General features: G+C 29.7%; 2 protein-coding genes across 4 annotated transcripts; one reads left to right on the forward strand and one right to left on the reverse strand.

The window, feature by feature from the left end:
- The first annotated feature begins 485 nt into the window (after positions 1 to 485).
- LOC135963235 (uncharacterized) lies at positions 486 to 66,134 on the forward strand. 3 transcript variants are annotated; one of them, XM_065515003.1, is made up of 5 exons: positions 486 to 614; positions 38,396 to 39,018; positions 39,089 to 39,200; positions 47,920 to 48,059; positions 63,001 to 66,134. In XM_065515003.1, the coding sequence occupies exons 2-5, from the start codon at positions 38,664 to 38,666 to the stop codon at positions 65,775 to 65,777; spliced, it is 3,384 nt and encodes a 1,127-aa protein (XP_065371075.1). In that variant the 5' UTR covers positions 486 to 614; positions 38,396 to 38,663; the 3' UTR covers positions 65,778 to 66,134. The 3 variants fall into 3 exon arrangements, with proteins under 3 accessions (XP_065371075.1, XP_065371076.1, XP_065371077.1); XM_065515004.1 differs by lacking the exon at positions 486 to 614 and adding an exon at positions 3,253 to 3,389; XM_065515005.1 differs by lacking the exon at positions 486 to 614 and adding an exon at positions 3,325 to 3,470.
- Positions 66,135 to 94,037: 27,903 nt separating this feature from the next.
- Saysd1 (SAYSVFN motif domain containing 1) lies at positions 94,038 to 94,816 on the reverse strand. Its single transcript, XM_065499107.1, has 2 exons — positions 94,605 to 94,816; positions 94,038 to 94,542 (listed from the first exon to the last, which is right to left on the reverse strand). The coding sequence occupies exons 1-2, from the start codon at positions 94,761 to 94,763 to the stop codon at positions 94,144 to 94,146; spliced, it is 558 nt and encodes a 185-aa protein (XP_065355179.1). The 5' UTR covers positions 94,764 to 94,816; the 3' UTR covers positions 94,038 to 94,143.
- Between the last annotated feature and the right edge of the window lie 24,730 nt (positions 94,817 to 119,546).

Here is a 119,546-nt window from a genome sequence, read left to right on the forward strand (position 1 = left end):
AAAATTCTTTTCAAGAACTCTGAAATTTTTTAGTTTTAAGTATTGTATTTTTTAGTTTTTCCTTTCATTTTTTTTTTTGTATCTCTAGCATTTCTTAACTTTCCATCAGCAAAAGATACCAACCAGTATTATACATATAAACACAAACATTTGGCAAAACTTTGGTGTTTATATGAGTGTACGTTTGTGTTTAGTTGAGGGTGTTTTATAAAACAAGAACAAACTAAAAAAAAACAAAAAAAAATCATCATAATAAATGAAAATGGCTCTAAAGTACCTTTTCTTAAATATAAAAGCACACAGCTGTAATTGAGTTTAAGTAGGCGATTATAAGTGTTGAAAGTAAAATGGCGTCACCTCATCGCAGACTAAATTTGCTTCCAACTTGAATTAAACTAATTTAATATTAATAAATGTAGAAAAAGTACATGGAATTTCTAGACAAATCGATAATGTATTCTTCTGTGTTTTCTTTTTCAGAGATCTCAACAATTGATTCATTATTATGACGCTTTATAACAAACAGCTCTATGGAAACTGTCAACAAATCTCACTGCCCAATAGAAGCTAGATAAATATTTGAAATTTTTATTAACATAGAGTTCTAATTACTGGTAAGTGACTAAATTCATCATATTGTTACGAAAATGTACTTGAATTCAAATCTAACGATTTTAACGGCTGATTTAAAAGTAGCATAATGCTTTCAAATAGCAGTGCTGTAATAGCAAACTGTAACATATATGTGGGCATTATTAACATTGAATAAAAGCTTTCAGTTAACCATTGATCGTAAGTATGGCAACGCTGTTTGCTGAGACCGTATATTCGAATATTCAGTTACAGAACATTGTAGAAATACACCACAGATGGCGTATGTATTAGAAAGCTCTAGCATATACGAGCTTTGACAGTTAAAGAGCAATCTAGAGTGCAGGTGGCAGTGTTATAAATAGTGGCAGATGTTGCAGTAGTTAGTTAGTTTATCAGAGACGCTTTTCGAATAAACATCAACTGAGTGCCTTAAAATGTGCTGTGTTTTTCAAGTGAATTCGTCTACATTATAAAGTGTGTCTGTATTTCTGCGAATTTATAAACGTGTATAAAAAACATTGAGTGACTATTTAATTCTGTTGTTGTACATTTTATATAAATAAAGAGTTGTTACAATTTTCAAACTACTAAACCGCTTTTATTTGCAATCAAAAGTATCCGGTTTATTTAAAGGAAATATACCAACGTTTTGAAAAGGTTAAAACGTAACAATAGATTTGCTTTGGATGGATCTTATTTTGTTCGTTTGTAGCTAAAACCAACTACTGCAACATTTAAGTGAAATCGGATAACTAGAACACGTGCCGGAAATCGATTGAAAGTTATAAAATTGGGTAAATAATGGTACCTTTTTCGATATCTTAAAAAAATTCCCTATTTAAACCTAAGCTTCTAGAGAAAATTATCTTTATAATACAGGATATACAAAAATGTTTTTTTAACGTAATTTTCATTTATATGAATAAATCTACATATTTCAGTAAAATAATGCAGAATGTTAATGAGTTTCACCTATTTATTCCATATAAATAGTAAAATTTAGCATATATCTGAACTTTGACCTCGATGCGCGTCCCGAAATCGTTGTCCGATTTGCCTCAAATTTCCAGCACTTAACTTTTAGGCCTAGTGTCACAATATTCCATCCGGTAGCCAAACAATCAACTATCCGAAGCCCCCAAATAACTTACAAACATGACTGATGCATCAATATATCGGATGTCGTTCGGTGCGGTTGGGAAAACCGAACAACAAATGGCTGAGATATAAACAAAACCACCACCAAGTCATCTACATTAGGGTGACCTATATTTTGCTATTATTAGATGGTCCCATCGATGATCTCCGTCATCTGACAATTTGAGGCAATTTTAAAAATAGAATATAATAATTATATTATCCTTACATTTTTCCCTACACTACTCTTTTTAATTTTGAACAGCTAAATTGTTTTCAACAAAAAAAAGGCTTAAGCGGATTTTGAAATTGGCCACATCATTGTTTTTTCCAGGACTTGTTTGTCAAAAAAAGAATCCATTGTTTTTGTTTTTGAAAGACTTGCTTCTGCATTTAAAGACGTCATCTTTGACCGGCTCCAGCAATCCCATTAGCTTCTTGTCTCTCAACCAACTTGAGCTGTATTTCTTTGCTTTGTTTTCATCATTATCAGAACACGAATCGGACACTCTAGTAGTTGTCAAAAATTATCAGCGCAGCTAGTTCTTTAAGGAAATGTCAAATACCGTAAAAAGGAGAATCGCTATATAGTTTGAAAGCGGTGATGATATTAAAGATGCCACATTATTACTTACTTCATATTATACCAGATTTACGAATTTCTAATGATACGCTTAAACAAATTTTATGTTTTTAATTTTATAATTGGAAATATATAAGCGGAGTTCAGTATTAAGTGCGAATGGTATTGCATCATTGCAAATGCAAAATTGTAAATGTTTTTGTGTGTATTTTGTTATTGGATTACGGTAAAATTTTGCATTTGCAATGATGCTAGACCATTCGCACTTAACATTGAATACCGCTATAATTTTAAATAGCCATTGCAAAAAATCCCTACAATTCGACAAATGTAAGAAATCTTTCCCTTTTTCCCTGCGTAATTTTGGAAAAAAAAAATCCCTACAAAAAGGGAAAATTCACTACACTTGACATCATTGGGTCCAATAGAGTTCAAAAAGTGATCTAAACAAATACATTTTTTCTATTTAGAGTTTTTGTGAATTCTGATTCCAGATATGAAAGTGTTAATAATAAATTAATCATAAATTAGCAATCCAAAGAAGCAATCTGAAATAAAATACTGCAAAATAGACAAAGAAATGTTTTTTTAAGAAATAAATTTATCAAATTTGTGACAAAAAACATAATTTCTAATCGGTCCCCACACTAACCCATAAAAGGTATTCTCAACAGAACAACACAAGTACTTTAAGAGAAGACCAAACAAGTTATTCTGCCAGAATGCGGTTTCAAACCTCTGTGGGCCAGTTCCACTTATTGATAACATTTTATTTTTTTTTGTGTATTATATTATTCATGACGTAATAATGATAACGTCGCGTAAATTGCTGATAAGAACAATTTTAGTTCAGCAACGAATAAACTAAACCAAATTGGTTTTAACAAACAGTGATGCTTCTACGCTTGAATAAATGAGGTGTTTGAAAATATTTTAACAAGTGTTAACATATAAATAAAATAAATATAAACAAATTTTAATCAAAACATACAAACAAAAAAATAAATAATTGATAACAATTTTCAAATAAATAAATATAAATACATGCATTGGCATGAAGCCAAATAATTACGAAGTATGTACATAATGCATTTTAAATGCAAAATTATTTTTCTTAAATATATCTAAGCAAACGTTTTTATTTTCACACTAAAAGGTAAGTACAAAAAATATGCCATGGAATTGAGACAGCTAAAGTTGTCCGAAGAATGAAAAATGTTAATTATGCGAATTTTTTAAATTTTAAATTATAAGTAAACGAACAAGATTTTTATTAAAAATATAACAATAACAAACGATTGCATTCATAACACAGTACAACATTTTCCAGCTCATAGATTTAGGACTCAATTCTGACAATTGCTAAAAAATTGCACCAAAAACAAGAACTTCTGCATCATTAGTTTTGTCAAGTTGGCTGCGTTAATAATTACACTGTGAACGAAATTGACAGTTTTTTCTGTAATTAATGTAATTTTATTCCGGAAAATTGCGGAATTTCGGTTTTTTCAGTTTATTCAATATACTAAACCGTTTTTGAGTTACGCGAATATATGTTGTGCAACCTCCTACATTTTCGAAATAACGATATATCTCGAAAACAAGAGCTAACCTAATAAAACGGTTAGCACCACTGAACTCAACGTACTCGAATTAGTTTAACCCACCGGATGCCCCACTTGACAGTTTTTTTCAACTAACACAATGTTATTAATGCAAAAAAAAAAGAAATTTTAAAGTTAATTTTTGTTAAAGTCGACTTTATTTTAAAATAGAACTTTTGTTTTTTTGAAATATGTATTAATTTAAGAAATATTATAAAAAAAGCTTTTGAAACATTTTCCAACAGATAAATTCAAATAAATGAAAATATTTTTCAATGAATGTAAATAAAAAAAAAATTCAAAACAAAAACCTTATTTTTTAAATAATAAAACAACATTTTAAATTATATTTGAAAATTGTTTTATGGTACAAAATATAAAATAATAGTCAACTTTATGGACATAAAATCAAATGTAAGGCTTTTATAGTTAGGGTGTTTGTTTCTAAATCTATACAATATGTAAAAATTTTCCATAAGTATAATAAATGGAAATATATAGTTTTACTCGTTTTTGCCAATTTTCGATGACTAAACTGTTCAAATTTCCAAATATCATACTTTGTATTATTATCAGGGTTTCATTGTCTATTGCTACGTTTATACGTAGCCTATTCGCAAATAAAAATTATTTGCAATTAACTAACTTACTGTTTATATGACACTTTGGTTACTAAAAATGCTTATTTTTTATATAAAATTTAATCATTTGTTAGCACTGTTATTGAAAAACATCTACATCATGACATCTACAAAAACGCTATGAAATATTTAAAAAATGTCTTAATAAACTAATAAAAACGTTAAAAAACATATGGCAATGTTTAAAATCTTATTTGCAAATAGTGTCGTTGATATGGAATTGTTTTCGTGATTTAGCTATTGAGAAATGAAAAAATAATTCCCTGTTTATGCAGCAAATTTTTCTACTTGCAACATATTTAATTGCGAATAATTGGTGTGTATAAACGTAGTATATAATACAAAATCAAATTGATTGCCATAATGTATTTTTGTTGATAAGTTTTCAAATACTTGATACTTCTTTGATTTATGTACATTTCAATACTTTTTGAAATTTTGATTTGTATTAATACAAAGTATTGTAGTGAAAAACCTCTTTAAGCGGATCTATACGATTTTTGGGTTGGGGGTGATTCAACGTGTTTAATTGTTATTTTTACTTAATGGACAACAAAAAAATCTTTAAGGCTGACCTTAACCTTAGTTGCGCTATTTTCAGAAATTTGTGTATATTTCATATTATAATTAAAACATGTTTGCTTCATTTTATGTAGGTACATATAAATAGTATATAAGTTTTTTTTCTTAAACACACCTTCCTCGTTCCTTTCCACGCATATTTTCAATTAACGGATGTAAATAGAGTTCATTGATTTTTTTAAATTTTTCTGGATTATTCATAAATTCAAGGCCAGCATAAATTAAATCAACAGAAAACTTAATAAACTTATGTAATTTCTAATAAAGGGAAAGTACTCATACAATACGAACAAATAACCAAAAAAAAACCTAAACTATGCCTGAAATATTCACTCAAACATTTTTTAATAAATGTTTTTATTTTATTGTACCTGTTTGTGCTCTCAATTTGAATCCATGCAATTAATCGTTTTCCTTTTTATTCGATTTAGTTAAAGTGCAAAAGTTAGTTTTTCACTCTTCCACCACTTGAACTTTTTATTTGAAACTGAAAATATTATTCGAATACAATTTCAGCAACGTAATTTATTTATGTCTTTGTATTTAGCAATGCACAGTGGGACCGATGCAAACATACATATTAAAATAATAAGTTATACATATAACTAGTCAAGTAACCAGTTATGTAGCTAGTAAGGTAACGGCATACTTCCGCATACGAAACGCACATGTTAAAATAACTTGAAATATAGGTAAAATCAATAATTCGGGACAGTCACTCAGAACTGCTGGGATCTATAAAAAACATATATACAATTCAGCCACACAGACATATGCAAATAAGAGGTTAACACAAAAGGGTAACCACCAAAAAATCGATATTTCTCTTCCCATTGAACAAATAATTTTTTCAAGTTTCAGTTTTGAAAATATCACAATATAAAATTATTATTATATAGTTTGATGTTATTTGCTTTTATAAAAGCAAATAATCACGTGTTGAATATATTGGTTACGATTTTTCGTCAACTATTTGATCAATTTGAACATATCAAATAAATAAAAATCAAATTGTTAGTAATTTTTTCATTGTCGGAGTACTAAAATTCTTCGAACAATTTCTTGTGTACATGAATTTGTTTCGTGTGTACATTGTTATGTTCTTGTCAAAATTCAAGCTAAGGAGCGGAGTCGACAAAGGGGAATATAAAAATGTTCTGGATTATTTGGATTTCTGGATATTTAAAATGTATACATATGTACGTAAATTATCGTTCGATATTTATGAATATAACTTCGTTCAGAACTCTTTCCTGGGCAAACTTACTAATGCTTCGATAATATTTTCTTTTGCACTACTTCGTGGCATTTTAAAACAATTTCACAAAATTATTGCAATAGCAAACAGTTGCAACCTAAAACGCACCAAACACTGAATACGTGATAATATGAATACTACAAATGAAAGCTTTCATTTAGCTTGATACCAATATCCTAAAAGACAAAAATATATAATTTTACATTTCGAATTTGAAAGTATTGAATAATTAATGCCTCCTGCATAAAAATAACATTTAAACATAATTAATTTACATTTTAAAATAGCCTAACATGCATATGGATGATAATTATCATGAATTCTAATGTTTTGAACGAATTTTTTCTGCAAATTTTAATATTACCTGAAATTTTTAAACATTTCTGGCTTTTAAACAATTCTTGCAAAAAAAATAAATTTGAAAATTTTGTTTGAATATCTCAAGTAGTTTTCATTTTATACCGTTTTTTGCTTCTCCTATAAACTTATGGAAAGTGATGTTACAATATTTTGCATTTTAGGTGACGATATACACTTTCATAAAAGTCTTTAAGGAATTAATCCATTAACTTGAATAATAAATAATTAAATAAGTCTATGGGTAAATGAAATACGAAAACTATTTTTAATTAATTTTTTTCGGAATTTAATTTTTTTGCTACTTTGAGCCGATTTATCTAAAATTTTTTACATATGGAAAATTACAAATGTGTAAAATAAGGGCCACCCTAATGTGTATTCATATAACAATACATATGTACGTATTTTCGTTGTCCATGTGTTCACCAATTAAGTTTATTTTATGTTTCCATTCTACACGATGTCCATGAGGAATAAACTGCCTTCCACTATATAGTATACAAACTATGTAAGAATTAAGTATGTGTATGAACTAGTTAAGTATTTAAGCCAATACCCCTGCAACTCAACAACGGGTTCAAATATTTTGTTTCCTGTTTGTGTTATTATTATTTGCCACGTTGCCATGTTTTGGTTTGCAACCTGCACGTCAGCCATCGATAGATATTCAACACAAATTCTAAAATTCAACGCTAAACAGCCAACAATGAAACATTTCAAAAGCACTTTTATACTCCATCCACTACGAGTATGTGGATCCATTACAATACGTACATAGCTATTTATGGCGCTTAAATAGTAAATTGCACTTTGCTATAGAATTTAGTTTCAGTTTTTTTTTCATTGTTTACTTGTAGGTCAGTGTGAAGAAAAATAATGGCGTACTTTAGAGAAAAATTAAAAACTTAAGTCAGTCAATGTAAAAAGTTAGTGTAAGAAATGTGGAATAAATTTAAATGAAATTAAAGTGCTTCAAGTCGAGCAAATCTGTCTGTACATAAAGACAGATGCACTTCTGGATCGATATGTTTGAAACTTGAAATATGAATAGAGATAGATTTAAACTTTTAAAAGTAATTAATCAACCCTATTATTATGTATGTCGTTGTCGACGTCGACACCATATCGACGCTAAATCTGTATTTACAAACAAGAAGAAATCAAGCAATGATTTGAATATTTCGAACACCTGCATCGCTAGTAAAGATTTCATGTACAGCCGGCATTTGGCCGGACGCTACACCATGGTATTTCGAACACAAGCTTCGCTTAGTAAAGACTTCCAGCATAACATGCCAAATACTTATTCTTTAAAACTCATGCAATATCTGTATCTTCTAGTAACTACATCATTTTCAAATATTTTACATTTATTCGTCATCAAAATTTAGTATCATGATTTCTGAGCATATAAAATTTATTTGAGTCAAAATAAAGTAATTTTCAGAAATGGGCCTTATATGGGAGATATGACTAATTATAATGACCGATCGTCATAATATTAGGTGGCATGGTTTATTCATATTATGAAACTTATTTGTGTTAAATTTTATATGAATACCAACCAATATTTTTAAGAGATAATACTTCTTAAAGTAGATCCGGCAAACATTTTCAAATATGATTTATATTTATTAGAGTTAATTTAAAATAATTGATTTGCGGGCATCATAATTTTTTCAACGCGGATTTTGAGCACATTTTTCTGTTGAGGACAAATGGTTGAATATATTGCATATCTGATTTCACCAGTCGATTCTGCAGCAAAAATTAATACAATTGACGTTATTTGTATCCTTAAAAAAAGTTACATGAACGGACGGACATTGTTAAATCGTTTCAGAAATTGATCCTGAGTCGATATAGTGGTGTAGGGTGTAAACACATAAATCTCTGTTATATAAATAACGCTATGCTTCAATCATGGTGGAGAATATACAAATTAGATTGGATTGACAGTGTAAATCAGGATAGTTATAAATATTTAATATTATATTCCAACTTGAACATTTCTACCAAACAAAAGAAAAGCAGTTTCAATATAACGTTATATAGAAATGAATATTTTAGCTTTTTAAAAAAAAAAAAAAAAAAACTTTATACATTTTGCATACGAGTGTTTACGTTACATAAACGGTATGAAAATTTGCAAAATATCGATTTAACCCATTTAAAATGACATTGTCAAAAATACTCATATGAATGTGTGTGGAAACTTTCATAAAATACATACTACAACTGCCGTCGAAATGAATAATAATGAAATAACACAGTATTGTGGCAAAAACTTAGAACTATTTACATACATATGTAGTATATCGCTTCGAATGTGATCCGAAAATTCAATCTAATAGGAAAGTCCATACAAGAGTGTAGTGACATTCCACATTTCTCCGCTTAAATTCGTCAACCCCACAACTAAAGGGTTGTTTTATTATCCCAATAGACCTTGGAGTTGTAAAATATAACAAAAAAAAGAACTAAATTTTAATCCAAAAAATTATTTAATTCGAAAGATTAACATTTAAAAATAATTTTATGTCGGGAATAATACGAACAATGTTGACCTCCATCAATTCAAATGTCAATAGTTGCTGGTTTATCAATAAATCGATGGTTGCGATCGCCGTATGGCACGTAGCGCCATCCTGTTGAAACCACATCTCTCCTGGATCAATTTCATCCACATTTTCAAACAAAAAATCATAGTGAATTAACGATCTTCATTTGACGTGTTAATGTTATTGCGCCATTTAAAAATTATGTGGTATGAAATCTATCCATAGCTAGACGAATGGCTTGCTCAGATGGACGATTAAATGCGCCATAAAAACAACTAAATCGTCTATAAGTGGCGCGAATCGATGACTGATTTTCAAAATAATTTTGGATAGTGTTGTTGAGTTTTCAAGCGTAAATCTATTCATGATGATTTGTAAGAGCATACTGATCACAAATGTCATAAAGTGTGCGAAGTTCGTTTGACAATTAACCATTTTGTTAATTCTATCGGGCTTGAAACAACGCCATTTATGATTCGGTTGTGCCGAATCTTAAATACCCTCACCTAAATATAATAAAAATTACAGAATCTAGACATTTAAAGAACTATCATATCCATATTTATTGTTTGTTATTCCGGCTATTCACGACATGAAGTTGTATAAGAGTCGCATAAATTATTCTAATTTATGTTGAATTTTATACAAAAGTATATATACTCAATTTTGGACCAATGTTCATAAAATACAGTAGAATGACTTTTGCAAACACATAACTGATCTGTTACATACTATATACTGATTAATGACCAATTATCGGCCGGTCTTCATAACATTCGGTACGTAGATTTTTATGCATATTTAAGTGGTGACCTTTTATGGCCTATGGCCTTATTTCACGGCGCCTTCAATGATACCCATAATATTCACTTCGGTTAGAAGTAAAATTTTTTAATTTTTTCGAAAACCATTTATATTTATATTTTACATTTTAACTTCTTTAACACTTTCACTTTTTTAAACTTTAAATTTGTAACTTCTAAACTCCACAAAATTCATATAATAACTAAAAATCGTAGATATCGTTTTATTTCTACATTAAATTCGATAGAAATTAAATTAAAATATAACTTGTTTTTACATTTAAAACACTTTACATATTAAAAAAGAATTTTTTTTAAGTTCTAGTATATTTAACAAAATATTTAATTGTTCTCTTACAAAATATAAACAAAAAACTAAATTAGTTCAACAGCAACAAAAACAGAAATACTCCAGTTTAACGCGTCAAAATAAGTGTATATTCTAGGGAAATTAGAAGATAAAAACGTGTTTAGTATTTTATTTGACATCCTTGCAATCCTCCTTGGCATTGTTTTTGCCAATTTTGATGTCACCTCTTCCTGCAGGATGTCCTTTAGAGAGTCTTTGCTGGTAAGATTTCTTTCTCTATGTGGCTGCCGCTATTCTAAAGGCATTTATGTACCATATTTCGGTAAGAAATTTGTATGGGGGCTAGAAGATATTAAAGCCGGATTCTTTTTTACCAGAATAAAATCATAATAAATATTATTTAAAATTATTTTTTAATTAACAATTAAACTTTTTCTACTCTAGATCTGGAAAATTGTGTTAGAAGTACATATTTCCAAATATCAAATATTATTAAAATGTTTTTTTTCCGTATTCAGTAGACATAGAACTAGGAAACGAAACGGTTCGGTTATTTTTTAATTTTTGCAACATATTTTAATCAGCGTATAAGTAAAAAATAAACAAAAATCTATCAGTCTAACCGAAAAGCCAAAAAGTTGATTTTAAATCCATAAAGTCGACTTTTATTTTATATTTGCACTTGCAATTTGTTTTATTATTCTCAAATAATGTTTTTTAATTGCATTTCTTTGAAACTTCTGTTTATTATTTATATTCATTGAAGAAAGCTCTTTCAATATCGGTCTTATAGTACGGAAAACACAAAAGTTCACTTTTAAAATGAAATCGACTTTAACAAAACTTAACTTTGAAATTTGTTTTGTGGTTAGACTGTACATTCTTTAATTAAAAATTCAAACAAGTTCTTAATTATAAAAACCGGTTAACCGATACAAAAACTGGCCTGTCGAATAATTCGAAAATAAAGAGTCTCTCTTAAGCGATTCCTATCTTTAAATTTAAATAAAACCAAAAAATCATATCGATGCCATTATGTATGGAATGTCCGTTCATCCAAAATGTACTCTGGCGCATAAATCACACTGAATTTGACCGATGACATGGTTCACATCACATAAAAGTGTGATGGCCATGACCTAAAATCGCTCGTGCAGAATGTCCAATGTGGCATGAGCTGTGTGGCATGTAGCGCCGTCCTGTTGAAACCACATATCGTTGGTGTCCATATCATCCAATTCAGGCCAAAAGATGTTGGTATTCATCGACCTATAGCGCTCGTCGTTGACGGTTATGGCCTGGCCAATGTTTCAAAGAAATATGGACCGATGGGCCTAAAATCCAAATTAGCTGTTTATGTTTTCCCGTCGTTTAAATTTTCACTTTTGAGAGAATCCATGTGAAAGCGGACCGCAATCGGATTTACCATTTCCGATTTTTATTAAATTTACCACATACATAATATATCCGTTCATGGTGATTTTGCAAAACAAACTGAATAAATGATAGTGACTTCGACAGATGAAACTTCAGGAATATGGCCACTACCAAATGTCAAAATTTGGAAATCCATAGTGGAAGAATCTTTATGAAATATTTGAAACCGGTGGGTTTCACAAACAGAAAATACTGGTTAACAGGTTTCAGTTTTCATTTTATATTTCATTTTATCTTTTCCGAAATAAAGTACCATAGTTACAACATAATATTCCGTTTAACTGATAACGGCTTCCGTATGTCCTTGCGATCGATGAGTTATAATAGTCATTTTATTTAAGATTTAGAAAGGAGAATGAAACAAATCTGATAGAAATTTAATTTTAGTGTCAAAACTATCAATCTAACATTTTCTAATAACACTGTATCATACTGTTAATGGAAGAGTATACAATGTACAGTGTACACATATGTAAATATTTAAACTCAACCTGCATATGGATATTTGTATGTTTGCATGTACGTGCATAAGAATAACAAACAAAAAAATATCCTTCTATCCTTCCACTCATAGGAATATTGCTCAGATATCAACAAATTACTCATACCCGACGATGTTTACGTTAACACGTACTGACAAACACAAACCATTTTCGTAATACTAAATGAATGCACTAACTACACTCGAAGAAGACTTTAACGAATGATTTCAAATAATGGAATTCAAATTAAATTTCTCTTAATAACCTGCATCAGCACGTAAATCTATTATTTGCTCTCAATATTTAAATCTTTCAAGACCTTTTATTTGCGTTTTGAGGCATTATGTAGATAAACAAGTAAGAGAGCTATATTTGGCTTATATACCCTTCACCAAATTATACTTTAAAATAAATTTTTTTAAATATTTTTAGGTAAACAGAATTTAATTTTTTTTAATTGTTTTTAAAAATTTTTTATTTTTAAATTGTTTTTTAATTTTTTTTTTAAAAAAAAGTTTTTTCCAATTTTTTTTTTTAAATTTTTTTTTTTTTGGAAAAAAAAATGTATGACAAAAAAAATTTGTTGATGAAAATTCGGGTTAAAAAATATTTTTCCCGATTTTGACCCATTGTAGGTCCAACTTACTATAGCCTTATCTACATCGTTGAATTTACTATATCTGGGGTCTTCTGAAAATTGATTTCAACAGACAGACAGACGGACAGATAGACAGACGGACATGGCTTAATCGACTCCGCTATCTATAAGGATCCAGAATATATATACTTTATAGGGTCGGAAATGAAAAATGTAGAAATTACAAACGGAATGACAAACTTGTATATACCCTTCTCACGAAGGTGAAGGACAGACAGACGGACATGGCTTAATCGACTCCGCTATCTATAAGGATCCAGAATATATGTATATACTTTATAGGGTCGGAAATGAAAAATGTAGAAATTACAAACGGAATGACAAACTTATATATACCCTTCTCACGAAGGTGAAGGGTATAAAAATAGAATTGTGGCCTCATTTTGTATCATCAAACGAGCTTTCATTTGCGTTTCCGTTTGGAACGAAAAAATAAAAATTTGGTATTTTATAAAACGATGTAATATGAAGTTTGTCAACTTTCTGCCAAATAAATTAAATCAATTTTATTTATTTCCCAACAAATAAAATTATTGAAACCATGATACAATAATTCTAGAAGGTAAAATCATTAGAGAGAGTTTTCAATATTTACCCATGCAACATCAATCTATTGGTGTTTTTTTTTCTTTTAAAAATTATGCCTTCATTCTGCCTTTTACCCTTCATTGTGTCCTTTTCTGAAAAAAATGTAGTTTGGTAAGCGTATAACGTGTTCTTTTCAAATAATAAATAACCCCGAATATATGCTATTTGTTTCACCCTCAATAAAATTGTTCGCAAATATGAACAGGGTACTAGGCTATACTTGATAACACCTACCAGAAAAATAGTATCACTTCTCAAGTATTACTACTTCATTATTATACCCTTCACCATGGGTGAGTGGCAAGGGTAGAGTAAGTTCGGGTAATGTGGTATAGGCGGGTAATGTGGTATAGCTGATTTTCTCTAAAACTAAGAGCATAGGAATAGCGGTACCAAGCTTAAGAGTTTTATGATCTCAGAAAATTAACATTGGGTGAGTGTACTTTATTTGCAGGTCATGGAAATAGTCAGTTGTAAAAAATCAGCATTATCTTGTGGTAGATTTTTTTTGTAATCTGTTAAAAATTAATTTTTTTCTAAAATCACGTGTTTTAAACTTCATTAATTTAATTTTAAAGTCAAATGGGATTATTTTGCTATTGAAGAGCATATGTAACAATATAGCATATTTAGTGTATATGTTTAATTTTATAATAATCTCAATATATGTGGTATAGCTAAAGAATTTCAAGCAAATAATATGCCAAAGAAATGTGAAGTATGAAAATGGGCAGAGGAAGATTTGAAGAACGCTATCTGAGCTACTAGAAACAACAAATGGACATTTTTTCGCATCAGTCATTCAATATCTCCTACGAAGCGAAGAATGTATTGAGGAGCTTATGGTAAGCTTGGTCAGCCGCCAACGTTAACCGAATCCATTGAAGATGAGTTTAAATAAAACGCAACTCATTTACAAATTAAAATACTATGCATCGGTTAAGTGGTTTAAAATACAATATTAAAAGAATATGGTACACCACATTACCCGCCAATTTTTTTAATTGCCTGTTTATGGACTTTTTCTCTTTTTCCCAAATTTCTCTAAAACTTGAACTTAAAAGACTTTTTTACTTTCATGGATGTAAACCAAACACTTGTAGTAGAACACCAGCTGAGAACTGTTCCAATCGAATTAAGATTGTAAAAATTATAGTCAAATAAAAAATAGTTACACCACATTACCCGAACTTACTCTATATATAAATTTGTCATCCCGTTTGTAATTTCTACATTTTTCATTTGCGATGCCACAAAGTATATATGTTTTGAATCATTATTTATACCGGAGTCGATAAAGCCATGTCCGTCTGTATGTTGAAATCAACTTTCCGTAGCCCCCAAATAACTTACATACATGATTCATACATCAATATATCGGAAATTTTCCCGGCTCGGTTGCTATATAAAATCGAGACAATCCGCCCACAAAACCTATTTTTGATCTATATCCAATACTAGATATTTCAAAGACCTTTGTAACGGCGTATTTAAGGCCAAATTAAGTCGGACCTACAATGGGTCAAAATCGGGAAAATATTTTTTACTCTGAATACAATTTTTTTCATTAATAAAATAAAAAAAAATATTGAAAGTATAATTTAGTTTAAAGTATAATTTGGGGAATTGTATATATAGCCACAGCCGAATATAGCTCTTCCGTTCCGGACCTAACAACTGGTCGCCTAGATCGTGTGGTATCATACCTCTTTGGCGTTATATGGAGTCAAAATCGTAATTTGCGAGCAATGCCAAAAAGAGAGTTCAAAAATTAATCCAACTACATCGTAGTTGCCTATATTTGAATGAAATTATTATTAAAACGTAAATGTCAGAGATTGTCATTTCGGGACATAATAAAGATTTCGACATTGAATTCAAGTTTTTAAACATACATAGTTAGGGCTTAATCAATATTTTTTGTATGAAAAACTGTATTTAAACATTGATTACGCCTTAACTATGTTTAAAATTTTGATAAGTTGCCCGGCCTAATGCCCAGTTTTTGACTTGTTATTTAAATACGTATTTAGTTAAATTTTACTTAAAATTAAGTTGTATTTAAATACAGTTTGAGTTTTACAGTGCTACACAATTTGTCTTATTTAAATAAGATAAAAGTATGGTAGCACTACTAAATATCAAAAATTTATCAATAGTTTTGCTTAAAACAGCTGTTCAACCAAAACAAAAATTGATACATTTTGCCCAATAAGAAATAAAAGTTTATTAAACAATAAAATTATTGGTAGGAAAATGCACAAAAGAAGCTCCAATTGCCCTGCATCGGAATTGTAGTTTTTGCAAGACGCTGTTGTTTGGTTTTTTCACTACAATAGAGTGAAAAAAAAACCAACAACAAAAGTCAGCTGTCAAAAACATATGGTAGTTTATGAAACTTAAGTAGAATTTATATTGATAACGTTGGCCATTTAAGTATCATTTAAAAAAGCACTGAGAAACTCATTTTCGTATTTAAATAGAACTTAAATATAAATCATATTTAAATACGAAGTCAAAAACTGGCTCTAAGTGATATATTAAAAATTAAAAAATCCGTAAAAAAATCACCCTATATAAATAAATAGTACGGCTCCCCATTCTAAAACAATACTTGCTGTAGGAAGATCATTGATTATTAATTTATATCCGATTCGTTGAAAACATTGTCGACTGTACCTGAATGTGTATATAGCTCTGTACGAGTATATTTGAGTTCAGTATGTGTTCATTCATGTACTATACATTAGGGGTATATTTTTATATGACAATTTAATTTTTTTTAAAATTTTAGGAAAGTGACACGGACATATTTAAGTTTTACAAGCTGAACATGTTAGATTTGCGCGATTTGGATTTGTTTTATTCAATTTAATTCAAACCACTATTGAAGTTTCTAAATATTAAAAAAAGATACATTTGAAGAGCACATCCGTAATATTATCAAGATATTGTTGTCACTATAATCTCTCGTGCACAGTGCAACAAATTTGTCCACTTCAGCCCAAATTACAAAAAATTTTAAAAATTTAACTTATTATGTAAATTGCGATCATTATAAAATTTTTATTAATTACAATTCAGTTTATCAAAATACTTATATAATTGGCCAATTCACAATCGGTTTCGCAGCGTTGTATGTCATAAATATTTTTCAAATAAATTTTTCGAAACAAAAAATAAAAATTTAAAAAAAAAATAACGACATACAACGCTACGACACCAATTGCAAATGTTTGTTAATTAGATAATTTATTTTTAAACATAACAGCCCTACCTAAACAAGAGCGGCAGGCGGAACACTTTTCCGCTTAGCTTTAACGTTGAACTCCATTTTAAAGGACTTTTTTTGAAGGTCAAATCTCAGCGGGAGCTAGGTTTTGCTTTTAGACCTATAGTTTCTTGGGTAAATTTTCTTAGAATTTATCGTAGATTACGTTTTTGCTATACGCCTGTTGACCAAACAAATTGATCCACCCTAATACATACATAAATATGAATGTATGAATGTATTTATGTACATATGTATACATATATATGCATCTAGTATCAACATGTGTGTATGTATTGAGGTTGAGGACATCGTTCTATACTTTATTTAATGCAAAACAATTTCCATGATTGAAAAAATTAAATGACAAAGAGTTTCATTTTTATCCTTGTAAACAATGGCATTGTTGTTGTTACTTTTGTTTTTGTCGGTGCTGCCATTTATTGTTTTTGTTGTTATTATTGTCATTGTTTGGGTAGTGGCAGTAACAGGTCTGTTTTGGAAATACTTTTTTCTTGTTATTGCTATTCAGTGATGCCAGGGGTACCAGATAGGAATACCAAATGGGACTGAATTTTTTCAATATCGAAATTCGGAATTTTTGTTGCACATTAAAAAACATAGCAAAATATACATATATCTTATTATATAAAATATGTTTAATATCAAAAAAATATATACATGTATGTAATACATACATATATATTTTGACCCGCTGTTATCAAAAAACTGAAGAAGGGTGGGTAAAAATGTTGAAAATTTTATTTTCAAATGCGAATATCTCCTAAGTTGTAGGAGATAATTGATAGCTACGAGGTTTTTTGTAGTGCTCGACAAGGAGATTCTATATTTGTAATGGTTTTGAAATCAGAACACAGCCGAAGAAATAGGATCGTTTTGTATCCTACTGTCCTACTTTGGGGAACGGGCTTATAACCTATTTTTATCTATAATAATATATGAATTTGCTTGATATTTCTCCGGCAGTTAATTGCATGAGGTTAACAAGTTTTCGTGTAATGCCATGTAGTAATTAAATGTGTAAAAATCTTGGGAGATTGTTCACACAATTTAATATACTCAATCCTGAATTTAAATTGATTGTTTCATCATAGCCCACTAATCCACTCCCGCCCATTTTCATCCAGACTATGTAAAATGATAAGAGAGCTATTCGAACAAAGTTGGAAGAATATCGTAATTTTAGATCTCAATATATTTAGTTCCGATCCCTCCCATTTTTTATTAACTTGTTGCACTGTTGCCAAATTAACTCATATGAAGTTTGAAGCCTTTCACATCTACAGTTCTCCAGATTTCTTCAGGTATCACAAAGGGAATGATTATTGGACCCAAGTGAGCTGTGCGAGACGAAGATTTTGGACGGCTGCCATACAAAGTAAATAGTTATTTCTAAATATTTCGTGAATTATAATTACAAGATTCTTCAAACTTAGTCTAAATGGCTCTTTTATAATTTTGCATAGTTTCACTTAAATTGTTCGGGATTGGAATAGTGAGCGTGGCACACCCTATACAAAGTACATTATTAATTTCGAATATCTATAGAACTATAATTGTAAAAGTGTTTAAACTTTTAGCGAATTAATTTCTTATTACTGTGCGGAGTTTAGCTGAATATAGACGGAATTAGATTAGAGCGCATAGCACCCAAAATGGGAGGGGTCGGAAAAGGAGGTGAGTCACCTCCCATACAAAGTAATAATTGCAAGGTTCTTCAAACTTTGTTCGCATAGCTCTCTTACCATTTTACACAGATTGGCTGAAAATGGTCGGGATTGCATTAGTGGTTGTGGCACAAAGTAAATAATTAATTTTGAATATCTGGAGAACCATAATTCTAAAAGAATTTAAACTCTATATCAATCAATTTATTACCATTCTACGGAGGTTAGCTAAAAACCAATTTATTCCTGTTCCCTGTTCGAAGTTTAGCTAAGCATGTTCGGCTTAGTAGGAATGACCCCTCCCTTATAAAGGAAAGTTAAAGTAATGCTTGATATTTACATAAATTTACATAAAATTTTTAAAAATAGGTGGGATCAGAGCAGTGGAGTGGTATCTCCCATACAAAATTAGTTAGTTATTTTGGAATATCAAGTGAACTGTAATTGAGAGATTCTCAAATTTTATATGTTTTTTATTTTTAAATTTTACTAGGGGTAGCGAAGTGCACCGGGTTATGCAAGTTAATGTAAAATGTCGTTTTGAATTAAATTTCCAATGTAACCAACTTGGAATATCATTATAAATGTTTGGTATAATTTCTTTTAATTATTTTTCTAAAACTATTTTTATATAAAATATTTTTGTTTAATTTTATCTGTCTCGATTATTCGACATTTATTGATCGAATAAAAAATTAATTTTTTTCCTCAATTATTCGAATAATTTGTATTAGTATGACAACCCTAATTCCAATTTAATAACAATTTAGTCAATATTTACAGCAAGACTGTTTAATTTGCATGTTTCATAAATAATTTTAATAATATATTAATATACATATGTATAAAAATTATTTTAAATCAAATATTTATCAAATATTGAACTGGTTTCAATTATTTTATAATTAAATCAAGTATTCATGTGCTCAAAAAATAAATAAAATGTATTTTCATTTACGAAAATTTTATATTCAATAACTTTTTTATTAAAGTTCTACCAATAACGACAATTGTATATTCAATTATCAAATTCAAAACTCAAAATTCAGTACAAAATATTGGAAAATATGGTTTTTGAGCACATGAATACTTGATTCAATTATGAAATAATTGAACCCAGTTCAATATTTGAATTGAAACTGTTTAGGAAATAGGCTTTTCTGTGTATAAGTACTAGGGTATTCAATCGATTAACCGTTAATCGGTTAACCGATTAATTTTGGACGGTTAACTGTTCGAATAATTTAAAATTGCCGATTTTCAAATAACAAATAAACCGATTAATTTGTGTCGATTAACCGATTAACCGAAATTCCTTTTTTTTGCACTTTAAATTTCAATAATACAATTCAAATACAAATTTCAAATTAAAATTAGATATTTTTGAACATCTAATAAACATTATTAGTGAGTATGTATAACAACTGACATATTTAATTTACATGTCTTTGAAAATTTGTTTGTATTTACATGTATAGACGAACTTTTTTTTTTTAAATTAGTCTTTTATCATAACTAAACAAAACTATTAAATTAATCAAAATCTAAAACAATCCAAAAAGGAATATTCTTTATCATGCTTTTGATTTCTCCAACATATACAATCAGCGAGAGAGTTTTTTTCCAAGAAAAGTTTTATTAAGTCTAAAGAAAAAAAATGGTTTAAATTATATTCTTTTTATAAAATATTATTTCAGAAGAAATAACCCCTAAAAAATTCACACATCGCTCATTTGCTGCAACAACGTCATAATTCAAAAAAAAGTCGTTTCGAGAAAAACGTCTTTGAATATTTTATGACAATTTACTATTTCTTAAATAAATTTTCAACAAATCATGCGATTTCAGAAATATAAATAGTAGATGTTAATATCTTTCTAATCTGCATTTAACCCAAATTCTTACTTATCAAATATACGAGAAAACATGAATTTTAATTTTGATGTTTACAACAAAAAAACACTCTCACACAAAAAATAATTGATTTTTTTGAAAACAGATGATACTATATTAAAGATTAATGAACTTTGTATTACTCAGTTCATAAAACACGGATTTTAAGTTAGGACGTTGTTGCAGCAAATAGGCGATATGTTTACACAAATGATCTCAAATACCTTATTTGCTGTTTTTTTTATGTTTTTGTACACAAAATTCGTTGTTGTATTTCAAATTTAAAATGAAAATAGAAATTAACCGATTATTAACCGAATAAATCTAAACCTCGATTAATTATTTGCTCGATTAACCGATTAAACCAGAAACCCGATTAATTGAATACCCTAATAAGTACATTTTTTAAATATATATTTTTAAAGTTAACTTTACAGAAGAATGTGAAAGCCACTTAATTTGTTAAATATGTAAATTTATTTAAAAATGAAAAACACTTGAGTAACAACAAAATTTTGCCATTTTCCACAAGAATTCTTAAATTCTCAAACTATTTTTATAAATTTTACATAATTCTATTAATTTAATTCCCTGAAATTAAGAAGAGAATAATATAATAAAATATTGAATTGAAGAAAATTTCGTTAATAGTTATTATTTAAAAGAAGGAGGCATATTTTATGTTAATTGAATAATGTTATTCAATTTGAATATACTCCACGTTAATTTATTTTTGTCAATTCTACGCCGAATTTTATCATATTTAACTACTTATAACGTGGTTTTGTCGTCGGCTGAGGTAGTTCAGTCGAGTCCAGGGTAAACTTACAGATCCACAAGCCTAAGTGATAACACAATTGATTTACCCTTTCTAGGGTCGATAATATCTTTCTTTATTGTTTAATATTTAAATTAGTTAATATATAATAAGTGTTTATATATAACGAATTACGAACAGCTACGATAATAACTTCGGATGTTGTCGGATTTCTGGTAATGATTCTACGTTCTGATGTAGACGGTTCTGGTGAGGTGTATTTCGGATTCTTAGGGATTTCAATAATCGTCGGCGGTACGATATATTGATACGACTCACTAACTGGACAGTTTGTCAAAAGCTGTTACTACGGGTTTCTGGTGATGCGGTTCGTTGGTACAGGATCGGGTGATAACTAAAACTATAATATTTTAGACATTTAATCTATAATACAAGTAAATGCACTTAACTAGGGGGACAGTTAGCCAAAGCTCCTGTATTGAACAGTCGACCAAAGTCTCTGGATTGAACAGTTGGCCGAAGCCCCTGTATGGAACAGTCGGCCGAAGTCTATGTATTGAACAGTTTGCCGAAGCCCCTGTATGAAACAGTCGAACGAAGTCTCTGTATTGAACAGTTGGCCGAAGCCTCTGTATGGAACAGTCGACCGAAGTCTCTGTATTGAACAGTTGGCCGAAGCACCTGTATGGAGCAGTCGACCGAAGTCTCTGTATTGAACAGTTGTAATATTGTAAAGTCACCTTTAGTAACATCACTTATATTAATTTTAAGATCATGGTCTTCTTCTATTTCATCAACATTTTCTATATCACATTCACCATCACTTTCAATTTTACTTTCTTCTGAGTTAATATTTTTATCGGTATTATTTATTTTACCAAAAACGGTATCACTAACGTCCATATGAATGTCGTGGTCAATATATAATTGTGATTCTGTCAATATATCGCATTACGTCTGTCGTATATGAACCCTACAATTCTGATTCTAAATCAATTCCGGAATGACACAAAATGTGGCAAGTCTGGTTGTAGGTTCATTTGTTAGCTGATTTCTACTGCTTGAGCTGTAGTTGCTGTTTTCTATATTCAATGGAACATTGGAGAGAGAACAAGAAATTTTATCGTACAAGTTTCATTAAAAATAAATACATACGAGTACATTCTTTGTAAGTACAAAGTGAGTTTATGTCACTTTTGACTTGATAATGATTATGCAGTTGCCGATGATGATGATGTCGATATACAAGTAGTAATATTCTCATCCATGTGTATATAATAGTTACATAATTGGTGAATTCACAAGGTCTCTTATCATGTCATATTGTCCTAATATTTCACAATGGTTTTTATTGCTTTTCAAGTAAAAAATTACCTAAAATAATACTACACTGTATGCTATGTTTATAGTATTATCGTAACCAACCAGCAGAGACCTGCGCCGAATGACTAAGAGTCGGTTAAGCCGAGCCGTGATATATTAGGAAACCTTGTGAATTGACCAAATGTGACATAACAAGAATTTGGTGTCAGATTTTATACTTTTCATTACGATTAGTACTTTAATATTTGTTTACATATAGCTTAATAATACACTCGATACAAGGGATTTTGTGAGTTAAGCAATTGTGTATATCTATTATATTCAGTTTAAATTAAATCCTGCTAATTAATTAATTAGGTTGATCTTTAAATTCCGAGTTTATATTAGGGTTCAATTTGTTTGTCATTAGTGAATTTCTTTATGATTTGTTGGTTGCAAGATTAAACGAATATTTAAAAACAAAAAGCTGTTTCTATTTTTGAAACATTTTTTTCTATTTAGAAAAAACATGTGTTTGCAATCATTATCCGGTCAGAAATGGGAAAAAAGTAGGGTAATTTTGGTTCATTTCATTATTTTCTGAAGTTTACAAAAATACAAATACATGTGTATTAGACATGCCTGGATGGGTCTTATTTTGTTCATTAGTAATAGATTGAAAGTTGTAAAATTGGGTAAATAATGGTACTTTACCGATATATTAAAAAAATTCCCAATTTGAATACTGTTTTTTAAAAATTTGCAATAAACCTATGCTTCTAGAGAAAATTATCATTCTCTAGAAGCATGAAAAAAGAAGGTAGAGATAAAATTGTGCACAAATATCTAGAAAATCCGACTTTGTCGGGTTATAAGATAGCCAAAATCTGATATTCGGCAGATATCAGATCAAAAATTTTACGTCTCGGCAGCTCGAGGTTGTGTGGCCTTTAAACATGAATACGTAAAATTGAACAAAAATATTAATTTGGCAGGCAATCCGCAGCTGCGGTTTGAAGAGTCAAGCTTTTCAGACATGTTTTTAAAGAATTTTCAGAATTATATATAAAAAGAGAGTTTGGAAAAGCGATTGCTGACATTTATAAGACATCACACATCTGATACAAAGTTTTAGCCAAGTTGTCATTGCTCAATGACAAGTTGTCATTACTCAAATACAACTATGAAGTGGTATAATGAGAATAAATCAATTAAACAAATTGCCCAAATCTTCGTCCAATCGAGATACAGTAAATAACCAGATTTTGATGAGAACAAAGTGGAATAACGGTGGGAACAAAAGTTGTGCAGCTATTAATGGGAGGCATAAAAAGAAATGCCAGAAAATTTATTCGCATAAAAGACTCATAAACCTACAGTTATATTTTTTAAAAGCTTAATAAATTACCTTTAATTTCATGTATAAAATGTTAATATACGTTGTTTCATTTAAAAGTTATGCTCGCTTTAATCCGTACCGATTTTAAGTGGCCACTTCTTTATATGTGTTTATATGACTTTTTTAAAGTTTTATTCAAATAAAACGTAACATTTCCTCAATATTCCAAAACAAACTGCTACTCTATTCTACAAACATATCGTCGTCTTGCTCGCTAAAAAGCCTTTGTACTTATATAAAAATTTTCTGGAGAGTCAAAAACAATTTATTTTTTATATGAAAGCTGCACATTATTCTTTGTTGATAACTTGTTAATTAAATAGGCAATGCAAAATGCTCTCAAATTGGTAAAAAGAAGGTCTTTTCGCTGCCAACTGGACGATATGCAGTTAGTAGCTCATATATTGGTTTTCATGTGTGTGCGAATGTCAAATATTTTTGGAATTTCCTTTGTCATTTATCAAGCACAAAGGTAAAAAAATAGACATTTCTTTTCCAACAGATGTTGAATGTTTTATAAAATATAAAAAAATGATTTAGAATGAAAATTTCTACATACACACGTACAAACAAACAATTTAACGCAGATTCAATGACGCTCGTTAAAATTCGATTATAATTTGCTTCTATATGCAGACATACATACATATGTACATATTTCCATATTCAAAAACGTAATATGAAATGTACCAGAGCACGACATCACCCTTGAGTTATATCAGATATATGTACATTAGTGTGTCCCAAAAAAAGTTTTTTTTCTTATTTTCATGGGTGCTCAAGCATAATTTGAAAGCTTATAGGGTAGAGTATTTTGAGATTTTTTTTCAGATTTTTCGGAAGTGGTTTAAAGGTCGCTCAAATCGAGCTTTTGCCAAAAATCGGATTTGTAGGCCTTTTTTGAGTTTTATTCATAACTTTGTCAAGATCCATGATTTTAATTACTTTTTAGCACCTCTTCCGAAAAATCTAAAAAAAATCTCAAAAATACTTTACCCTATAAGCTTTCAAATAATGCTTGAGCCCCAACAAAAAATTTTTTTTTGGGACACGCTAATATACATATGTATATTGTTTGTTTGACAAGAACAAAGCAATCAAACAAGTCTAAACTTATTAAAAATTAATTTTTCGCCTTTTTATGAAATTACGGGCTTTGTTTCTACGCCGCACAGTGGCTCATTATTTTTGCATCAACTTAACTTATAAAAAAGTTGTAAGCAGATAAAAACAAGTAAGGAAGTATGTTCGGCCATGCTCGACCATATAATACCCTACACTATAATTTATTTTCGTGAATGATTTTCGGAAGATGGCATTATATGAGAGCTATGACCAATTATGGACCTATCGCCATGAAATTAGGTCGTGTGATTTATGTCTATATTATTTCTGTTGAATTTTGTGTTTATACCAACATTTTTAAGAGATTTATGCTCGTTAAAGTGATTTTCGCATAGTCTTAAAGACTATTATCCTACCAACATAACTACCAACATAAAAATCATTCAATTATCGATAATAGTTTGCGGGTAATGATAATTTACTTCTGGTAAAATTACAAAAATCACATTTTTTATAAAATGACATAAAATATTTAACTTTAACAGAATGCCACGCACACAATTGACAATATTTTTATCTAATTTTTTGCCTACCTTAGTTTTAATGTGTTTACTATTGAATGGCATTGAAATCGGAGTTAACAAAAAGTTGGACTTTTGGCCGATGAAATTGAGATATTAGCCACCGTGCGCCGCACAGTGGTAAAAAGTGGTAATAAATCACAATGAAGTAAAAGCGAATCATAGAGGAGGTTAGGAAAACTTTGAACTGCGTTTAACTTGGACAAATATGGACAGATTTCATTGAATGAAGCTTTGTAATAAAGCCGGTTCATAAAATATTTAGGTTAAGTTATATTTTTACCTTGACTTTATTTTGTTTTTCCCAAATATCTTCGGTAATGGATGCCCAAATATTTTTCTAAAAAACTCCTCTTATTTCTAATAAATTCCTAAATAACTCGTGAAACGTTCATTGGCAATATCCCAATCCGCCAACTCGAAGTAGGATACATTTCAATATCTATTCAAAAATGTCTTATTAGCAATTTTTGAAGCCAGATCTTATAAAATATATAAAAAGATTTAAAAATTAAATAAAAACAAAAAACAAGTAAGAAAGTATGGTCGGGCTACACTAATTAAATGAGCAAAAACCTTTTTCTTTGAAAATATCAATAATTTATATTCGTGAGTGATGAAATTATGCCGTGTGATTTATGTCTATATGAAAGTAATTTATGTTGAATTTTGTTTGTACCAACATTTTTAAGAGATTTATGCACGTTAAAGTGATTTTCTATATGGGAGCTATAACTAATTATGGGCCGATCGTAACCAAATTTGGTGACATGAATTTTGTATATATAAAATTTATTTGGAGCGAAATTTGTGTAGATACATTTATAAATTAAACATTTATGACCGATAAAGTCCAATTTCGGAAGGACATTGGTATGGGTGCAAGGTTAAATAATGGACCGATTTTAGTTTAATAGGCTTCGTCCTTGGGCGAAATTTTTCCGAAATATCTTCAAAATTGCGACCTGTACTTTGAGCACAAAGTTTACATGGACAGCCATCCAGATGGACGGACATCATTTAATTGACTCAGAAATTGATTCTGTACAAAGTTTTCCTAACCAGAGGTTGCCTACAATGACACCCTGTATCTCAGCTTGTACTGCAATCGGAACAGTAGCTTAGAATATTCTGAATTATAATCAATTTTTTTTTTGGGTTTGACCCCACTGTGCGCCATTTCATAAAAAAAGTTTATTTTGATTTACGTGTGTTGATTTCAGAAAGATAAATATTGTGGTTAGTTCAAATTGTGTGTAAATTTTTATGTGAAAGTGACTGTGGGTATCTTTTCTGTTATTTCTATTTCTTTGTTTCATTAGCACCCCAACCATTAAATCTTTTACATTCACAGAAGATAAATTACACACAGGCATAATAAATGTCAAAGGTTATTTCAGTATGTGTGTATCCGTATCCGATAGTTCATACTAAGTAATACGAGAACTTATGGCACATTGAGCACATATTCGCAGAAAGTGTACATAACAATTCAAATTCGAAATAATTAACTGACTATTAAAAAATAATTAAATTAAAACAATAGCTGATATAAACATTGACTTTTTTAGACGGCATTCACTATATTGAAAGAAACACATTTTAAAGTTTGACTTCAATTGAATGTTGTAAAAAGAGCTACGATTAAAATTGTATGTGAAACACATACATAAGTACATATTAGAAAACTTCCCAGCAATTCTAGGAGACAGTCCCGAACTAGTGATTTTATCCATCATTTAGGGAGGGAACTAGTTAATTCAATAGCTACGTGACTAGTTATTTTGATCCTTTTTGATTACAATGAGACTGTCCGATAGCTGGTCCAAAGTAGTTAACGCATTGGATTCATATACTGGTTACATAGCGTCAGTTACTTTACTAGCTACCTAACTGGTTACTTGATCAGCTACTTTCTAAAAAGCAGTGCAAAATAAACGATTAAAGTGATTTCACTATAGGTTACTAAGAGACACCAAAGTGACTATTGACATGGTACATGGGATATCAGTATACTTAAGCAAAAATAAGAATAAACTGTATGAGAATTATATCAACACAATTTTTATAAAACCAGTTTGTACGAATTACTCACAAAACGTATAAAGTGACTACACTCTAGATTACTTAGAGGCACTTAAGTGGCAATTATATACACGCTAGATTACCTGGGATGTATAAAGTAACTAATTGTCTTCTCTCTGCACTACAAAGAGCATATACGTGTCAAATTACCCAAAATATATATTGGAGTCAGCCAAGAGATAAGACATAAGTGACAATTACTGTCTATAAGGGGTACATTGACTACTTGCTTAACTAATGGGTTACATTAGTTAAGCAAGTAGTTTACCGAAATAATTATTTCGATATACCGGTACTCAATTTTAAACGATATTTAATCGGTATCGGTATTAATAACGGTATCGGTTGCCAACCTTGATATTAAATGGTTTGTTAAATGCTTGACAAAAAATCGAGTCGTCATTGACGACACATCCTAACAAACTCATTCATAGCCGGAATTAAAACAATTATACATTTCTATAATATAAACATTCTAACAGATACCTATCCTTAGATAAAATACCAATTATTTTTATAACATGGTAAAATTTTTCAGTTAGTCAACTTTTCGATAAAATAGTTGATTTGCTACCAAAAAGTAGATTGCCCGAAACTCTATTTATAGAACTCTATTTATAGAACAATTTCAATTTCAACAAGATCGGTCGAGAACTCTCTGAGTTAGAGAGGGTCAAAATTTTACATTTGGCCAAGTAGGTGTTTTTTCTTATCCATGTATCTTATTACCTATTGTTCTTAGTCAAATGTTTCCCAAATAGCTCTTTCTTCAGTCTTTCGAAAAAAATATTTAAAAAAAAAATAAAAATAAAATTAAATAAAAAATGTTTAATATTTTTTTTCCGAAATCAAAAATGTTTTCGACTCATTTTTAAAATGGGGCCTTTTTTCTTAAAATAAAGCTCAGATATTTCCCTTGAACACCTATTTGGTCGCTTAGTGGGCTGCGAGTGGAATATCTTATCAAAACAAATATTTTGTTACTCAAAACATAAAATTTTTGTCTTTTTTGGCAAAATCAAAGACTTTGTTGACTTTTTTTTCAAAATGGACCCTTTTTTAAATTTTTATCTATCTTTCTTTATCTTTATTTTATCTATCAAAATAAATATTTTGTTACGCAAAACATAAATTTTTTATTTTTTTTTCCTTTAAGACCTATTTTGTCGCTTAGTGGGATGTGAGTGGGATATCTATCATAATAAATAATAGGTACTAAGATACATGGATAAAATGTTAAATCTTGACCCCCTCTAACTCAGAGAGTTCTAGACCGGACTTCGATTTCAAAAGTAAATTCGGTAATTTTATATCTTCAAAACTTATAAAGATACAAAAAAACTAAAAATTGCATGTTACTCCATTTAAAAATAAGCGACAGGTGTTTTTCGAAATTCGAACATTTTAGGAGAGAAAACGGGTAAAAATTGTATTTTGGTTATTTTTTAGCACCCTATGTATCTTTTAAACCAATAAACATGGAAACAAAATTTAAATCGTATTCTTTACTTATCAAAAAACAAAAAAATGTAAGTTTTGTACTTTTTTGGAAATTCGAACCCTTAAGGGATGAAAATTGTGTTTATTTTTGGTACTTTTTCATAAAATATGTTTTTCTATAATTTGACATAGACATACGAATATTTTATTTTGAGCTCCCACAACGATACAGAAATTTATTTGAATAAAATTTTACCACTGCAATGGGGATAAAAAAGGTACCGAAAAGGGTATAAAATATGGAAATACATTTTATTTGAAAATATTAAGCCAATTTTGATAATTTACAAAAATTAACTAAAAGGTTGTTATTTGGAGCTCGAGTGCCAAGGTTTATATAGGGCCAAATCCGGGTAATCAGTTTGATATTTTTTTAAAACATATTTTTTCTTGGGCAAAATCTGAGAACTGAACTATAAGTACTTTTTTATTCTTCTAATAGTACTTTTTGAATTTTCTAAAACAATGGACTTAGAAACATAAAATTAAGCATATATGGTCCTTAGTGAGTAGATTCTAGGGGTAGACTTTTCGGTACTTTTTCTTTATTCGAATGGTACTTTTTGTAATTTCTTCACCAATGAACCTAGAAACATGAAATAAAGCTTACATGGCCCGAGTGGGTGGTAATCCACAGGTGGCTGCTTTTTGGTACTTTTTCTATATTCTAATGGTACTTTTTGAATTTTCAATAATATTGGACCTTGAGTGAAAATTCAAGCGGATTCTTCATGGTACTAGAGATGAGCGATCCCGTGATTTTTGAAGAACGTCGTTCTCAGTGAACGTGATTTATAAATCACCGTTCTTTTAAACAGTGACTGTGATCACGTTTTGTCTATGTTAAGCAAAATAACAATTATGTTAAGAAGAATACATTATGTATCATTTTCATTCTTAAATCTGTTGTTATGTTAACCAAAAACTAATATTTGCTGATTTAAAAACTTCTGGTAAAAATCATAGGAAAATAACAGAATTAAGCAAATGCAACAAAATTTTAAGAGCTATGTTACTATCTTTTATTTTATACACTGTGTTGGAGATATATAAAATTATGCGCCTTAAAATATGCAGTAACTGTTGTTACCAGTAAATGTTGAAAAATATAAAAGAACGATATTTAACAGTATGTTGAAAAATGTGAAAGAACGACATAAATATACCTGTTACTTGCTATATTCAGTAACTGTTGTTACCAGTGATTTTTTAATCACAGGTATGGAAATATCGCTCATCTCTACATGGTACTTTTTCTTTATTATCATGGGTACTTTTTAAATTTTCTGTAATAATGGACCTATAAACATAAAATTAGGCATATAGGGTTCTATGTGAGTAAGAATTCTAGGGGTATACTTTTTGGTACTTTTTCTTTATTCGAATGGTACTTTTTGCAATTTCTTCACCAATGAACCTAGAAACATGAAATAAAGGTTATATGGGCCCGAGTGTGTGAGAATCCACAGGTGGCTGCTTTTTGGTACTTTTTCTATATTCTAATGATACTTTTTGAATTTTCTTTAATATTGGACCTACAAATATGAAATTAAACATATATGGTCTTAAGTGACTGAAAATTCAAGCGGATACTTCATGGTACTTATTCTTTATTATAATGGTACTTTTTTTAATTTTCTATAACAATGGACTTAGAATCATGAAATTAAGCGTATATGTTCCTAAGTGAGTGAGAATTCTAGGGGGAGACTTTTTGGTACTTTTTCTTTATTCGAATGGTAACTTTTTTGAATTTTCTGGACCTAGAGTTTCCAAAAAACCGAAGAATTTCAAAACCGCGGTTTCGATTTTAAAAATTTTAAAACCTATCGGTTTCGGTTTTCTGATAATTTATTAAATATTAAGTGTTTTAGAAACAATATCAGTTGATAATATAGGAAATACAATACAAATTTAAAATTCAAACTTTACGGGTTATGGTTTAGTGAATGCGAATTCATAAGTGATAATCAGTGGTACTATTTCTTTATTGCAATGGTACTTTTTGAATATGTTATAATAATAAACCTAAAAATTTAAAATTAGGCATACATGATTCTGAATTGTAACTTTCTTTAGCAATTTCTATAATAATGGACCCAGAAATATGAAATTAGACATTTACAATTAGATTCACAAAGGGAGACTTAATAGAACTCGTGGCGAAGCGCACCAGGTCAGCTGGTATTTAATAATTCAATAAATAAAGAGATAAACTTAAAATTGGGGAAGTGTTTGTCTGGAATTTTCGGGAATTTCTTTATAAGTTTTATTTTAAAAGTCACAATTTTCAGATTCGTTTCGGTGGCCAAATTTGTTGCTAATTGAATCATTCTATTATATCCATAGATTTTTACGGTTCTAGCAACAGACAGTCAGTTGGTAAAGAAGTATTACGGTTGAAATAACCGAATTTTTTTTCACTCAACTCAAGCCACAGCAGAAAAATTTGGTTATTAAGAATGAATCTAATTTAAAGTTTATGCACGGAATTATTTAGATGCCTAAAATTACAACTTTTATGGATATTCAATGAATATTATTCATATTTAGAGAAAATAATAACAATAATAGTGGTTCAAATTTGTTTATCTACAACCAGATATGAACAATTTCTCTAACTACGCATGTTTTATATATTTAACATAGTCGCAATTCTTAAGTTTTTTAATTAAACAAAGAATTTATTGATTTTATACTGATTAAAACTACGGCTGTGGCAATACCGATAAAATGCCACTAGTAAATTATAAGCCCTTATAAAGGCTGGACAAACATTGTACAACAAAGTATAGTTATTTTACACTTCTTTTAAAACCCTGGTACAATTATAAGTCAATTTATTCGAAAAAAGATGTCTGGTTTTTGGTTTAATTTAGTATTAAAAAATTACCGGGAATTCCCGGGAATGCAACGATTTTTTAATTTCCTCCCGGGAAAGAAAAAGTCCGGGAAATTAGGAACCCTACGTACAACAGTAATTTTAAAAAAATTTAAAAATTAAAAGTTGAACAAAAATTGCAATTAATAACACTGTGACACAAAATCAAACTTTTCGAATCGGAATGGAATGGAATGAAACCAAAAGCAAATGAAAGCTTATGTTTTCCATAAGAAAGCCAGGTTTTTTTTAGTTCAGCGCTAGATTTTATTTCACACGAAAAAATCATTAAAAATTTGATAAAACAATGCCTGTTTATTTTTATTATCCCGGAAAGTTGTGATATCTTACTATTTTTGGGGTCTTGGAATTTATCTTTACCTAAAACTCACGCTAGAGGGCGCTGCACAGTGGTGTAGAAAAATAAAGAGGGAAATAAATCTGTAACTTATAAACGGTTGATTCGCTGTTAATGAAATTTGACATGCGAAAAGAGGAAGTGTTGAATTAGGACGTCATGAGCCCACCAAGGGCGTGGGCAGGGGTTCCCAAAGTGGGACATCTCGGAATGTTAAATATTTAATACAATATTATTTCTTCGTTTGCTTTCGTTTAAAAGAAAAATACATGTATAGAATTAGGTATAGTTTTAGGTAAGAAAATTGTTAAAATTATTTCTAAAGACATTTCGTATCCTATTTTCTAATACCTAATTGTATACATATTTGTCTAATTCAAAAAACCCCTTGTAACTTGTATCGACTGTATTCGAAATTTGCTTTTATTTGATACGTTTTTAAAAAAAGTTTATTAATTTCTATGCCATCAGTGTAATGTGAATGTCAGTTAATCAATCAATCATTGCAAAATTATAGTTTTCGCTAAAAAAATTAATTAATTTACTTTTTTAGTAAATGAATTAATTTTCTTCTAAGTATGCAATTGCAACAGTAAGTACATTTGAGAAGAAGGATTTCCTTACTGTTATTAATTTTAAGTAAAATCTGTTCCGAATATTATAGTCCAGATAATTTTAAATATAGCCTGAAAGTTTTCCTAAAATCGGAAAACGTTAAATCGTAAAGGTCAAAGGTAAAATTTTTCAATATTTGGAATTTCTAATGGCAAGATAGCGAAATGTTATTTATTTTCGGGCCGATTTTGATTAAACTTAAGAAAAATATAACATAAAGTCTAGTATTTATAATAACAGCACAATTATGAAAATAATATTATAATAATATAATATTTTTATTCCCTATTACATTCTCAAAAATCCCAATGAGATGATCAAAAAATTCTGAAATTTGTTTAACAAAATTTTTAAAAATTTGAAAATGCAGTTTTGAATACCTGCGAATAGGTTAACGGTAACCTACGAAAAGAAAAACTCATAAAGAAGTAAATATGGATATATTTTAAGTAAAAATGAGCTTTTATTTTAATATTTATCAAAATATGTTAATTTTGTTCCTACATTTCTTGTTCTAGTTGCCCGAGACACGTTAATGGCCTGGGGAATTTTTAATAACTTTAAAATTTTTTGACCAATTTCTGTTTTTATGTCTCATTAGAACGACAATTACGTACACATTTCTATTCTTTTAAATTAAATTGCAAAAGTAATTTCTTAATAGCAACATTTTTACAAAAACTGAAAAAAATGCATTTTTTTCCCCTTGTAAATGTATCTCCAAACTTTAGAGGGCTTGCACGTCTTAACCGCAACCGATTTACTTAAATTTTTTCTGGATGATTTTTTTACCAATATTCACCAAACTGTGGGATGAGAATGGCCAAAATCCAACTTTCGTTTATTAAGGACCACCCTAGTATCCACGTAATACTTAGTACTATAACTATGAATAATTCATTTGTAATAAAAATATTATATTTTGATGTGCATGTACTTATGCATTTAGTTGTGTATTCCAATACCAGAATTTAGCACGATTACCGTGCTTTTTGCAATTTCATCACGATGAGCAAAGTCTTCAATCTCCAAATATGTATTTAGTTTCTGTAATAAATAACCAAAACCTGTATCTCTAAAGATTCTCATAATTATTATATGAAATATAATAATGAGTTTGAATCAAATTCAGAGGTTTTCGGGCAAATACTATTTTGAGAATGCTGCTTTAAGCGAATGGACATTGCAACGTTTGAGATAGTTTGATTAGCTGCAAAATGAACAATACAAAATTTTTTTACATATTTTAGTTTAAATTAAATACATGTAATTCTAACATAAAACAAATATTTCACTTTGACTAAATTCAGCCTTCAAATCCTTTTGTTCATAATTACAAAGTAAATACTTAGTTATATTTGAACATCTAAAGAACTGTTATAGCTAGAGTCTTCTAAATTTTTATAAATTAGAAGTGGTTTAACTGAAAATCGGCAGAACTTCTTAAAAAATTATCAAGATTTATTAAAATCGAAGGATAACAGATAGTGACAAATGCATACAATTAAAAACTAACTAGAAATTCCGGTATTACATATTATATTCATTGAATTAAAAACTTCTTCCAAATTTATTTATTTCACTACGATAGGGGTTTTTGTTTTTTTGTTTCATAAGAAATATGTTTTCTCTTGTAAATTATAAAGGAATTGGAGTATTCTAGATGGTAAGTTGAATCTGTAACTATAATATTGCAATAGACAAAAAATGGACACCGATATTATATACAAAACTTTTTTTAACAGGATTTCAGTGGACTCTTTTCATCATCAAATGCGTCAAGTGTAGAAGAAACTCATATAATAACAATACTGGAAGAATCTGTATAACCACTCGTGAAAGGGGATATTGGTCATATAACTGGTTAAGCTGGTGAGAAAATGGTAATATATGCGTGATTTAACTTTATGTATGTATATTTTCAATTTACATATGTTATTATTACAATAAATTGTAAATTTGCTTATAATAATAAAAAAACAAATTAAAACCATATATTTGCATTTTTAATTAATAAAAGAAAAAGCTATTGCAGATATATTTAATTAACTAGTAACAATATAATTATTCAATGTTACAAACCTATTGTTAAAATTTTACTGTTGACTATTAACAAATTTATTGTTTAATTTCACAAACTCGTTGTTAAAATTTATTGTTGAGAGTTAACAATTTTAAGTAACAAAAATATTTTTTGTATCTACAAAATCGGTTGTTGGTGCCTTTTCAATTAAAAAAATAATTGTATTGGTAATTAATATGGCAACTGATTTGTCGTAATTTTTTTCCGTGATACACTTATATAAAGTTCAAATTTTTGTATGTGAGTGAAATTTCGTAAGTGTGCTAAAACTTCTGCAAGTTCATTCATTTACACAAAGGATGAATTCCAAAACGTCTGTATGCAATGCAACCTTAAAAAGTCGAGCGATTCTTAACGCAACCGTGTAAACTTTGATAATGTTTCATATCGCAAAATGTATGAAAAAGTAAAAACAGGCAGTATGCTAAGTTTTTTTTAAATTATAACTACGCGTTTGCTTACTTTGTCTTGATAAAGATATGACACTATTGCATACAGAAGTTTTGGAATTCACCCAAACTTACATTAAATAATGAAACGAATATTTTTGAAATTCGTGGCTGAGTAGACTTTTGTATGTGAAACCATTTCAGTGTTTATAAATATGTACATACGTATATTGTTTCTATTGCAGAAATACGATAGAATTCGAAAAAACTTTTAAAAATTACCTTTTTATAGGACAGCAATTTTATAAATGGATTCTTAATAATATGTAGTAATTTTTTTGGGGGACCACCCTAGTGTATATGTATGTGTAATACGTTTGTGAATTATTTTATGAATTATTTTTTTAATATGTTTTTTTTTTTTGCATTATACATTTGTACTATGTATTATGCTTTTTGTTAATTTCCGCATGTTTAATGTGAATAGAAATTATGCAAACGATACTTTTTACATCCTGGCATCAATTCATACAAATCTTAAATATAGCCTGTTAAAACGTTCAAAAAGAATGAGTATGGAAATGAGTTCTTAGATTCATCATCGTCGTCAACATCTTTCTTCATCATCAAAATTCAAATCTAACCATGCCTTTCAAAAAGTTGTGCAAAATACAATATTTAAACAAAAAATAAAAAATTCACAACTCAACAAAACTAAACTGAACTTAACAGAAAAGTTAGTTAGAAAACAACTCAAACAAAATCACGCAGTCAGACAGGAGACCGACAGACAGACAGATAAACAGCGTTAAGAAAATAGAAAACTAGAATCATTGGCAATGCATTAAAATAATTGAAATATGGCTGAAACTTTGCAATTCCTTTTATTGAAATGAAATGCATAATTTCCAAAGTGTAACATGGCCTTCCATAAAAACAATCTTTAAGATAATGCAAATGTGAAAAAATCAACAAAAAACGTGAATGAAGCTAAAATAACACTTTAATTTTCATTTGTTTGATATATTTTTTTGTAATTATGAAATCTTTTATACTTTTATAGTATTTCTGGGCTACGAATATAATAAAAAAAAACCCGAATATCGGTTTCCAAGGCTGTCCATATTTAAAAATGTAGACGAATTTTACAATATTTATAAGAAACTTTTTGTGTAAATTCATCGACTGATAGACAATTAAGACAATTGTTAATGTTTGCTCTTCACCAATGGATGTAACCCTATCGCAGAATTCGTTACCCACGACTAATTTCGATCGACACACTAATCGTATGCAAATGTGTTTTATTTCTGATGACGAATATTCTTTGAGAAGAATTCGTCCTAGCTGTGTTTATATAATAATATCCAATGAAATAATTCCCTACAAATTTAAATATTTAACACCCAAACATTTTAAATTCAGTAAAATAGATTATGCATTTATTAAACTTTACACTAGATTTTGTATAGACATTTTGATAGTTTCGCTAACAAACTGAAGTCAAACTATACAATTGAACTGATCATTATTTCAAATTTACATATTGTTACGAAATTGTACTTGAATTCAAATATAACAGTTTTAACGGCAAGTTTAAAGTTGCACAATGTTCTCAACCTTTCTATTTTATGTTAACAGCAGTTAACATACCCGTGGAACATACAACATTGAATAAAAGCTTTGAGTTAATAACTGTTTGTAAATATGGCAACACTATATGTTTGGGCTGCTAACATTGGCATTGAATGTTCTAGAATTCGAATATTCGAGTTTTGCCCGTTAAGCTAAGTACTCTGTTCAAAATTTCGTGCGAAATGCTGTCAAACTACTTATAACGCAGATGGCAGTGTGTATTTACTACTACACAATACTTTACCCTATGTCTACACTTTTGGGTACTTATTTGGCTTGATAAACTTCAAAATAGTTGTCAAGATAAAAAATTATATGTTTTTAGTATTATTGCTTCTTTATGACGATAAATATTTGTCAAGTATAGACTGCGGCTTATTCGTACTAAATATGTTTGTTACTTTTTTAGTTTGTTGATATTATATTGAAATAAATACATTGAATACTTCTGTTAATTTAAAAACATTTATACTTAGCTTGTTTATAGTATATTACTTCGTAACAAAAAAGCAATTAAAGCTACATAAATATCACGATGGAAAAAATATCCCGTGCGACTGTGATTAAAATTAATTTAAAAAAAGTATAACCAATTCTTGCGTAAAATCATAACCATTTTTAAGAGCCATCAATGCACATCATTCTAAAATTAGTCACATTGAAATATTGCCTCAGGTTTCGCTGAAATTGGCGTTTGAATTGTAATTTTTTTGAAATCGTAACACAGACGAAGAAATAGGATCATTTTTAAAATTGACCATAGCCGAGGTGTCCTACTTTGGGGACCCCTGGCTCAGCTCCTGATGGGCTCATGAGGTCCAGATTCAACAACACTTCCCCTTTGCGCTTGTGAAATTTCATTAAAATCGGACTAAAGGTTTAGAAGTTACAGATTTATTTCCCTCTTTTTTTTCTCATACCACTGTGCAACAGTAGACTATTCAATAGGGCCCAATATGATTTCATCAGTGGACTTTCGGACGATATTTCATTGCGGGATGACCTTCTACCTTCATCTTTTGCCGATATTATTTTCGTCAGTATGGGGTAATTTTTCTGCGCTACGAAATATTTGACGAAAAAGATGTAACCACTATATTTGAATTAATCTATTTACTTTAAAAACTTATTTCATTTATTACCTTTAGAACATTCAATGTCAATTTACTCGAAACTATATATATTTTTAATCTTGTCGCAAATAAATGATATTTATGAAGACTTTATTCAAAATAAAATTTTTGACATTTTCTGTTTTTTTTTTAATTTTATAGAATTAATACAGGGATGAAAGCCTTTCATTAGCTGGTAATTATATTTCATGCCTGGCACAATTAACGTTAAATCAAAAAACTGAATTATATTATAAACTGGCGAATAAATCTGTGATTGTCTCGCATTCACGTTGCTGACAGACATTGTTAACACACACTGACTCAAACCACATACTCATACACACAGATACGGTGAAAACGTTTCGTCATACAGTTTCACCCAACAGGACGAAAGATAACAACAAAAACAACATAACAAACGCTGTCGATGCCAATGATAGTTAATATAATGACCATGCTGGAAAAGGATTCGATTGCTATTACTACGCTGATGATTTTAGTGATGATGCATCAACGTGACATCAGCTGTGAGGCCAGCTTGCAGATACACCATCAGTCGACGACAACACAAAATGATTATCTCATCAATGAAATGCCACAAGAGAGGATGGACCAACTGAAAATACCAAAGGACCAAACACTGGTAGTACGACTACCGTCCAACACTCTTCTCAAATACAATTCATACAAAGATGTTTCAATATTACATTTTCGTATGCCGCCGGACACTCGACGAGCCATGTTCACATTTAAAGCCATTGAAGAATCCAAAAGTGCCTTTCGTAAGTAACTAATTTCATTCCATCTGCAATGTATGTTTATCTAGTAATTCTTCAAATGTTTGTATTTCAGAACGCAAATGCAAACCTCGTGATGTAACATTGCACCTAAAGGCCAGTAGTTATCCTGTGATAAGTCCCGAAAATATAACTTTTCCTAGAAATTTCCTAAGTGCTGATCAAAGGTAAGTTAATTCATATATGTGCTATATCGAGGGACCATACTAGAGTTGTAAATTCTGATCAGATCACATTAAAACTTGTTATATATTCTTATAATTATATTATTAAAATGTGTGCCAAATTTTATTTCAATATCTCCAAAGAGTCATTATGCTACCCTATATCCTTTTACTTAAAATAGCTGTAAAATCGTCAAAAATTGCCCGATTTTAATATTTTTAAAATTTTATAAAATAAATAAAAAAAAACTGAAACAAAATCTTTCATAATCATATGCACAGAAAATAGTTTCAATATGACTATTATGATTTGATTTCATTGATTTCAATTCATAACATTTGTAAATATACAACTGATATAACCACCGATTCCTAACATTCCTAATTCATAATTTAAAAGATAATAACATAATTTAAAAGATTTCTATCGGTCTTAATCGTGGAATTTATATGGAGGCATGGTCAAATATGGTCAGATATTCACAAAATAGAGTAAGATGATTTTTGTATAAAAAGCAACTGATCTACATACAATTTTGGTTTGATATCGATATTTTTTAGATACATATTTATGTAGGTTGCGGTTTTCTGAAGTGGAGAGCTTTGACCAATTATAAGCCGACCTTCATAAGATTCGGTAAAGCTATAGTTGTGTTGAATATAAACCTGATATAGATATTTATGAGTATTTAAGTGATTTAGGGGCGATAGTCGAACACGGACCGATGTTCACAAAATCCAGTAGTTTATATATCAATCTTCATAAAATTCGGTACTGTGATTTTAATATATACGGGGATTCGTTTGTTCCGAATTTCAGACTTGATAAGAGATTTATGAGTATTAAGGTAGACATTATATGGATGTTATGGACTGATATTCACAAAATCCAGTAGTATGATTTTTGTAAACAAAAAACTAGATATGGTAGCAAAGGTTCATATTATTTTCCCAAACTTTTTTCATTCAGAATAAGAACATGTTCATAAATATTATGAAATTGTACATTTCCGTCATTGTTTGCTTTTTTTACGTAAATTTTATAACAAATTGCATTATAAAGCTTGAGGTCCACACCACGCGTTTTGCGCTTTCTCGCATTCTACGCGGCTGTCAAAAAAGTAGAATCAATGTATTTGTACGCAGCAAGTTACAAGTACAAAGGCGTAGAATGCTTAAAGTAGATCTACTTTCTACTTTTATAAGCGTCACGAACATGTCAGCTGATTTTGACAATTTATATTCTTTTTTTAATGTGTATTTTTCAATTTTAATAAATTAAAACAAGTTTAATGGAACTCAATGAATATGGAATAAAATCTTTATTTATTAACGACACTCAATGAAATTTTTAACGTTTTTCATGGTTGTCATTTTAAATAAAAAGGTGTAAAATAACTTGTCAAAAGGTCAAAGGCAATCCGCAATTCCTAAAAATTGGAGCGAAAATCCGAAAAATGGTATTTTTACAATTTTGCCTATAGGGTCCACATTTCCTTCGGGGCTGGGAAAATACTTAGGCGATAAATAGGAAACACATCAAGGTTTCCAAAGCTGCTTTTTGTTTTCTGACCCCAGCTTTAAGATTTTAGAACATGTGGCCCAAATTTGAATTTTTGATAAAAAATAGGTCAAATTCCGAAAGGAGTAGGGTCGACATATTTGAAAAATTTTTCATGTTTTTTATACCAAAATATTTTCCGTAAAGATATCTTATAGAGAAACATAAAATTGTTATACGTTCTTAAAGAAAGTTTTTTTTTAATAAAAAAAGAGTTAAGTCACCTTTTCGCCCAAAAAACAGCAAAAATCTATTATTTTTTTAATATTTAAATTGAAAATCGATTATTTTTGGATTCATAATAGATATTGAGCTCAAATCTTTTGTATATTACTACTTCGTTGTCTAACTAACAAAAAAAATTGAGTACATTCGGTCCAAAATTACGCCCTATATTTTTAAAAGAGCGGGCCAAGGTATGGCCAAATTTTAAAATTTAAATTTTAAAATTTCACGCAAGCATGAAGAAAAGCGCTTTTCAAAAATATTAAAATCTTTGAAATCAGATCGGAAACAAAAAAATGGCACGTGTTTCAAAAATTTACATGTCGAAGGTAAAATTTACATGTTGAGCCCCCATATCGACGACCTTGGAGCATTTGTATGCCCCATTTTAATAACTTAAACTCGAATGCATTTTATCCCGATCGGGCCAGCCGTTTAGAAATGCCAGATTTATTTCCAAAAAATTTCGATTCTGCCCCACTGTGCAATGCAGAATAAAATTGGATAGGCGGAACAAGTCGGTTTTAGTGATATAAATAAAAAATCAACTTAATCAAATAGCGCTCCTATTTTCGTGTGGATGGGATTCAAAGTTTAAAATACTTGTGCATATATCTTTCTTTACATCAAATTAAAGATATTAAGAATGTTTTTCTAACGATATATAATATGACATAATATGGATCGACTATATTTGGCCCGTTTTTTTTTAATCTGAAAAATCTAAAAAATAAGCCTATATATTCTAGTTTATTTTACTAGATTTAGTAAGATTTCTCAAGCAAAACAAATTCTTCAAAAAGTTATACCAGAATACAAAATTAATTTTTATGTTAAGAATTAGTGTGCTGAATTCCCAATAATTGTTATATTCACTGAAATTTATTGTTGGGGGATAAGCTAGTTCCTATGCGCATTTCACTGGTTCTAGTTTGAAACGAGATTTTGTTTGTTTCTTTGCGGTATTTCAAATGCCTTAGGCCGGTAGGAAGAATTTTGTCCTCTATGGTATTTCTAACACTGGTTTTGCCCAGTACAGAGTTTCTTTATAGCCGATCTTCGGCCGAACGGAAAGATTTCATCTTCTATTTCCATCATTTACGGACTTTATCCTCTATGACATATGTATACTTATAGAATAATTTATAATTTCTATGTTATAAATTTTTCGAGTAAAAGTCGTATATGGGCAATTCCACGAAAATGACAACCACGACTGAAAAAACAAAAACCTTTGAAACTTTTTTCAAGATGATTTGAATAGGAGAAAACACTATGTGAAAGTATTTTAAGGCAAAAATAATAGAGTAAACTGACTATGTTTATTTTTTTAATATAATTAGTATGTTTTAGGCTAAGATGGCGGCGAAAAGCTCCCAATTCATATGAAATGAATTTGACTCTGATTGTTTTTTACGTTATTAAATTTTATTTATTATAAAATCATCCACAGATTGTTTTTATTTAAATATGACGGATTGTAAAGGAAACATATTTGGTTTAGTGTAAGAAATTAAAAGAAATTATAACGCCTCTCACGATAATATAAAGTTCTTTCGAAACATTGTTGTCCAAAATATCGAGCGAAAAAAAATGAGGTACATGTAGAAATATGCGAAAGTTTTCGAATTGTGAGAGGCGTTATGTTTTCTTTTAATTTCTTACACTAAACAAAATATTTTTCCTCTACATTGCGTCATATTTAAATAAAAACAATCATTGGATGATTTTACAATAAATAAAATTTAATATCGTACGTGACAGATTATTCTCTTATAATAAAACAATATATATTCTGTAAATATATGTATACAAAAAATAAAAAAATTAATAGAAAATATAATTTCGGTTTCAATAAACAATTTTATAATAGCAAATAAACAATCAGAGTCAAATTCATTTCACGCTATATGCTAATTGGGAGCTTAGTTTCAATTTTAGCCTAAAACACGGCAATTAAATTAAAAAATTAAATATAGTCAGCAATTCCTGTGGAATTGCCCATATGTCATATAATATTTTATTTTATAAATTATTCCAATAATGTATACAAATGTATGTCATTTGAAAGAGTTTTCAACAATATTTCTAATGACACACATATCGGATAACTAACATTCAATAGATAATAAATTATATATTAAATGTTTAGATGTCCATAAGTCGGAAAGACTGGACCGCCGACACAAAAATATTTTTTCCTTGAACTCAAAAAGTTTTATTAGTTCTAAAATTCTGGAATTTATACCATAAGCTTGGATAAACTAGATTTAAGCCATAATAAATTTTATTAAACAAAAATAAATATGTATGTATGTTTAAAAATGAAAAAGAAAATGTTATCGTGATTATTTAGTTTTTTATGCAGTTGTCAATCTATAAAACTGTCTAAAATATTTATGTATTTAAAAGGTTAGATATTTTTCTTCTCGAATTCCCACTAGATTTCGAGTTTAGGTGTAAATGTGATATAACTAGTATTTTGTTGTTGCAAGAGTTAGGTTTTTGAAAATGATGTCTCGTTTATATATTACCTATCTTCTTAGTTTTCATCTATGTTTTCATATGTTGCTCACGAAATTTAAATTATTGTTTCTAAACATTTATTCACTACTTCAAACAGAGTAACTAGCTTATCACAAATCAAATTAAAACAAAGCCCAACAAAATTCAGTAAAATTATCTCAAGTTTAAAAAATAAATTTCAAGTTGTATGTTTCTTTATTAATTTATCTAAACATATTTTAGCAAATCAATTTTTTATAGATAATCATCAAATTTAAGTTAAAAATTACATGAGAATGCAACTGACCACACAGTACTTACTTACATATGAAAATATAGACTTGAAGATTCGAAAAAAGAACGAACGAATTATTCAATAAATTGAATTGTCAACCTCCATACCTAAAAATGGTAAAACATCAAGTTTAACTATCTATTACAGAAAAGAATAGTAACAGAGAACAAGACAAAACACAACAAAAAAAAAAGAACTCAGCACAAACACAATGTTACACAATTGACTGCAGTTTACAAACTTCCTTAAGACATCCGTTTCCGCTATCAATGATATTTCTTTATTTTTTCTTTCGCTCTTCCCTGCTTCTTTGTTGTACTTCACTTCAGTAACTTGTAAACACAGATATCAGTGCGTCTCTGTTGCTGGAAATGCCTCCAGCTTATTTCCAAATGCTCAAATACGTATGTATGGAGGAAAAATAAAGTGTCGATGTTCCCAACGAAAATGTTTGAGGAGACCATTTCTCAAAAGAGAACTGGATCAAAGGATAAAAAGGTCCTTTTATAAGGTTTTATGATTTTTTTTTTCATATTTCTTGCATTTTTTTTAGTTTTTCAAAACTTAATATACTTCGAATTTTATTTGAAATCTCAATACAACCACAAAATGGATATCAAAATAAATTTTGAGAAATGGTATAGAATGAATTTAACTTTTTTTAGTTGGATACATCCACATTTTTTTTTTTTTGCAGCCTCCCTAATATAAATAGTGATTTACAAACATGCATACGTACACAACTACATATGCATTGTTTGTGTGCGAGTGTGTGTGTCTTTAAGGGTGTATGTAAAACATATGAATTCTAACAAAACAGAACCGAACAAAACAAAAGTGAAAAGAATAAAACTTGTTCAACTTATTTAAAGTGCAATAAAAACTGACAAAATCAATTTCATGAAATAATTTTTGTTTAAAACATTGCATTGGATTCTGTTCGTTTAAAGAAAATATTTCATATCCTTTTTCAAGTATTTCAAAGAGCAACTATAACAACTTTTTGTATTGCAATGCGAAAATAAAATTTATTGAATATTTAAGTTATTCTGACATTTTCACAGCAAAACGTTGCTAATGAATTTCAATTACTAAATAACATACTTTTCAGTAACTACTTCATATCATCTGTATTACTCAGAAGTAGACGAATAATAAAATAACGGTTGCGCTGAATTAAAAAGCATATGTAAGTAGTGAAGTGTCAGAATTAGGGCGATCGGCCCGGTTTTTAATAACCGGTTATAATCGGTTTTTTTGGTAAGGTCGGTTTCGGTTTTTTTGAAAAGCTCACATTTCGAATATCGAAGAAAGCGGGTTTTTATCCTCGAATAGCCGGATTTTTCTAAAAGTGTGTTTTAATGAGTTTTAATGTATTCAAAATTTTAAAAATATTCAAAATCCAAAAAAAAATAATTAAAACAAATACTCCAACTATTTTAGAAGACTTTTTATATTTAGAAAGTCTCACAAGTGAAAACTTAGTCAATGCTTTGTTTTCTATATGTCCTACAAATACACCAAGTAAAATATAATTTTCAATGTCTAGTTTTATAAAAACAAAAAAAAATCGAGATACGCCAAAGCATTTAAACTGTATTTTACTTATTCCTAAGAGATTATTTTACCTTCATAATGTCTTCAACTTTACTAACGTTAATCATCGGGTCTTATTTGTCCCAAATAGAAAATATATATTTTTTTTAAAAAAAAACTAACGTAGTTGTTGACATTTGAAATTAAATTAAAGTCATAAAATATCAAAAATATCAACCACTAATTTTTAAGAAAAATTCAATTTTAATTTCAAAATGGGTAACATTTTCCCGAAAACCTTATGAAGAATAAGAAAAAAAGTAGTTCAGCAAGTATGATAAAAAGAGACAGGTATATATAAGAGCTACCAAAGATAATATGTAGTGCTACTATTGTACGTAACAAAAGACTTTAAGTCCATACAAGTTTATAGATATTTTATGCGCCAATTTGTTTGCCAAACCTAACATAGTTGTTGACATTTGAAATGAAATAAAATTCATAAAATATCAAACATTCACTTTTAGAAAAAATTAAATATTAATTTCAAAATGGGTCAAATTTGAACCTTGTGAAGGATAAATGAAATAATCAAAATGGTTTTAATCACTATTATTTTAATAAATAACACTTTTTTTCTTCTTATTTCTAGGCGTTTTAATATTTTTCTATAAAACCGTTTAACCGGTTATTCTAAAAAAACCGAAACCGGTTTATTTTAAATTGCAATTTTTCGAAAAAACCGAAAACCGGCAGTCAGAATATTAGCATTTTAACTCATTAATTGGTAATGAAAGATTTTGAAGTCCGTTTTTGCTGTTTCAATAAAAATGTACATATATTCTTGATCAATTTGATCACTTTTTAATCTTTTTTAATCATTTCAATATATGTATGTAATTTGCTTTATTTTCATAATAGATTTTAATAACATTTACGATTTAATGTTTCTTCTATGGTTGCAGAACTATTGAATTTATTACCAGTTTTTGTCGAGTTCTTCCAGGTATTTATTTAGAGATGCATTCTTCGAGATTCTAATAGCATTCTAAGCCGTTTTATGGATTCTTTCGAACTCTAATAATACATGTAATTATATCTGATTTGTTAGTTTGAGATTCTTGAGAATAAATTAGCGATATGTTATCTGAGCATTGATAACAAATTTATCCTTGTGTTTGTGTTCACTATATCAAAAGGGTAACGATTGGGGGTGAGTGATCTGAAGATAATTCTAGCGACCGTTCTTCTAGACGGTTGAAGCATTTATCTGCAAGATAGATATTACTTGCTTAACGATAATCTTTACAAATATTACACATTAACTATATATTATAAATTTTACCCTATGTTTTTTTTAATTCCCTAAATTTTATTATATTTTTACTACAATTTAATTTTTATTACTCTTTTAAATACTTTGAATTTAATATTGTTTTTATGTTTAGGAAATAAAAAGTGAAGAAATTATTTTCTAATGTGGCTTTTTGTCTATTGTCCTTTATTAATATCAGTTTGATACATTGCGACCAGTCTCAATTAAAAATAATTGCGACTTACGGAGAAACCAATCTGTTTCATACTATAATCCCACGTTTACATAATATTTACTTCGCTTTTTGTTAAAACCCATCAGGTCACGTTTGTTATGCATTATTATGTTTTTCAAAACCGGCGCACAGTGGCTCAGTATGAAGTATATTTTCGTTAAATTTTATGTTTATACATGAGTTTTAAGAGCTATATGCTCGTTGAAGTGATTTTTGGAAGCGGGCCTTATAAGGGAGCTATAATTAATTATGGGCCATGAAATTAGGTGACATGAATTCAGTATATATAAAACTTATTTGAAGCAAAATTTGTGGAAATACCTATATAAATTAACCATTTACGACCGATAAAGTCCAATTTCGGGAGATCATTAGTATGGGTGCTAGGTGAAATAATGGACCAATTTCAGCCAGTTTCAATAGGCCGAAAAAATGTATGTACCAAATTTTATCGCAATATCTTCAAAACTGCGACTTGTACTTTGCGCCAATCATCTGAACAGGTATAATAAAAGTAGAAAAAAAATTGGGAGTAATTTCATTCAAATGAAAAAAGTGTTCAACAGACAGGTCAATAAATATATATGGGCTTAAAGAGGACACTTTGTGGCCTTTCTCCTGGTAGTAACATTTGTTTAACCACTTTTGACCCTAAGCACTTTTATTCCACTGAAATTAAAATTTTAAATCGGCGTTAACAAAAAGTTGGACTTTTGGCCGATGAAATTAAGTTCTGAGCCACCGTGCGGCGAATCAAAAACTTACAAAAAGTTTTTTGTCTTATTATTTTTCGCATGAACCATATCAACGTATGATTAATATTAATCAATTATAACAAGTAGACGCAAGCATAGTTTTTCTTAAATCCCATTTACACCAAACTCGAAATCTGGTTCGAATGAGATTTAGTTTTTTCATGAACTTCATGGGAATTAAACACAAATAAATATAAAATTATAAATAAAAAGTTTGTTCAGAGTTAAATGAAATGTATCGAAAGTAATTTTGAATAAATATTTACGGTTTTTTTTTGTTTGTCTTCTTTTACAGATTTAAAATTTACAATTTACAATTTCAATCGGATGAAGTGCAACAACGCATTACAGTTGATGGTCCACAGGTGGGGAATTGGTTTGCAGTGGCTTTTGTTAGCTGGACAGATCCAAACAATGATCGTATTGAACAACAAGGTAAAACCAAAAAACATAAACACACATACATACAGAGCTAAACATAAATGCAAATAAAATATATTCATTACATCCACTATCCCTGCTACCAACAACAGAGAGTCTTTACTAGTGTTTATAAAACGGTTAACCGAAAATCCGAGTTTTCAACGAAATTTCGGTTTGATTTTTGGTAAACCGGTTTATATCACTCGGTTAACCGATTTTTAAAATTTGGGACTAAAATCAATAAATCTCATGTTTTGATGAGTTTTTTATACACATTATATCAAACATTTGGTCTGATTTAAAACCTAAACTGCTGATATACAATATACAATATTTCGTTTACTTAAAAACTTTTTCAGAATTAATTGCACATAATGAAACTATGAAACATTAAAATTAAATTCCGCATAATTTTAGCAGTTTAGCATTTTTCATATTCTGTGGTCGTAAGGAAAAACTAGATAACTCCATTTTTTTGAAAACGCGAGAAAAATACACTTATGCCCAGTTTTTGACTTGTTATTTAAATACGTATTTAGTTAATTTCAACTTAAAATTAAGTTGTATTTAAATACAGTTTGAGTTTTTCAGTGCTTTTGTCTTATTTAAATAAGATAAAAGTATGGTAGCACTACTAAATATCAAAAATTTATCGATAGTTTTGCTTAAAACAGCTGTTCAACCAAAACAAAAATTGATACATTTTGCCCAATAAGAAATAAAAGTTTATTAAACAATAAAATTATTGGTAGGAAAATGTACAAAAGAATCTCCAATTGCCCCGCATCGGAATTGTAGTTTTTGCAAGACGCTTTTTTTAGCAAGACGCTGTTGTTTGTTTTTTTTTTTACTACAATAGAGTGAAAAAAACCAAACAACAAAAGTCAGCTGTCAAAAACATATGGTAGTTTATGAAACTTAAATAGAATTTAAATGACCAACGTCGGCCATTTAAGTATCATTTAAAAAAGCACTGAGAAACTCATTTTCGCATTTAAATAGAACTTAAATATAATTCATATTTAAATACGAAGTCAAAAACTGGCTCTTAACGTTTTAAACATAATTCACAAATTATTTAATATGAATTTATGTTATTATGCATGCGCATTAAACAAAACATAATTTTAAATGTTAATCATTTCTGGTTCCATTGAACTCATTTTTGGACATTAAAACCGAAAATCGACGTCAGTTACCTTGTTTTGGAATTAAGGCAACTTTAGAAATAATTTGTGAAAGAAACAAAAGCACGTTAATTTACCCGTTGTTTTACAACAAAATGGAGTTACCTAGTTTTTTAAAAAAATATTTTTTCTTTTTATTTTTATATCCATATCAAAAATAAGCAGAGTTTTATTTTTATTTTCTAAATTAAGAAAAAAAATTAAATTTTATCAAAATCGACCACGCCCACTGCCCATACAATCCAAATAGATTTTTTCGCATAAAATTGTTCCTATCCAAGTAAAAGAAATTTGGTACATATATTTTTTGAAACAAAAGAAGAACGCATGCCGAGTTTCAATAAAATCGGTCACGCCCAACGCCCACGAAACCCATACATAGATAAGAATTTTTTTGATATTTCGTTAATTATTCGACAAAAAAAATTTTAAGTTTTCATCCTGTTCCGAAAACTATTTTTTTTTAATCGAAACAAGACACTACAAACTTTCATTTTATTAAAAAAACAGCTTGGGGGAATGTCGAAATTTTTTTTTTAATGGAAAATCAAAAATAAAATAGTTTTTAGAAATTTATAGATTTGATAACGGTTTATGATATCCCCATAATTTTTTTTTATTTATGGAGAAATGTTTTTCAAATATGTTAAAGGTAGGTGGTATTATTAGGAAAATTATACATATGTATATAAACCACTGAATTACGTCAAAATATAAGTAAATTTTTGCTTAACACCCTTGCATGGACTTTACTTAAATTTTTTAAAAATAAAATTAAATTTTTCTTAAAACTATAAGTGTACATTTCATCTTTAAACATTTCTCTACAAAACTGCATCATTTGGTTTTTGAAATTGAGTGTTTGAAAAATTGACTTCTTGACACCAAAATCCCTCTGTGCGACATGGTAATAGACGAAACTGAAGACATTACTGAAACGAGTTTTTTTATCAGAGCTTAACGTAACTTAACTATTAAAGTATTCAAAATCTAAAAAAATCCGAAAAGGACTCCAAACTAAAAAAGAACTGAGAAATTGGATATTCGTAAGTAAGGCATGATAACTTTCGATTTCTCCAACATCTACGATCAGTGAGAGAGTGTTTTCAAGACAAGTTTTATGTGCTGTTTTTCTATAGCGAACGAGTGCTTTGAGTGGACGTTTTACATGTATTTTGTTTTTGTTACAATAACAAAACACATGTTAAATTTCCACTCAAAGCACTCGTTCGCTATAGAAAATCAGCACATTATTAAAACTAAAAAAAAATCGTTTAAACGGAAAGCATTTAAATTATATTCTTTTTTTAAAAGATTATTTCAAAAGATCTCCCTAAAATCCTAAAAAAAACTCACTTGTGTATATATTTATTGTTTTGTTGAATTGTTATGTTTTGTTTGATTTTTATGTTATTAAAAAAAGGTTTTAAAAGTAAACAAAATTCGTGTTTTTTTCAATATAAAACTTAAATAGAAATTATTTGGTTAATCGAATAATTTAAAACCCTATTGATTACTAATACGGGGGTCAGACGTCATGTATTGCTTGTGTATTGGGACATGTATTCGATACATATGGAATTCCATGTGTATGGCAAAATTCACGTTATACATACGATTCGTAATTTCCACGTTCAAACGTACATATGTAATTGCATGTGACATAACCTCTATTAGTTTATATGTTTGTTGTTTTTAACAATATATTTATTTAAAACATTTTAAAATCACAATACATATGAAATTTAGTTTGTTATTGTTAATGCAATGAAATTTAGTTTGTTATGATTTTTCTTTACTATTTTTTGTTTTGTTTTTTTATTTTGCACTCACACAGTGTTGTATTTCAAAATACAACACTGTTATACACACGAAAATAGAACATGCTCTAATTGCAAAAAATGTCACGAGTAATACACATGTATTTTACATACACAAAGTTTCATATGGATCACACGGTATGTACATGTTTACATATGGAAAAATGTCCCAATACATGGCATAAAACACAGTCATTAACATAATAAATATCAATATTTTTTTTACCAAAACTATTTTTTTCACATAAAAATTACTTTTCACTATTTGTTTTTTAATATTTATTTTAAAACTACATAGCTGACCACCCCGGTTTCGCCCGGTAGCTATTTACTAATGTTAGTTATTCAAGTTTTTCCAAAAAATGTCTATTATTAAGAAAAATGAGAAGTGAAAAGGAGCCAATATATTGAAAATTAAAATCTCCGAATTTTTGATTTTTTTTCTTTACAAACCATCTCCTGATAATTTCGAATTGAATACAAATCAGCCAAATCGCTCCAGCCGTTCTCACGTGATGCCATTACATACATGGACCATTTCATTTTTATGCTATTCGTCGCAGCCGAATATAGCTCTCTCCATCTTGTCTTTATGTATATATTTTTGTGATAAATTTACATGCATACATTTATTTCATGAACAGAAAACATCAGCTACAGTCTTATGAAAAGTGACAATAAAAATATTATTTAAGACGTCCCAAAACAAGCGATTCCTGCATCAACAATAGCAGTCACTGCTGCTGTAGTATCATGAAGAAAACCATAGGAGACTTTGTTGTTTGTATTTGGTTTATTCTGAAGAATAACAGTATTAACGGCAGAAAATCCTCGAAACATTTATTCACATTTAGATACGCATTAACACACTCATACACACAGATTCACACATACGAATAAGAAATATAATCCGTTTAAAGTTTCAACTTCATTAGTTAAAAATACTTCCACAAGGATTCCCACAAGGACAAAATTTAACCAATGCAACAAATATTTATATAGAGACATAGTGAGATTTAGTTTTAATGTGCTTAATAAATTCACAATTATTATTGTTATATTCACTGAAATTTATTATTGAGGGAATAAGCTGGTTCCTATGCGCATTTCACTAGTCGCTTAGGTCAGATTATCAGGAAACCTTTTCCCAAAGACAACAGGTAAGCTAAAGATATTATACAAATAAAACTATGGAGCGAATGAGAATTACTGACACTCAAGTTTTAATTGATATTCAATTATCAATAATTTCAACTTAAACGAAAATTATGCAAAATCATCATAAATAAACTTTTATAAGGAGAAATTTCAGATAATGACATTTAATATCATTCTTCATACATACATATGTGATCGATTCATTGTTTTAATTGAAAAAATACAGAAATCTATTTTCATATACATACATAAATATATTTATGTATCATATATGATGACAATTATATTAATAACTTCAACACTTCAGAGCATCATGTTTTCTTACTAATTTTCGCATGCTGAATATGGGGAACCTGGTTAGATGCGGCTGAATACTATGGAAAATATTTCATTGAAATATAATGGAGGAATTTGATAATAGCGACGCTCACTCAATTAAAAAAATTAAAGATACATATTTTAAAAAAGAATAATATTAAAAGCCAATTAGCATTTCTGTGCTCAAATTACATCTTTATTTCTGAAACAGGTTTTTGCGTAAATAAAAATAAAGGCGACCTTTTTTTTGGAAAATTTTCACTCCTTGTGGTGGTTCAACGCACTTGAAAGAAAACGCACACGAAATATTGGAAATATTGGTACCGTTTTGATAAGCTTAAGCCTTTGCATCGTGCAGGTTTTAAAAATCTAAAATTTTTAGTGCATATTTTCTCTCTTTATAGTGCATATTATAAGAGCATATTTTTAATTTTTTAGTGCATGAAAATCCTTGCCTTGGTTATTATTTATTTGCACTTTGGGATGCTAATAGTTCTTAAATGCTTTTAAAATAAATTATTGGAAATTCAGTTTTTCAATTAAGTACTTTATACAATCCAGTAACTTTAAGCATTTATTTTCTACTGCACTTTACCCAGTCGGAGGAAGGTTTGTTTACAAACAATCGGTTATTCGACTGTCTATCAGATGTGTTTTTAATGCACTATTTAAGGATTTGACAATTAGCTTCCGCTTAGGAGACATGAAACTACGTACATGTTAAAACAACTAGTTATGTAGCTAATCAAGTAACCAGTTTGGTAGCTAATAACTCTATGATATGCGAATCCAATGCGCTGACTACTTGGGACCAGTCTAATGTCCATTTGTAATCTATGTAGGTCCAATTGATAACCTGCTTAGGAGATGATCATGTTAAAATAACTAGTCACGTAGCAACTTTTGTAACTAGTGGTCCACCTAAATGAAAGTCCCGTACAGCATCTTCTCAAGCGAATTACAAATATGTACATATACGTAAACTAACCTTTTGACACAAAACTAGAAATGGTAATTGGCAAAATAAATACTACTCAAACAGCAAATATGAAAATAAATTTAACAAGTTGGAGTACTATAGGTGCTATGTTCACTTTTTATGAAATTTTAGATTTTAATACAAAACGTATGCAAAAGTGCTAAGTTCATTTTGCGGTAGGCAAACGTGGAAAGTCCATAATGCTGTTATTATATCAGTCAATTGGAATTCAGTATAACTACATTATTAAGTACATATATGTACTAATGTCGATTTAGCAATCGATATTGTGCCATCGATTTTTCGATAGCAAATGGAAAACAAATTTCCACAACGACATATCAAACAAATAATTTTCGTAGTGGACATTTTTGTTCCACATGCCAAAAGCTATCGAAAAATTGATGACACAATATCGACAAATTTTTTTTAAAACTTAAAACTGTGATTGTTTGTCATCATTACTCATATAAATACCAAATAAGTGATAAAGCTGCATTAACGCATTTAAAAAATATTTAATATAAATGATTTTATATCTGCAAATTTTGTGAAAAGGGACTTATCACGATATTCGGCATTACCTTTGTCTGTATAAAGGTTTCGCTTATATTTCGACCGATATTTCATATAACGAGTAGAGGAACATAGAAGGAGTAGTCCTATTTTTTATAAAATTTGGTATTTGAATAAATATCGGGACAAGAACTCACATAACTCCCACATATTCTGAAATTTAAAAGAGCAAGGGTTTTTTTTTAAATTATTGTAGCATATCAGTAACTTTGTCATAATTATAATTATACGGATTGTATATATTCCGCCGTATTTATTTTAATCCAACCATTAATGCATCACAATTATGCTTTAAATAAAATTTATGTTATTGCAATTGCTTTCCAACTAAATCAAGGTAAAGGGGTAAATTTAGTATACATATTGTTACGTTTTTACCTTTTAAAAACGTGGTTTATTTCCATTAAATAAACCACATACTTTTAGGGATGCCAAACGGGACTGGGTTTTACAAATCCCGGGATTCGGGATTTTAGAAATGTAAATCCCGGGATCCCGGGATTTTTCGGGATCCCGGGATTTTTCGGGATTTCGGGATTTTTCGGGACTTCGGGATTTTAATTAAATGTCAAAAAACATCAAGTTCAAAAATAAAAACTATTTATTTCGTTAATACACTAAGTAGAAATATAACAAAGCAAAAACTAATGGATTGAATTAATATATATATAAAGTATTGAGGAAACCGGGCTACATTTGTACCTAGTCCCCATACATGGTCCCCTTCAGAAAATGACTTTAACATTCATAGTTGTCTTATAATAATTAATATAGTAATTAAATTGAATAAACAAGTTGCATATGAAAATTAATCTTTCTACCAACTCTTGTGAGGGCCAGTCCATAATAATATAACCTCTATATCAGAAAATATTTTATTGTCAATAAATAATTTATATATAATGATATTAACATAAATTTCATTCATTCATAAATACTGATTCAAGTCCCCATAGAAGACCAAAACTACATATTGATGGTGGGTATAAAAGATGAATATACCACTCTTAGTTGTTTTATATTAGTATTATAAGTATGCTGAAATTTAGCTTTCTAGGTTTCATCCTAAAATATTAAAAAATCTCGTAATTTTCAGGATTTTTTAATCCCGAAAAATCCCGGGATTGTTTTTCACAAATCCCGGGATTCGGGAAATCCCGATCCCGAAAAATCCCGGGATTTTCGGGATCGGGATTTCGGGATTGGCATCCCTACATACTTTTGATTGCAAATAAAAAACAAATAATGTGCTGTTTTTCTATAGCGAATGAGTACTTTGAGTGGAAATTTAACATGTGTTTTTTTATTGTAACAAAAACAAAATACATGTAAAACGTCCACTCAAAGCGCTCACTCGCTATAGAAAAACAGAACATTAGTAGTTTACAATTTGTAGCAACTCTTTATTTATTTAAAATGTACAACAACAACAACAGTTCAAATAGTCACTCAGTGTTTTTATACACGTTTATAAATTCGCAGAAATACATACACTTTATAATATACAAGTATACACTGGTAGTGCAGTTGATGTCTTTACTTAACGATGCTTCAAACTAGACTCAATCTTTTAGTGTTCTCACGGCCAATTTACATGCAATACATTACCATCTAGAAAGCACTATTTCTACAATGATCATCAAACTAGAATACTCGAATTCTAGAGCTTTCGATGTTAATCATTAATCATTTAGTGTTGTCATTACAAATAATACTGAACTCCAAGCTTTTATTCAATGTTATGTGTTCCACAGCAATGTTAACAATACCCACAGATATGTTAAAGTTTCAAAGGCACTGCTGTTTGAGAGGCATTATACAACTTTAAACCAGCCGTTAAAACAGTTATATTTAAATTCAAGTACAATTTCGTAACTATATATTAGTACTTAAGCTGGGTTTCCGCATACACTGTAATCGGCGCCGATAACGAAAACTGAAACTGGAAAATGTTGGTGTTCGTCACCGCACAGTGTTGCTAATTTTGAGATAGCGGCCAAAAGTATATTTTTTTGCCGGCAATTTTTAATTTTAAATACTCATATTAAAGCTAACACCTGAGAACCTCAGAAGCCAAAAATTCAGGTCTCTATGTAAACATTTTCCCTATAAACAGGGTGATTCAATATGCACCTTTTTATTATCTGACTGAAACGTAGGATTTTGTAATAAATTTTGAAAATTCAATCACTTATAACTTTTTATTTACAAAAGGAATTTTTATGAAATAAACGGTTTTCGTTAAAATCGTTTCATAGCTTTAATTTTAATGCAGATATATGTTTTCCACAATTTTGAAATCGCTTTTATATTATTTTTAAAAATGTGTTAAATTTTACATAAATTTAAGGTTTGATGGAATAGAACCTTAAGGAATTCCTAATATTTCGTAAAAAACTTAGTGCCATTTTAAAGTACGTACTTTCTCCTTTATTTACACATGCATATCGTTTTGCGCTTTTTTGCTCTTTTTGAGCTTGATCAATATTTCTGACTTAAGTCTGATGTTTATACTCTATACCACCATACATATTGTATAGTATAAATGCATCCTTGTAAACAAAGTTCAGGTCGCAATTTTGCAGATATTTCGACAGAATTTGATACATACAATTTTTTCGGACCAATGACGAAGCCTATTGAAACTGGCCATTATTTCACCTAGCCCCCATACAAATGCCTCCCGAAATTGGACTTTATCCGTCATAAATGTTTAATTAATAGAGGTATCTACACAAAATTCCTTTCCAAATAAGTTTTATGTATACGAAAGTCATGTCTCCTAATTTTATGACGATCGGTTCATAATTAGTCATAAGCTCCCATATAAGACCCGCTTCCGAAAATTACTTTATCGATCATAAATCTCTCAACAATTTTGGTACAAACATAAAATTCAACACAAATAACTTTCATGTAGACATAAATCACACGACCAAATTTCATGGCGATTGGTCCATAATTAGTCATAGCTCCCATATAAGGCCCGCTTCCGAAAATCACTTCAACGAGCATAAATCTCTTAAAAATGCTGGTAGCTACACAAAATTCAACACAAATAACTTTCATATAGACATAAATCACATGCCTAATTTCATGGCGATCGGTCCATAATTAGTCATAGCTTCCATACGAGGCCCTTTTCCGAAAATCATTCACGAAAAAAATTATTGAAATTTTAAAGAAAAATGATTTTGCTCATTTTCTTAGTTTAGGGTATTATATCGTCGATCATGACCGACCATACTTTCATACTTGTTATTATTATAACTCTTTACTACTATTATTAAATTTATTAAATTTTATTGGAAAATAAAATATTTCTAATAATATTTTTTTTTAATTATTCGACAAAATCTGAGTCCATCTTTTTGTCGAAGGCTTTTATGTTATACAATACAATAAATAAATAAATAATAAATTTTTTGTTATAAATTTCATATGTAAATTGCAAAAAAATGTCTTACTTAAATTATGGCTAATAATTCTTAAGAAAATAACTATCAATTTTCTAGGCATCGTTACTAAGTTCCGCCACAACAAAAAATATACAAACTAATATACCAAAATAAGGGCAAAAAAGTCACCTATCAAAAAAAAAAATTAATTTTTCATGTGAATATATGGATTTGTTTGTCTATTTACCATAATCACAATTTGTTCACACACACATGCTCTCTCATATAAACGGATACAAATTTGTAAACATTTTAAATTTCATTACTGTTGTACATTTCTTACATGTACACATCTGTGTATGTAAATGTGTATACATACCCAGCAGAACTTGGTAACTGTCCCAAACTAGTGATTTTACTAGTTCCATAAGTAATTATTATGAACTAGTTATTTTAACACTTGCATGTCCTAAGGACATTTTGATTATAATAAGACTGTATGATAGCTGGTCCAAACATGTACGGACATTCCAATAACCGATTGCTTGTAAACAAATCTACCTCCGACAATTCTCCAAGAGATTACTTCTGATCTTTAAAATAACTACTTCCTATAGTGCAATTAAAAATAAATGTTTAAAGTGACTACACTCTAGGTTACTTAGAGACATTGAAGTAACAATTGTCTTCATGCTAGATACATGGGATGTCAGTATACTTAAGCAAAAAAAATAAACTGTATGAGAATTAGATCAACACAATTTGCATAAAACCAGTTTGTACGAATTACTCACAAAGAAGTGCAATACAAAATTAACGCTTAAAGTGACTACACTCTAGATTACTTAGAGACACTTAAGTGTCTTAACGCTAGATTACCTGGAATGTATAAAGTAAACAATTGAGTTTCCTATGCACTACAAAGAGCACATAAGTGTCAAATGTCCCAAAATATATAAATTGTTGTCTGCCAAGTGATCAGACATTATTGACAATTACTGTCTGTATGGGATACATTGACAACATGCTTAACTGCTGGGTACATACACAATACGCAATAAATGGAGACGGATTCTTTTCTTTGAGTGCGTAAAGTAGAGAACGTCATCTTTTATAAAATTGGATGAGAGATGACAGCTGTAAATGAAAATATGTATTTTACACAAAATAAGAAGCTTAACCCAAAAAAATGCAAAAAGTAGAGTTGAACTGTGATGAAACTTTGGCAAAAACACTTTGAAGCATTTTTCGGTGTTCAACAAAATCTGGTATACGAAAATATACACAAATTTATTCAAGTATAAATGAAAAAAAAGAACAAATCCCATAATTTCAATGTAAATCCAAAAGAAAATACATAGATACATACATACATATGTTTTTATGTATGTATGTGGATTCGTGTCATCATCTAAAAATACATACGTATGGATGTATGTAAGTTTTAACCCACAAAACTCTGACAAGTAATTTAAGTAACATGTAATGGAAACAAATTAATTAACAAATTAACTCAAAAAAATCGTAAAAGTTAGTTCAAACAATTTATTTTAACTCTTTTATTCGATTTAAAGTCTCTAAAGTTGCTCTCAAAAGGCATCATGCTTGATATCAGTAGTCGAGATGATAATAAATTTCAAAATTATCCAATATTTCCTTAAAAACTTATTACGTTTATTACATATCGAAATATTTATCGTAGAACCAAAAAATATTCTGGGTTCTTGTACAATTTTAAGACGATCCAGCTATGTCTGTCCGTTGTAGAGCCTACAGGGAAGGACTTAGGGGAATGAAATTTCTCCAAATATTCTTTGGTGATCAGAAATGTTTGGTATTGAAAATGGGCAAAACCGGTCCAGTAGAATCAGAGTTATAAATGTTTTTTATATTCGTGGTGGGTATATAAGATTTGGCACAGCCTAATATAAGACTCTTACTTGTTAGTATTTATTATTGTGTATCCTAATCTTAACAGTGCACAGTGGAGCAGAATCGAAATCTGGTATTTCCATACGGCTGGTCCGATCGGGATAAAATTTTACGTGCATTCGAATTAAGATATTAAAGCATTCGAATTTAAGTTATTAAAATGGGCCATACAAATGCTCCAGGGGCGTCGATATGGGGGCTCAAAGTAGGGTGCCATTTTTTTGTTTCCAATCGGCTAGGTCTTCAAAAAACATGCATGCGTGTGCTATTTATCTCTTCTAATTTTCGAATTATAGGCATTTAAAAATTTAAATTTTAAAATTTGGCCATACCTTGGCCCGCTCTTTTAAAATTATAGGGCGTAATTTTGGACCGAACCACCTAGATTTTTTTTGTTAGTTAGAAAACTAAATTAGTAATAATATACAAAAGATTTGATGTCAATATCTATTATGGATCCAAAAATATACGATTTTCAATTTAAATATTAAAAAAATAGTAGATTTTTGTTGTTTTTTGTGCGAAAAGGTGACTTAATTCTTTTTTTATTAAAAAAAAACTTTCTTTAAGAACATATGAGCAGAACAAAAGGTACTTTTTCGCATTTTTTCAAAAATTGGTTTTTTGGAATTTTTGTAAAATTTTGGGTTGAAATCTTTTTTTACTAAGTAAATGGGTTCTAAATGTTTGCTTAACAAAACGTACAACACTAGTATAAAACGAAAAAAAAAATTATTTAATTTCAATGTATAATTTGTTTATATATTAGATCAGGATTAAAAACATTCATTTAAAAATTTATCGTTAAAAAAACACATAAAAAACATACTTTTCAATTTTGTTTTTTACAAAAGGTAGTTTTTTTCTTTATTTTTTAACAAACGGTTCTTTTTTTGATATTAAAATTGTTTTATATCAAACATAATTAACATTTAATGTGGTGACTTATGCCAGTTAGATGTATCTATTGTTAAGTAAGAAACTTGTTACCATTTTCAGGTTCATGCAGTGTTTTAAGGGGGCGAAATAAATAAAACTCATTTTCCCAAAAATTTTAAATGTGCGAAAAAGTACCTTTGTTCTGCGGCTCCTCATATAACAATTTTATGTTTTTCTGTAAGGTATCTTTACGGAGAACATTTTGGTATAAAAAACATGTAAAATTTTTCAAATATGTCGCCCCTACGCCCTTCGGAATTTGACCTATTTTTTATCAAAAATTCAACTTTGGGCCACATGTTCTAAAAAAACGTACCTTTGTTCTGCGGCTCCTCATATAACAATTTTATGTTTTTCTGTAAGGTATCTTTACGGAGAACATTTTGGTATAAAAAACATGTAAAATTTTTCAAATATGTCGCCCCTACGCCCTTCGGAATTTGACCTATTTTTTATCAAAAATTCAACTTTGGGCCACATGTTCTAAAAACCAAAGCTGTGATCAGAAAAAAAGGCAGCTATAGGCAAAATTGTAAAAATACAATTTTTGGTATTTTCGCTCCAATTTTTAGGCCTTTATGTTTTTCTGTAAGGTATCTTTACGGAGAACATTTTGGTATAAAAAACATGTAAAATTTTTCAAATATGTCGCCCCTACGCCCTTCGGAATTTGACCTATTTTTTATCAAAAATTCAACTTTGGGCCACATGTTCTAAAAACCAAAGCTGTGATCAGAAAAAAAGGCAGCTATAGGCAAAATTGTAAAAATACAATTTTTGGTATTTTCGCTCCAATTTTTAGGCCTTTGACCTTTTGACAAGTTTTTTTGCACCTTGTTATTTAGAATGACAAATTACATATTCATTGAGTTTCTAATACTTAGATTCAAAAATATGCCATCTAAAATTAAGTGTACAAAAATATTGGACTTTTTCTAACTAAAAATTTTTTTATAAATTTTCTTAATATTTTATTCAACACAAGTCATTGGTTCTGAGTCAGAACTTCTGACTCAGTCACATTAAGAAAGAAGTGCAAAATTTTTGAAGGACGGAGTTTTAAAGTGGCATATTTTAGGAAATAGGAAACAAAAAAATTGCGCGTATTTAAAAATTTTACATGTCGAAGGTACCCTATTTTGAGCCGCCCCTGGATCATTTTAATATCTTAAACTCGAATACTCCTTGGCTACGCCCACTTCAAATTTTATCACGATCAAACCAGCCGTTTAGAAATGCCAGATTCTTTCCAAAAAATTTTGATTCTATCCCACTGTGCAGTGGTATGTTAAGAGACGTATGATTTTAACCTGATAGTATAATTTTCAAGATATTTATATGTGATTTAAAGCGAGAGTGGAATTTATATAATTTCAATGATGAAATGATTTTAAAGAGCCTAAAAATTATTTATTTGGTATGGATGTTTGGGAACTTATAAAAACAACTCAAACTCGTTATACCACAATATACTACATATTTGTTGGTAAAAACATTTTGATTAATTTTACAGATTCTTGGACAATTCTACCATTTTAATTTCAAAGAACGCAGTATCCAGTAATATCTCATTTTGATATGAACATTAACATATGACAAGGTTAAACTCTTGACATAATTGGTATAAGTATAAGTAATTCCGAAATATAGTTTACAAAGAAGTTTTGGATATAAATTTATTTAATTAGCTATTTTTTACTTTAAGTCTTTCTCACATCAATAAATATTGGTATTTACTAGGGTATTCAATCGATTAACCGTTAATCGGTTAACCGATTAATTTTGGACGGTTAACTGTTCAAATAATTTAAAATCGCCGATTTTCAAATAACAAATAAACCGATTAACCGATTAACCGAAATTCCTTTTTTTGCACTTTAACATATTTTTTTGTTTTTATTTTTCCGTTTTAATTCCAATACAAATGTGAAATTAAAATTACATATTTTTCGAACATCAAAGAAACATGTTTATTTAGTATAACAACTGTATTTACATGTATTTGAAACTTTGTTTGTATTTACATGTATAGACGAAACTTTTTTTTGAAAGGAGTCTTTTATCAGAACTTAACGAAAATATTAAAAGTATTCAAAATCTAAAACAATCCAAAAAGGACTCCAATGGTATAACGAAGGATTTTATATTCTTAGATAAAACTAAAAAAAAAGAACTGAGATAAAAAGAAAGAAAAAAGAAAAAAATCGTTTAAAAGGAAAACATTTAAATTATATTTTGTTTAAAAGATCATTTCAGAAGATCTCACTAAAATCCTAAAAAACTCACATGTGTATACAAATAGGATTTTAAATACCATATTTGCTATTATTTTTGGTTGAATTGTTATGTTTTGGTTGTTTTTTATGTTTTTGTACACAAAATTCGTGGTTGTATTTTTAATTTAAAATTAAAATAGAAATTATTCGGTTAATCGATCTATAGCTCGCGTTTATGGTCACAGTATCATGTCCATTTTATATATGAATGTTGGTATATTTTAAAAAATACATATTGGAGTAAGGTATTCATATACACACCTAGTTTTAGTACATAAACACATTTCAGAAACATTTCAGAGTTTATCGCAATTAAGAGCAATTACACACACATTTAATTATGGTCTCTAAACATTTCTCTTCATTACAGGTCTTGCTGCCTCATGTGATACATTGTTGTTAGCTGAAATGTCGGTGTCACGTTTCCAACCGATTATCATAAATAATGGTCAAGTGCATAATAGCACTCTAACGAGCAACAGTGATGAGAAAAATACGACCACCAATGGCAATATCAGGACACAAACGGCTGAGAATGCACAACAACATCACAGCCATCAACAAGAGGAGCAACCACAACAGCAACAACAACCACTGAATGTTATTAACAATGTCAAAAATTCCAACAATTCAACTTTGTTGTCTGACGTTGATAGAAATGAAACAACGACAACAACAAGAGCAACAACGGAAACTAATACAGCAGTACCTAAAATAGCTTCTATAACTGAAATGTACACGCAAACACCATCATCAACTTTGACCACCCAATCCCCAAATACTGCATCATCTTCACCGTATACATCTGCATCTGCAACGACCTCAAAATCATATAGTAAAATGAACATGAACAATAGAAGCAGTTCCACTGAAACCACAAACAATGAAATCATTTACAAATTCTATGTGCCTCGTAACATTGGAGTAGCCACCGCACGCATCACATTTGGCCAAGTGTGTTCACATTGTCCCGATGTCGGCTTTCATATACAGGCGAACGCCTTCCCCAGCATTGGGACAGAGACTGAGAAGAGTCATGAAAGTAATTACATACACAGCACTATTATTAAACCAAATCAAACAGGAGAAATATCTATTGAGTTTTATGTGCAACCCATGACTTGGCATTATGCCCTGCTAAAGTTTGTCAGCCAAAGGAGTTTAATGGTTAATTCACTTTTAGGTCAGACACGACCAGAAGCCAAACAAAACGAACAAGTGCGTCTGAGAAACATGGAGCACTTGTATAGAGTAAAGCGGCACGAAGGTAATGAGAACTCCACTTGGTACAATTTGCCATTTGTGATGCAAATTGATTACCATGAACCATTGGACGTAGACCAAAAAAGTGAGAGTAAAGAAAATGCACACAAACACGACGAAATGGAAAATGAGTATGCCAGCGAAAACTATGAGAATGAGACAAATTCTAATATTACGCAAACTGCAGGATCCAGCAAAACATGGGACCCCAAACTATTTCGCGACATGGAGTTTTATCCACTCCTAAGGCAAACCTATCGGGAGTTCTTTATGTACGACTATGATTTGGTACCCGATGAAAATGGCACAGTACCAACGGTGTTAAATCTAACTGCCGGTATGCCGGCCGGATTTGCCTTCGATGTGGGTGAAGTGTATGATATAGGCGGTACTTTATCCTTCGCAGTGTCCATGAAACATGGCAATAAAGCTTCGAGTCCAGAGGCTGTGAAAGCAATGCCTTCTATTCCCAGCACGAGTGAACGCAGTGGAATCCTAGCGGAGAAACTCATAGGCAGTCCCAATGTCGGTACAAACAATGACAATGATGGAGAGAACGGCAAGGGCAAATCGAACAGTAAAAACTTGCCTCGCAGTAATCAAACAATCATTGTTTGCATGAATCTTGGTGAACCCGGTGAGCCTACATGGCCCGATAAGTGTCGTTATGGACGTCGATTGCTACCTGCGTCGAGCATAGTCAATAACACTGACTCGAATACCAGTACAGGCTTAATTCATGTGCCTTTTCCTGAAAGTGGTCAATGGTATGTCACCATGGGCCTATATTGCCATGGTGCCGAGACAGCTTCTCGTGCTACTATCATTGATAGCGTCAAAGAATTTGTCAAGAAATTTGCCCACATGTTGGACTACATGCCACAGCCATGTGCTTGTGCGTCGAAGCTTCCACGATATCGACACTGCGTCAATGACCCCAACTGCCTGGGTGCAATGAATGAAACTGAAACCCTAAAAATCAAAGAGTGCCTTATGGATTCAAAATGTACCTCAAATCATCTTGAGATGACACAAAAATTTGAAGTCCACCACAAATTCGCAACTGAGCAGCACTTTGCCCTCGATAACTGTAGCACATCGGTGGTATTTACCATTTCATCGAGTCCCTGTGTAGCTGGACGATGTGGTCGTTATGGTCGTTGCTATCATTATATGTCTGGTGGCTTCGTTTTCTCCACCTGTGTTTGCATGAAAGGCTACCGGGGTTGGGACTGTACAGAAGACTCTCAAGTACCTTCCAGTATATCCATTCTAATGGCTTCTCTCCTACTAACACTTAGCAATCTTCTGTTTTTCCCTAGTATTTACGTAGCCGGTCGCCGGCAATTCTACACCGAGGCCGTAATTTATTTCTTTGCCATGTTTTTCTCAATATTCTATCACGCCTGCGACTCTGGCGAGGACGAATACAGTTTTTGCCTAGTCAAAATTGGTGTGTTGCAATTTTGTGATTTCTACTGTGGACTACTGGCTATTTGGGTCACACTGGTGGCCATGTCTCATGTCCGGCAACAGTTTGTCTCACTACTCCATATGCTGGGAGCCATACTTCTGGCATTTGGAACAGAGCTGAATAAACAGAGTCTCTGGGTATTTCTCGCCCCTGCTCTTACGGGTATTTGTCTTATATCGGCCAGCTGGGGAATGCGTTGTTACAAGTCTCGCAAGTGGTTTCCGGCTCGCAGATATTTAACGGTCTACATGCCATTGGGTACAGTTCTTGTGATGGTGGGCCTAGTTTGTTATGCATTCTTGCAAACGAAACAAAACTATCACATAGTCCATTCCGTTTGGCATATGGTAATGGCATTGAGCATCTTATGTCTCTTGCCCTCACGTAAATCGTTCATACCGAAGTGCTAGCATTCGCCTTATACCCGCGAATTCTTGCTCACCGAGCAGGAATTCTACATGTGAACTTTAGCTCTACACTCTGGGTGGCTATAGCACAGTTATACGAAACTATGACCAACATTACGACCATTTTTTGCAACTTTTCGCTACCCACTACAACGACCACAACACCAATATGCCACTTTGCCCTATCACCCGATAGTTTTCGGTAGCTGTCAGTGTATTCATCAACATCACCATCGACGCCGTCGTCATAGTTATAGATCTAGTTGTAGTTATTAATCTAAGAAACCTTATCATCTACTATTAGTTACACTTACTGATTAAAGATAAATACATATATATTTTTGTTTGTAGTGTCTGCAACTATTTATGTTAATGTATGAAGTAATGAAAAACAAAGGTAACAATCAGCCTTATCATGTAAGGCGTAGTCGTTTTACCACAACGACAGTTTTGTACTAGATTAATGAAACAGGTTGAATAATTTCTTTAATCTAGTACGAAACTGTCGTTGTCGTAAAACGACTACGCCTTACATGATAAGGCTGAATATATATTTGGCTGTGCCGAATCATACCCTTTACCTTAGTATACATATGTAGGTGTACTAAAATAAACATTTAAAATAAGATTTGTTGGTGACAAATGTTTTCTTTATTTCAGTAAAAATTTTATTTTGATGAAAAAATATTTTTTTATTACTTAATTGTAATAGCAAAATTCTCAGTTCCGAACCCAATACATATAATTCCAACAAAACATTTAATAAAAATTTTAATTCTAAACAGATAGTCCGAAGAAGTTTATTATACATATATGTATATCACATTTGAAAGATTACATGGAATCTACTACTTGATGTCTCCAAAAATACCTTTTTTTTTTGCTAATAGTGGATCCAAATCTTCTCTAATATTTTTTATTAACAAATCAATATTTTGTTCATAAAATCAGTAATGTCAGAGTCAAACTTATTTGTAACATTTATTGGTGAAAATATTATTTACCATAGAATAAAATATACACACGTAGATACGTTACCGAGAGGGATAAATCTAAATCTTGCAAAAACATAATTCATGCAAATCATTTGTTGTTGTGTGAGCCATAAAAATTGGGAAAGATATTTAATATATTTTACTCTCAGCTGCGCCTCTAGTTCACCCTATGTAATATACCATTAATTTAAGTTAACAACAAATTATAAAAAAAATATATATCACGAATTCCACCAAAGAACACAGATAACACACAAGTTTATAACTTTGGGTCTTCTGAATTTGACCATATTCGAAAAACTCGATTTTATTCACGATTTAATTTTTTTAATTCCAAAACCGAAAACCGTTCATCCAATTTTTTCATCATACATCATCATCAGTTTTGTTTCACTTTTCTTTTTATACCCTTCGCCATGAGTGTCAAGGGTATATACATATAAGTTTGTCATTCCGTTTGTAATTTCTACATTTTTCATTTGCGACCCCACAAAGAATATATATTCTGGATCGTTATAGATAGCGAATTCGATATAGCCATGTCCGTCTGTCCGTCTGTATGTTGAAATCAACTTTCCGTAGCCCCCAAAAAACTTGTCTACATGATTCATATATAAATATATCGGGAATTCTTCCGGTTCGGTTGCTATTTAAAATCGAGAAAATCGGCCCACAAATGGCTGAGATATAAGGAAAATACCGGGACAACCTCGATTTTTGCCCTATTTTTGATCTATATAAGTCATTAATATAGACAATATGAATATCCTATGATAGATATTTCAAAGTCCATTACAACGATGTATATAAGGCTATAATAAGTTGGACCTACAATGGGTCTAAATCGGGAAAAATATTTTTTAACCCGAATTATTTTTTTCATCATAATTTTTTTTTATCATAAATTTTTTTCAAACATTATTTTTTTTTTATTTAAAAAAAAAAATTTAAACTTGCGTTTTTTCTAAGTTCTTTGGTATAATTCATGATAAAGTATGCGGAATGAAATTGCAACAAAACAGAAAACGCTGTATTTGTTTCCAACGTTAAAACGTTTATAAAATAGCCCATTCTATTGATTTAATGTAAGCAAACAAATTATTATTTTCATGTGGCAGTTATGAAGAAATTTATATACAGGTGTTGGAAATACCGATGTTTGCACTTATCTGAGCTCTTATTTGAGTTTCATGGTGTTATTTTTCTTGATTTTTATTTTAAATAATCTACAAAAACTCTTCTATTTAAAAAGGTCCAAAAACTCTCAAATTATTTTTAATTTAAAAAATTGGAACATTTTTTCACTTTAGAAAGTCTGCAATTTAGATGGTTTTGGAAAACACCATAATCATCTGGGCGTGACAGTTGGATGATAGAACAGTTAAGAAGAACTTTCTTTTTAAAAAATAATCTCTGATATTTCTTTTTATGAAATGATTAATTTTATGTACATACACATTTCATAATATATTAATTAGAATTGATGGTCAAATCAAATTCCAAAAAAGTCAAAACTTGCAATTTACATTTGATTTATTAAGATCGATATATATTTTTTTAGAAAACAGATTAAGTTCTACTTTGCACATCTTATCAATAATAGGTTTATTTACTTCCAAAAAAGTCCACTTCTTTGCCTTTTACTGCCACTTGATCTAAAATATAACAAATTGTTCCCGATGAAAATAGATAAAATATGGACAAAATTACAAATGTTTTTTCAAGGTAGTTCTATTTTTGTTAAAATTGTGAAATAACTAAAAGCCAGATTTTCAATTGGGGTTCTAAAGTATTAAGGCAAAACATAACGTAATTCAAAATAAATCCTAAAATACTAATAGCTCATGTACTTTATTCTTAGACCAGTGTCAAATTTTTGTTGCAATTTCATTCCACATACGTTATACATACCTACACGTATTTCATAGTGACGCAAATTAATAGCAATTACAAAGGGATTGACAAACATACAAATGTATATAAAGGTCACACACGGCAAATATTTACTCAAATAAACGTAACCACTTATTTTAGCTCTTACATCTGATTTGTAAGATTAAACAGCATCAAATAAAATAAAACTAAATATTTGATTTGAATTGTCCTAAGTATAAGGAGTTTTTAAAATTTTTCGTCAAATATTTGCCATGTGTGACCCTACCTTAAGAGTGGCCCCAAAATATGTGTGGATGTTCCCAACTAAAAAAGTTGAATTCATTCTAAGATGTAGTTTTTCCCGGATTCAGTATTTGCTGTGGTGGATCTATGGATAAAGAGGTCCTTTTAAGATTTGTTTCATATTTCTATTAAATAGTGGTATCATGCGAAATGTGCTTTCAATTTTTTGCAAAAATGTTTGATTTTTTAAATTTTTACATGGAATTATTTAAAAAGAATTATTTTTAAATAATACGTTATATGTAGAGTTTTTCTTTTCCAGCACTTTTTCATTTCCCGGGATCCCGGGATTCTGTGCAAGCCCTGAACATTCACGAGTTTTCGGAATAATTTGAATAATGAACTTGTTATTGGTCTATTTGGGTTAAATCTTGTTTGTTGTATGAATCTTCAGCATTTGTTTTGGAGCTTTATGCAACATTGACTTTCTCAAAAACATCAACAAAAACATTAACAAAGGACCTTTTCATCCTTCGATACAGCTCAACAAATACTGACGCCAGGACAAAGGTTCTAAGAAATTCTATCCTCAAAAAAACAAAAAACAAAATTTCATCGCCACCGGAATATTAGTTAATTATTGAAATTTAACTATATTCCAATTACCGTTGGATTGAATATTTGGCTATCTACTTATTGTACGAGAATGTATCTAGATTCTAAATAGATATGTATAGCTATAATACATAGCTTTGTATATTTAATAGATAATTTCAATAGATATGTATGTGTAAGAATATATACCTATATAATTTATATAGTAAATATATGTACATATAATTAATGTATGTGTAAGTAGTTATAAGTACATACAAAATGATATATATTAATAATATATACATACAATATATTTTATAAATAATTAGATGACGAATTTGAAAAAGAAAATAGGGTTAAAACCACAAAAATATATTGCATATAGGTAGATACATTAATATAAACATAGTACAATAGATCAAATGGAAACACAAACTCGGAATTTATTTTTTTATTTACACATTTCATAAGCGCATATTGAAGGTTCCGTTCCTGTATCAGATGTTCGCTAAAAAGAATATAACTTATGTACATTAATTTAATGAAAGAAATGCATGTTTTGGCTTATAAGTATGTATTCGTATGCAGATATATAAAGGTAAAAATTCATTTATTTTTTTTTTATTAATTTGATTCAAATGAAAATTACACGAACATTCAAAGTACATGTCATTTTAAATATTAGTATTACTTACATATATCGTTAAATATTGCCATTCTTGACCAAAAAAAAATTCGTTCCAAAAGTGAAATAAACTATTTTAGTTTATTAAATTTATAGCAATTATAATTTAATTTATTCCAGTAATAATTTATAAAAATGTTTAGTTATAGAACATACCTAAATTTCATTGCACATTTTTTAATACAAATTTTGGGAATTCAAAATGTGAATCTATTAGTTTAAATTCACAAATTTGTTTTCAAGAACCTAACAAATATTCTCAGTTTTAATTAATTCAATTTGTTTGTGGTCGCGTACTTTCCAGTAGTTTAGAGAGTAAAAATAAATTTCTATCTTGATATTTTTTACTGGACAACAATTCTCCAGTAACAAATGTCAAATTCTCTATCAACGAACTCTCCCTTTTAACATTATCTTGCTCTCTCGTTACAAGTTTTTAAAATTAAACGAATGCAATCCCGTAACTTACAGTAATAATTTGTACAAATTATTACTAATTATCAGGTACGCGAACACAACTACTGACTTTTCATAAAATCGTCACTTTGAGGCAAAATATTACACAAGTTTTCCAAAAGTCAACAAAATGCCAATAAATTCTAAATTTGAAAGTTCTGTCATAGAAAATACTCAAGGTTGGCTAATGTTACCCATAAAATAATCTTTCAGCTCAACTACCTTTATCGCTGAAATACCGTTACCGTTATTTGATAAATAATTCTAAATTATGAAAATACCCATTTTTTGTTTTTATTAATTATTGTAAATTGTTTAATTGATTTTGATCATGTTCTAATGTCACGTTCTGGTACATAAATCAGCGTTGTTATCAGTACTCCTCGATCGTTGTAATAAATGTGCTGTTCATTATAATTCAAATCAAAATTTGAGGACTTTAAAAAAAAGTCACTGCATATATTTAATAATCACGCCAAAAGTTTTCCAAAAAACAAATGTTTTTAATCGCAACCGATATTAGCAAAAACAAATAGCTGAAAGAAAATTTAAATTGAAATTTATCTCGAAGTTTTCATGACTATAAATGATGTTTTTTTAATTTCATAAACTTGTAACAAAATGTTAATGTTTGCAAAATGTAAGAAACTTGAGTATCTGTAATTCTTATTTGATCAATAGTTTATTTTATCTTACCTAAAGCCTTTAGGAAAACGGCTTCCTTATGATCTTTCCTAGGCAATCAGTGAAATGCGGATAGGAATAGCTATCCCTCAACAATTCAGTGAATTTATTTTTCTTTTTAACACTGGAATATTTTATAGTAATTTCCTGGAATTTTCGTGAATTTCATTATTAGTTTTCTTCTTAAAGTCACAATATTATTTCAGCACAGATCGAATGATTTGATTATAACCATCGATTTTTTCGATACTAGCAACTGAAAATCGGTATAGAAAAAACATACGTACATATATTATGATTAAATGCCGAAATTTGTTCACCCCAACTAAAGTTTTTAAACCAGAACAGAAAAATTCTGTTATCCCTAGAGTTGTCATTTCCCAGAAAATCGGGATTAATTTTGAAATTTCCCGAGATCCAGGGAATTCCCGCATAGAACAAATTATTAAGTTTTAAGAATGTAGATTTCGTTAAAAAGCTAAAAAATGTCTTTGGTTTTAAAATATATAATTGGATACAAATAAAAAAATAAATATTTTAATTTTTTTCAATTTTGAATTGGCAATGTTTTGCTTATTAAATCCAAAATTAGGTAAAGATGTTAATTAAAACCTGAAGAATACCAAATAATATTAAACAAAATTCAATTCCACGGAAGGTGGTTTTATTCCAAAAATTTTTGTTTTACTTTTTCCGAAAAAGCTAAATACAAAAATAATTCCATTTTCGATAGGAATAGAATTCTGTGACAGCCCTAAACATTCACGAGTTCTAAGAATACTTTGAATAATGAACTTGTTATTGGTCTATTTGAATTATTGAGATGCGTCATATAGAAACTTCTAAGGATGATTTTTATTTAGGGAAAATAATAGATCTGGTTTAAATTTGTTTGTATTTCTGATCCAAAATTGCCTTAAATTAGTATTAAAAAATTCCTGAGAATAAACAAAATATATATTAAGTTCAATAATGTGACAATCTGAGTACCATTTCAAAAGTTATTAGCAATTTCACTTTAGCTATTTTAATAAACTAAACAAATATTAAGTACATTTTTAAATTCTGGAATCAGGAACATTAATCGGAATTATGAACTACTATAAACTACTATATTAGCTACAAATTTGAAACATACATATGGGGGATTTCACGTCAAGTGAACCAACTTTTAAAATCGATCGAAGGGGCCCTTTTTAATTTTTTTTTTGCTCAAAAGAAAGCTTAGGTCAATTCCTTTAAGAGCTTTTTGGTCTCGTAATGGGATGCGAGTGGAATATCTATCAAAATAAATATTTTGTAAGTCAAGACATACAATTTTTGTGTTAGAACATTTATTTTGATACTATCCCACTCGCATCCCACTACGAGACTTCTTTTGAGCAAAAAAAAAATTAAAAAAAGGGGCCCTTTTGAAAAAAAAGTTAAAAAAGTTTTTGATTTCGGAAATAAAATATTAAATTTTTTTTTTTTTTTAAATATTTTTTTTCGAAAGATTGAAGAAATAGCCAATGTTTGGCCAAAATGTCAAATTTTGACCCCCTCTAACTCAGAGAGTTCTGGACCGATCTTGTTGAAAAATTGTGTCCGAATTACTATCCAATAGGTCTAACCTCGGTGTAAATTCATCCCGATCGGAAGACATCGATTTTAAAAGTTGGTTCACTTGACGTGAAATCCCCCATATATGTATGTACAGTAGAGTTAATTTCAAAAAAAAATCGTTTTACTGAAGGTTTTTGCGTAAATAATAGGGTATTCAATCGATTAACCGTTAATCGGTTAACCGATTAATTTTGGACGGTTAACTGTTCGAATAATTTAAAATTGCCGATTTTCAAATAACAAATAAACCGATTAATTTGTGTCGATTAACCGATTAATCGAAATTCCTTTTTTTGCACTTTAACATATCTTTTTGTATTTATTTTTCCATTTCAATTCAAATACAAATTTCAAATTAAAATTATATATTTTTTCAAACATCCAAGAAAAATGTTTAGTGAGAATAACAACTGACATATTTAATTTATATGTATTTGAAACTTTGTTTGCTTTTACATGTACAGAACTTAACGAAACTATCAAAAGTATTCAATATTTAAAACAATCCGATGATATAACGAAATATTTGATAAGCTTAGAAAAAACTAAAAAAGCTGAGATATTGGATATTCTTTATCATGCTTTCGATTTCTCCAACATCTACAATCATCGAGAGAGTTTTTTCCAAGTCAAGTTTTATTAAATCTAAAGAAAAAAATCGTTTAAGAGGAAAAAAATTAAATTATATTCTTTTTTTTAAAACATTATTTCCTAAAAAAAAAATTTAGTTTTTTGTATACAAAAAGGATCTCAAATACCTTATTTGCTATTATTTTTTGGTTGAATTGTTATGTTTTGTTTGTTTTTTATGTTTTTGTACACAAAATTCGTGGTTGTATTTTCAATGTAAAATTAAAATAGACATTATTCGGTTAATCGAATAATTTTAAATTAACCGATTATTAACCGAATAAATCTAAACCCCGATTAATTATTTGCTCGGTTAACCGATTAAACTAGAAACCCGATTAATTGAATACCCTAGTAAATAAAAATAATGGCGCACAGTGGTATGAGAAAAAAAAAGAGGGAAATAAATCTGTAACTTCTAAATGGTTAGTCCGATTTGAATGAAATTCGACATGCGCAAACAGGAAGTGTTGTCGAGTTTTAGTTTTGAATTTGGTTCTCATGGGCCTGACAAGGCCGGGACTAGGTGTCCCCAAAGTAGGAGACCTCGGGTATGTTCAATTTTAAAAACGATCCTATTTCTTCGTATATAATCTTCTTGTAGAGTACTACATAAAACATCGTTGTAGCTATCAATTATCTCTTATAGCTTAGGATATATTCGCAATTGAATATTCAATTTTTAACATTTTTACCAACCCTACTCCAGTTTTTTGATGGCTGCGGTTACAAATATTTCCGGATATTCTCCATTTTTCTTTTATATGACTTACAACAAATTTATATATCAAATAAAGACAGAATTGTTTAATCATGACAGGGTCCAAAGTTACATGCATTTGAATTTAAAAAATTAAAAAAACGCGATTTTTCGCCATTTTTTTGGGAAAAAGTACTTTTATTCTTTTTAAGTTATAAATTAAATTCTATGCGAGTTATTAAGTTTTCCCTAATGTATTTGCCACGTAAAAAACATAAGGTAGACATGTTATATATCAATGGATAGAGGATTTTGTCTATATTTCAAAAATATATATAACTTTTGACAACTAAAAAAATCATGGAATACTGTTTTGAAAAATATGACAAAAAATGATTTTTATTGAGTTTTTACGAATATACAAATATTTCAATTTGAAATAAAAATTTTTTAATGAAATTTTACGCTTATATAGATTTTTTATTTAAAATGGAAAAATACATTTTTTTTCGAAATTTGTAATCAGGAATCCCGCAATTCCCAAAAAAGTGTTGAAAAATCCCAAAAATGGGATTTTTAGTTTTTTGGCTATAATATCCATACCAGGTGCGGGGTTATCGAAACCCTTTACAAAATAATTAAGAATATATTGGGCCATCTAAAATGGGTTACTATATTTTGATAGCGAGTATGATATTTGAGAATTTTTGCCCTAAAGTTGAATTTTACATAAAAAATAGGCGTTTTTTGAATGGACCTGGTCCCCTCGGTATCAAAAATTATCAATATTTTTTTCATTTAAAGTATTTGATGTAAAGTTAGTTTTTCAAAAAGTACAAATTCATTATACATTCTCTTAGAAATTTTTTAGATAACTTAAAAAGAATATAAGTACTTTTTTCCTGGCGAAAAATCGCCTTTTTAAAAATTTTTTTTAATTCAAATGCATGTAACTTTGGACCCAGTCATGATTTTTAAACAATTCTTTCTTTATTTGATATATAAATTTGATAAGAAAATCGGGAACCGCGGCCATCAAAAAACTGGAGTAGGGTTGGTAAAAATGTTAAAAATTTAATATTCAATTGCGAATATCTCCTAAGCTATAATTGATAGCTACGACGATGTTTTATGTAGTACTTGACAAGAAGATTCTATATATGTAATTTTTTTAAATCGGAACACAAACGAAGAAATAGGATCGTTTTTAAAATTGAACATACCCGAGGTCTCCTACTTTGGGTACATCTGGTCTCGCCTTTGCCGGGCCCATGAGGTGCAAATTCAAAACTTAAACTCGACAACACTACCTGTTTGCGCATGTCATTCAAATCGGACTAACCGTTTAGAAGTTACAGATTTATTTCCCTCTTTTTTTTCTCATACCACTGTGTGGAGTCCTTTTTTTGAAAAATTATCACTCCTTGTGGTGGTTCAACGCGCATTTTGAGCACATTTTTCTGTAGATCAAAAACGGTTGAATATATTGCAAATAGGGGGGCGCAAATCTCCAAAAAAAAAAAATAAAAACAAAATTTTAGTTTTTTTAAACATGCACGATGAAAGGTCATTTTAAGCTTATCAAAACGGTGCCAATATCCGCGTCTTTAGGTGCGTTGAACCAAAGAGTGAAAATTTTCCAAAAATAAAAGGATGCCATTATTTTTATTTACGCAAAAACCTTCAGAAAAATGATGATACCCGAAAAACAAATGAAGTGACCTGGTCACAAACGAACTCTAATGTACATATAAGAAAAATTAAAAAAAAAAACCTAAAGATAGGACCTCCTTTTCATTTCATCAAATTTAGTTCCATGGTAGCGGTACTCCACTAATATACAGTGGTGGCCACCAATTTAAGACAAATACTTGAATTTTTTTCATCAACTGAATTTTAAGTGCGATAGAGCCAAAATAAAAGGACCTCTCAGGGTATGAAATTTATTATTAATGTTTCTAGTTTCTGAAAAATGTTTGGAAAAATCGGTAAAACATATATGGACAAAGATATGTGGAAATACGTTGACCCACCTCAGCGAACATCCGCTGTTAATAATATGATATGACCGAAACTAATGGAACTAAAAATTCGAAATTTGGTCCGAATATTTTATAATAATAAAATTATAATGATATAAATGTGAGAAAATATGTTTATTTAAAAAAAAATTTTTTTGGTCAAGTTGTAGAAAAATCTTATGAGTTCGTTGTGAATATGTATGAATTGATATAGTCGAATAAAACACACTTGTGTGTTAAAACAGTCCTCATGCATACATATTTGTGGAAATATTTGAAAAAATAATTGACAATTACATGGAATTTAGCAAACAATTTTTGTCTTAAATTCCTGGCCACAACTGTATATGTGGTGAATTTCACTGCAAGTGAACCAACTTTTGAAATCGATGTCTTCGTCCGTTTCTTGTTGAATAATAGTGTCTAAATTACTTTCCAATAGAACTAACCTTGGTGAATATTTCATCCCGATCGGAAGACATAGGTTTCAAAAGTTAGTTTACTTGACGTGAAATCCCCATATACATACATATATGTGTGAATTTATCTTAATTACAATGGAAAACGAATGGAATTAAAACTTTGATTTAAATAATTGAATTTAATCTTTCAAATGTCTGCATATGAGTGTATATGGATCAGCACTGCATGTAACAGTCATTGAAATAAGAAATGACTTGCAAAGGTTTTAAAATGCTTGAATAACCATGTAACTAACTACATATATTTACTAATATTGTAGTACTTATGTTGGTGCTCGTAGCATCATGCATGTCTCCTGTATTCTGAAGCTTTAGCAACAACTAACTAACTACTCATGTACTAAATAAAAACTACATACATATTTCAACTATCACTCACTACTACTTATAATTATAATAATAATAATACTACTGTATATATTCGAAATTGAAATGCATTAATGTACATATTTGAATTTAAATAATATGTACGTAATTATTTTGGAATAATAAAACTGTAAAGAATCTGAAATATATTTTGCTCCAAAAATTGTTTTGTTACTTATTTATTTTGTAAAACGGTAAGTACTAGTACACTTTTTTGTAATTATTAAATCTATATTTAAGAATTATTCTTATTATTTATTAATAGATAGATGTATTGTTACGTTTTTACATTTTAATTGGAAATGAAAGCGATCAGTTGTTTAAAAATTGTAACAACTCTTTATTTAAATTTACACAACAATATAATACACACACATTAAAAACAAACTTTATAATTAACAAATCACTGGTAATACAATTGATGTTAAATCTAACAGCGCCTACAATATACAAACTAACTCTGCAACTCGCTGTTACTATTTATATATACACTGCCATCTTCTAGTAGTTTCATGAATTTTCTAACGGGTAAAACTACAATGCTCTATTTCCACAATGATCACCAGAGCTTTTTTGTTAATTTTAACAGCTTTAACAGTTAATGTTATCATCAGGGAAACCGGAAATATGCTCTAAAAAAAGTGTTTTAAGCGCTTTAAATATGCAGTAAAAACTTTAAAATATGCTCTTAAAATTTAAAAAATATGCTCTTAAAAAAACAAACTTTTACATAATTTTTAACCAAAAAATATACTTTTATTTAAAAAAATAAACAAAAACAAGTAAGAGTGCTATATTCGGCTATGCCGAATCTTATATACCCTTCACCTTTGTTGTGGATGCATTATTATTTTTTATAATCTATATATATAAAAGAGTAACGTTACTGACTGACTGACTGACTGATTCATCATCGCACAGCCCAAACGGCTGAAGCTAGAATCACGAAATTTTAACTGTGGGTTCCTCCCTCCCCAAAACGATCCGATAAGAAGGGATTTTTGGAAATTCGAACGTTTAGGGGGTAAAAAAGGGTAAAAACGGGTAAATTCGGTAACCTTATATCTTCAAAACTAATAAAGATACAAACAAACTTAAAATAGCATGTTACTCCATTTAAAAAATAAGCTGACAGGTGTTTCGTACTTTTTGGAAATTCGAAACTTTTAGGGGAGAAAACGGGTAAAAACTGTATTTTGGTACTTTTTTTGCACCCTATGTATCTTTTAAACCAATAAACATAGAAACAAATTTTAAATCGTATTCTTTAATTAACAAAAAATAAAAAATATAAGTTTGGTACTTTTTGGAAATTCGAACCTTTAAGGGATACAAATTGTGTTAATTTTTGGTACTTTTTCATAAAATATGTTTTTCTATAATTTGACATAGACATACGAATATTTTATTATGAGCTCCCACCACGTTACAGAAATTTATTTCAATGAAATTGTACCACCTCAATGGGGATAAAAAAGGTACCAAAAAGGGGATAAAATCGGGAAAATACATTATATTTGAAATTATTAAGCCAATTTTGATAATTTTTTTTAATGTTGGTTCCTGGATTCATATAAAAATTATCTAACAGGGTGTTATTTGGAACTCGAGTACCAAGGTGTATATTGGGCCAAATCCGGGTAAACAGTTTGGTACTTTTTTTAAAACATATTTATTTTTGGGCACATTAACACAGATTTTAATATTTTGATACATGCCTGTAGCATAAACAATTTTGGCAAAATGGAATATTTTTAAATTTCAAACTTGAGGGGAAAGAAAAGGGAAATTGGTACTTTTCTCCTAATGGTACTTTTTTAAAATTTAAATTATTTCAGTTATCGACATTAAAGTTAGCTGATATGTATTTGAGTGAAGTTAGTGTTAGGAATAGGGGATAATATTTAGGTACCAAAATGTGTGAACTGTACTATAGGTACTTTTTTGTTCATCTAATGGTACTTTTTGAAATTTCTATAATAATGGACTTAGAAACATGAAATTAAACATATATGGTCCTAAGTGAGTGAGAATTCTAGGGGGAGACTTTTTGGTACTTTTTCTTTAATGGAATGGTACTTTTTGTAATTTCTTCACCAATGAACCTAGAAACATGAAATAAAGCTTATATATGAACCGAGTGAGTGGGAAACCACAAGTGTGGGTTTTTTGGTACTTTTTCTATATTCTAATGGTACTTTTTTGAATTTTCTATAACTATGGACTTAGAAACATGAAATTAACCATATATGGTCCTAAGTAAGTGATAATTCTAGGGGGAGACTTTTTGGTACTTTTTCTTTATTCGATTGGTACTTTTTGTAATTTCTTCATTAATGAACCTAGAAACATGAAATAAAGCTTATATGGAACCGAGTGAGTGGGAAACCACAAGTGTGGGCTTTTTGGTCCTTTTTCTATATTCTAATGGTACTTTTTTGAATTTTCTTTAACAATGGACTTAGAGACATGAAATTAAGCATATATGGTCCTAAGTGAGTGAGAATTCTAGGGGGAGACTTTTTGGTACTTTTTCTTTATTCGAATGGTACTTTTTGTAATTTCTTCACCAATGAACCTAAAAACATGAAATTAAGACCGGAGTGAGTGGGAATCTACAAGTGACTGCTTTTTGGTACTTTTTATATATTCGAATGGTACTTTTTGAATTTTCTGTAATAATGGACATAGAAATATGAAGTTAAGCATATATGGTCCTAAGTGAGTGAGAATTCTAGGGGGAGACTTTTTGGTACTTTTTGTTTATTCTAATAGTACTTTTTTGAATTTTCTATAACAATGAACTTAAAAACATGAAATTAAGCATATATGGTCCTAAGTAAGTGAGAATTCTATGGGGACACTTTGTGGTACTTTTTCTTATTCGATTAGTACTTTTTGTAATTTCTTCACCAATGAAATAAAGCTTATATGGAACCGAGTGAGTGGGAAACTACAAGTGGGTGCTTTTTGGTACTTTTTCTATATTCTAATGGCACTTTTTGAATTTTCTATAATATAATGGACCTAGAAATATGAAATTAAGCGTATATGGTCCTAAGTGATTGAAAATTCAAGCGGATACTTCATGGTACTTTTTGTTTATTCTAATGATACTTTTTTAATTTTCTATAGCAATGGACTTAAAAACATGAAATTAAGCATACATGGTCCTAAGTGAGTTAGAATTCTAGGGGGAGACTTTTTGGTACTTTTTCTTTATTCGAATGGTGCTTTTTGTAATTTCTTCACCAATGAACCTTGAAATATGAAATAAAGGTTATATGGACCAGAGTGAGTGGGAATCCGCAAGTGGCTGCTTTTTGGTACTTTTTCTATATTCTAATGGTACTTTTTTGAATTTTCTATAACAATGGACTTAGAAACACGAAATTAAACATATATGGTCCTAAGTGAGTGAGAAGTCTAGGGGGAAACTTTTTGGTACTTATTCTTTATTCAAATGGTACTTTTTGTAATTTCTTCACCAATGAACCTAGAAACATTAAATAAAGGTTATACGGACCCGAGTGGGTGAGCAACTTCAAGTGGGTGTTTTTTGGTACTTTTTCTATATTCTAATGTTACTTTTTGAATTTTCTATAACATAATGGACCTAGAAATATGAAATTGAGCGTATATGGTCCTAAGTGATTGAAAATTCAAGCGGATACCTCATGGTACCTTTTGTTTATTCTAATGGTACTTTTTTTTAATTTTCTATAGCAATGGACTTAAAACATGAAATTAAGCATACTACATGGTCCTAAGTGAGTTAGAATTCTAGGGGAGACTTTTTGGTACTTTTTCTTTATTCGAATGGTACTTTTTGTAATTTCTACACCAATGAACCTAAAGCCATGAAATTAAGCTTATATGGACCCGAGTGAGTGGGAAACCACAAGTGGGGGATTTTTGGTACTTTTTATATATTCTAATGGTACTTTTTTGAATTTCCTATAATAATGGACCTAGAGTTTCCAAAAAATCGAAGAATTTCAAAACCGCGGTTTCGGTTTTGTGATAATTTATTAAATCTTAAGTATTATAGAAACAAAATTAGTTGATAATATAGGAAATGATATACAAATGATATACAAAAAATAAAATATTTATTATTATACAAATCGAAAATTCAAACTTGACGGGTTATGGTTTAGTGAATGCGAATTTAAAAGTGATAATCAGTGGTACTATTTCCTTATTGCAATGGTACTTTTTGAATATTTTATAATAATAAACATAAAAATTTAAAATTAGGAACACATTTTGCATTTTCTATAATAATGGACCCAGAAATATGAAATTAGACATTTACAATTAGATTCACAAACGGAGACTTAATAGTACTATTTCTTTCTTCTAATTGGGGTGGCGAAGCGCACCGGGTCTGCTAGTTAGTATATATGTATGTACATTGCCCACTTTCAGCGTACAGCATCCTAAATTTATCAAGAACACAAAAAACAACAACAATGCCAAACGAAACAAAACACCAAAAGAAAAAACAAAATACGCAAGCCAATGAAACCAACACACATCCAAACATACGTTTAATTGTATAAAAAACAACAACAACGCCAAAAGAAACAAAACACAAAAAAAAACAAAATACGCAAAGCCTGCACATCCAAGCCTACGTTTTGTTGCTTTTTTGTAAAAAAAAACCAACACACAACCAAACAACCGTTTAGTTGTATAAAAAACAACAACAACGCCAAAAGAAACAAAACACAAAAAAAAACAAAATACACAAAACTTGCACATCCAAACATACGTTTTGTTGTTATTTTGTCAAAGCATGCAATACATTGTGTTTTTTGATGAAATTTTCAGAGGTTGTCTCGGATTTTTGCTCATATCTCCGTTATTTATGGACGGATTTTGCTGATTTTAAATAGCAAAATTCTCGAAAGTATGTCTGACAGAATTGTTGAAGATTTGGATCCCGGAGATATCTGGGGCCTTCAGAAAATTGATTTCAACAGACAGACAGACAGACAGACAGACAGACGGACAGACATACAGACAGACAGACAGACAGACAGACAGACAGACAGACAGACAGACAGACAGACAGACAGACAGACAGACAGACAGACAGACAGACAGACAGACAGACAGACAGACAGACAGACAGACAGACAGACAGACAGACAGACAGACAGACAGACAGACAGACAGACAGACAGACAGACAGACAGACAGACAGACGGACATGGCTTAATCGACTCCGCTATCTATAAGGATCCAGAATATATATACTTTATAGGGTCGGAAATGAAAAATGTAGAAATTACAAACGGAATGACAAACTTATATATACCCTTCTCACGAAGCTGAAGGGTATAATAACATGAACTAAAACAAGTCTAAAAAAAATAAATACAACATAAAAATAATAGGAACTTAAGCTATGAAAAGACCTCGAAAGGTATTTTTTGATGATATTTTATATAAATATATAGTCACTTCTTCAATTAAGGTTATTATTGCAATAAATTACAAAATATTGACTTAAATTGTCAAATAAAAATCGTTGTCTATTGGATCTGAACATTTTTATATATAGAAAATGTTCTTTCGACATCAACTGATGTTATAGGAGCAAAATTTAAAAGACAATATTTCTTTAACACTTAGAACGGTTAAGTTTGAATTAGAACTAAAATTTGATATTTAGATGGCGCTATTACTAAAATAGTGCTTATTTTATATTAAAAAAAGCCATCTATTTTACAATTTTGAATTTTAAACAATGGAATTAAAAACCTGTAACACAACAGCGAAAAATAAGTAAGACAAAATTTGTTTTTGATAAAGTCAAAATATGCTATTAAACAGTAAAATATGCTCTAAAAACGCAAAAATATGACATAAATTCATTTCAAAAAAGTGGAAAATTACACTCTGATTTTTTTACACTTTTACACAACAAAAACTTGAACAAAATTCCACAAAAAAATATAACTATTTTTTGATTTTTTCTTGTTTTTGTTTTTTAAAAGTGTAAAAAAATCAGAGTGTAATTTTCCATTTTTTTGAAATGAATACCCGTTTATTTTTTCACAAAAATTTATATTCAGCCCAATTATAAATAAAAATTCCCCGGGAGTTTTTACCCTTTCCTCAATTTTCCTATTTAAATTCAATGGGAAAAAACAGCATACATTTTTTTTATATAAAATATATTTATACATAGTTTCATTGTAATTCAGATTTGAAAATTTTGTTTCCACATCTCAAGTAGTTTTCATTTTATAACATTTTTTGCTTCTTCTATAAACTTATGAAAAGTGATGGTACGTTATTTTGCATTTTAGGTGACGATATGCAATTTGTTGGTGGGCCCATGAGGTGCAAATTGAAAACTTAAACTAGACAAAACTTCCGCGTGTGAAATTTCATACAAACCAACTAACCGTTTAAAAGTTACATACATATTTATTTCCCATCCCAATGGGTTTGTAGTTTGGGAGACAATCCTCTCTTACATTCAGAATTCGATGCTCGATCATTTGTGGCTTTCATTTTGTTGCTGATCATTTTTATTCGTCTGCTTGCGCCTGTCTTCATTTATTGCTGATGGTTTCATTGCAATGCTCTATGATACATGACATTTTTTGTTTTGTTGTCTGGCGCGTAAACAAATAATGCTAAATAATGTTGCTGTTCCGACACGGAAACAGGCAACATACAATTGACCATTAACAATGGATTTTCAAGGTTAATGCCGGAAACACGCAATGACTGTCCCTGAGATTGGTTAATATTGCGAATGCAAGCCGTACTGGAAACTGCAAGCGTTTAAACTCGAATGGCATGTTGGTGTTCTCCATTGTACTTCCCTTTAAGTACTGTTGCTTCGAGGATGTTATTCATCAGGTTTTTTACCGCAAGTCAATTTGAGTTTCGTGTTTCCACAAAACCAATGACTTAAAAAATGCATTAAGTTGACCGTGAAATCTTTGGTCATCGCACTGTTCATGGAAATGTTGAATTTTCATTGATTTACATATTCAATGGCAACTTGAGTGCTGAATGAGCAGCCTTCCAACAACGTAGCTGCAATTCCTGATGAATCAAGTGCAATATCATTCTGCGAGCGTATCATTGCCGAAGTCAATGCGATCAAAAAAGTTTTCCAGTACCATCAGGAGCGTCAAAAAAATCCCTTCAGTTCAATCTTTCACAACTCATAAGAGTATCGTATGCATATTTTTGTTGTCGATTCCACAGTGTCCTGTTGTCCTGTCAAAATTAAAAAAATTCAGTTTTTAAAGTGGTATACTTATGAGTGCGAATATGGTATTAGGATGTTAATGGGTTATTGAGGCTTAGTAATTTGTATAGTTTTAGACTCAATTAACTCTTTTCAAACAGTTTTTATTAAATTTAAGCAATTTACGTTTTTTTTTTAAAAACAAGATTTGTGCCAGAAGTTTAAGCAATTTACGTTTTTTTAAAAAAAAAACACGATTTGTGCCAGAAGTCGGCACCCCTTTTCCTATGTCGGCATTTTTGACATTGCATTGCATTTTTTATTAAGAAAATAATAAAATTTTAAAATAATTCAAGTTATTTTTTATTTAAAATCTCAGCCATTTAAATAAATACTGATAAAAAACAAAAATTAGTGCATTTGAGGTGAAACCACTGTGGGCAAATATCATATCCTACGTTTTTCAGACCATCATCCTCAGCATATGTGTCCAAATCTTCTTCACATGTGCCCCAGACTCGTTTTATCTTCCTTTTTTAATTTATTTTGGTTTATTTTATCTTTCTATTATGGTCACTGTAATTATACCCTACACCACCATAGTGGGTAGGGTATTATGCGTTTGTGCAGATGTTTGTAACGCCCAAAAGTATTAGTCTAACACCCACCTTAAAGTATACCGATCGACTTAGAATCATCCGTTCCGACATAGAATCATCCGATGTCCATCCGTTCGTCTGACTGGCTGGCTGTCCATGTAAACCTTGTGCGCAAAGTACATGTCGCAATTCTGAAAATATTTCGATAAAATTTGGTACATACAGGACGAAGCCTTTTGAAAATGTCTGAAATCGGTCCATTATTTCACCTAGCCCCCATTCAAATGTCCTCCCGAAATTGGACTTTATTTGTGATAAATGTTTAATTCATATAGGTATCTACACAAATTTCGCTCCAAATAAGTTTTATATATACGGAAATCATGTCACCAAATGTTATGATGATCGGTCCATAATTAGTCATAGCTCCCATGTAAGGCCCTCTTAAACGAAAATACACAGAAACAACTTTAATGCGGACATAAATAATACGACCTAATTTTATGATGATCGGTCCATAATTAATCGTAGCTCCCATATAAGGCCCGCTTCCGAAAATCACATTAAGGAGCGAAAATATCTTAAAAATGTTGGTATACACATACAATTCCACACGACTAACTTTCATATAGACATAAATAATATCACCTAATTTCATTTGGATCTGTCCATAATTAGTCATAGCTCCCATATAATGCAAAATGATTTTGCTCATTTACTTAGTGTATTATATGGTCGGGCTTGACCGAAAACATTTACAATATTTTATTGGCAAAAATAATAGCTTAAACTGACTATATTTAATTTATTAATTTAATTGCATGTTTTAGGCTAAAATTGCGGTTAAAACTATGCTTCCAATTATGAAATGAATTTGACCCTAATTTGCTATTATAAAATTGTTTATTGAAACCGAATGTATATTTTCTACTAATTTGTTTAGTTTTTGTATACATATATTTACAGAATATATGTATATATTACTATATTAAATTTTATTTATTATAAAATCATCCAAAGATTGTTTTTATTTAAATATGACGGATTATAAAGGAAAAATATTTCGTTTAGTGTAAGAAATTAAAAGAAAGCATAACGGCTCTCAGGGTTCGAAAATTTTAGCATATTTATACATGTACCTCAAAATGACTTCCGCTTTATGTCACGTATGATATACCCTTATTTCGCTCGATATTTTGGACAACAATGTTTCGTAAGAACTTTTTATTATTTTAAAATATAGTACCCTCTGAATGGAACATAAAGACTAAATTATTTTTCAGATACTCTTATTTTTGCAAAATCTATTCCACTCTATAGACGTATAAATGTCACGTACGATGATATGGAATTGCCCATATGTTTGGCATATGCCATCAAAACGGGGTCCCTTCGACCACGTAAACCAACGTAACCATATGTTTGTGGCAACCATGTTTATGATGTAATTCTTCAACATATTGTGTTGTTTTAGGATTATTGTTATCATATTCTGATAACACATGATATAATAATTTATCATGAATATGATTGCCATAAACATATATTTATTTACTACAATCATTTATATGATTGTTACAATCATGTGAATGGTAACTTAACCATTTTATGGTTACCGCAATCATATACATAATTACAGTGTCCATAATACTGTTAAACAACTTTTAAAAATGTTGAAATTGTTATGATAAACATGTACAACTATATTTTTTCTCTGTGTGTGATGAGCTTGGAGAAGGACAGCCAATATTCGTTGGAAGCGATTAGTTAAAGGACTTGTAGGGATTGGATTTAAACCGTTAAAAGGCTGAAACGACGTATCGTAATAATTATTTGATATAGTTGGAGATGAGTAGTGAACAGGTAGATTTCATCGTTTCATTGTGATTTTCTGCAGCGAAATTTGGCGATACTACCTTATTTTCAGTTTATCCTTGTTAATTATGAACGTATGGTAACGTTACTCAAAATTTCAATAGTTTGATAATTTAGTTAGATCAGGTTACTGATCTATTCGATAACGTCATCGGAATCAATTCCACGTTCATATTAGGAGCTATTCGGTTGATTATTTCAATAGCTAGATCCAAATCCGTTTCTTTAAGTCTTTTCTCATTTTCAGGCCGATCACCTACTAATTACTCCAATTTATTTAGTGTAATCAATGTTGTCAGTATTAAAAGAGCATTTTTATTAAAGTATCTTACATGTTTATTTTAGAGAGAACCGTTACAAAATCCCTTTATACCATTTCTTTCCGGGTCGATCATTCAAAAATATTGTGGTTCGCTGTTCTTCCTTCACGATTGATTGAACCGTGTTAAGTTAATCCTCTCTTTTTCATGGGTTTCTTCGAAATCAGATAAAACTGTTTGCGGCCCCATTCTCATAGGACCTTCCGGAACCGTATAATCTGTTCTGTATGTTGGAACGCTGAACTCCATATTGTTTACTGGCACCTAATACAAACATCGGGCTTTCTCTCCAATAAAGCATTTTTAAGGCTCTTTCAGGATATTGGTGCATGGATTTTTTTCTGGAGTGTCTATATTTGGAATTCTAAAATGTTATGAAAAATAATCCCTACTAAATCTCAAAATATTACTCTGTTTTACGATCACCAGCCAAATAAGAAGCTGCTGCCGGATTTAGGATGCTTGAGCTCCTATACTCGGCAGTTCTTAAAATACTCAATTAAAACTATGCCGACTAATAGGTAAACTCATTTCAAACTCATTTTCTTCAAATCTATTGTCAAGAGAGATGAGTAATAAACAAATTTGTAGAATTTGAGCTTAATACAAAAAATTACCAATTTACCTGAAGTCGGTATCACTATGCCGACTATTGAATATCATAGAAATTTTTGTTCCTAATGAAGTCATCAATTAAAATAACATAAAAAATATTTTTTGTGAAAACGTTCACATTGGAGGTAATCACCCTTATCGTGGTTGGCGTAAATGTCATACGCCTACGACAGTTTCGTACTCGATTAAAGAAACAGTTTTCATTTTATCTTTAATCTAGTACGAAACAGACGTAGGCGTAAGACGTTTACGCCAACCACGATAAGGGTGAATATTTAAACTAAGTTTTATCTGTTAAAACCACTCTGGTAAAGATATTACTTATATGGTACTGATATGGTTACTACTTGTTTTAGTTGGCCTTGCCGCTAAACAATTTCTTAAAAAACAGGCAGTACCGCACCTAGACTTGCCAACGGGACGCCATTTGTCCCGTTAAAAAAAAACATAACTTTTTCATTAATTACCACAAAAAATATTAAAAAATCCTAAATTGGAAATACCGATAGACGGATGCTTTATTTTCTGAAATATAGTATTTTCTAAAAACTGAATATCACTATTTAACAATATATGTATTTACATAGGTACCTAGTGCATTAACTTCTATGAGTTTCAATAAACTCTTTAGTAAACATTATTTAACTTTCATGAAAAATAAATACCACTATATCGCTCTAGGATGCTTGTACCTTCAGTTAAAGGTGAGTTGTTGGTCCATTGAAATGGACTGAGTTTGTTGAATTTATTACTTCAAATAATAAAAAGCTGATAAAAGCGATTAAAAATATAAATTTTAAATTATAGACTGAAATAGGTAAACTTTATTAAATAACCCGCTGCGCTTCGTTACTCCTACGTAGTAAAATAAAAAAATTTTAAAGATTTTATAAACAATTTTTTTAATGAGGTGAAACAAATTAGGTAAAATTATAAAAAATAAATTTTCAGACAAAGTTTGAAGAATCTCGCAATTTTAATTATCCAGATATTCAAAATTTACTATGTACTTTGAATGGAAAGTTTTACACCCACTGTTCCGATCTAGACCATTTTAGCTAAACTCTGTACAGTGATACTTATAGTACTCCAGATATTCGAAATTAACTATATACTTTGTATGGGAGGTGTCACTCCCACTAATCCAATCCCGACCATTTTACAGCCAAACTATGTAAAATGATAAGTGAGCTATCGGACAAAGTTTGAGGAATCTCGCAATTATAGTTCTGAAAATATTTATTTTCCTTTGTGTGGTAGGTGACTTAAACCTTGTTCCGATTCTTCCCAATTTGGTTAAACTTCATGTCGTGATATGAAATTGATTCATATAAAGTTTGAAGAATTTCACAATTATAGTACTCCAGATATTTGAAAATAACTATTTACTTAAAAAAATTCAGTCTCGCCCATTTTCAGCCAATCTCCGTATAGTGACAAGAATTTGATTCATACAAAGTTTAAATACTTTACAATTATAGTACTCCAGATATTCGAAATTAACTATTTACTTTGTATGAGAGATGCCACGCCCACTAACACAATAACATTTTCACCCAAAAAATGTAGAATAGTAAGGGTGATATTAGGGCAAAATTTTAAGACTTCCACAATTGTAGTTCTCCAGATGAAATTGTTTAAGTTATTAAAAAAGTTAAATTTTTCTTTTATTTTTTTCGTAATTTTTCAAATTCAACAATAGTTAATTTAATTTTTTTCTATGAAAACCAATTTTTTTTTGCACAGTGATTTAAAGACAATTTTATATAGACAAAAAGGAGATATTATAACTTTTTCGAAAAAAGTTCGAAAATATTTACCCTGTTTTTTTACATTAATATGCGCTGGGGGAGAAAATACTCAAAAAGGTATAAATGAAAAGTTGAATAACTTTTACAGTTTTCATCCTATTTGAAAAATTACCATGTTTTATTAAGAACTTTTCTTTATACATTGATATAAATTTTTATAAGCTTTCATATCAAAATAAGCAATGAAAAGCGACTCAAATCAAAAAAGATCGTAACAAAAACAATACTTATAACTTTCAAATGTATCAAATGCATGTAATTTTGAAGCTTAATAAGTTTTCTTTCCCAACACGTTAAAAAAATAAAAATTTAACAAAAACTGACAGATCGATAAGTTGAAAAAAAATCACTGTAAACGGATTTTTCAGAATAACTTCTGAATTGAAAGGTGTTTCTGAAATTTTTTGACACAATTTGTAATGTACTCAGCAAGTCCTATAACCCACACTAGGTCATTTTTCATGTTTTTTTCCATCGTTCTCTGATCATTTAGTGGTGTCCCGTTTTGGAAATTTCAAAAGGTGGCAAGTCTAACCGCACCTGTTGAAAGATGTTCACTGAATTAGGACAAAAGTAGATGAAAATACTCATCTCACTAAAATTTAAACATTACATAAAGATAAATGAGTGTATGTTAAATTAATGTTAAATCTTACTTTTGTATAAAATTATCGTTATTATTATTTATTAAACTTTTAACTCAAAAATGCCGACTACTGGGTCATGCCAAACTTAACCCTATAAAAAAAATTTGACAAATCATTGCAGCCGTTTTCCAATTTTAGATAAATCAAAAAAGTGGGCTGGTCAATTTTTCTTTTAGTAAAAACTTTAACTGGATTACAACGAACACTTAAAAAAATAAGCCATAAAATCGAAAAGATTTTAAATAATCGAAAAAAGTGGGCGTGGATAGTTTTTCTTTCCGTTAAAACCAACAAATTTTGTCCAAATAGGTCCAGCCTCTCTTAACTGATGCAATTACCAACGAACGACATTTGATTTTTATTTATATGGGGCATTTCACGTCAAGTGAACCAACTTTTGAAATCGATGTCTTCCGATCGCGATCCGATTTGCACCAATGTTAGTTCTATTGGATAGTAATTCGGACACCATTTTTCAACAAGATCGGTCAAGAACTCTCTGAGTTATAGGAGGTCAAAATTTGACATTTTGGCCAAACAGGTGTTTTTTTTTATCCATATAACTTATTACCTATTGTTCTTAGCAAAATGTGTCCCAAATAGTTTAGATAGCTATTTATGCAATCTTTCGAAAAAAAAAAATTAAAAAAATTTAATAAAATATTTTTAATTTTTTTTTTTAAATCAAAAATATTTTTGACTTTTTTTTTCAAAATGGGCCCTTTTTATTTTTTTTAAGAAAGCTTAGGTCTTTTCCTAAGCGACCTATATGGTCGCTTAGTGGGATGCGAGTGGGATATCTATCAAAAAAAATATTTTGTAACTCAAGATTTAAAATTTTTGAATTTTTTTGCAAAATCAAAAACTTTGTTGACTTTTTTTAAAAAAATGGACCCATTTTTTATTTTTTTTTTTTTTTTGCTCAGAAAAAAGCTTATGTGTTTTCCTTTAACACCCTTTTTGTCGCTTAGTGGGATGCGAGTGGGATATTGGTCTCAATTGGAAGATGTATGGGTAAAAAAATCCGCTGGGATTTCTCTGAGCTCACACGTTACCCGTATATGAGAGAGAGTAATTTGAAAAAATTGAGAGTTGGACTAATTGGTATACTTTGGAAATAAATTCAAAATAATTTTTAACTAATGTGCTGTTATTCTATAGCGAACGAGTACTTTGAGTGGAAATTTAACATGTGTTTTGTTATTGTAACAAAAATGTATCCCTTATAGAAGGAATGCAACAATTTCCGTCTATAAGGGATACATTTACTAATTGCTGGGTTATTACGATATAAAAATTAAGGTTGGATGCTACTTTACAGCACGATCAAAATATTGATGATTTTAAAAGGAAAGTCTCAATATAGAAGCTCTAAAGATTATGGCTTTAAACAAGTATTCATACCAAGATATTACAATTAATATATCCATCGTTTTTTCAGAAGAAGAATTATTTTAAAAATAGTTTTAAAAACTTAATTGCTTAATTCCTGGTACAATTTAAAGATTTCTAACTGCTGGCAACAGTGTTGTGTATTTTTTGGACATTTCGAAATATGTACATACTTAATTATTTTATGTTTCTGAACAAAAATATAAGTGCATCTTCTTAATATATATAACTCTTCTGTACGTGTGTTAGTAACTGAACTCATCCTTAATGGCTAGGCCGATTGCGATGAAATTTGATGTGTGTGTTTGAGTGGGTCCCTGGATGGTTTAGATTCACAATTAACCTATATAGGAACAATGGGCATGGCACCTCCCATACAAAGTAAAAATTCAAACTTTGTGTGAGCTATGGAAGAACAACGTTTGCCGGGATTTTGATTTTAGGTGCATATTTTCCAATAATAAATGCATGAAAAATCGCCCCCTAATTATTACAAATGAACTTAAGCCAAATTAAAATTTTCTTTCACATTATTTAAAAAAAAAGTTCAAATAATTACCAAAAAATCTCTAAAATTTAATTTAAAATACATACAGTGTAAGACAAAAATGTGTAAATGATGGTCATATATTTACACTTTGTGACACCATTTTTAAAGTGCAATGTTTATAAAGAAACGTTTTGTGTTTTTTTAAACAATATTTATTAAGGATATTTTAGGACTAAATAAATAAAATATTTCCTTAATTATACTCCAGTAATCTAAAAAAAATAACTGCAACCCATTTACACACTTTTGGCGCAGATTACTAAAGTAACTTTTTTAGTACTTCGAATAACCTGCTTTCGCGTCAATGGGAGCCTGAATTCTGGAGGGCATACTCTCCACCAGTTTGCGACACTCTTCTTGCATTATAGATCCCTAGATATCATGGGAGCGCTCCTAGAGCTGAGTTGTGTTTCTAAATGCATTTTGATAATTATAAACGCGACGTTTTAGAATTCGCACCAAATTCTCAATCGGATTTAAATTCTGAGATTGTGGGAGTCAATCTAGCAATGTAATTTTGGCGGTTTTTAAAAAATTAAGCGTCTTTTTAGACTTATGTTTGTTGTCGTTATCTTGTAGTATCACAGTGTTTTCAATTTGTTCACGCCAATCATTCAGACTATCCACATCTGTTGTCTTGATAATGTCTATATACATTTCTGCATTCATATTACTACCAATTTTATGGAGTTTTCCTACACCTTTCGCAGAAAAACAACCACAAAATGGCAATATTCCACCACCATATTTCATAGTCGTCATAAAATCACGGACTTTTAATGGCGCATTTCGTTTTTGGTAGTCATATTTTGGTCCATCAGTTCTAAAATGGTTAATTTTCGATTCATCTGTACAGATAACTTTTTCCCAATCATCAAAGGTCCATTTCTTAAAAAAATTTACAAATGTTAGTCGAAGAGACTTGTGTCTTTCAGTTAAACGAGGTTTTTTAACAATCTTTATTGCATAAAAACCACATCTTTTGATTTCTCTAAGAGATGCACGTTTTGAAATCTTAATATGGTAGCATGAAGATAGTTTTGGTTGTACCTCACGGGGACTATTGAATTCCGTCCACAAATTGGTACTGGAAAAGCCAAACCACATATATTCGCTATGTTCTCAACAGATTAAAAGAAATATTGAATTTGGTGGATATTTTTCGATGGGAGATACCATTTTTCAGCTGCTCGGTAACAGAATTTGCAACTTCGGTGATAATCTTCTTCATATTCAATATTCCTTAAAGAATTGTATGTAAATTGTTAACTAGTAATATGTTTTAACTAACTGTCATTAATGAAATTGATTAAAATTGTTCTTTTTCTAAATAATAATAACAAGTTTATTTAACTTTAAAGAAAATGCGACAAAATTGTGTAATTCAGTTTTTAACTTTTTGATATCCTGGTATTTAAATGCCATTACTTGAAATTAATTTTTTTGTATTGCTATACTTCACTAATCATGATCTTCATATTGTGTAAAAAATACTGTCAGATTGGTAAATGTTGAGCATAAAAATTCAAATTATAGATATTTCCAAATTTATTTACACATTTGTGTCTCGTACTGTATATTTTGAAATTTTCCAAATTTGTGGAAAATTCATTATTTTTTTTGTCAAAGTACATGCTCACGCAAATTTTTAGACCCTGCGATCAAAAATTAAAACTTTATTAATCAAATTTAAACGGACATTTGACTTTTTTATTATTGATTTTATAACGTTTTTTGCTTCTCCTGTAAAAAAATTGATGTGTAGTTACGTCCGTTTGTATTTAAGGTGACGATGTATGAAAAATTAATGAAATCGGTAGTGTTTGCCTAAATTCTTCACTGATACCAGCTGGTATAAATTCGCTTTGACTAATATTAAGAATATAATACGTGTTTTTCTTAGATTTCTTTTAATTTTCTAAAAAAAAATTGAGAGTAAAAAAATTTTTATATTACATACATATTTATAAGATTAAACATTTTACTGATAGCACATTTTCTATCTAATGCCGATTTCACGTTCAAACTGCTCAGCTTTCAGCGTTCCATCAATACTTTCACAATTTTTGTTAAAAACACTGTAAGCACTTATTTCATTTGTGTTCTTTGGGCCCGTACGTGTATTCAAGTAAATTCCGATAAGTGCCGACAACATTAAGAAGACAATTCCAAATTGCAGTTCAATTGCTATTATGTATAGAGTGACCCAAAACGCTATATAAACTATGCGAAGTGTATACTTAAAAATACGACTATCTGAATCCACAGATTCAACAGCAGAATTGTTTTGGACAGCTTCTTCTTCGGATAATACAGCGACATCATCGCTATCATTGTAGACATCCACATCAGATGAACTGTTTAAAGCCTTCGGCAAATAATCATCCGGCTCAGAATCCTTTTGGGAGGGGAAATGGACAAATTTAATTAGCAAAAGTAGTTTTAGCAGAATGTACATACGTGTATGATCACAGTTGTTTTGTCTGGTCGTTCATTTTCATTTTTGCTTTTTACACCCAGCATAAAAAATCCTTTAATACTCTCCTTAAAACGATGTATTTGTTCTTGACGTCTCTTGCGTAGACGATAATTTTTTAATTTATCTTCAATATTTTCCATTTATTACATTAACTCACAAGCAAAACAATAATACTTTTACAAAACAACAACAACAGTAATATTATTAAAGTAAATAAAGAAACAGTGTTGTAAAGTTCCACGTATGAATGTCACAAAATGAAACAGTATTATCTATTATGCACATTATTATCGACTGTTTGTCGAGTGACCATATTGTTACGTTTTTACTATAAGTCGATTGTTCGAAAAATCAACGAACATTCAATAAATGTAGAAACCATGTATTTTTTAGAAACGTTAAAAAGTTGAAAAAGTAGATTTTTCATAAATTACCAAAAGTCGACTTTTTAAAAAACGAAAAAAGTCGAAAGTTTGAAAGTCCCCTTTTTTAAAAACGGAAAAAGTCGAAAAGTCGACTTTTTGTTTCAATTATATAACCCTAGTTTTTACCTTTTAAAAACTGTGGTTTAGTTCCTTTAACTAAACCGTATTATTGTAAAAGCAGTTTAGTAGTTTAAAATATGTAACAACTCTTTATTTATTAAAATTTAAACAACAATTTAAATAGTCACTCTTTTTTTAGTAGTTTCATGATTTAGAATGTTCTATTTCTAAAGCGTTTATCAGCTTGGCGCCAATACAAAATACCATGAATACAAAATTGTTTCGTCCGGCACTGGCTGGACTAATTAAATAATAATTATTAGATATAAGTCTTGAACCACTTATTGTTAGTTTATTAAATAATGAAGATACAATAAATAAATGATGATAAAAATAAAAAAAGCTTGGCGCCAAGTAATTTAAAAATTGTAAGGAGGCTTTATCTATTCAAATTTACCCAACAGTAAATTAGTCACTCTGTGGTTATAAAAATACACTTTTTATAATTAACTTCAATAAACACACATAAATCAGAGTTTGAGAACACATTTGAATTATTTACAAGTTTGATGTTGAATCAATCACGATTCACTATTAACTATAGAGTATTCAAAACCGAAAACCGGTCAACTGGTTTTTTCATCTTTGTAAACTCTACCGGTTTCGGTTTTCTTTGACATTTCGGTTTTTTGAAAACCGGTTTTTGTAAGACGGTTAATCGGTTTTAATGAAATGTATTTTCAAAAGCTCATTTAAACATATTTTTAAAAAACTTTGACACCATTTTGAAAAATATCGATTAATTTTATAGAATTTTTAGCATTTGACAATATTTCGTAAAATATATAAAATAATTCCCTTAAGAATTCAAAAATTTTAAATTAGCGAATTTTCATATTAAATAAAAATTTAATATAAACCGGTTAACCGGTTTTTTTGATGACAAAAACCGAAACCGGATAATCGGTTTTTTTAAAACATTAAAATCAAAACCGGTTTTTTCAAAAACACACCTTTTCGGTTAAACCGGAAACCGGTTTTTTAATTTTGGCGGTTTTTTGGACACTCTAATTAGCTAACTAATTCTTTCTCTCGCTGCCACTATTTATATACCAGCGACATCCTCTGGTAATTTCCATCATTCTCTAGCTATATTAATTATTACCCACATTTTTGACTGCCATCAATTTGTTCACTCAGCGAAAAATTTTGTGTGCGTACATGATTTGTCTTGTTTGGACACCTCTTGCAAAATTTTGGACACTCTTTAGAGCAACCAGTGCGATATATTTTAAATTTAACACCCACATTCTTTTTAGAATTTTCTTCAAAGGATAAAAAAGGATTACTTACAATTTTATTTTTCGGCACAAATAAAAAACTTTTTTTCAGCACAAACTAATTCACACAAACAATACCAAAATATTAATCGAAAATGTCTTCCTTTTATCTATCTGTTGGCAAAAGCACTGCATTTCCAATAACAAGAAGCTGTAAAAACATTTTGAAATGACTTTTAAACCGTTAAATTTAAACAGAACTCTTCTCAAATTAATCATATTGTTACGTTTTAACCTTTTCAAAACGCTGGTTTATTTCCTTTAAATAAACCGGATACTTTTGTTTGCAAATAAAAGCCGTTTAGTAGTTTGAAAATTGTAACAACTCTTTGTTTATTTAAAACTAGCATGCAACCCGCTACTTCGTTAGCGAAAAAATGTGGAAATAACAAAACAACTACGTAAATTATTTTAAAATGTTTATTATAGAAATTTTAATTATTGCGTAAAGTAAATACACCTTACAATTGTTTGTAGTTCATGATATTTTGAAGTATTAAAGCATCTCAAAACTGCTTGCGTAATTGAAAATTCATAATAATAATTGCAAATATTAATAGTAGATAGATAAAGATAAATTTCGAAATTTATAACCCTAGACACAAACCAGTTGAGTTAACAGAGTTATGTTTAAAAGTTTACATGACACCGTTAAACATTGTAAATCAAGGAAAGTGTATTCAAAATGGAATAATAACCACACGGTTGAACCTAATGTACCACTAATGATTGAAACGGGAACTAATCTCCCGTTTTTTCCAAAAACTAAGTCAAATCATAAATGTCAAACATAGTTTTATACTTTTGCGGAATTTTTAAAATTTAATTATTATGGATGGACGAATCTAAATTCATGGAAAACGGGAGAAGATGGGCAGATGGAACTTGCTGGAATTTATAGCCAAGGTGTTTTTCTATCATAACCCATGGTCATAACCCTTAACAGTGCGAGTTTTGATAGAGAAATTAAAATTTTTCGGAAATTTAAATTTCTTGGGAGGATGATCTAAATTTCTTGGAAATGGGAGAAGATGGGCGGATGAATCTTGCTGGAATATTTAGGTAGGGTGTTGGTCTATCATGGTCCGTGGTCATAACCTTTAACAGTGCGAGTTCTGCTAGAGAAATTTAAATTTTTCGAAAATTTAAATTTTTTTGAGGATGATTCTAAATTCTTTTATAACGGGAGAAGATGGGCAGAAGGAACTTGCTTGAATTTATAGCCAAGGTGTTTTTCTATCATAACCCATGGTCATAACCCTTAACAGTGCAAGTTTTGGGAGGAAGAATTTAAATTTTTTGGAAATGGTAGAAGATGGGCGGATGAATCTTGCTGGAATATTTAGGTAGGGTGTTGGTTTATCATGGTCCGTGGCATAACCGTTAACAGTGCGAGTTCTGATAAAGAAATTTAAATGGGAGAAGATAGGTGGAATGAACTTGCTGGAATTTATAGATAAACTGTCAAACTATGATAATCTGTGGTCATAATATTTAACAGAGCGAGTTTTGATAATAATTTTTTAATTTTGATCAAAATCAAAATTTAATATACTTGGGAGGCTGAATCCGAATTCTAGGAAAACGGGAAAAGATGGGCGGATGGAACATGATGGAATTTATAGATAGGCTGTTAGTCTATCATCGTCCATGGTCATAACCTTTAACAGTGCGAGTTCAGAGAAATTAAATTTTTACGAAAATTTAATTTGGAGAATGAATCTAAATTTCTTGGAAATGGGAGAAGATTGGCAGATGAATCTTGCTGGAATAGTTAGATAGGGTGTTGGTCTATCATGGTCCGTGGTCATAATCTATACCAGTGCGAGTTCTGATAAAGAAATTTAATTTTTTCTAAAATTGAAATTTTTTGGAGGATGAATCTAAATTCCTGGATAAAGGGAGAAGATAGTCGGATGGAACTTGCTGGAATTTATAGTCAAGGTGTTTTTCTATCGTAATCCATGGTCATAACCTTAACAGTTTGGAAGGATGAATCTAAATTTCTTTGAAATGGGAGAAGATGGGCGGATGAATCTTGCTGGAATATTTAGGTAGAGTGTTGGTCTATCATGGTCCGTAGTCATAATCTTTAACAGTGCGAGTTCTGATAGAGAAATTTAAATTTTTCGAAAATTTTATTTTTTTTGTAGAATGAATCTAAATTTCTTTTAAATGGGAGAAAATGTGCGGATGAATCTTGCTGGAATATTTAGATAGGGTTTTGGTCTATCATGGTCCGTGGCCATAACCCTTAACAGTGCGAGATCTGATAGAGAAATTTTCGAAAATTGGAATTTTTTGGAGGATGAATATAAATTCCATCCAAGAAATTTAGATTCATCCTCCAAAACAATTTCAATTTTCGAAACATTTAAATTTCTCTACCAGAACTCGCACTGTTAAAGGATATGACCACGGACCATGATAGACCAACACCCTATCTAAATATTCCAGCAAGATTAATTCGCAAATCTTCTCCTATTTCCAAGAAATTTAGATTCATCCAAAAACAAAAAAAAAATTTCCGAAAAATATAAATTTCTCTATCAAAACTCGCACTGTTAAGGGTTCTGACCACGGATTATGATAGAAAAACACCTTGACTATAAACTCTAGCAAGTTCCAACCGCCTGTCTTCTCCCTTTATCCAGGAATTTAGATTCATCCTCCAAAAAATTTCAATTTTAGAAAAGTTTAAATTTCTCTATCAGAACTCGCACTGTTAAAGGTTATGAACACGGACTATGATAGACCGACACCCTTTTAAATATTCCAGCAAGATCAATCCGCCCATCTCTTGCACGTTGAAACCGATGGAACACGTTCACCATAAGCTTTGGTGATCTATGTGTACTTCTGCGGCACGTTTTTCAAATGAAAGAAGTAAAGCAAAACTTTCCACATATGACGCTTTGTTGGCACAAAATTCGACAAAAAAAACTTTGTTGTTTACACTTAATGTTCAATAACTAAGCGAGGATGAATGACAGATATATACCCTTTAGAGTGATATAAAAGTTATTAAAAATTAAAAAAGGGGTTCAAAAGATACGCCACCTATAGCAAATCCCACATTTTTAAGTCATATACCCAATAGTTGAAATCAAATTTCAGTAAAAATATTTTTTTAAACACACTTTCAACATATTTGGGGTATTCAAACGGTCTGATTGTCCTAATATATTATGATAGTTTAAACAAATTGTTGTTGTGCTTCAAAAAAAGTGTTATTTTATGACAAAAAAATGAACATAGTTCAAAAAGTCTTATTAGTTTAGAACATTATTGTTTGAAACACAACAAAAATTGTTTAAACTATCATAATATATTAGGACATTATGACAATAAGGACATTATGACAATATGACCTAATAGCATATCATTTTTTAAAATTTTAAAAATTGTGGTGTGAATGTATGTACATATACATTTTATTTACACGATAAAAACGTAATAAAACTTAATGAAGATTAATATATGTATATATATGGAATATGAAATTAAAAAACTTATATTTCTAAGTAACGTAGAATTTTTTCTTTTAATTGAATTTATAAAATTTGAGCACTTATTATTACATAACTATTTTTTTTCAAATGAGTTGACGGTTATATGTAAATAGTGTTGTCTATTCATCGTTGCGTTTTATAAAATGAGGCCCTAAATTTGTTTTATAATCTTTTGATAAATTGAATATGAATAAGGTTTTAATCATAGAGACACATATTGCGTAAATTCTGTTTTTTAAATTTATAAAAAGTTTCTAATACTACATTTGAGTGAGATATACATAAGTTGATTTTATAAATACATAGTGCTTTACATTTTAATTTTTTTAGGGTCTAATTTTATAAAACGAAACGACAAACGTTAAAATAAAATTCTATGGAAATAAGTTTTAAACTTTTTTCCCAGTATTCTTCATACAAATTGCTTACGCTTCCAAACGTTTTGTTTTATAAAATGAGGACCTTAATTTACTGAAATTGTTATTAAATTTTGCGAGAACAAAATTCTTATTTTAGCGAATAGGAATAAACACGTGATTTTTTTTTGAGAAATGCTTTAATGAATATATTTTTATGAATATTTTTTGTTTTGTTTCACATTTCAACAAAATAATTTGTTTTGTAGTTTTTTATCAAATAAAACTATAACATTTCAAATAGCATTAAACCAACTATATTTACAACACTGTTATTAATATTTTCCCTCATAAATTCCCATATACATTTCATATAACTGTATGTTGAATAAATTTTAAATTTATTGAATAAGGTGAAAATAATAATTTTTACAAAAAAGGTTAAGGTTTGTATCTGTACTATTGGAATTTTCAACACCATTAGAATTCAACTAATGGTGAATAGGGTGAAAAACTATATATTTTAAAATAAAATTAGTATTCTAAACATGAAAATAAACATTCTGGTGTAGGCTAAGGGTTTAGACTACTGAACTGTAGCCGAACTACATCGGTTCGAATCTCAGTGGAGGCAAAACAATTTTATTGAAAAAAAAAATAAAACTACTTGAATAGAATAGTAGAAATGAATTTCAAAAAAGTACCAATATAAGTGTACTGAAATTTGGCCCTTTTTACCCATTTGTATTTGACTTCCGAATAGCATGTTGTGGATTCTTTTTTGTGTGGTTGGAAGAATATTTTATCTTTTTTTTATTTTTAAATTGAATATCAAATCTCCGTTTTTATCCCGTTTTTTGTCCCCTTTTTGTCCCCCGTGAAGAAATAATTTTCAAAAAAGTACCTACTAATACGTACTATTTGAAAATAATAGTTCATGGAATTGTTAGTGAGAAAATACATTTTGATAAAAAAGTACCAAAAAAGAAAACAATTTTGAGGCCTTAGGAATTCGAATTTCAAAAAAGTACCAAAAAGATTTCTAGTTTTTATTGATCTGAGCCAGATACATTCAATATAATATTTCTATGTTTATTTATGTAGGAGATATACATGTTAACAGAGGGTTCTACGGGGACTATTTTTACCCCATATGGCCACTTGAATTTTGAATTTCAAAAAAGTACCAAACACCTGTCGGCTCTTTTTTTGATTACAGGCGGACGCATTTAAAATATTATTTCTAAGTTTATTTGTTTTGGAGATATAGAGGTACAGGTTTTACCCGTTTTTGCCCCATTTGTCCCCCTTAACGACCGAATTTCCAAAAATCCCTTCTTAGTGGATCTACATATTGTAAAAGGAACCCATTACCCGAATTTAAAGTTTCTAGCTTTAGCGGTTTGGGCTGTGCGATGATGAATGAATCAGTCAGTCAGTCAGTCAGTCACGTTACTCTTTTATATATATAGATGTACAACAACAGAATTAAATAGTCACTCAATGTTTTTTTATACACGTTTATAAATTCGCAGAAATACAGGCACACTTTATAATGTACACGAATTCACTTGAAAAACACGGCACTCAATTGATATTTGTTCGAAAAGTGTCTCTGATAAACTCACTAATGACTGCAACCTATTTATAACACTGCCATCTGCACTCTAGATTTCTCTTTAACTGTCTAGAAGTTTCTAATACATACGCCATCTGTGGTGTACTTTCTACAATGTTCTTTAACTGAATATTCGAATATACGGTCGCAGCAAACAGCGTTGCCAACTTACGATCAATGGTCAACTGAAAGCTGTTATTCAATGTTAATAATGCCCACAGATATGTTACAGTTTGCTATTACAGCACTGCTATTTGAAAGCATTCTGCTACTTTTAAATCAGCCGTTAAAATCGTTACATTTGAATTCAAGTACAATTTCGTAACAATATATATAAAAAACCGCAGGACCGATTTTGATGAAATTTTCAGGGAATCTTCAGAATAGCCCAGGGGGAACACTGTATAGTCAGATTTTTAATATTCGGTCTGTCGGAGGAGGGGCGTGTAAAAATCCAATTTTTACATTATACCGCTAATCTATGCCATATATTTCATAAAAATGTTCCGTATGTACTCAAAAATGGCTGGACCGATTTTGATGAAATTTTCACGGAATCTTTACAAAAGCCTTTTGGGTAACAGTGTAAAGTCAGATTTTTGATTTTCGGTCTGTGTTAAACAATTTTGTTTACTCTACTTTTAATAAAAAATAACGGTTTTATTCAAATAAAATTTGTTTCCGTCTACGTCTAGAGCCGCAGAAGAAAACGCGAATCACTGCTTCACAAATGCGTCGCAATGCATCTTCCTTGATAGCTGCAGAGACACCTCAACAGCATATCGAAAGACTAACTAGAAGCCAATCGCTCCCGGATTGGCTGTGGGAACGTGCAATTTTGGCATCAAAAAATTATGATGTTAACAAAGCTCGATGACCAAATACAATTGAAAGTGCCTGGCGAAACAATAAAATACAAATCGATTGACACAGTAATGAACAAAGAAGTCAATTATCGTACTGAATTTTTGAATTCATTGGAATCAGCCGAAATGCCACCACATGTATTAACATTGAAGGTTGTATTACCGACTTTTTCCGAAACTGTATATTAAAATCGAGATGCAATATAAAACAGATGTTTTCTAAAGGCCAGCAACGCGGACCGGGTTCAGCTAGGCTATCTATATAAAAATAAGTGTACATTTTGATGTCACCAGTAGCTGCGAAAACGGGTGGACCGATTTCAACCAAAATTTCTTGGTACGTTGGGGATCGTCTGTAGATGGTTTATGCGAAATCGGTTCCGCAGATATGGCATTTGGCAAAAGTTTTGCAGCAAGCTGCAATTATTCTATATCTTTATCTTCTTATATATATAATTCTTCTGTACGTGTGTTAGTAACTGAACTCCTCCTTAACGGCTGGACCGATTTCGGTGAAATTTGTTGTGTTTGTTTGAGTGGGTACCTGGATGGTTTAGATTCACAATTGACCTATATAGGAACAATGGGCATGACACCTCCCATACAAAGTAAACATTTATTAATGCATATCTGGGGTACTATTATATAGGGAGTCTTAAAACTTTGTGTGAGCTATGGCACCTCCCATACAAAGTAAAAATTTATTAATGCATATCTGGAGTACTATTATAGTGGAAGTCTTCAAACTTTGTGTGAGCTATAGCAGTACAACGTTTGTCGGGACAGCTAGTTCATTTATAAAATCCAATTTTTTGTTTATTTAAAAATCAAAAAAAAAAACAGAAACAAAAAACTTAAACTAAAGAAATTCGTTTTTTAAATAATTTTAAAATAAAAAAGAAAAAACTATGTGTGCCACTGGAAAGGAAAATATCCCTTACACAGACTCCAAAAAAGAAAAGACACAAAAAGCTACGGATGGCAAGAAACCGAACCAAATTGTGTAAGATTTTGAATTTTTTTTTTTGCAACCAAATAAACAATAGTCTCTCTTCATTAAGATGGACACGTATCATATTGTTAAACACGTCGAAGCCTGAGGGATGCCCCATCATATTGTTCGTCTGAGTATTGACCAAGAATACTTCCTCTGGTTCTAGTATGGCACAAAAAAACTGACAGCAAGATTCGGTGAAATCCCGTTTTCACTGTAGTCAGTCAAGCTGTCTGACGGACTACGCCTTCCCTTATTCAGACAAATTAATATGTACTAGCATAACCCGGTGCACTTCGCTACACCTACCCTAGAAAAATTAAAAAATATTAATGATTTCTGATACAACCTAACTACGTACAATGGTACGAAAATAACACATGCAAAATATAATTATCACTCCACTGTTCTGATCCCACCCAGTTTTAAATCTTTTGTGTAAAGAAATAACTCATATCCAGCTTTACTTTAACTTTCCTTATAAAGGAAACGCTTAGCTAAACTTCGTACAGGGATCAGGAATAAATTCGTTTTTAGCTAACCTCCGTAGAATGGTAATAAATTCATTGATACAGAGTTTAAATATTTTTAGAATTATTGTTCTGAAGATATTCAAAATTAATTATTTACATTGTGCCACAACTGCACTACTGCAATCCCGACCATTTTCAGACAATCTCTGTAAAATGGTAAGAGAACTATGCGGACAAAGTTTGAATAACCTTGCAATTATAACTTTGTATGGAAGGTGACTCACCTACTTTTCCGACCCTCCCATTTTGGTTCCCCAGATATTCGTAATCAATATTTACTCTGTATGGGAGGTGCTACGCCCTCTAATCTAATTCCGTCTATATTCAGGTAAACTCCGCACAGTAATAAGAAATTAATTCGTAAAAAGTTTAAACACTTCTACAATTATAGTTCTATAGATATTCGAAATTAATTATTTACTTTGTATTGGCCACGCCCACTATTCCAATCCCGAACAATTTCAGCGAAACTATGCAAAATTATAAATGAACCATTTTGAAGTTTGAAGAATCTTGCAATTATAGTTCACAAAATATTTGGAAATAACTATAAGAAATTGATTCGTATGAAGTATTTGCCCCAATATGCATAAACAGTTTTTAAATTTGTCAAAACAAATTTTGAATGGAAACTTTGTTTTATAAACCTTTGATAAACTTAAAAATTGTTTATGCATATGGGAGTAAGAAAACAAAAAAAAACACCTTCAAAATATATTTTTTTTAAGTGACTTTGAATTACTAAAGTCTTCTTCTTTGTTTTCTATAACAACTCTCACTTAAAACCAAGGCGTATTAACAAGGTGAGTGCATAAAATCAGCTGTTTCTTAATTCGCTGTGGTTTTATGTACAGTATATGTCAAAGTAAATTAATAAAGTAGACTCAGTAGAACAGCTGACTATTTTTTTTACTTTGGTCTGATCTGTCAATTCACTTGTGGTTGTTGTGGCGAAAAATACAACAAGCCCAAAAGCAAAAACAACAACAGGCAACTTTGACAGCTCAGACCTTAAACCAAAAACAAAATTGCTTGTGGTTTTTGTAAATGTTGTATTTGTTGTAGTACTGTCGCTACTTTATTAATTTACTTTGGTATATGTCAAACTTTGTTTATGTTTACATTTGTTATTGTAAATAACATAGTAATATTTTAATTCGCCTTGATTTTGACATTTACCGTACATTTTAACAAAAACAAATTGCCTGTTGTTTTTGCATTGTTGTATTTGTTGCCGGGACGCACTCACCTTGTTAATACGCCTTGCTTAAAACAGCGAAATCAATATTTAATTGTTTCTCTTATTTATTTACAACAACAAATTGGACAAACACACATTGCTTTGTTTACTTTTTAGCTTAAGGTTCACATGTACACGTTTTTGCATATGTGTTAGTAACATCTTTAAACGCTTATAACTCCTAAGAAACTGAACCGATTTCAATAAAATATATATTCTGCACTTCTGTGAAAAAATCCCTTTAAATTGGTATATTTCTTGCCCAAATTGAATGTATAATGTGAGCGTAAAAGGGGTCTAAAGAAATCGACTTGCCTATTAATATTATGATCTTAAAATAAAGGAATTTTAAAGATAAGTGTTAATAAATTTGCAATAATAAACGATAATATTGCAATTGCTAAACATAATTTTAACTCCGCTAGATATTCCTCCGGCAGTGAGCTACATGAGGTTCACAAGTTAGTTTTATAGACATTTTTGTCATTTACTGTTAACCTGTAACGGCATGTAGTAATTAAATGTGTAAACATCGTGGAAGAAGGTCCACACAATCTAATATACTCACTCCGGCATTAAAATATTCGTCATTCGAATACTTTTAATAATTATTGAAAAAAAAATATATAAAAATGTTTGTATATTAATATATTCAGGCTTATTGTAAATAGGAACGGTTTTTATTCGCTGATTGTGTAAGTTTAACAACAAGTTTAATCTGTAATTTCAGATTTTATTTACTGAAAAAAAAATAGTACGAAGTTAAACTAACGAGTTAAACTAAAGAAATTCGTTTTTGAAATAGTTATAAAATAAAAAAGAAAAAAGTATTTATGACATTGGATAGGAAAATATCCCTTACACAGACTCCTAGAAATAAAAAAACACAAAAGGTTACTGCATAACGATTCAAAATTAAACATATGTATGTAAGATATTGCATTTTTTGTTTTGCAATAAAAAAAGATGAACATGCATCATATTGTTAAATCCGGCGAAGTTTGAGGGATGTCCCATCATAATATTCGTCTGCGAAATGACCAAGAATATCTTCATTAAATATGTATCTCTTAAGAATTAATATAAATTACACTTTAAAATTAAACATTTCTTTTTCCATATGTGGCAACGATTTTTTTATTGTTTACAAAAAACAAATTTCAAATAATTCCAATAAACTTCAAAAATATTTTTGTGAGAGAGAAGTGAAGCAACCTTGTATTTTTGAAATTTTCAATAAAATATGTGTCGTATGTAACAATTCTCACTATTTTATGTTTAAAACTAGCATGCAACCCGCTACTTCGTTAGCGAAAAAATGTGGAAATAACAAAACAACTACGTAAATTATTTTAAAATGTTTATTATAGAAATTTTAATTATTGCGTAAAGTAAATACACCTTACAATTGTTTGTAGTTCATGATATTTTGAAGTATTAAAGCATCTCAAAACTGCTTGCGTAATTGAAAATTCATAATAATAATTGCAAATATTAATAGTAGATAGATAAAGATAAATTTCGAAATTTATAACCCTAGACACAAACCAGTTGAGTTAACAGAGTTATGTTTAAAAGTTTACATGACACCGTTAAACATTGTAAATCAAGGAAAGTGTATTCAAAATGGAATAATAACCACACGGTTGAACCTAATGTACCACTAATGATTGAAACGGGAACTAATCTCCCGTTTTTTCCAAAAACTAAGTCAAATCATAAATGTCAAACATAGTTTTATACTTTTGCGGAATTTTTAAAATTTAATTATTATGGATGGACGAATCTAAATTCATGGAAAACGGGAGAAGATGGGCAGATGGAACTTGCTGGAATTTATAGCCAAGGTGTTTTTCTATCATAACCCATGGTCATAACCCTTAACAGTGCGAGTTTTGATAGAGAAATTAAAATTTTTCGGAAATTTAAATTTCTTGGGAGGATGATCTAAATTTCTTGGAAATGGGAGAAGATGGGCGGATGAATCTTGCTGGAATATTTAGGTAGGGTGTTGGTCTATCATGGTCCGTGGTCATAACCTTTAACAGTGCGAGTTCTGCTAGAGAAATTTAAATTTTTCGAAAATTTAAATTTTTTTGAGGATGATTCTAAATTCTTTTATAACGGGAGAAGATGGGCAGAAGGAACTTGCTTGAATTTATAGCCAAGGTGTTTTTCTATCATAACCCATGGTCATAACCCTTAACAGTGCAAGTTTTGGGAGGAAGAATTTAAATTTTTTGGAAATGGTAGAAGATGGGCGGATGAATCTTGCTGGAATATTTAGGTAGGGTGTTGGTTTATCATGGTCCGTGGCATAACCGTTAACAGTGCGAGTTCTGATAAAGAAATTTAAATGGGAGAAGATATGTGGAATGAACTTGCTGGAATTTATAGATAAACTGTCAAACTATGATAATCTGTGGTCATAATATTTAACAGAGCGAGTTTTGATAATAATTTTTTAATTTTGACCAAAATCAAAATTTAATATACTTGGGAGGCTGAATCCGAATTCTAGGAAAACGGGAAAAGATGGGCGGATGGAACATGATGGAATTTATAGATAGGCTGTTAGTCTATCATCGTCCATGGTCATAACCTTTAACAGTGCGAGTTCAGAGAAATTAAATTTTTACGAAAATTTAATTTGGAGAATGAATCTAAATTTCTTGGAAATGGGAGAAGATTGGCAGATGAATCTTGCTGGAATAGTTAGATAGGGTGTTGGTCTATCATGGTCCGTGGTCATAATCTATACCAGTGCGAGTTCTGATAAAGAAATTTAATTTTTTCTAAAATTGAAATTTTTTGGAGGATGAATCTAAATTCCTGGATAAAGGGAGAAGATAGTCGGATGGAACTTGCTGGAATTTATAGTCAAGGTGTTTTTCTATCGTAATCCATGGTCATAACCTTAACAGTTTGGAAGGATGAATCTAAATTTCTTTGAAATGGGAGAAGATGGGCGGATGAATCTTGCTGGAATATTTAGGTAGAGTGTTGGTCTATCATGGTCCGTAGTCATAATCTTTAACAGTGCGAGTTCTGATAGAGAAATTTAAATTTTTCGAAAATTTTATTTTTTTTGTAGAATGAATCTAAATTTCTTTTAAATGGGAGAAAATGTGCGGATGAATCTTGCTGGAATATTTAGATAGGGTTTTGGTCTATCATGGTCCGTGGCCATAACCCTTAACAGTGCGAGATCTGATAGAGAAATTTTCGAAAATTGGAATTTTTTGGAGGATGAATATAAATTCCATCCAAGAAATTTAGATTCATCCTCCAAAACAATTTCAATTTTCGAAACATTTAAATTTTTCTACCAGAACTCGCACTGTTAAAGGATATGACCACGGACCATGATAGACCAACACCCTATCTAAATATTCCAGCAAGATTAATTCGCAAATCTTCTCCTATTTCCAAGAAATTTAGATTCATCCAAAAACAAAAAAAAAATTTCCGAAAAATATAAATTTCTCTATCAAAACTCGCACTGTTAAGGGTTCTGACCACGGATTATGATAGAAAAACACCTTGACTATAAACTCTAGCAAGTTCCAACCGCCTGTCTTCTCCCTTTATCCAGGAATTTAGATTCATCCTCCAAAAAATTTCAATTTTAGAAAAGTTTAAATTTCTCTATCAGAACTCGCACTGTTAAAGGTTATGAACACGGACTATGATAGACCGACACCCTTTTAAATATTCCAGCAAGATCAATCCGCCCATCTCTTGCACGTTGAAACCGATGGAACACGTTCACCATAAGCTTTGGTGATCTATGTGTACTTCTGCGGCACGTTTTTCAAATGAAAGAAGTAAAGCAAAACTTTCCACATATGACGCTTTGTTGGCACAAAATTCGACAAAAAAAACTTTGTTGTTTACACTTAATGTTCAATAACTAAGCGAGGATGAATGACAGATATATACCCTTTAGAGTGATATAAAAGTTATTAAAAATTAAAAAAGGGGTTCAAAAGATACGCCACCTATAGCAAATCCCACATTTTTAAGTCATATACCCAATAGTTGAAATCAAATTTCAGTAAAAATATTTTTTTAAACACACTTTCAACATATTTGGGGTATTCAAACGGTCTGATTGTCCTAATATATTATGATAGTTTAAACAAATTGTTGTTGTGCTTCAAAAAAAGTGTTATTTTATGACAAAAAAATGAACATAGTTCAAAAAGTCTTATTAGTTTAGAACATTATTGTTTGAAACACAACAAAAATTGTTTAAACTATCATAATATATTAGGACATTATGACAATAAGGACATTATGACAATATGACCTAATAGCATATCATTTTTTAAAATTTTAAAAATTGTGGTGTGAATGTATGTACATATACATTTTATTTACACGATAAAAACGTAATAAAACTTAATGAAGATTAATATATGTATATATATGGAATATGAAATTAAAAAACTTATATTTCTAAGTAACGTAGAATTTTTTCTTTTAATTGAATTTATAAAATTTGAGCACTTATTATTACATAACTATTTTTTTTCAAATGAGTTGACGGTTATATGTAAATAGTGTTGTCTATTCATCGTTGCGTTTTATAAAATGAGGCCCTAAATTTGTTTTATAATCTTTTGATAAATTGAATATGAATAAGGTTTTAATCATAGAGACACATATTGCGTAAATTCTGTTTTTTAAATTTATAAAAAGTTTCTAATACTACATTTGAGTGAGATATACATAAGTTGATTTTATAAACTTGATAAATAGAGTATAAATAATGATTTACTCATAGATACACATAGTGCTTTACATTTTAATTTTTTTAGGGTCTAATTTTATAAAACGAAACGACAAACGTTAAAATAAAATTCTATGGAAATAAGTTTTAAACTTTTTTCCCAGTATTCTTCATACAAATTGCTTACGCTTCCAAACGTTTTGTTTTATAAAATGAGGACCTTAATTTACTGAAATTGTTATTAAATTTTGCGAGAACAAAATTCTTATTTTAGCGAATAGGAATAAACACGTGATTTTTTTTTGAGAAATGCTTTAATGAATATATTTTTATGAATATTTTTTGTTTTGTTTCACATTTCAACAAAATAATTTGTTTTGTAGTTTTTTATCAAATAAAACTATAACATTTCAAATAGCATTAAACCAACTATATTTACAACACTGTTATTAATATTTTCCCTCATAAATTCCCATATACATTTCATATAACTGTATGTTGAATAAATTTTAAATTTATTGAATAAGGTGAAAATAATAATTTTTACAAAAAAGGTTAAGGTTTGTGTCTGTACTATTGGAATTTTCAACACCATTAGAATTCAACTAATGGTGAATAGGGTGAAAAACTATATATTTTAAAATAAAATTAGTATTCTAAACATGAAAATAAACATTCTGGTGTAGGCTAAGGGTTTAGACTACTGAACTGTAGCCGAACTACATCGGTTCGAATCTCAGTGGAGGCAAAACAATTTTATTGAAAAAAAAAATAAAACTACTTGAATAGAATAGTAGAAATGAATTTCAAAAAAGTACCAATATAAGTGTACTGAAATTTGGCCCTTTTTACCCATTTGTATTTGACTTCCGAATAGCATGTTGTGGATTCTTTTTTGTGTGGTTGGAAGAATATTTTATCTTTTTTTTATTTTTAAATTGAATATCAAATCTCCGTTTTTATCCCGTTTTTTGTCCCCTTTTTGTCCCCCGTGAAGAAATAATTTTCAAAAAAGTACCTACTAATACGTACTATTTGAAAATAATAGTTCATGGAATTGTTAGTGAGAAAATACATTTTGATAAAAAAGTACCAAAAAAGAAAACAATTTTGAGGCCTTAGGAATTCGAATTTCAAAAAAGTACCAAAAAGATTTCTAGTTTTTATTGATCTGAGCCAGATACATTCAATATAATATTTCTATGTTTATTTATGTAGGAGATATACATGTTAACAGAGGGTTCTACGGGGACTATTTTTACCCCATATGGCCACTTGAATTTTGAATTTCAAAAAAGTACCAAACACCTGTCGGCTCTTTTTTTGATTACAGGCGGACGCATTTAAAATATTATTTCTAAGTTTATTTGTTTTGGAGATATAGAGGTACAGGTTTTACCCGTTTTTGCCCCATTTGTCCCCCTTAACGACCGAATTTCCAAAAATCCCTTCTTAGTGGATCTACATATTGTAAAAGGAACCCATTACCCGAATTTAAAGTTTCTAGCTTTAGCGGTTTGGGCTGTGCGATGATGAATGAATCAGTCAGTCAGTCACGTTACTCTTTTATATATATAGATAAATCAAAAAAGGTTTTTGTTAGGTTGTACTTACTTTGTCTAAATAATTAGAAAGCATTAAAAATGTTAATATGTAGAAGTTTGTATTAAGTTATCACTTTTTTAATTTTTTATTTACACTTATACAGTGGACGTCCAGTAGTACGAACGCTCTTTATTACGAATTTCCAATAATACGAATTGCAAAATTTTTGCATTGACTGCCAGGGCTGTCAGATGTGGCGATTTCTCGCCAAACGTGGCGATTTTTGATTGCCTTTGGCGACCAAAATTTCCAATTGGCGACATGGCGATTTACAGACTAGTTGGCGATTTTTTAACAAATTATTTATTTTTTTTGAAATAAATTTTTTGATATTTATTATATGATTATTTGGATGCAGGTATACATGATCAAATAGTTTCAACAATATTAATTTTTTTTTATATGTTTAAGCCGTTATTTTTAAATAATAATGGAAATATTGATAACTTAATAGGCTCATTAAAATTGGCTATTGGTTCGACAGAATTCGAAATGGAATTACAAATTATAAAAATGGAGTATTTTTCAAAAGTATCTGCAGGGGAATATGATGTAGAAATTTTAAAAGAAAATTATTTTTTTTACTTAAAAAGCTGTTAAAGAAATTCTTAAACGGTTACCAGAAAATATAACTCTTTTTAAAGTACATAATGAATTTTCAGTATTGAAATGGAATAGAAATTTGCGGTAGTTCAAAATTCATTAACTTTATTTTTAAATTCAAAAGTATCTGCAGGGGAATATGAATTGCAATGGTCAAAATTAGCATATATCAATTGAAATGAGATCTTTAGAGACAATATTCCAAAAAAATTTGTTAGATTTTTGGCCACAAGTTTACAATTATTGCCATGCCAGTGGAACATTTCACTTTAAGACTTAGCATTGGCCATTATTAATATATTAATTTTACCAACCAGCAACGCTTGCGTAGAAATAGTATTTTCTATTATGACTTATACCAAAACTCGCTTACGTAATAAAATTCAATATGAACTTTTAGATTCATTGATAATAATAGTAATGCCCAGTTTTTGACTTGTTATTTAAATACGTATTTAGTTAATTTTTACTTAAAATTAAGTTGTATTTAAATACAGTTTGAGTTTTTCAGTGCTACATAATTTGTCTTATTTAAATAAGATAAAAGTATGGTAGCACTACTAAATATCAAAAATTTATCGATAGTTTTGCTTAAAACAGCTGTTCATCCAAAACAAAAATTGATACATTTTGCCCAATAAGAAATAAAAGTTTATTAAACAATAAAATTATTGGTAGGAAAATGCACAAAAGAAGCTCCAATTGGACCGCATCGGAATTGTAGTTTTTGCAAGACTCTTTTTTTAGCAAGACGCTGTTGTTTGTTTTTTTTTTACTACAATAGAGTGAAAAAAAACCAAACAACAAAAGTCAGCTGTCAAAAACATATGGTAGTTTATGAAACTTAAATAGAATTTAAATGGCCAACGTTGGCCATTTAAGTATCATTTAAAAAAGCACTGAGAAACTCATTTTCGTATTTAAATAGAACTTAAATATAATTCATATTTAAATACGAAGTCAAAAACTGGCTCTAAGTTATATGAATGTTAATAATTTTTTTTACAATTCATTTCAGCCTACAGATAAAATGTTAAAAATGTTTAATTCTAATGCAATGTTACTTTTGATATCAATTGAATATAAATAACTAATGCATTTGATTTAAACCGAAATAATTGACTTTATAATACATAAAATTAGTATGTAAATACATACTAAAGCTAGGTACTCTGATGCTGTCAAACTACATATAAAATATTTGAAATGAAAGATATGCGAAATAATTTCGCAAAAGCAGTAACATGTGAAATATAAAAACATGTGAAATACATCTGGCAACTTTATTTTTCCACACGAAATAACATACGCAGCACTTCTTTCGCACGAAATTAAAACCAACAGCATGTAAAATTTTTCGCAAGAAAAAACCATAATTTTTCGCAAATATGAACAGAGTACTAGGCTTTACAATAAAGAACTAAAAAAAAACATTTTGGCGATTTTTCGTTTAGCTTTTGGCGATGGAGGTAAATAAAATCTGACAACCCTGTTGACTGCTACTACTGTACGAACAGATGGGCAGGCATTTTTTTCTATTCGATAGTACGAATGGTGGTTTCTTATAAGAATTTTTGTTTTATTTACGTATGAATGAAGTTTTTATTATGTTCTTACTTCATTCTTTCGTGGTCATCCACGTTTAGCAATGTTATTGTGAAGTTTTTTTTTATTTTTAAAAGTGTTTTGTGTTTTTAACTGCCAAAATGTTGCAAGTAAAACGATGTAAAAAAAATACAATTTCTTTGTAAGATAAATTAAAAATTATAGCAGACCACGAAAATAAAACATCGTGGTTTGAAATTTCAAATAAATATGGATTATCCAAATCCACTCTATGTACAATAGAGTGCTCCAAGATTGTATGGACGAAAACAATTTTCTAGGTACAGCCCCCCCCCCTCTAGAATGGTTCTATGTATAGTAGAAACTTTTTGTGTAAAATATTAGGATGATAGGATAACGCTAACTGGTGCCGCAACGACGCTGAAGTTTTGAGGTGCATTTACAAGGTACTCTATTGTACAATCATTAAACGAAAAACGCAATTGCTGGATAATTCCATGAGTTCGTTAAAAAACCGGTATAGACTTACAAGTGGTAAATTTAAAAACAAAGAAAATTACATATCACAGTCGATGGAGAACAATTAAAATGCAAAGCTGTGGAGCTGCACAAAAAATTCTACAATGGTCAGTTTTGTGCCAGTGATGGTTGGCTAACAAAATTTAAAAAGCGTTATGGAATACTATTGTTAAAAGAGCACAACATTGAAACATCGTAAATCAGTTTAAAAAGCAATAAACGTCAATGTTTAATGACGGATTTTTTAAATAAATATGTAAATTGTTTTTTTCTTTTTATTATATTTATATGTACATACTAGGGTATTAATTCGACTAATGATCGTTCGATTAATCGAATACTTTCTTAAGAATAATTATTCGAACAATTTAAAAATGGCCATTTTCGAATAACGAATAATTCGAACAATTTTATGTAGAATAATCGAATAAAACGAATAAATGTTCATATATATTTAAATTTATTAAATTGCCTAAAAATTGTTTCTGAAATTTGACAAATAACTATAGACAAAGGGACTTTCGATCACTGTAGATGAGTGTTCCGATAGCTCATTCTATCTACAGTATTGGCCATAACTAAAGCACCCCCTCAATGGATTTTTTGAAATCATAATTTTTTTGATAAAAACGGCTTTTTTGGGATGTATTTTGTATATATTTTATTAACTAATATTGTTAATGTTCATTTAATATTCATTTAGTAAAAGATAATTTTATTAAAAATTAATTTAAAATGATAAATCATATAAAAACTCAAAACTCAACGGACAAAACAAAAGCACCCTCTTATAAGATGTTTAAAAATTTGACTCGGTACTGCATATTTGCAATGTGAGTTATCGGGAATCACAATGAATAGACTTAGAAATTCCAAAAGATAAAAATATAGGAAGACGTAGTGTGCAAAATTTATGTTTTAAAGAGTTTATTGCAAAAAAAACAATGACAAGGAACAAGTACCACTGTGTGTCGTGGGACTGATAAATTATTTTGTTTTTTTTTTTTATTGTAAAGTTTTTGTATATCTTCTAAGATGTTTTTCTTCAAAACTGAATCTATAGATTTATAAATTGTAAAGTAACTGAAAATTTATTGAAGTGTTTTATTTTGTGTTTTTTTGTAATAAAGAAATTAAAAGGATTATATTTACTAAATTTTCTCCTTTTAATATCAGAACTTAATTTAATTTTTTCACAAAATCTATTGGGGGACAATACTGTTCACATGTAACTTCGTTCAGATGTGATTCAAAAAACGTATAAAAGTTCCGTTAGTTTAAGAGTGAGATACCAGGGGCCTATTTCACTAAGCTACAAAAAACACTTGTAATTGTGGTTTTTGCTTGTAAAATTGTGAACATGTGAATAATTGTGTTTCATCAAAATACAATTACAAGTTTGTAGCTACAAGTGAATTTTACAAGTAACAAGTCTACAAGTCATACATCAAGTGGTTTTATTTCACAAAACTAAATTTGCACTTGTAGAATTGTAGAAAAAAAGCTTATGGTCTACGGAGACTCAGAAAATTGTTTACAAGTTACAAGTGAATGATAAATTGAAATAAAATTTGATTTTTAACTATTTTTTAATAAAAATTAGTTAAAATAAACACAAAATCCAAAAATTTTAATATTAATTAGCATTTGGTTACCTTAATATAGAAAGGCCCTAACTAGTTTTTTTTTAAGTCGAAATTTTTATGTTTAATATGATATATCAGTGGACCATTTACGAAATAATCGAAAATCTGGGCTTATGAAAACACGAGTTAGGGCCTTTATATATTAAGGCTACTTAATATTAAAATTTTTGGATTTTGTGTTTATTTTAACTAATTTTTATTAAAAAATAGTTAAAAATCAAATTTTATTCCAATTTATCATTCGCTTTATTTATTTTGATTATTTTTAAATAGGTTTCATATATACAGAAGTCATGCCACCGAATTTTAAGGCGATTGGTGTAGGGTATCATATGGTCGGGCTTCACCAACTATACTTTCTTACTTGTTTTTTTTTTGCTTTTGGGAATAGCCACTTTGGAAATCTAAACGTATATAGACAATTCAAAATTTGTACCCATAATTGCAAAAGTATTTATTTTTATCAGTCCCTGCACATTTTCCGATAGATTGGGCATAAAAAATAAGAAATATTATTGAAATATATTATATTGCATTTTTATAGAATATTTTCGCATTTTGAGTAATAATAAATAAGAATTGTAAAATTAATATCACAATATATGTATACAGTGAGTGTCACTCAAAATCGTACAACATATATTTTTTTTAAATATTATAAAATTATACAGGCAATAATAGGTGATTATATAAAAAATTAAAAGTCATTCTATTAATTGGAACAAAAAATATGTATTTCAACAAAAAAGTTAACAAAACCTCAATTCGTTAAAAAAATATTGATGAAAATTAAAGAACATCACAAAATTCATATTTCACTTAAATTCGTACAATTATATTAAATTATAATTAAAACTTTAAAAATTAAAAAAAATGTTAATATTAAATAATCCTAATACTTTGTAGGGTATCATTTACTATTTTTTAGTGCCTTTACGATTTTAAATGAAGCGTTGATATTCTGGGCACTGACAGTCTTACCCAATTTTTTTATTTGTGGATAAGGGCAATTAAAATTATATCAAATTTTCTGATAGGTAATAGCACACACAATATAAACATAGCATTTTAAAATATTTCCAAAACATCAACTTTCTAAACCTAATGAATAAAATTTGACTACGATGGTGTACGATTTTAAGTGACATTCACTGTATGTATGTACAAGAACTTGTAATTGTAGAAATTGTAGTTTACAAGTGCAAAAAGCTACAAGTTTTGTGAAAATTGTAATGAAACACAATTCATCAGCACTTGTAAGAATTAGACTTGTGATTGTAACTTGTAAACTTGTAGAATTGTAGTTTAGTGAAATAGGCCCCAGATAATAGTAAATAGACGGCTTAACAATTTACAAAAGGAAAATGATATCGGACCAGTTGTTATGTGCAAGAAATAATCTGTAAACTAAAATTTCATCTAGTCGTTTTCTACTGTCTACAGTTTTGTCTTCTACTGTTTTTACACACAGCAAGTTTATTTGAAGCAAGTCTCTTCGATTATCTTTTAAACTTGCTCGTCTGTTTACACCCAGCAAGTCTGTGTTCAATTTTGTATGTCAAAACCTAATAGACGCCATCAAGGCGAATTTATATATCAGGTGGTGTCGATTCTACAACAAGTACAACGTTTACGAAAACCACTTGTATTTTTTATACCCGTAGAACTGTTTTGTGTTTATGTTATTGCCTGTCTGGTTTCTGGTTTGTGTTTTAAATAATAGAGTAACTTCGGGTAATGTGGACTACCGCTTTGTTTTTTCTAAATTTCGGTCACAATATATATGGATATTAAAAAACTTGTGAAGCAATAAATTAGCTAATGTAATCTCTAATTGTTTTTGCTGTTGAAAATTTTTTCCTTCAAAGGATAAAAAATTTATGAGAAAATATTGTAAGAAACCCAAAAACCAGCATTAAAAAAATTGGAGGGTAATGTGGACCACTATATGAGGGTAATGTGGACTAGTATTTAATACATACAATTCATGATTAAAAAATTTAATTTCAATATATTTTTATTAATACAAACTAAAAAGTCGCGTTCTTGGCTTAGATAGATTGCTTACAAAGTACATAGTTATTGTCGGGTAATATGGACCAGTAGTACATATTCAAGTAATTTAAGTGGTCCACATTACACGAACTTGGGCTACAGTGGTAAACAATTATTTTTACCTAATAATCTAAATGTGCTTAAATTCTTATCAAATATATGCAAAACTACGTGTCTCCTTTAACTATATAAAACAACTAAACATTAAATTCTACCAATTAACTGCACCAAATTTTGTTTCTTACTTGAGCCGAAAAAAATGTTGAGCACCCGCATTAATTTCAATACAAGAATAAAAAGCCAATATATCAAGTACTCATGAAAGTACATGTGCAATTTTCGTTTAAAACAAATTGTAAAATGTACGACAAATCAGTTTTATCATACCTTCAATAGTTTCTGAAAAAAGACACTGGTCCACATTAGACGCATAGTCCACAATACCCGAAGTTACTCTAAACAATAAAATTGACTTACTATTTTGGAAGCTTTATTTCAAGTTTATAACTACAAATTTTAAAAATATAAACGTTACAAGATTTTACTGGTAAATTATTTACTGGGAAGGAAAATGATTAGAGCTATAATTTTAAAAAAAAATAGTAAAAAATATTTATCTTTGACCCTGAAAACAAAACTGATTTCAAAGCACTTAATATAAATTAGGAATAAATTAAAATTCGAAAGCAAACAGTGTGCTATTTTTTAAATATTGTTAAATTTTTAATAGAATTGTAACAATTTCCAATGGAACAATCTCCGAATGGACATTGATTATTATTTGTTAAAAGCGTATTTGGGATTGACATATTTGACTGATCTCAAAAATTAGAAAAGTTCACTAAAAGAAAGAGATTGCTAACCTTGCTTTAATACCCCTCATATATCCAATTCCTGGATAAATTAAAATCACCGCAAGTGAAAATTGTCCATTGACAATAAAGTGATCGTATTTGGTCCAAACATCCCAGAGTCCACTTTGACAAAACTTTTATATTCATGAAAATTTTAGACAATTTCTCCTATTGAAATCACGAAAATTTATTTACATGTGTAATTTTTTCTCGTATGTGTAATTTAGGCATGAGGCATGTGTAGTTTATAATTTTCTTGGTGGCAACACTTCTTGGACGCCATAGTGAAAATGAGAAAACAAAAGAGAATTAAAGAGACTTGCCAGTACAGTACTTGCCTCTCTCTCCTATAAACTCAGACTTGCGCAAGAAAACTTGCCCTGTGTAAAAGCAGAC

The sequence above is a fragment of the Calliphora vicina genome, chromosome 1 (assembly GCF_958450345.1).
Source record: "Calliphora vicina chromosome 1, idCalVici1.1, whole genome shotgun sequence".
NCBI classification, from domain to species: Eukaryota; Metazoa; Arthropoda; class Insecta; order Diptera; family Calliphoridae; genus Calliphora; species Calliphora vicina.

Coding starts and splice junctions, on each gene's coding strand:
- LOC135963235 (XM_065515003.1), top strand. CDS start 38,664: ATGCCAATGATAGTTAATATAATGACCATGCTGGAAAAGGATTCGATT. Junction 39,201..47,919: donor TTCCTAAGTGCTGATCAAAG/GTAAGTTAATTC, acceptor CTTCTTTTACAG/ATTTAAAATTTACAATTTAC. Junction 48,060..63,000: donor TGATCGTATTGAACAACAAG/GTAAAACCAAAA, acceptor TCTTCATTACAG/GTCTTGCTGCCTCATGTGAT.
- Saysd1 (XM_065499107.1), bottom strand. CDS start 94,763: ATGGAAAATATTGAAGATAAATTAAAAAATTATCGTCTACGCAAGAGA. Junction 94,543..94,604: donor AAACAACTGTGATCATACAC/GTATGTACATTC, acceptor CCCTCCCAAAAG/GATTCTGAGCCGGATGATTA.